This window comes from Schistocerca gregaria, chromosome 7, assembly GCF_023897955.1.
Source record: "Schistocerca gregaria isolate iqSchGreg1 chromosome 7, iqSchGreg1.2, whole genome shotgun sequence".
Lineage (NCBI taxonomy): Eukaryota > Metazoa > Arthropoda > Insecta > Orthoptera > Acrididae > Schistocerca > Schistocerca gregaria.
The window spans coordinates 37591436-37735614 of NC_064926.1; the positions used below are offsets into that span (position 1 = coordinate 37591436).

The 144179-nt window shown below is 39.9% G+C and overlaps 1 protein-coding gene across 1 annotated transcript; it reads right to left on the reverse strand.

Moving 5' to 3' along the window:
* Positions 1-701: 701 nt before the first annotated feature.
* LOC126281333 (uncharacterized) lies at positions 702-82286 on the reverse strand. Its single transcript, XM_049980210.1, has 6 exons — positions 81178-82286; positions 80716-81091; positions 38214-38609; positions 20981-21152; positions 15293-15573; positions 702-2222 (listed from the first exon to the last, which is right to left on the reverse strand). Exons 1-6 carry the CDS (start codon positions 81298-81300, stop codon positions 1864-1866), a joined length of 1707 nt encoding a protein of 568 aa, XP_049836167.1. The 5' UTR covers positions 81301-82286; the 3' UTR covers positions 702-1863.
* Positions 82287-144179: the final 61893 nt, after the last annotated feature.

The window sequence follows — 144179 nt, forward strand, 5'->3', positions numbered from 1 at the left end:
GGCAGTCTGAATTTTGTATACTTTGTACTTATGGCCATCATCAGGTATTTTGCTAACCAAATAGCAAAACTCATCTACAACTTTCAGTGTCTCTTCCTCTAATCTAATTCCCTCAAACTACCTTATTTGACTGCATTCCATTAAGCTTGTTATACTTTTTTTGGTGCTCATCTTATAACATACATACATACATACATACATGTAATGGACAGCAAAATACCTGATGATGGCCAAAGTACAAAGGATACAAAATGTAGACCGCCAATAGCAAGGAAAGCATTTCTGAGAACAAGTAATTTGTTAACATAGAATACAAGTGTTGGAAGGCTTTTCTGAAGGTATTTATCTGCAGTGTAGCCTTGTACAGAAGTGGAACTTGGCTTCGGGTGATTAGCAGTTCTTTTCAAGACTCTATCCATTCTGTTCACCTGTTCTTCCAAGTCCTTTGTTATCTCTGACAGAATTACAGTGTCAGAAAGAACTGTTCCCAATAGTATATTATTCTTCTGTTATTCCATAGTTCCTTCACTATTCCTGGCTTCTTGCATATTTACCTCAGATGAAACTGTGGTTCATTTCATGCACAATTTATGGAAATGTTATCAAAACCTTCATGTGCCCTTCTTGCTACTTAAAACTTATTTTGTATATTGAGAAACCGAAGTATAGTGTTTTAAGTAGCAACTAATGAATAAGCAAAATTAATGTACAGGTATTTTATTTCATATGGTAATACATATCTGAAAAGCAGCTGATTATTTATCCAATATGACAATAAGTATGTGGTCAAGGTGGCAGCAGAACTTCCACTTGGAAATGAAGACTTAGTCACTGGTCACAGTCTGTATGTTTTTACCTGAACTTATGGAAATAGTGTGTTCCATCTATTAAATATGCAACTACATGCAATAAAAATTCCCACATTACTAGAATTAGCACATACTTATTAAATTCACACAAATGTTAGTACATGGATTCAATAAATGATGTAGATACATACAAAAACTCCAATAGAAAAATATTATAGTCATAAAAAAAGGAACTCTTTCTCTCTCTCTCTAAAATATATGCACAAATACACATTATAATACATATATTTGCAGACACTGACAAAATATAAATACAGTTTTAATAATACAGAAACCCTATCATGATTCTGCAATGGAAATGTCCAGGGAACCCGTGGGAGTTTTTTCTACACAGGCCACAATTCTGAGTTGCACTATTCAGCATATCTGTGAACTGTATTCACTTAAATATATGTATTGCTAACTGAAATACTATTTATAGCTAAAACCCAGTCTGTGGGAAATTACACAACAGTCAAGTCTTTTTCTATCTTAGAATAGCATTACATTTATGCTTCTGCAAACAAAAGAAACCATTTATAGTTGTATTAATAAAATTACAACTTCACTATTTCATCACTTCCTTCATTTTGAAGTTATTTTGTGCAATTCACAACATACCTTCAGTTCATAATAAACTTCCTAATCCTCAAATCACCTCAGAAATTTTTAACATCCTCATAAAAGCACAACAGACTAGTTTATGCACCAGCATCTGCTACAGACAAAGGAAGTTTGTTGTGTCACATAATGCCACTTCATTTCCTTTATCAATTATGATAGTAACCCACTCAATGTATGAAGCTTCTTGCCTGACCACCAAAGTTTGAAAGTCCATAGAGAAAAATCCAATTACTAAACTAATAGACACTGCTGACAATGGGCAGTGGTTTTTTAAAGTTATTGATTAACATATGATCTGAACTCACAATACTATCTTGGTGTCCTGCACCTACATTTGAACATCACATATATCTGAATTACAGAAATATGTAACTATTTTCTGATATAAATATTACTGTTCTTGGGGTACTTGTAGAAGAACAGTCCTTGTGCCACCAGCATCTGTTACATTTACTTTCACATCTTCCACAATCTCTTCCAGCTTTTCTCCAATCTTCGAATTTCGGGTAAAGGACGAAGACCAAGAGTCATCCAAAGAAGTCATCATGTTGTCAACTTTATCTGCTAATAAATCAGGTGGTAAATCATTTTGACGGAAAAGGAAAGATCGGGCACGCTTGGCAGCTGGAGGTTCATAGTCATGGTCTTCCATCTGGGCAGTTTCTCTGTTATTGGAGACAGTATCTGCTGCATCAGTGTTGAGTTGTTCATCCTGTAAACCTGATGTCTGGAGAAGAGTTCTTGATCGACCTGTGAAGGCAATCATTCATATCGTTTCAAAGACAGGATGCACAAATCTCTATGCATAAATTGAAAATAAATTTCCTATGTCAGCTTTCAGGTGATTTAAAATTGGTGGTACAATGAGAAACTCTTACAACTTTTTGTTCTACTCTGGCATCAATACACAACAACAACATTTCTTTTTGGTGTGTGACACAGTAACAAAATACAGAAAATATTCTAACTGAAATAATAAAAATGAGAGTCCATTTAGACCACTATTTTACATCTCTACATGACCGTGCCAATGAACTTTCATCTTCAGAATGATATTAAGATTTAACAAGTTTATGCCTGCACTGAACCATCAAAAGCTTTATGAATTCTAAGACAATATACAGCAAATATTGTAAAATGAGTTTTTTAAAATATATTTGCTATCTGACTGCAAAATATCAAAAGCAGTTCACATACAAATGATAAATCTTGTTTTGAAATAAACTTTTTCTTCAGAAACTGAGAGAGATTCCTCAATAGTGGACCATTAAAGATAGAACATACGAAACATGCCAGTACTTACCTTTATCTGGAAGGAGAGATGAATAAGTTGGGGAATATCGAAAAGGAAGGGAAGGTCACTCAGATACTAGGATGAGAGGGAGTAACCTGTAGTGAGGATGTGGTAGTGCATATATATGAAAAACAAAACATGAATTACTTTCAAACTGAGCATGCAAAAGGTAGGTGCAAAGCATAAAAATTTCAACTGTATGCAAATTCACTAGCACAGAGTACCATTTTCCACTTTATTCTCTTGATTATTGTTGGCCAACCTGTGTTTGTACATTAAATACCCACACACCATGCAAAAAAGCATTAAACCAGTGTGAAAACAAATATAGTTCTCAATTTCTTAATGAGATATAAAACAAAACTAATGGCATATGAATGTTACATGGTTAGTGTGGAAGGTTTCTGCCCTCCTAAATATATTTTTTAATGTGAAAGTGAATGAAAATGACAGAAAACCCAAAGAGCCAGAATTTAATATGCTGAGCAAACACTTTGAACTTAAGAGACTAAAAGCTGCTCAAGCGAATTGCTAAAAGATATTGGCAGTCACTTATCACGAGTCTCACTGAGAAATTACAGTGCAAATCAAGATCTGCCCTTATATTTATGATTGTACAATTTGAGAAGCAGACAGGTGGTTTTCATAATTGTAAATCACACTAAGCAATGCTTGGTGTCAGATTATTAATTAACAAATGTTTTCAACAGATCTTTCTTTGTTCCTGGAATCAACAATTACAAAAAGACAGTACAAGTCCTCAGTAATTAAAAATGGACATGAATTCACAATACAGGTTATAAATAATAATTTTTTTACAGCATATCAAAGTGGTAAAGAGGACAGGTGAGGTGCACACGATGGTCAATATTTTCCTACTCTCTGATGGCAAACTATTAGCTCAGGATTAAAAAAATCAATGAGACATTTTAGGAAAAGTGTTGTAGTTTAATTTCGCATTTGGACAAGTGTTCACATGATGCCATCGCTTTTGAGTTATTCAAGGAAAATGCATAAAAGTGGCCTTAAAACACACATCTAACTCCCACAGACCCCCCCCCTCCTCCCACCCTCCCAAAGTCGATACTTTTAGTGTGCTGTTCATGGCACTTACCACTGAACAAAGATTTGTGATCACACAAATTACTTCCCATAGTCGACCATTTTTGTTCTTCATTTTGTGAGGTATTATTACACCACCAGCTTAGCTGTGTACTTACAAACTGTAAAACTTACGTTTCTGTAAATTTTACCTCACAATTTTGTGAATTTTAACAGCTTAAAATGAAATATTTTGTTTATCTGGCCGTCTTATTATGAAAGTATTGTGCTTGTAGGGGTTAAGTTGAGATCAAATTGCAAATGAAACTTGTTTAAGCATTACATACACAAAAATCTTTTTTCTTACAGTACCCTCAGAGGAAACTTTATTAATTTAAAGTTAATGAAATGGCCCACAAGCCGGTGACATAGTAACCTTGTTAATGAAGACAGAAAAGGCTGACTACAGGGAAAAAAAATTGTGTAGTTACATACTTTTGAACAGCGGTAGGACGGAATGCCATGAACAATATACTACAACTCCTATTCATTTTTTCACTAGGACCAACAGAATATTGAATATCTCACATACTGCACATGCACCATAGCTTAGGTGGTTTGTGAAGGTCAATATGTGGTAGTTTCCCGACTTGATGGTCCACAAGAGTCCTATATCAAATTATTTGGCTTGAATTCCTCTATGCTACTGCTGTACATTGTAAATAATTGTTGTTTACACCCTATACCAGAAACAAAAAAGAAAAAGAACTTGTAGTCAGCCAGGAGTCACTAAAAAGTGACAGAAAGGAACACCAGCCACCACCCTGACTACGGTGCTCATCTACAGCATACATTTTAAAAACCGAAGAGATTAAGATATCGATTCTTTTGTAGTTACATAAAATTACTAGTTATGCTCTTTGGTAGGTAAGTTGGATAATAAATTGAACAGCCCAAATTGTAATAGGGCAAAAAGAGAAATGAACATTTAATTGATATGTTGCAGTTGAAATTTACCCCACATTTTTCACGAAGCTGTGCTTGTGACTACATGTTTGGCCATGTAATCTGAAGTTCCACATGTCAATCTGGTCAATTATCACAACTAAGCATCTTTACAGAAATAGTATTACATTACTTGAAATATCAAGATGAAAACATGAAACAAATATGATGAAAGACTTGGCTGTGACTGAAGATGTATGTAAAAGCTAGATATTCTCAGCTTTCAAATGAACACACACACACACACACACACACACACACACACACACACACACACACACACACGGCACTGTGTGAGGGGTTGGGGAGAGGTGCTCATACTTAAACTAGCCAAACAGTTGTACCTTGAAAGCTAGTAATATTTCTGTCTTGTTATACATGTGTGTGCACAATATGTAATTCAATTACAAGCATGTCATCGTCTTTCTTAATTTTGTTTACAAAAACAATACTCATGTGATCACTGCCAGTACACACCATCAGTTTTGATCTTACGTGGATTTTAAGCTTGACACCCAAACATTGAATGATTCATCTCCTGACTCATTACTTAAGTTACCTTCATCAGCTTCTACTTTGCAATAGTTTTAGGAGTGTCAATGGCACAATAGACCCCTTAATTAAGTTAACTGCTTTTAAGCAAGACATGTCCTGAAAACAACCTACACTTGTCTACCTCACTGCTTCTGCTAGTAATATACATGAAGAGCCAAAGAAACTGGTGCACCTGCCTAATATCGTGTAGGGACCCTGCGAGCACGTAGAAGTGCCGCTACACGATGTGGCACGGACTCAACTAATGTCTGAAGTACTGGAGGGAACTGACACCATGAATCCTGCACAGGACACCCCAAAAATCAGTTAAGAGTATGACGGGTTGGAGATTTCTTCTGAACAGCACGTTGCAAGGCATCTCAGATATGCTCAATAATGTGCATGTCTGGGGAGTTTTGTGCCCAGCAGAAGTGTTTAAACTCAGAAGAGTGTTCCTGGAGCCACTTTGTAGCAATTCTGGATGTATGGTGTGGCATTGTTGTGCTGGAATTGCCCAAGTCCTTTGGAATGCACAATGGACATGAATGGATGCAGGTGATGCAGACAGGATGCTTACATACATACGTGTCACCTATCAGAGTCGTATCTAGAGATATCAGGGGTGCCATAGTATTCCAACTGCACATCTCACATCATCACAGAGCCTCCACCAGCTTGAACAGTCCCCTGCTGACATGCATGGTCCATGGACTCATGAGGTAATCTACATACCCTTACAGGTCCATCCACTCGAAACAATTTGAAACAAGACTCGTCCTACTAGGCAACATGTTTCCAGTCATCAGCAGTGCAATGTCGGTGTCGACGGGCCCAGGCGAGGCGTAAAGCTTCGTGTCGTGCAGTCATCAAGGGTACATGAGTGAGTCTCCGGCTCCGAAAGTCTGTATCGATAATGTTTTGTTGAATAGTTCGTATGATGATGCTAGCTGATGGCCCAGCATTGAAAACTGCAGCAGGGGAAGGGTTGCAATTCTGTCACACTGAATGATTCTCTTCAGTTGTTGTTGGTCCCACTCTTGCAAGATCTTTTTCCTGCCACACCAATGTCAGAGATTTGATGTTTTACTGGACTCCTGATATTCACGGTACACTCATGAAATGATTGTATGCGAAAATTCCCACTTCATCGCTACCTCAGAGATGCTATGTCCCATCATTTATGCACCAGCTATAAAACCACATTTAAACTCATTTAAATCTTGATGACCTGCCATTGTAGCAGCAGTAACTGATCTAACAACTGTGCCAGACACTTGTTGTCTTATATAGATGTTGCCCTCCACAGTGCCATGTTCTGCTTGTTTACATATCCCTGTATTTGAATATGCACGCCTACATCATTTTCTTTGGCACTTCAGTGTATATTTCACTATGAGATCAACCTGTGGGAATAAGCAAACTGAAAATATGCATTGAAACTAGGACAACCAACTCTACGGAGGCAGAGTGCATGTATTTAATACTAACAAAAATGGATCAACTACATCTGAGCAAAGAGGAACACAAAATAGTTGTGATCTGGACTTTGAATACCTTTTCCAGTAACTCAAATATCAATTTTGTGAAAATAATTTGACAGAAAAAGTGGCACCAATGTCAAAATAAGGAAAAATAACTGGGAAACCACTGCCAAGAATGACATACAAACTTAATGACAGAAAATACATTCTACTGTAACTTCAATTCCAATTCTTTGTTTGTCAGTTCTAACTGAGCTTTTGTTGTTTCTTCTGTGTCTAGTTCTTTCTTATCTTTTTTTTCCTACACTGGTTTCAGTTACAGATGAAGGAGCTGCAATTTCTGAATTCTAAAAATTTGTGTAATTCACCTGTAGCGACAAGTGCGCATAGTGTTCAAGTTGAAGCAATGTAATGCATGTTATTCGGTTTTTGCATGACCACTAACATTGTTTATTCTTTGTTTTTGTCATTGCTATGTGTCTCCAGAGATATCACTCACTCACATTTTCCTTTATGCTGAGTTTGTTACATGGTGGAAACAAAAATCTTGTTATAAGACCCAACGTTTATTAGTGACCCTGAAGTGATCATAAGATAACCACACCGGATACAGCCTGAGTGTAAGAAACAACCTGCCATGCAACAGGAACATGTAACAACCACACCACATATTTCCTACTTGATTTACATAAAATACTAGACTTCACCAGTGGCAGCATCAACAACCGCAGATGACATGCCAGCGAGCATGACAGTGAGCTGCATTGCAAAAGCCATCTCCACTCTAGCAAAAAAATATGGTGCTTTGGTTCATGCAGCTGGAGAGCCAGTTTGTGCTGGCACATGTTATTGCTGTCAAGTCCAAGTATAGTTTCCTTGTTGCAGCACTAAAAAAAGAAATGGCCACTGAAGTGCAGGACATTCTAGCCATGCTGTCAACAACAGAACTTTATACAGCTCTTAAAAATGCACTGATCGAGTGCATACCACAGCCTGAAACTAAGAGATTAGTGAAGTTGCTGCGGACAGAAGACCTACGTGAATGCACACCATCACAATTAGTACATTGTTTGTGGACATTGGTTAACAGCGCACTCAACAATGATGGTTTGAAAAACATGTGGTGGTTGCATCTGCCATTAGACGCACAAAAGACATTCACAGAGTGTGTGAGAGGACTGGACATGCTGACTGCACTGTTGAAATGTATCCATTTGCAAGTGTGGTGGCTATCAGTCCAGAACCAGATAATGCCACCACAGCGACATTTACAATGTTTCAAGCACATCTGGCAGAACTAATTATACATGTTGCAGCTCTGCAGGTGAATAAAAGCTGGCGACGACACTATTGTTGTCGCTCACCTTCAGCTACAAAATTATACTGGTCTCATAGGCTGTTTGGCACAGAGGCAAGAAAGTGCAACTCACTGTGTGAAATGCAATGGGAAGTCGGTAATGATGGCGACTGTCTCTGCCGGAGAGGCAATCATTCTTGGTGGAGAAGACACGTCTGTTTACCTTGTCATCCTCCTGCCTCGCTGCAGTCATGATGATTATCACCTGTCTGCGCCAATGCTTCCACTATTCAGTCGTATGGAAAGGTAATGTTTAGCCCTCAACCTGGGTCTTCAGCGTAGATTTGAATGGCAATTCTTAGCACCCAATTCTAGGAGCAGACTTCTTGTCATTTTTCGGGCTGCTCCCAGATCTTGAACTCTGCCGTCTTCTGGACATGAGAATCAGCCTATGCAGCCAGGTTGGCTGTCATTAAATGTGCTGGAGTACAAATGATAACAGGAAATTTGCCATGTATTAGATTACTTAGGCAGTTTCCAGAAATTATGTGACAGTCACCCATATTTGCACCAGTGCAACATAATACAGTGCACCACATATTGACAATGCTAGGCCTGCAGATTCATGCGCGACCACAACATTGGAAACCCCAAAAATTCACAGCAGTAAAGTAAGAGTTTGCCATCATATTGGCACAGGGAATCTGCCTACTATCTAATAGCAGCTGGCCAGATCATACAGTGCCAAAGAAAACTAATGGATCGTGTCCCTGCAGTGACTATTCTCAACTTAACGGAAAATACCTGACCAATACCCTTTGTTGCAGATTGAGGACGTCACACATAATGTGCATGGTAAATGTGTCTTCTCTATGATACATCTAGAGTGTGCATTCTACCAAATACCAGTTGTACCAGAAGACAATCCCAAAACAACCATGTGTACACCATTTGGACTTTTTGAACTCACCGGGATGTCATTTGGTCCATGTAATGATGCACAGACTTCTCAAAGATTTATAAACAAAGTGACTTGTGACTTTGAATTCTGCATTGTTTACATTGACGATTTGTTAATAATGTCAGGGGCAGAACATCTAGAACATTCACATAAGCCTTTTGGCTGTCTTTGTGCACACATTTTGCTAATTAATCCAGTGAAGTGTGTTTTCAGAGCAACAGATGTGCAGTTTCTAGGCCACACCATTAATGACCATGGAACATGGCATCCACAAGAGAGGGTTAAGGCAATAGTCAATTATCCACAGCCAGAAACAATATGTGAGTTATGTTGGTTTCTGGGAGTCACGAATTATTATTGTTACTTGATTTTAAGCCATGGACTCTTAGCAGCACCACTAAACAAGTTCCTATAAGGGACGCATAAATCCAGTGACAAAGTAGAGTGGACTGACAAAGCACTATCAGCTGTTGCTAAACTAAAATCAACTATCGAAGATGTAGGACTGTTGACATATCCAGTTCTGCAAGCACCTCCTGCCCTCATGGTTGACACTTCCGGGACAACAGTGGGTACAGAGTTGCAACAGCAGATGAATCAATGTTGGCAGCTGTTAGCATTCTCTGGCACAGCAAAACTGGTCCACAAATGACTGAAGTATATGCAGCGTATGCTGCCATTAAAAAGTTTTGACACATGCTTGAGGCGCAACAATTCACCCTGGTTATGACCACAAACCTGTCATTTCAACAAAGGCTTGACAATGCTTCGCCATGCCAGTTCTGTTAATTAGATTACAATGGGCAATTCACAACCAACATTGTATGCATACACTCACAGGGAAAGGGACGTGCTGGCCAATGCCCTATCTCGCATCCAGGAGATTGCAAGCACCATGGATTACAAAGCTCTTGCAAAAGCACAACTGAATCTGGACTTACAAGAGATTTTAATGCAACCTTAAGCTTCATGGATTACAAAGCATTCACAACAGCACAACGATTCGACCTAGACTTACAAGAGATTTTAACACAACCTTCTGGTCTACAATTATGGCACATCCAGCTACTGACAACAAATGTGTGGATATACTGAGACGTGTCAATGTCAAGAGTATGCCCTTTTGTGATAACTGGTTTCTGCATACTAGCCATCACTTCATTACATTAACTGCAACAACGACACTACCAAATTGGTCAAATGAGCTTTTGTGTGGCCATGTTTAAGTGCAGACTTCAAGACTTGTGTACAACAATACACCACCTATCAGTGTAATAAAATTACTCGGCATGTTCTTGTGCCACTTGGTAAATTTCTACTGCCTAATCAACATTTTGAACACATATATCTGGATATAATAGGATCACTGCCACCATACAAGAGTTTGCATACCGTCTTACTGCAGCTGATAGATTTACACATGAGCCAAAGGTTTTCCCCATGGCAGATATCACAGCTGAGACAGTAGCTACAACCTTTTTCCACAGGTGGATCACTCATTTTTGAGTGCTTTTATGAACCACTACAGATCATGTCAGACAGTTTGACTCGTACACGTTCAATGCTCACACCACACTATGGGGCACAAAGAGGATTAGAACCACAGCGTACTACCCAGCAGAAAATTGACTGGTGTAAAGATTTCATCAATATGTGAAGGCGTCATTATATTGTCACAATTCACAGTGGTGGGCAGAAACCCTACCCATCATTCTACAGGGCAGCCAGGCATCTGTAAAGGAGGATTAAGGGCCATGGTAGCTGAGACGGTACACAGGCAAATAATCTGCCCACTGGGCCAATTCTTCGGCAGTATTCCTAGTGAAATTATCAAATCATCAGGCTTCATTACTAAGCTATAGTTGCAAATATGGCAATTGCATCTGGCAGCTATGAGGACTTCTCATTATCCACTTCTTTTCGGTGAGTTGCCAAAGGCAAGCAGGTTTTCATTCAACACAACACTGCATATGAGGGTATAGCAGTCTTGTCATCCATTTGTTTTTAGTGAGCTGTCAAAATGCAGGCGGGTTTTGTTCGACATGATGCCTTCCACAAACCTTTACAGCCACTTTATAATGGGTCTTACAACATGTTCAGCACAGGTGACAAGCAATTTAAGTTACATACTGAAGGAATTCCAGCTGCAATTTCAATCATCAGACTAAAGCCCATTTACTACGCCAACTATACCAAATGGGACAAAGCACCCATACAATTCAACATGGACAGACCAACCCTGCACTCCACTCTGTGTCCTAGTGCAGGTGCATCACAACTGCTGTCGAGCAATGATGCTGGTAACACTTCAAGGTGCAAAACCAATCAAGTTCTTACATGGTTGGGTTGCCACATGCGATTCAACCGACAATACTGTTAACACTGGTGGGCAGGGGGACACTGTAGTGACAAGTGCACATAGTGGAATTTCTAGTGTGATGCAAACACACCACCAGGGTCACAGAGTGGCCACAGCCAGTCACAGTGCACTGATGTTGAGGGGCTGGTGTGACGTAAGTCAAGTGCAGGAGTCCGGGGTTTGTGACTGGGTGAGGGCACAGCAAGCAAAGAGTGTGTTCCAAGTTAGAGGGGTGTAATACCTTGTTATTTGGTATTTGCACAACCATTAATGTTGTTTATTCTTTCTTACTATGTGGATCCAGGTATATCACTCAAGTATTAAACTTATATCATTTGCTCATGTTTTCCTGTATATTGTGTTCACTAAATGTTGGGAATAAAAATCTTGTTATAAGACCCAACAAACTATTGTACTTGTGTTACTGAAAATACTATTATACTATATTAAGTAATCCACCTTCTTGGCTGAGGTTGCTAAACCATGCTTGTGAGGTGGTGCTCAATCTGGGGCTAAGTTAGAATCCAGGTGGTGGAAAAAATTTTCACTGCCAGTATTTGACTGGCACGGGGAGGACACGTGCTGGCGTAAAGCTCCTGATCGCCAGACTTTGAATCAATGTCCCAGTTTACATACAATACCTCACCACAGTGACTCAAAAAGTGGGGTATGTGACACTGCTGATGGTGAACTATTCGTTGGATGGGCACGTTATGCTTGGCAGCCCCCTTGGTGCTATTTGTTTGGAGTTGGCTACATGCCACCACCAGGTTTCACACTCTTCCTTCTCTGATTCTCATCATCTTCATACAGTACAAACATTACACTCCACTTCATTCTATACACCACCTACCTACATGCAGTATTACAAATACTGTAAAGGAGTATGTTGCAGATAAATAAAAAGAATAAATAATCTACATTAAGAATCAAATCAAAGGCAAACACCATTCATTATTATTCTCTGATTACTTTATCATTGTGACACTGTCACCAGCAATCAATAAAGGGCAGTCAACGAGTACTCAAAACAGAAGAGTGCCTCATAAGAGATCTTATTTTTCTGAATTTCTAGTATGTTGTATGTAGGTGGTCTGTAGAGTAAAATCTAAGTTTTCAACTTTGGGAACCCTGTGCTAATTTGAAGGAAACCAAAAAACTGCAAAATTTGACACAATTTTCTTTTTTAAAAAATAATCCAACCCTCTTCCCCGCATCCAATGTCTGATGCCAGAAAGCACTTGGACCTTTCTTAAAGAGCATTAAATTTCTTTCACTTTACGCTGGTTAAACATATTTCACATGAATACTTACTAGGGTAAACAGCTTCAGTTTTCCAAAATTTTCAAAAGAATAGTGGTACACGCCTCTGATGGTCGACATTTATCAACCTGAGAAGCCCCGTGCCCCCCTGTCAATGGAATGTTCATTTCAGCTTGGGGTGATCAGGCAAGTTATGTTCTTGGAAGATTCAAAGTGGTTTGTACACTACTCATACCATTCTCCATCACAGCTTGGACCACTGTTCAAAATGGAGTAACTCCCCCAAAGTTCTGTACTCTTCAATGTCATGCAAATTCAATTAGCATGATATTTTTTTCCATATGTGCAGTACTTACTTGTAACACTACTTCAACCTCCTTTTGACAAGGGAAAAAGAAAGCTCCTATCTTTTATGGTACAACCCTTCATTATCTGACTTTATTTTCTAACAGGCAAGCGTACAACATATCAAATTCTGACGCAGGGGAAGCTTTTTGTGACACTGTATGGTGGTGAGAAACATTGGATGATTTGCTAACAGTGATTCCCTAATTCAGCAGCAGAAATCCAAAATCCAACTTCCAAAACTGCTGCCCACTTAATAGGCCACTAATGCCATTCTTTTTATACCTACTTAAACATGACTGGGTAATTAAAAGATTACATCGGTTTGGTGCATCTCTACCTCACATCTCTCAGACCCCTGTGACCGATCTCTCACTGTCAATCCCTCTCCAACAAGCTCCAACCACCTATTCAGTATTTGTACTTAGTCCCATATCATTATTTCTTCTTTGAATCAATTTTCTTTCTATTTTTCTCTCCCACATTGTTTGAACTTTTGGTATTCTAATTAATGAATAAGAAATAAGAACAACCAATGGCTCACTCACAGATGAATGCAAGCTGGTGCTTAGGAACACATACAAGATCCAAACACATCACTGGCTTTGACGTGTCTGCGACTGTGGTCACAGGTAGGGGTGGGGGTGGGGATGGATCTGGGGCAAAGAGAGAAAGAGTGAGGGAGGAAATGGCGAGTCAGATGGCTCTCAAAGACAGTTGGAAAATGCAATGTGAAGACTGCAGAGGAATGAGGTATGAGCCAGAAAATGTTCAGAGAGAGAGAGAGAGAGCGGAAAAAGAGTGGTGCCAAGGGAGTAGGAAAAAAAGAAAGTAGTTGGAAGGAGGAGGGTGAGATTGGAGATTTGCAATTCAGGTGAACTGGTGCTTGAGGGACATTACAAATGATACAGGTACTGAAATTTCTGCTGACGTTTTCACTGTTGTAGTGTAGTGCATCTTCAGCAACAGGTGGTGAGAGTTTGCAGTTGGCCATAGTTTGGTAGCAGCCTTTCAAGCAGGTACACAGCTTGTTACCTGTCATAGCAACACGTAATACTGCACAGCAACTGTAGTATATCTGTCAATGAGATGGCTGCTTTAGGCCCTACCTTCTACAAGCTAGTAAACATTTATGGCCCAGCTACATTCAGAGGTGGTAGATGGGTATGTGAGACCTGTCTTGCGTTTGAGTTCTCCACAGAAGAATGATTTGTGGTTTGCAGGACTGGTAACAGGAAAGATATATATATATGGATGCACTAAGAGAATGTTGGTTGGATGGGCACAGGATAGCACTAGCTGGAGACAGGGATTTTAATTTTGGTGGAAAATTCACTACACTGAGGCACAATGAGAGATACTCAGACCATAGAGAAGGTGTATTCTGGTGGGTGGCCAGTTTACAGTGGTGATGAGTTGCTGTTCATGGGGAAAACTGTATGGGAAATGGTTCTGGATTTGCTGCGCAAAATACTCCCCGCTTGTAAGACCCCAGCCAAGTTATCGACACATTTGCTTTCCACTGTATAAGATTTTAGTGGAGAGGTTTTTTCACCTGAAATGAGCAAAATCTATCAAAACGGAGATATTGCTGGTGGCCAGTGCATACGATAATGAACTGTTTTTATGGATGATGGAGACCAATGTCCAAAAAAGCAGAATGCTGACCTGAGAAGCGTCAGGTGAAGCAGTTTTGTAAGAGGGTACTGAGGTTCTTCATGAAAAAGGAGAGGTTGCTCCTTGGGGTTCAAATATTAAATATCTGCGAAAATAGAATTTTCTTACTCCTAATGCATTTCCTAGACAAATCACGTTCTTCCTGTATGATTATACTAATATGTCACAAATTAAAACGCTCATTTGTCATTCTTCAGTGTCTGAATTACGACCTATCCCTTCATCACTCAAGTGCACGTACCTCCTTACAGTCAAACTCTTAATGACAATCATTTCTTGCTTTCCACTTTTAGAAAAACTTGCTCTGAAAGCTCTACACTGAAGCCAATAGGAAGCCATAACAATAGTGAATGGTAGTGATAAGTTTTTGTGCACAAAGGAAGCAGCCCAGCCACTATATTACATGCAGTGAACAAAATGTCAACTTTACACACAGTTATACAAGCACCATAAAGCTGTGATTTTAAAAATATTCTTTGAACTGGGTGTATTTCATGGTTAGAAAATTGCACAGCAAAAGGAATGACAATCATGCAAGGAAAATAACATAAACTGAATTCTACCTGATGCAGGTGATGCTCCAATGTCAGAAGACAAGCCTGTAGTATCTTCAGACCCATCGTCCACCATGGACCGTTGTCCAAGTCGCAGGCTGGGTGCCATTATAAGTGCCATTGACATCATAAGCACCATCAGGCAAGTGGCAGGCTGCACTGTTTTTACAGAGCTGCGAGTCACCAGCGCTTGAAGCCTCCTTAGTTGAGTTGTCAGAGATTGATTCTGAGACTGTAATATCTTAATTTTCTTCACAAGCTCTATATTCTCCTCAGTGCACGCTTTCACCCTTAAAAAAAAAAAAAAAGTCAATTATGTAATAAATGCTTCTGCTGTTTTTATGAAATTCATAAGTTTGAAATATAATCATAAGCTCAAAATGTGTCATCTTTTCATCTGCATCAGTGTTACTGTTTATTATTCAAATAATAAAATTTCTTTTTTTTTTTTCTTTGCAAAGCTTAGTATTTTCCGGGTGCCACTAGCAAAAATCATGGCTGGAGCAAAATTATCTGCTGTTCATCTATATACACTAATATTCCATGAGGATATATACAGAGAAGTGTTCTGCTAGCAGCATGGGCAGCACATATGGAATTTTACTTTTATGTTTGTGTACCATAGTCAAATTTTAAGCATACCATAATTCTGACAATAGCAGGACAGTTTATCACTAAGCAACTAAAAAGAAGTCCTGCATTTTCGTACTCGCCCTTTTGGTTTGGATTGCAATTAAAAGGTGCTTTTCAGCTTCTTTATAGTTAACTGATTTACAGACATAGTTAATTATTAAATACAGATGCTGCAAATTGAAAATGACAAACAAGCTGCTAAAACTAACATGTGAGCAGATATCTCTAAAATTTAATCACAAAGCATAAATTTTACAAATTCTTGTACGGCATCCTGTTCAAATCCCACTTCTCCTGCTCCCACTCCACCGTCCCTGGAATGAGGTCAAAAAGCTCCAACTAGATAACTCCGTTTTCATTTCAGCACTCAAAATATTTAATTGAAAGAGTTTCTTTTGGGTGAGAGCAATTACAGGAATGCAGCTGAGTGGCATCATTGGCAATCACTTTAATTTTTTTACAGCTGCACACCGTCACTTTCTAGGCAAAATTGCAGCAAGCATGTGATGTGCAAGGGCATTAAAAACTCAGTTTGCAGAGCAATTCCAGAAAGATCAATTTCACCTGCTTCCTTAGTAACACTATTCCAATAGACAGAATGCATGCCAAAATCTCTATGGTGTTATAGTCTACCTTGCGTAGTACAACTTTCCGCACCTCAGTTTGGATTGAATAACTGACAATCAAGTAAAGCCTCTTGTGGTGGCCTGAAGATGTAACAATCGAGCAGGGCTGGGCAGCATCTGGGCTGAATATAACCATTTCAGAACTTTTAAATAAAAATAGTTAACAGTTTTAAAAACTTGCAGGTATGCATTATAATAAAACAATAATACCTTCTGCAAGATTATGTTTTACTTTTTGGTGAGAATTACTGTGTTCTGCTACATGATCAGCATTTCAATATGTCATGCAGCATTCCAAGTAATCTTCCAGCCCTTTCATATCCAAAAACCCTCTTAGAATCACATTAGCTATGAAAGACTGTCCCTCGAATTTATTTTTTGTTGGCAGTAATGAGTGTTTTCACACAATTCTCTGGCATCTGGATTCTAGATTTTTCGTCTTCTGTGAATTATTTTTAAAAGGCAGTCTTCTTCATTTCTGTAACATTCCAGTAAACTATGGCCCGTAGTGTGCTCTGCTGTCAGTTCCTGTGATAACTATCTTGCACTGGTCTTACAGAAAAACAGTATTGCTTCAATGATCTGAAATACCAAACTATGAAAAATCTGTACAGCTTACGAAGTCATCAATGGACCCGCATTTGCTTATCAGTGGTATCTTGTATTATCACTGAATATTCCATTCAAGACACCATTTGAAGGGCACTCAAATCCCAGTTACCTCACAATACATGGGTAACCATTTTTAAATAGCCTCATCTACTTAAAAGCAGTTCTACATAACAAGGCATTGGGCCTATGTATTGCGAGCTGACAATGCGTTACCAGCACATGAGCTCACTGTTCCTCTTTGTTGCACAATGCAAGTGGTGAAGCCATTTTTTTTAGAGCCAATTTCGCACAGTTTAAGACCATGAAAGAAGTTGGTATATGTGGAAGAGGCCTGAAGACACAGGGAGGTTTCAGATAGTAAGACAGATATTTCAACCAGATTTTTAAACTCACATTTTCAGGGGCAGATGTGGACACTGGCCATAATTTATTGGTTATGAACTGACAACAAAGGATTAAATAGACCAAAAACAAGGCACAGCAAAATTCCTTGGATAGCACGTGAGACACCGAATTTAATTGATGGAAGGAGAAAATATAAAAATGAAGCAGGCAAATGGAACCATAAACATATGAAAGATGAAACTGACAAAAAGTATAAAATAGCTAAGCAGAAATGATTTGAGGGCAAAGGCATGGTGTAGAAGCATATATGACATGGGAAAAGACTGTTGCTTCCTCTAGGAGGATTAAAGAGATCTTTGGAGAAAAAAGACATAGCTATATGAATACCAAGAGCACAGATGGCTGATTGATATTAGCTAAAGAAGGGAAAGCTGGGAGATGGAAGGAATACATACAAGGGCTACGGAAGAAAAATGAACTTAAAGAGGTAATATTACAGAAAAAGATGGCTTTAAAAGCAAAAACTTGTTATTAAAATCAAATAAATAATAAGTTTATTGTTAGCAGTTGCAATGTATTTATTTACTTTCATGGCATTTTTCAGAGGTTTAAACATCCATCAAGGGGATTTATGTGGATTAATATGGGACGCAAGTATCATGTTACGGCTTTGGGGAAACCTGTGGCATTGTCTCCAGTGATCATAGGCACCTTTTTCTGTCATGTTATATTGCATACACCACCACACTCGGTAAACACTAGTGTATCTTTTCTCTATTATACATGTAATGCACACACCATGATTACCCAAAACTAAAATTCTTCTCCACACTTGTGTTACACCCAACTTCATAGTTGTAAGGCTTTCAATTATAAGAATATAATCAATTTCTGAAGAAAGATTTTATTTAAAAATATTTTAAATTTACAGCCCACAAAAGCTACGTGATCTTCAAAATTCTGTTTAAATGAACTCATATCTATTTTTCTAAGGAACATTTTACTTTTCCGTTTTATACTTTTGAAAGTACCACATTCCAGAAAGTTCAATCTTAAAATGTGAAACTGTCAAAATTCTACTATTAAAGTTTAGTTGTCCTATTTTTTCTGTTTCCAAAAGCGTATAGTTTCCCCATAATAACATGTTAGTTTATGAAATATTCAAATTAGAAAATTTAAATTTCCAGGAAATTCTTGGCAGGCCTTGGAAATCCCAGCGCACATTAAAATATCCATTTCACAATCTTGTCATTTTTTTTAAAAAAATCATATTGCTTATAGTTAATCAATTTCACATTAGTGTATAATTTGCTTTTGTATTTTTCACTTTGGTTATTTTTTATAGTAGTAAACATAATGGTCTTGCATTTTAGTGCATTGTCAGTTCTACACCACACGTATCTTTATACAGGTATTGTATACAAGGCTACAGTCAGTCATCACTCATTACACAAACTTTGATGGCAGAAAGTGCTACAGTGTTGACTTCCTGTGTTAGCTGTCAGTGTTGCCACTTTTAAAATTCTGCTAAACCACTCACACATTATGTGAAGTGCTGACCTGTAATATATTAACTGTCAAAATTACTAACTGCAAACCTCATCGTAGCTTTAGAGCAATAAATGAAAATTAAAGAAATAAGTGAACTTGACTGTGTTGTGATGTTAAGCTATTATTCACTACAAAACCATCTGTTCAAGTAGTTAATTAAAGGAGATTGTGAAGACTAACATCAACAAGGCTTATGAGGCCCAAAAAGAGGTCCGTAACTTTACATACTCCACTTCCCATAATTGAAATAAAGTATACTTTAATTTTCAAGGTTTGAGATGGATATTTCAGTATTATAATCATTCAATTTTTTACTCATACACATTATTTTCTCAAATATAGACACTTTCAAGAGAATCACGCCTATTAATGCACTCTCATTTTTTAAACCAACTTATGAACTGACAATTGCTGTACTTCCAACTTACTACATGAAATTCTAATAGCATCTATCCGAAAGTTAAAAACACAGATAACTGTATCAAAAGGAAAATTCTATCAAAAGAATTACAAAATTGTGGGACAAGATTTCTGACCAGTGCTTATTTCACAGGAAATGACAGAACTGCCAGTAGACACATATAAACTAACGTTTGTTCCTCGGGTAGGAAAAGGAGAGGCTAGGGAATGCCACCCATGCCTCAGGTTAAGAGGAGCCCATCTGAGAAAGTGGGCACACATGCACACACACGCACACGCACTCACTCACTCACTCACACACACACACACACACACACACACACACACACACACACACACACACACACAAAAACCACAGAGGTATTCTACTGCCCACCCAACCTATGCAATATCCTTGTCTTGCTCCCAATCCCTTGCCCCATGGTTCATATCCATGCTATAGATCTACATGCAAGACCTGTCCCATACTTCCTTCCACAACCATCTTCTCTAGTTCTGTCACAGACATCTTCTACACTATCAAAGGAAGAGCAATCTGTGAAAGCAGCCATGCAATCTGTCAATTTAGCTGCAACCACTGTGGCACATTTTATGTATGTACACCAGTTAGCACGCGTCTGTCTGCTTAAATGGCCACTGCCAAACTGTGACGAAAAGACAGCTGGACTATCCTGTTGCTGAGGATGCCGCACAGCACAAGCTGCTTGCCTTCAATGACTACACCACAGCCTGTGCCATCTAGATTCCCTAGCAACATCAGCTTTTCTGAATTGTGCAGGTGTGAACTCTCCCTGCAACATATCCTTTGTTCCCACAAAACCCCTTGCCACAAATTTCACAAGTCCCCATCCTCCACCTGTATATCCCCTTCGGTGCTCCCACTCCCACACGTGCCTTCTATCCCACCAGTGCACCTGCATAGTCCTTTCCTCTTCTCTACTTCCCACCTCTCCCCTTTGTCCCCCCTTCCTCAATCTCTCCTCCCTCCTCCCAACCCCCACAGCACAGCCTCCTGATGCTGCACCTGGCAGACCATTATTGTGTCACTACCACATCACTGCACACTCTGACATGAAGCACTAGCCTTCTCCTACCTTTGCATTGCTATCCCCCTCCCCCTCCACAGCCAATGTCTTTTCTGTACTCCTCTACCCACCTCAATAAAGATCACTGATCATCTGAGATCCAGTCACAGATGAGCCTTGGTACCCACAGACAACAGTAGTGATGTTTGTGCAAGTTATGCAATTGCAAATGAGTGTGTGTTTTGTTTTATATGATTGATGAAGAACTTAACTCGATAACTAATAATACCTAGCAGTCCTTTTCCAATAATCCTGTCTGCCACTTAGTGCCTCTTCCATGAAATGTGTCTATGACCCATTCATCAACTGGTGAGTGTTTGTTAGTCCTCATTTATCATGCCTTCAATGTTCTTTCCAATCTGGAATTTCCAAATTGAACATTATAACTTTAAGAAAAATTCAAAAGAGTTTATTGCATTCATTACCTGTCTTCTAATCCATCAATATACTCTTTCTTCCTTTTTCGTGAATCCTGTGCTGAGATTTTATTCCTTATTTTGCGCCTAATTCTCTTCAGTTCACGCTCTTCGTACTTGGTTAATGGATAATGTGTTGGCAAATTCACTCCCTCTTTCTGCAATAGGCGTTTCTCCTCAGCTGAAATATACATTTGGTGTCAGTTAATATAATAGCAAATAAAAAAGATCAAATAATTACACAATTACAAGGGGGCAGAATAACTCTTCAGGAGGTAATATTCCATTAATGACAACATCCAGAGTTAAAATTGCTAAAGACATTGACGTGACTAATACTGTGAAGAGCAGATGGTTAATAAGGTGCAGCTTCACCTAACATCTGATGAACGTTTAAAACTGTTATCACAAAGTGCTAGTGACAGTCGGGCGAGGGTTCACAGTTCCCCAATAGCTGACAAGCTGCTCTTTGCAGTAATAGTTATGTGGATGACAAGCAAACAAAGGGAGTGAGAAAGATAAATTAGCTGCAATGAGGTCATATTTTTTAAAAAAATTCACAAATTGTGAGGGAAACTATAGTTTGGGAGAGTTTATAACCACATATGATATGCTGACACCTTTCAGAAGGCAATGTTCATTTGTTCAATATGTTGTTGTCTTCAGTCCTGAGACTGGTTTGATGCAGCTCGCATGCTACTCTATCCTGTGCAAGCTTCTTCATCTCCCAGTACCTACTGCAACCTACATCCTTCTGAATCTGCTTAGTGTATTCATCTCTTGGTCTCCCTCTACGATTTTTACCCTCCACGCTGCCCTCCAATGCTAAATTTGTGATCCCTTGATGCCTCAAAACATGTCCTACTAACCGATCCCTTTTTCTAGTCAAGTTCTGCCACAAACTTCTCTTCTCCCCAATCCTATTCAATACCTCCTCATTAGTTACGTGATCTATCTACCTTATCTTCAGCATTCTTCTGTAGCACCACATTTTGAAAGCTTCTATTCTCTTCTTGTCCAAACTAGTTATCGTCCATGTTTCACTTCCATACATGGCTACACTCCAAACAAATACTTTCAGAAATGACTTCCTCACACTTAAATCAATACTCGATGTTAACAAATTTCTCTTCTTCAGAAACGCTTTCCTGGCCATTGCCAATCTACATTTTATATCCTCTCTACTTCGACCATCATCAGTTATTTTACTTCCTAAATAGCAAAACTCCTTTACTACTTTAAGTGTCTCATTTCCTAATCTAATTCCCTCAGCATCACCCGATTTAATTTGACTACATTCCATTATCCTCGTTTTGCTTTTGTTGATGTTCATCTTATATCCTCCTTTCAAGACACTGTCCATTCCGCTCAACTGCTCTTCCAAGTCCTTTGCTGTCTCTGACAGAATTACAATGTCATCGGCGAACTTCAAAGTTTTTACTTCTTCTCCATGAATTTTAATACCCACTCCGAATTTTTCTTTTGTTTCCTTTACTGCTTGCTCAATATACAGATTGAATAACATCAGGGAGAGGCTACAACCCTGTCTCACTCCTTTTCCAACCACTGCTTCCCTTTCATGCCCCTCGACTCTAATAACTGCCATCTGGTTTCTGTACGAATTGTAAATAGCCTTTCGCTCCCTGTATTTTATTCCTGCCACTTTCAGAATTTGAAAGAGAGTATTCCAGTCAACGTTGTCAAAAGCTTTCTCTAAGTCTACAAATGCTAGAAATGTAGGTTTGCCTTTCCTTAATCTTTCTTCTAAGATAAGTTGTAAGGTCAGTATTGCCTCACGTGTTCCAACATTTCTACGGAATCCCAACTGATCCTCCCCAAGGTCTGCATCTACCAGTTTTTCCATTCGTTTGTAAAGAATTCGCGTTAGTATTTTGCAGCTGTGACTTATTAAACTGATAGTTCAGTAATTTTCACATCTGTCAGCACCTGCTTTCTTTGGTATTGGAATTATTATATTCTTCTTGAAGTCTGAGGGTATTTCGCCTGTCTCATACATCTTGCTTACCAGCTGGTAGAGTTATGTCAGGACTGGCTCTCCCAAGGCCATCAGTAGTTCTAATGGAATGTTGTCTACTCCGGGCGCCTTGTTTCGACTCAGGTCTTTCAGTGCTCTGTCAAACTCTTCACACAGTATCTTATCTCCCATTTCGTCTACATCCTCTTCCATTTCCATAATATTGTCCTCAAGTACATCGCCCTTGTATAAACCTTCTATATACTCCTTCCACCTTACTGCCTTCCCTTCTTTGCTTAGAACTGGGTTGCCATCTGAGCTCTTGATATTCATACACGTGGTTCTCTTCTCTCCAAAGGTCTCTTTAATTTTCCTGTAGGCAGTATCTATCTTACCCCTAGTGAGATAAGCATTTACATCCTTACATTTGTCCTCTAGCCATCTCTGCTTAGCCATTTTGCACTTCCTGTCGATCTCATTTTTGAGACGTTTGTATTCCTTTTTGCCTGCTTTATTTACTGCATTTTTATATTTTCTCCTTTCATCAATTAAATTCGATATTTCTTCTGTTACCCAAGGATTTCTAGCAGCCCTCGTCTTTTTACCTACTTTATCCTCTGCTGCCTTCACTACTTCATCCCTCAGAGCTACCCATTCTTCTTCTACTGTATTTCTTTCCCCCATTCCTGTCAATTGCTCCCTTATGCTCTCCCTGAAACTCTGTACAACCTCTGGTTTAGTCAGTTTATCCAGGTCCCATCTCTTTCAATTCCCACCTTTTTGCAATTTCTTCAGTTTTAATCTACAGTTCATAACCAATATATTGTGTTCAGAGTCCACATCTGCCCCTGGAAATGTCCTACAATTTAAAACCTGATTCCTAAATCCCTGTCTTACCATTATATAATCTATCTGATACCTTTTAGTATCTCCAGGATTCTTCAATGTATACAACCTTCATTTATGATTCTTGAACCAAGTATTAGCTATGATTAAGTTATGTTCTGTGCAAAATTCTACCAGACGGCTTCCTCTTTCATTTCTTAGCCCCAATCCATAATCACCTACTATGTTTCCTTCTCTCTCTTTTCCTACTGATGAATTCCAGTCACCCATGACTATTAAATTTTCGTCTCCCTTCACTACCTGAATAATTTCTTTTATCTCATCATACATTTCATCAATTTCTTCATCATCTGCAGAGCTAGTTGGCATATAAACTTGTACTACTGTAGTAGGCATGGGTTTTGTGTCTATCTTGGTCACAATAATGCGTTCACTATGCTGTTTGTAGTAGCTTACCCGCACCCCTATTTTTTTTTTTTTTTTATTCATTATTACATCTACTCCTGCATTACCCCTATTTGATTTTGTATTTATAACCCTGTATTCACCTGACCAAAACTCTCGTTCCTCCTGCCACCGATCTTCACTAATTCCCACTATATCTAACTTTAACCTATCCATTTCCCTTTTGAAATTTTCTAACCTACCTGCCCGATTAAGGGATCTGACATTCCACGCTCCGATCCATAGAATGCCAGTTTTCTTTCTCCTGGTAACAACATCCTCTTGAGTAGTCCCCGCCCGGAGATCCGAATGGGGGACTATTTTACCTCCGGAATATTTTACCCAAGAGGACGCCATCATCATTTAATCATACAGTAAAGCTGCATGTCCTTGGGAAAAATTACGGCTGTAGTTTCCCCTTGCTTTCAGTCGTTCGCAGTACCACAACAGCAAGGCCATTTTGGTTAGCGTTACAAGGCCAAATCAGTCAATCATTCAGACTGTTGCCCCTACAACTACTGAAAAGACTGCTGCCCCTCTTCAGGAACCACATGTTTGTCTGGCCTCTCAACAGATACCCCTCCGTTGTGGTTGCACCTGTATCGTCGAGGCACCAGGAATGGGGGAAAGAAATACAGTAGAAGAAGGATGGGTAGCTTTGAGGGATGAAATAATGAAGTCAGCATAGGATCAAGTAGGTAAAAAGACGAGGGCTAGTAGAAATCCTTGGGTAACAGAAGAGATACTGAATTTAATTGATGAAAGGAGAAAATACAAAAATGCAGTAAACAGCAAGGTCCATAGTTCATGGGGGGACAGCTGTACCATAACATATTCAGCTTGCCAGTAATTGTTTCAGCACAACTTGACTGCAGGCAAAACATCAGAGACGCCACATCCATTGTCACTGCCTTGTTGGACTAATTATGGACACTGTGAGACATTTCCTATTTCAGTGATAGAATCTGCTGCTGTTGAATTTAGTGATAACTTTATTTCCAATTATTGAGCAGTGAATTTTGTTTTGTTATCATCAGAAGCAGCGACTCTTTATTTTCTTGTTATTCATGTTCTACGTTTAGTGACATAATAAAGCATTGTTCAACACTATCCGTGGCATAGCATGGACATAAAAATCATGAACTTTTTTAAGTGCCACTACTAAAATTTGTAATTATTTCAAATTAATTTGTGGAAAAACTACGTCATGTAGAACTGTGTATAAGATATCAGTATTGTTTAGAATTTTACCATGGATCTAATGCCGCATTGAGATTTTTAATTACACTTGTGTATAAGAAATTGTAAGAGGGGCTGGAGACAGCTTGAAGTCATTAAGTGATGCAGAGGCTTGGATTTTCTGGGGAGGAGTGTGCTGAGAGCCGTTTTGGTTAATGTTGCAAGGCCAGATCAGTCAATCATCCAGACTGTTGCCCCTGCAACTACTGAAAAGGCTGCTGCCCCTCTTCAGGATATAGTGAACAAACCAGCAAACTACATCATCTGTCCAATGGCCAGCTTCACACATCTGTTCACATCAAACCCACCAACAAGCAACAGTACCTCCATTATGACAGCTGCCACCCATTCCATATCAAACGGTCCCTTCCCTACAGCCTAGGCCTTCATGGCAAACGAATCTGCTCCAGTCCTGAATCCCTCGACCATTACACCAACAACCTGAAAACAGCTTTCACATCCCGCAACTACCCTCCCGACCTGGTACAGAAGCAAATAACCAGAGCCACTTCCTCAGCCCCTCAAACCCAGAACCTCTCACAGAAGAACCTCAAAAGTGCCCCACTTGTGACAGGATTCTTCCCGGGACTGGATCAGACTCTGAATGTGGCTCTCCAGCAGGGATACGACTTCCTAAAATCCTGCCCCGAAATGAGATCCATCCTTCATGAAATCCTCCCCACTCCACCAAGAGTGTATTTCCGCCGTCCACCTAACCTTTGTAACCTCTTGGTTCCTCGCTATGAAATCCCCAAACCACCTTCCCTAACCTCTGGTCCTCCCCTTGCAACCGCCCCCGGTGTAAAACCTGTCCTATGCACCCTCCCACCATCACCTACTCCAGTCCTGTAACCCGGAAGGTGTACACGATCAAAGGCAGAGCCACGTGTGAAAACACCCACGTGATTTACCAACTGACCTGCCTACACTGTGATGCTTTCTATGTGGGAATGACCAGCAACAAACTGTCCATTCGCATGAATGGACACAGGCAGACAGTGTTTGTTGGTAATGAGGATCACCCTGTGGCTAAACATGCCTTGCTGCATGGCCAGCACATCTTGACACAGTGTTACACTGTCCGGGTTATCTGGATACTTCCCACCAACACCAACCTATCCGAACTCCGGAGATGCGAACTTGCCCTTCAATATATCCTCTCTTCTCGTTATCCACCAGGCCTCAATCTCGGCTAATTTCAAGTTGCTGCCACTAATACCTCACCTGTCATTCAACATCATCTTTGCCTCCACACTTCCGCCTTGACTGACATCTCTGCCCAAACTCTTTGCCTTTAAATAGGTCTCCTTGTGTCTGTGTATGTATGGATGGATATGTGTGTGTATGTGTGTGTGTGCGCGCTCGAGTATATACCTATCCTTTTTTCCCCCTAAGGTAAGTCTTTCTGCTCCCGGGATTGGAATGACTCCTTACCCTCTCCCTTAAAACCCACATCCTTTCATCTTTCCTTTTCCTCCCCTCTTTCCTGACGAAGCAGCCGCCGGTTGCGAAAGCTCGAAATTTTGTGTGTGTGTGTTTGCGTGTTATTTTATTGTGCCTGTCTACCGGCGCTTTCCCGCTTGGTAAGTCTTGGAATCTTTGTTTTTAATATATTTTTCCCATGTGGAAGTTTCTTTCTATTTTACAAACTACATCTTGAAATTTTTTACCATATGCAATGCAACACTCTCTACAGCATCAGTTGAGTTATACTGTGGGACACAACCAGATGGCCCTTACAAGCGTCAAATAAGCCTTTTGCCACTGTACATTGACTGGCAGAAACTATGAATGGGTCGAATTGGAATCTTACTTTTGATAATTGGTATACCAGTTATCCACTTTTGCAAAAACATACAACTTGCATTGGAACTTGGAAATCCAAGAATACCATGTCTTCACTGTTTGGATAACAGAGAAATATCACAATGGTGTCACATGTGCTGTTGCAAAATAGTAATTCAGTGAAGAAATAAAATTTTGTTGGAACCAGCTGGGATGATGCTAAGTGGGTACACAACAGTGGCGTAACCTACGTCAAACTCAGAAGAACGGAAGTAAAACAGACAGGGAGTTTACTGCCCCGCAGTGTGCGAGAAATAACGCCAGGAACCCGATTCAGCAACAATGTAGAGCAGACGCAACAATCCTCTATAATGAGGATACATTTAGGAACTAAAAGTGCTGAACGGCTCAGAAAACAGAAACACATTTGGTCACCCATATGGGGAGAATCACGTCACTGACTGCTAAAAAAGCCTAGCATTCCTTCCACTCACTCTCAGAGTTAGGCAATTCCAGCTGAATCACATATACTGATGGAAGGTCAGCTCTACTAGTTGCAGGATGCCATGATGAATACTTTCATGTGTCTACAACCACCGTTACCTCAAAGTCCACTGCTATGAGTCTACAGCCATTTGGGTGTGGAGGAAACTTGTATTCTGTGAGGTGCACTCCTGCTCGTTACAACGGTGACTGAATGAAGGTGAGGGCTGTGCTGATCTTTCAGAGAAGAACTAATTTGTGAGCTGCTGGGCTTGAGAGCAGGGTTCCTGTGCAGTACAAATACTGGCTTACCAGCTGTGTCCTACTGCCTCTCGAGCCACCCTTTATGTTGCTGTTGGGTCCTCCATGTATAAGCCATCTTGACAACTGACATCAGGGGCAGGCAGGTTTCTGGGGCCAAGCCTAAGTGGTGCTTTACTCAATGGGAGTGCAAAGGCTCCAACAGGCATCCACAACCGTGCTGGCTGTAGCAACATACTGGCTGCCGCACACTCCTACAACAGGGCTGCAGCACTGACCCGTGACAATGAGAGCCTGCGCCTACAAATTCCTCACAGAGCACTGTCGTGTTACTCTGCACCTTCGAGCAGCATGGTATCAGTACTGTCGCTACTAGGCAGTGACAGGAAGAAAAAAAAGTGAATGTAAAACTCTTGCTAATAAATGACTGTTAATTGTATTATGTCTCATTAGCTCCCCATCGCTCCACAGAAGTCCGCCGCTGCATCTCCGCTCGTGTATCATGTACTCGCATAGCAGGGTATATCTGGTGGGCTCCTACAGTGGGTGGCCGGGGTAGAAGAGGTGCTACTCTGTTAAGCTCAATAATGAAGGCACAGTTGATGAGGAAACTAACAAACCTCACATAGTCATGAGCAACAACATGGCAAAGGAAGGATTTGATACAGTCAACTAGATGTGCTGTAAATACCCTATGGCTTGAGTAACGGCTGGGGTAACAATGGCTGAACGCTTTGCTTTACTAAATATCACAGGTATCACTGCCCAAATATGATTTCAGTCCAATATAGAATACCCAAGAAAACCAAGAAGAATATTTTTGAAACTATTGTCTCGACAACTTATGAAAGCTCTTTTAATTACAAATATCACATTCTGATGTTTCCAGATGGTCTCAAAATATTTTTGACAGTTTATAAACTGGAAGAATCTTGAGAACCAGAAGAACCTACAAACAAAAGGAAGAGTCACTGTGTTATGTGTGGTAGAAAAAAGAATGTTGTTACCACAACTTGTCATGGTCAGTGTAAGTTGTTTGTATGCAAATAGCATTTTTTTATCGTCCGTGAAAAGTGTGCATGTAACAATATGGATGAGTGGAAGAAACAAGAAGTGCAAATTTTGTTTTACATAACAGCAATATCATCACATCTAATAAATAACTAGAATACATGCTGTATGAATAACATGTTTCTGATAAACACAGGCAGGCCGAGTACTAACTGTGGACAGAGTCAACCATGCAAACCACTGATGTTACACAATCAATTTGACCAGTTCAGGGCTAATAAATTTCTTGCTGTGATACAGACTATGAAGAAAATAGAAGACTAATACTAGTAACTGAAAGGTCTGGTTGGTTTGTGGGGCTTGAAGGGACCAGACTGCAAAGGTCATCGTCCCAACTGAAACGTCTACCACTTTTGAAATGCTTCTTGAAATTGCAGCGCTCAAAGTCTTGTTGAAACTAGCCAACATCGTAGGCAATGGGCCTAGGTGTATCTGTCACAGTTTCCTCTTTAGCTGAGCTTCAGCTCTTCTATGATTTTCCAAAAAGAGAATTACAAATTATCTGCCAGTGCACCTGAAGTGTTTGGATTTATGCTTTCGCTCTTAAAGCCTTTTCAGCTTGTTCTTGTGGCACTTTTTAGAGAGACACCATGATGTCATCTGCCAGTACCGAGATCACAATACAGGATTTGACAAAGAAATGTGTTATCACTCATGTGCTGAATGCAATCACTCCATCTGAGTCTATGACTCATTACAGTGTCTTCTAGACTGTTCATACGAGGGTTGTTTTTTAAGTAAGGGCCATTTTTTTTTTAAAGATACAAATACTTTAGTAAAAAAACTTTTATTTTTTGATTCTACACACTTTTACCTATTTTTCTACATAGTTGCCTTGTTTATTTAAGCACTTGTCATACTGTACAACTAAGTTTTTAATTCCCTCTTCAAAGAATTCGGCCGCCTGCTCTGACAGCCAAGCGTTCACGGCCGCTTTCACTTCATCGTCGTCATTGAAGCGCTGCCCGCCAAGATGGTGTTTCATGTACCGGCAAAGGTGAAAATCGCTAGGAGCAAGGTCGGGGCTGTATGGTGCATGGTCCAAAACTTCCCAGCCAAAAGAATCAAGTCTATTGAGAGGTGTGAGGCCTAGCATTATCGTGCAGGATCAAAACTCCTTTTGTCAGCATGCCGCGCCTTTTGTTTAGAATTGCTCTGCGGAGCTTCTTTAGAGTTGCACAGTAGGCATCTGAGTTGAGTGTCGTTCCTCATGGCATAAAGTCCACTAGCAAAACACCGCGCTGGTCCCAGAACACAGTTGCCATAATCTTGCACTTTGACAGCGTCTGTTTGGCTTTGACCTTGACAGGTGAGGTTGTGTGTCGCCATTCCATCGATTGTCGCTTGCTTTCGGGAGTGATATGGTATACCCATGTTTCATCTCCAGTGACAATTTGACTCAACATGTCATCCCCTTCTTCCTCGTAATGAATCAAAAAATCCAATGAAGTGGCAAATCTCTTCCCTTTGTGGTCCTCTGTGAGGAGTCTGGCTACCCACAGAGAACACAGTTCCTTAAAGTTTATGTTTTCAGACACAATTTTATACAAAACCGATCTTGAAACTTGTGGAAATTCCAAAGAAAGAGTGAAAACTGTGAATCTTCTGTCCTCACGAATCTTTGTTTCGAATGCAGCCACCAAATCATCAGTGATCACAGAGGGCCGGCCTGAGCGTTCTTCGTCATGGACGTTTTGACGGCTATTTTTAAACTCTCTAACCCATTGATGCACTTTACCTTCACTCATTGCATTCAATCCATAAACTTCTGTTAACTGACGATGAATTTATGCAGCTGATAGGCTTCTCGCGGTCAAAAAACATATCACTGACTGTATCTCACACGCGGCGGGCGATTCAATAATCGTAAACATTATAAAGTAGCACAGCGATGCGTACACGTCACCTACAGAGCTGCAACTTGCATCAGTGTGAACGGGAAGGGTGCCGGCAAGTGGTGCAGTGGCTTGTTGCGGCGTCCGAGCAAACTACGGGACTATACGCGCGAACGGCCCTTACTTAAAAAACAACCCTCGTACTTTTCTCATAAGTTCTGTAATATTATTTATATAGTGTTCACTGAGATTCAGGGGATATATTTTCAGACTGATTGAAACGTGTTTAGCATAATTCTAGCACAGATATGTCCAATGGTATATTGGTGACTCCCTTTGTTCACTCCCACCGACAGCAGACAATGTGCCACACTCTTCAAACACAGCAATCAACAAAGCTCCTGTTAGCTAGCATATTGTGGCGGCCTTTCGTTGCATAGCTGTCTTAGCATTTCTGTATGTCTCTAGCTCAATACAGCAATCTACTAAGGTGGCAAGTTTCTTCCTTCACGTATTTACTTCAGTCCTACGCTGTTTTTCCTGCCATGTGACCAGATACCTACATACTATAGTTGTTGGCTACCAGTACAGGACAATAATTCAGTGCCTAGGGAGGCTTCTGCCAAACTAGCCTCACTCTCAGTCTTCACCTTCTCCTCACAGCATCAACACTGGTTTCTGTTCTGTGCTTGCACTGTGATGGACACGCAACACGGAGATGCTTATCATGAAGTTTCACAACACATCCATGTCATCTCTATGCTTATTGTGCAGCTGGATGTGTAAATCAATGTTTTGTGCAGCATCTTCTGCCAGATATGATTAATTCCACACCTTGAGGTGAGAAATATCGGTGTCATGCTGGTGATTCTCTGAGGCAAGCTTGTGACTTTGCTCAGTGTCATAATTCCAAATGCACCATGCCTTTGTCTAGTGCCATCACACTGGCGGGTGACTTTCATCAGCTTTTGTAAATTTTGAGAGTGTCACATTTTTCATAGTAGTGTAGTCATTCAATAAGTGTGTTTCTTAACAATTTGTGGACCCTGTTCCTTGTGCAGTGGCCCCTTTGCCTTGTTTCACCATTTCGTAATCAAACTTCTCAGCTAGGTAACAAAACATTCATACAGCATCATTGCCTTAGTCTAGTGCCCAGGCTGGTAACTTCTGCCACAGATACACATTTGACACCCATGCCTTCTGGAAGCCATGCACCCTGAACCGCCACGAGTCTCAGTCTTTGCTCTTGCTTCAACAAGTCAACATCTCCCAACTGCTCTCTTGGCAGCTCAACTCACACAATGCCATGTGGCTTGTGACCTTGGCTACCGCCTCTCACCAGAGTTTGTTTCATCAGTGAAATTTCACTTTCGGAACCAGTTTACCATAGTTTCTCACAGTCCAGTATGTAAAAGGTATTCCACCACATCTTCCACACCTCTTTTCTGGGCTATGCTTTCTCGGAAGACTCCATGGTTCTGAGTGAAGGCTGTTATTGGACACCTGGTCCATCCTCCATGTATCAGCACTGGATTAATAAGCGAGTACAGCAATCACAAGTTCAGTGCAGTTACAACCAAGTACCAAGAGTACAAAGTGACTACCTTACCCGGTTCACACCCGGTCATTCAGGCACTCCTTTCCCACCATGTGCACCACAAATCCCTTTCAGACCATTCTCACTCCCTTCACCGTCAGATGAGTCTGTTTCACTTCATTAATTTAAATATCTGCTCTCTTTTTATTTTACGCACTTTTTGCTTTACTTTTATGCATGAGGTATGAATGCTAGCTCGTGAACCTCCAATCCACCTACATGTAACAGGCTCTCTGTGCAATGATTTCAGTTTAATATTTTTTAGCATTCATTTCTGGAACTACAAGATGTGAACTTCATCCCAACAGCATCATTTGCAATAGTTTTATACAAGATCTATTAATATATATTGCCTTAGCAAGGGATGCAAACACTGTAATTTGTTGCTAACTGCCGGCCGCGGTGGTATCGCGGTTCTAGGCGCGCAGTCCGGAACCGTGCGGCTGCTACGGTCGCAGGTTCGAATCCTGCCTCGGGCATGGATGTGTGTGATGTCCTTAGGTTAGTTAGGTTTAAGTAGTTCTAAGTTCTAGGGGACTGATGACCACAGCAGTTGAGTCCCATAGTGCTCAGAGCCATTTGAACCATTTTTTTGTTGCTAACTAAACTGCACTACCATGAGCCTAGATGCTATTTAATTCCATAAGTTAAATTCATTATTCTCCTAAACTTTCTATTTTGTTGTTGTAGGTAGATCTCTGGAATAAAGTAGAGATTACTTTTGTCAAAATCAACCTAAGTTCCATTTCTGTCCCCATGAGATTCTGCCAAACAGCTTACGCATTCCTTTCAGTGCTTAGCATTATTATGCAGTTCATTTACTTGTTTAAATTTGCACATGCTTAGAAGCATGCTTACAGAGCTGGGCTATGGATCTGATTTCTGCAGTTTTAGTCACTAACAATAAAAAAGGAAACAAAATCGCTCCTTCAATACAGAGCACAGATATGAAAATATTTGCTGTGGATACTCTCAAGTCATTTACTAAAAATTGTAACTATTATGGCATCTTTACAAATCGACTGGTATTGTTTGTACTTCCCCATATTAAATGGATCAGACTACTTGTTCTGGTTTTGAAGAGTAGGCCTCTTGCTTTTTATGAGGTTTTGAAAGCTATTTCCTGGGGAATGAATCTTTATCAGTTCAAACTTTTGAGTGTTATAAAAGATTGCTGTGGTGAGTACTGAAGAAAATCTTCTGCACCCAGGCTTTATGATTCTGCAGTGAATTGAGGTCATCCTTCCAGTGCCTCAAGATGTATCGAACCCCAGTAAGAATGGTGATATGGTACTCATCCTTCAGATTTTTAGCTGAGGAGAGTATGTATTCATAAAACTAACTTTAATCCAGCATAAAAATTACACAGGTCTCTGACACTATGTGACCTCATAGCTGTCTAGCTCTCATTGCCATCAATTACCTTATACTTACCTTATTTTGTCCTGATATTTGTTTTTCAGCTCCTGAAAATGTATCTTCTTCACTCAAGACAATGTAACCTTAGATGGAGGTAAACAGGTTTTTCTTTTATCTTCATTGAGAGTTAAAATTTCATTGTTGCTTTCATCAAACCAGTCTTGTGTTTTCCTTTTCTCTACAATGATTTTCTGCTGATCCTACAAAGTCATTTTCAAATGTGGTCCATTCTGCATCAACTACTTTTTTTTTTTTTGCTTGGTGCTGAATAGCAGACCTAAAATACAATTCTGGTGGTCCTTTCATTCTGAAGTTTTAATACTTCAAATTTCATTCCAGATGGGTTGATGTATGAATACTAACTTTTCAATGTATAAGATAACCTGAGGCAAACAATAAAAAGTTTGTGGTCTGTTCGACAACTGCCAATCTTATCCATTGTCTTTGTAATGAAAATAATTTCTTAACTTGTAACTGTGTGATGAATTGCGAACAGATCTTCATGTGCTAAAAAACTTGAATATATATTATTTTTATGTACAAAAAATATAAAAAATATGCATCAAAATGCAAAAGTATTTTGTTTCAATATCACAAAACCGTAAATATGTATGTTAAAAAACCATTCACAAATCAAGCTGACATAGCGGTGGATTCAAACAACTCACTGTTGCACTGAACTCTCAAAGTTTTCCATCACAAACTGATGTCAGTTGATTCAAAACAATGCACAACACTGTAAGAATAATCTTTCAACATCATGTGATGATAATCTTGCCTATTTCATCAAAGGAATGTCACTGGCAAACACATTTTCCATTTCACCTAGGAAATTTTACAAATAGTATGAACTCCACCATTTTTTGAACACATTTTCAAATTTCTGTTTAATGAAATCCACTTTTGGGCCTTTGAGTGAATTAATTTTTTTCTCATTGTCATGTAATTCATTAATTGTCTCAATTAACAAGCTGATCGATGTTTCTAATTTTTTAATGAAACAAAAAACTCAAATTTTTCTGACATGTAAGACAATTCATTTCTTAGTGTGCTGTCATTTAGTAAATTCTGAAGAATTTCAGCTGAAGAAGCATCATCTTTAATTAGTTCATCAGTCACCAATTCAAAATTCCAAAACCATGTCCTCCAATGAGTAGCAATGGGTCTATGAGGAAGTCCAAAATCTGGATTTCTGGCTTTGATAAATCTGTTCTTGGTACTTTCACAAACACCATTTTGCCATTTGAGATCAATTTATCCACTTCAGGATACCCGCTCACATACTTCATATAAACCGTGTACTATACATGTTGTGTATATCATGTGGGGGAAGATTACAGAAAGACCTTCGGCTGACTGCTTCATGTATGGTGCAGCATCCATAAGTAAGAGGAAAACACTAACTAATTTCATGCCCTTTGGTCATAAAAACTGCAGAAATTCATTGAATATGTCAGCCACTGTTCCATGATTCAAGGATGGTTTTTCTTTATAGGGTAATAGAAATCAACATTTGGAAACCATGTTATCATTTACTATTACACCTACCACAATGTTTTCCACTTTCCTTTTGCTAGAGTCTGCCGATTCGTCCATGCTTAATTAAGTATTTTTATTTTCGCAGTCTGCTCTGATCTTTCTTAGCATTTATTCACAAAAGGCAGCCACATAGAATTTTTTTAATATTGATTCTTCTGCTGCTTCAAAATTTGTGTATTTCAAGAGAAAATTTTGGGGCACTCGACTTCTCAATTTCAATAAAGGAACATCACATGAGAGAAAAGTGTTGCATGAATCTGCATAACATTTGGAACTTTTTGAAACTATGGTTTCTGAAGAGGAAACTGCTTCAACTAAAACAACTTGTCTGGAAATTGTTCATGAAATGGCCATTCTATGTTTACTACCCACTAAATGCTGCAAAACTTGAGATCACTACTCTGTGTTTACTATTTCCCACATTTCTGAGAGAGCAGAGTTCTTCCTCCACTTGTAAAAATGCTATTAAATTCAGCAACATATTGTTGCATACAAGCACGAAAACCTAACTTCACTTTCGGCTTTATGTTGCCTATCAATTCACCTAAGTTCACATCACAGATGAGGCACTGTGCAACAAACAGGTACATTTAAAAGATCGTTTGACAGTAGACAAAGTTAGAGGACGAAATCCTTCTTCAGCTTTAGAAAAACTCTTGCACATTCATACACAAACTTACGCTCTTGTAAAAGTTGTCCGAAGGTGGTTAGTCACTGAAGTCAACCACTTTAAATTCTAAGGACTGTGGGTAGAGGTAACACTTCCTTAGAAGTCTCTCATTTAAGATCACACGCTGCTACCTTGACTACAAGAATGGTCTGCACTGCCTCTGACACTGGCACCCAAAGGCTTGTTTACTTTCATTACTTTCACTCTATTATCTCGTACTGTACTGTATTTTGTGGCAACTCTGCAGATTCACGAATATTCTCAGCTCAGAAATGGACGGCCAGACTGATCTGTGGTATCAGTTCATGAACTACGTGTAGGTCACTGTTCAGGTGTCTCAGAATTCTAACTGTTGCCCCTGTTCATGTATTCTATCATGGTATTCATTGTTGACAATATTGACTTTTTCAGAAGAAATTGTAACTTCATTCAGTGCACACCAGCTGGAAAAATGATGTAAACTTTGACAACATTTCCTTAAGTCCTGTACAGTGGTATGTGCATAATTCAGCAGGTTTCATTTCCTTCCAGCAAAACTAAAAATTTGAGTTACAAACCCCAAGTATTCAGTATTTAACTGTTCCTTGTGGCTCACTCCTCCTATACTGTACAGGAGTTTGTTGCAGTAGTTGAGAACTTTTCTTTGTAATGTCATATTTATTTATGCACACTTTTTTTGGTGTTTTATTAATTCATTAATTCCTTGTCAATAATGTTTTAATAAGCATTCTGTAAACTGCACACTGAGTTGTTCCACAATGAAGTAGGTTGGCTCATATGGTCAAATGGAACTTGCTATGTAAATAAATAAAATAAATCAACACACATAGCCACTGTCATCTCTCCGAGAACAATAAGTAGTATCAGAGCCACAATTTTCTGCTACAATGGGTACTGGTCCAGTCACCAGAAGCTTTAGCTATCACAGTATGGCATAGCTCGTGAACTTTTTTACTTTTATTTATTTACAACATGCTCCATTACATTATTTGTAATACTACATGAATATATTGTGTGTGTGTGTGTGTGTGTGTGTGTGTGTGTGTGTGTGTGTGTGTTGGATGACGACGACAACGACGATAATGATGATGATGATGATGATGATGAGAGAAGCCCGGGCCTGGCACATAGCCTTCTCCTCGCGAATAGCCCCAAGGGGGCTTAATGTCTTGGTCCAAATGGACGAACCCCATCAACAGGGTCACGTGCCCACACTTCATTAGATACTGCAGAGGGGTTTGGTACTGAAACCAGGACAATGGTGTAACACCTGGTGATCAGGAACTTTACACCACCACCTCTCCTTCCCTTGCTGGTCAAACACTAGCAGTGAAAATGTCTTCCACAATCAGGATTCAAACCAACTTACCCCCGGGTCCCACATAAGCATGCATTAGTGACCTCAGAGGTGGGTACAGCTCGTGCATTGAAAAGGAATCATCAATGAATGCGATCACAATAAACGCTTCCTACTCATTTTTATTAAGAAACATAATTTGGAGAAGTTATCCACATCTAACAATGAATTAGTCAAATTAGTATAGGCAGTAATAGTAAGATATTTAATGACAACATACTTGCACACTCTTGCACTTGACTGACTAAATATGTAATGGAATTATGAGACAAAGACAAAACTCCTAGCCTTCACTTACCTTCTGGAAGCAAAACACTTAGTGTTGCCAACAGAAACACACAAAACAAAACAAAATGTTGTAGCTTTCAGAACTATTAATTCCTTCCTTGGAGAGGAGTGAGAAATGTTAACAAGGAAGGCAGGTCATTCAGACCCTGAGTTTGAGAGGAATCCACCAGCTGTCACTAAGCTGTTTCCCTCATCTTGTTGTCAAGTCTGACTGAAGTGCCAATCCATTTTAACCTTTCCCAACCCATGTCTCCCTTTGCCCCATGGAAGAAACCAATAGTTCTGAAAGCTAGGATGTTTTCTTTTATTTTTATGTGTGTCTATCAACAATATTGAGTATCTTACCTCTTGAAGGTAGTCTGGGGGCCAGCAATTCTGTTTCATAATTTTATAGCTGTACTTTTTGAAACACATCAAAAGTTCATACACCAACCTGTCAGCTCCAGTCTTGGGTAACTGCTGTCTGACTCATCTCCAGTTTCTTCAGAATGGCTTCCCTTAGATGAGCAGTTACTCGACATATCATCAGCTGGCACAAAATTTTCCACACACATTGTCTGTACGTCAAAAACTGAACCACTTTCGTGAAGTCCATTGCTTGCTGTCTTGCGAGGACTTTTTGTTGGAAGATTTGTGCTTGTAGCATTAATAATCTTAATTGTTTTTACGTCTGATAAGCTATTCAATTTGACAGGTAGAAGAATAGATCGTGGGTTGCCAGATACAGATGTTAACCGCAACACTTGTTGAATATTACTGGTCTTCAAATTACTTATATGCGCATTTGTGTTAATAGCTTGTTTCAGTTTGGGTGTTTTGACAGGGACATCTGAAAATGAAAAGTTCTTGACATTCTTCACAGCAGATACTGTGACATAGTAGCTAATGAAGCTAACAAACATAACAAAATTTATTGTTAAAAATACTAACAACAAATGAACTAACCTCAAATATGTAGGCCCATTATAAACATTATTAAAGAATAGAAAGTCCACTATGGACTACTGACAGTATTGTGAAAATGATAGACGGCTACTCACCATTTAGAGGAGACGCTGAGTCGCTGACAGGTGCAATGAAAAGACTAGTATACATTTACCACACAGAGAAGATGATGAGTAACAGACAAGCACAAATGAATAGCAGTCTTTTCATTGTTCATATCCGATACTCAGTGTCTACTTTCTATGGTAAGTAGCAATCTATCCTTTTCATAATATTTTTATAAATATTACTGTATCACCAACAAGTCAGTTAGTAAATTAATTCCATGTTGCAGAGCTCATTCAAACTGTTCCATCACAATTTTATGTAGAATGAGCTGATCAATTCCCTGGCCCTGCTGTTTGATGATGTGGAAGAGAAATGTTATCTGTAGTTTCTACACTGTTGAAACTACTAACAAACGAATTTTGTGCACCACTAATGTGGCACAGCACTCACAGAATCATTTAATGGTACAGTCTATAATAATAATAATAGTTTGTGACATTGCTTCTTTCTTACTAGTTCTGGAATACTACAGAGTACTTCAAAATTTTCACTAAAAATTCCTTAGGCATGAAAAACGGAATGAAAAAGAAAATGAAATAATATGCATGGAAAAAAAAAGCAACAACAACATTGTGTGCCACTTGCCTGCATCTTTTTGGTAGAAGACTGGCACAATTTTTTCTGTAAACTTTGACTATATTTCATAGCTACCAAATGATGTACCACAATGGTTAAGTAACTGGGCTCTCATTAGAGAGGAGTGGGATTCAAATATCCATCTCACCATTCAGATTTAGGTTTTCCATGGTTTCCCTAAATCATTTAAGGCAAATGTGAGTGAGGGTGGTTCCTTTCAAAAGGGCACAGTCCATTTTCTTACCCATTCTAGTCCCATTTGAATTGTGATTCATCTCAAATAGCCTTCTTGTTGATGGAATGTTAAACACTAAACATCCTTCCTTTACATTGGTAACCTGTTGACTAATATGGTAATGATACTACACACTAATGTATACCTGGAGCTTACTGAACTCATGTGGCCCATTCTTCTTCCCTTATATTCCAAACAAAATTCTGTTGCTGCTACTGTAATTAGCACTTGATATAGTTACTGCACTGATTAGCTGATCAGATGGAAAATTATATGTTCTTGTATACAAGTTCAAATTAAAATTACTATACACTTAGCACCATTTACATTTCCTTAGGGTTTGTAAATTGAATTTACGAACAATCTGAATTTTAGATTATAATAATTAAGGTGCAATCACTCTACTTTTTTGAGCAAAAAATTATCTTTATTCATTTTATTATATGAATGATCAAATTAGTTTTCAATGAACAATTCTAAATTGCTATCTAAGATGATAATATCATACGTACGTGGGGAGGTAACTACTAATAATTGTAGATGTTTAAATAATGTGCAACATGATTGCCTTGGATGTACAGCACACATTTCTAATGATTCTTTTCTGCAATTCTATTATTCCAGGATTTCTACATTTAGATTAAATGTGCCAACTTGTAGCTCTGTCCAGGCTAAAATGTTTTATTTTGCTACCATTTGTCCCCACAACATCTACAGTTATTCTGCAGTTTTGTTTGTGATAACTAATTGTTCTAACATGCATAACGCAAACATAAATTAGTGACATTGTATGCAATGTACCCTGATCACCTCACGTGCTTTTGGAGAGTATGTAGGTAATAAATCTGTCCCTTTAAGCATATGGATGCAATCGAGATTTTATGACAAAACCACATAATGAGTGGTAGAATAGTTGTGCCTGTGTATGTATGACCCATTTTTCTGACTGATTCATCAAGATCTGCGCTCAACAGAATACTTCATTCAGGACTTTCTACATCACTCAAAAATTGGTACAAATGTCATATAAATGTGAATGTATATAATAGAGGGAAACATCCCACGTGGGAAAAATATATCCAAAAACAAAGTTGATGTGACTTACTAAACAAAAGCGCTGGCAGGTCGATAGATACACAAACACAAACATACACACAAAATTCAAGCTTTCGCAACCAATGGTTTCCCCTTTCCTGAAGAAGCAACCGGCTACCTTCTACCTACTTCCTAAAATTCACAAACTCAAACATCCTGGCCGCCCCATTGTAGCTGGTTACCAAGCCCCCACAGAACGTATCTCTGCCTACGTAGATCAACACCTTCAACCCATTATATGCAGTCTCCCGTCCTTCATCAAAGACACCAACCACGTTCTCGAACGCCTGGAATCCGTACCCAGTCTGTTACCCCCAGAAACCATCCTTGTAACCATTGATGCCACTTCCCTATACACAAATATCCCGCACGTCCAGGGCCTCACTGCAATGGAGCACTTCCTTTCACGCCGATCACCTGCCACCCTACCTAAAACCTCTTTCCTCGTCACCTTAGCCAGCTTGATCCTGACCCACAACTTCTTCACTTTTGAAGGCCAGACATACCAACAATTAAAGGGAACAGCCATGGGTACCAGGATGGCCCCCTCGTATGCCAACCTATTTATGGGTCACTTAGAGGAAGCCTTCTTGGTTACCCAAGCCTACCAACCCAAAGTTTGGTACAGATTTATTGATGACATCTTCATGATCTGGATTCACAGTGAAGAACAACTCCAGAATTTCCTCTCCAACCTCAACTCCTTTGGTTCCATCAGATTCATCTGGTCCTACTGCAAATCCCATGCCACTTTCCTTGATGTTGACCTCCATCTGTCCAATGGCCAGCTTCACACATCCGTCCACATCAAACCCACCAACAAGCAACAGTACCTCCATTATGACAGCTGCCACCCATTCCATATCAAACGGTCCCTTCCCTACAGCCTAGGCCTTCATGGCAAACGAATCTGCTCCAGTCCTGAATCCCTCGACCATTACACCAACAACCTGAAAACAGCTTTCACATCCCGCAACTACCCTCCCGACCTGGTACAGAAGCAAATAACCAGAGCCACTTCCTCAGCCCCTCAAACCCAGAACCTCTCACAGAAGAACCCCAAAAGTGCCCCACTTGTGACAGGATACTTCCCGGGACTGGATCAGACTCTGAATGTGGCTCTTCCTAAAATCCTGCCCCGAAATGAGATCCATCCTTCATGAAATCCTCCCCACTCCACCAAGAGTGTCTTTCCGCCGTCCACCTAACCTTCGTAACCTCTTGGTTCATCCCTAAGAAATCGCCAAACCACCTTCCCTACCCGCTGGCTCCTACCATTGCAACCGCCCCCGGTGTAAAACCTGTCCTATGGATCCTCCCACCACCACCTACTCCAGTCCTGTAACCCGGAAAGTGTACCCGATCAAAGGGAGAGCCACGTGTGAAAGCACCCATGTGATTTACCAACTGACCTGCCTGCACTGTGACGCTTTCTATGTGGGAATGACCAGCAACAAACTGTCCATTCGCATGAATGGACACAGGCAGACAGTGTTTGTTGGTAATGAGGATCACCCTGTGGCTAAACATGCCTTGGTGCACGGCCAGCACATCTTGGCACAGTGTTACACTGTCCGAGTTATCTGGATACTTCCCACCAACACCAACCTATCCGAACTCCGGAGATGGGAACTCGCCCTTCAGTATATTCTCTCTTCTCGATATCCGCCAGGCCTCAACCTCCGTTAATTTCAAGTTGCCGCCGCTCGTACCTCACCTGTCTTTCAACAACTTCTTTGCCTCTGTACTTCCGCCTCGACTGACATCTCTGCCCTTACTCTTTGCCTTTAAATATGTATGATTGTGTCTGTGTATGTGCGGATTGATATGTGTATGTGTGCGAGTGTACACCTGTCCTTTTTTCCCCCTAAGGGAAGTCTTTCCGCTCCCAGGATTGGAATGACTCCTTACCCTCTCCCTTAAAACCCACATCCTTTCGTCTTTCCCTCTCCTTCCCTCTTTCCTGAAGAAGCAACCATCGGTTGCGAAAGCTAGTAATTCTGTGGGTGTGTTTTGTTCATTGTGCCTGTCTGCCGGCGCTTTCCCGCTTGGTAAGTCTTGGAATCTTTGTTTTTAATATATTTTTCCCATGTGGAAGTTTCTTTCTATTTTATTTACAACTTTCTTTTTAGATATAAATGTGAATGTATATTAGGTATGTTTGTCGTATGAGTGTGGATGGTCTTTCCCAGAGTTGTAGCCTGAGGTATACAACTGAGGCTCAGTCAAAACTACAGACTTTTTAAGGCCAACACACATAAATGAGCCTGTTGACCAAATGGCAATGTGCTGCGCCAAACATTGCTGTGTGAGGGAAGATCTAGATTGACTGAAATAGCTCAGCCAGTCAGATTTTCGGCAGCTACAAAACTCACCACGATTCAGCTTCCAATGTGTGGGGTGATCCTGTGTCACTTGTATCTGAGTTGTGCACTACTCTTGCTGTGTGTGAATGTGCTGCCTCAGAGTTAAACCCCAATTAATTGACGCACAGTCACAGAATGTTGTTTCCGTGACAGCTGCTGCTAGTGGATGAAATTTTGTTTTAAAAGCAATGGAATATTGTAGATTTCACCTGTCTGTAGCAGGTATCAACGACTATCATGACAAAGTGAAACAAAACCGTGCTCTGGATGAGATCCTCAAGCAGTTTTGAGCAAAGGATCATTGACCCAGCTGTAGAACAGTACAGAAAAAGCTGTTCACCAGTTGAGGTTATTGTAACAAAGACTAGTTATGGTAACAAAGTGATTTATGGTGTAGATATAATTACAGAGATGCTGTGTGTTCCTGATAGTGTATGTTAAATGATCTACCTGTCCTACCTCAAAAAAGCTGTAACTGTCAGGACACACAATCATGTATGCACCTAGTTTCTTACATTTATCCAGCCTCTTGCTACTGTGAAGTCAGTCAAGCCTTACTTTATTTTATCCATGATAAATCTTGTGCACCTTTGTGGTTATTACTCAATTAGGGATTACAGAGGGGGAACGAAAACAGCCAAAAAGACTTTAAGAGGAAATGGAAAGAGTTTAAGTAGAAACAGCACACACATATTACACAACCAGCTGTGGCTCATGCAAATTGCAAAATCTTCTTTATGACAGTTGCAGCTCATACATATGATTTATATGCAATGGTTTTCTTTACAAGTGAAAGTTAGCCTCCAAGTGAGGATATCACACATTTCCTGACAAGCAGAGACCATAACTATCTTATTTCATTGTACGTTTTTTCCTCCAGATTACTTCCGACAGCCATTATGTATTTCAGAAAATGCATGACACAAAGCTGTATTAATTGTTCTTTATTGTTACAACCAGTTTCGATAAAACAGCATCATCACAGCAGCTGCATCAATGAAAAGAAAAAGGCAGCTACAGAAAAAAACACACGAAAACCTGGTAAGATTAGTGGACAACCAAGAGTAATATGAGGAACAATCAAATGAAAAGTGAAAACCCACCACAATGAGACCATTGAATGGCTCCATTCAAAATTAATTATCACGTGCTGGAACATTTACCCCCCTTGGAGACAAGACAATAAGTTCCTGTGTCACAGAATGTGGTTGGCCGCTGATGCATGGTTGAAACCCATATCCATGCATGTTTTTCTTTATGTCACCAAATATGTGAATCACATGCTGACAGATCTGGGTTGTGCGGAGGATGTTGCATTGTTTCCCAACCATATTGCCAAAGTGTAGCCTTCGTCCAATTGGCAGTGTGGGGGCAGGTTTTATCGTGCAAGAGGATGATTCAATCCAACAGTATTGCTGGGTGTTTCGACTTTATCATGCGTTGCAGTTTCTGCAAAATGCAAAATGTCTTCATAGCACTGAGCACTGATAGTGGTTCCACGATCATGGATCTCAACAAGCAGAGGGGCTCAACAGTCAAAGCTCATCATGACCTTCCCAGAACTTGTGCGAACAGCTCTGGATTTCTTTGGTGGAGGAGATGTGGGATATTTCCATTGTTGGTTTTGCCGTTTCTCGTCAGGCTGTCAGAACACTGTTGGACAGAATCATCCTGTTTCACGATAACACCTGGACCCCACTGCCAACTGGACAAAGGCTACACTTCAGCGATTTGGTTGGGAAACACTGCAATATCCTCCGTACAGCCTGGGTCTTTCAATGTGTGATTTTCATATCTTTGGTGACCTGAAGAAAGACATGAGTGGATGTTGGTTTCAGTTGATCAAGGAAGTGTAAGAGTGGGCATGGTTGTGTGTCTGTCAGTGACTGACAGCTTCCTATGAAACAGGAACTGATCATCTTGTCTCTCAGTGGGATAAACTTCTTAACATATGTAATGATTACTTTGGAATTGGACCATTCCATGGGCCCATTGTGGCAGGTGTTTGGTTCTCATTTGACTGCCCCTTGAACCTACAAAAGAAGACTACCTCATATATCATTTCCACGTGAACTATGCATTCATTAACATGGTCGATCTTCAGCATAACATATGACATTCTATTAGAGAATATACAGTGATGCACAGTAACCTATTAGATAGCAATTGAAAACTGATGTGATGTAGTGAGCAAATACTAAAAAACAGACATCAAAGATGACTGGTAATGGAAGACAGATGTACAGATATGTAACAAAATATAGTACATACTCTAAACAGTTGGTTTGCTCATATCCTTTGACAATACCAATATAAAATCACTACTAAATATATAATAGTTACCAGGCAACTCAACGTTAAACAAAAATGATTAGATAAAAGTAATCTAATAATAACAGTTAATACTATGGCACTACGAAGTCCGCTGTAACATAATAAAACAAAAAAGGACCACTCATTATTATTATTTCCCCCCCTCTCCCCCACACACTTCTGAAACTTGGTGATCGTAAGTGAAGTGTAACAAAGCCCCACACACATTTGGTTGGAACAAATATATTGTCACAGAAGAAGCTGAGTAGCACAGCCACTGTGGTGTAGTGGTTATGATACTAGACCGTTGCATGGAGGGTCGTGAGTTCAAAACTCACCTGAACTATAAAATTCCAATTTCTATATGCGGTTCGAGGACATTCTAGAAGTATTCACAAATGTCAAGAATCATTGTACTGGAATGTTCTGTAACTATATATATATACAGTATGTGCTCTGGCCAGAGGCAGTTTGCTCCGCACTCTTGTATGTGCAAGTGCTGAATAAACCTTTGTTAAGTGAAGATAGTGTTCGTCATTCATCTAATTACACATTCTTCTATGTGACATTATTCTGGTGGTGGCACTGGGTATTGGGACTTGTGATAACGCACATTATCGACGACACAGTGGCTCCAATCAGGCCACGACAGAGCCGCTGTTTACATGGCAAGAAACCAGAGTTCGAGCCATATTCAACAGATAGCAATCTATTGGAGACAGAAAAAGAAGAAGAAGAAGAAGAAGAAGAAGAAGAGGATGATACAATGACTGCAACTGTGTGGCACCACATGAGACATTCTTCTGGGTTCTCTGGAGACGATGGCCAAGATCCAAACAAGTGGCTGAAGGTATATGACCGTATAGCCAAATTTAACAAATGGGATGACACCATGTGTTTGGCTAACATATTTTTCTACTTGGAGGGCACTACCAAGTAATGGTATGAGAACAACGAGGAGAAGTTCACAAGCTGGGAAGCATTCCAGGCGGAAATGCGCAAGTATTTTGGTGACACACAATGACAGAAGTGCAAGGCTGAAGATAAATTAAAGTGCAGGGCACAGCTTTCAGGAGAAACTACAGCATTCTACATTCAAGACATCTTGGAGCTGTGTAAAATAGTGGATCATAGAATGGAGGAGGAAGATAAGGTTGCACATCTCATGAAGGGTGTTGCTGAGGACATGTATCAAGCTCTTCTCCTGAAGGAGGTTTCGACAGCAGACTTCATAAAATGGTGCCAGTATATTGGGCCAATGGATCAAAAAAGAATCACACACAACAGGTATGAACGGCTTCCAAATGTCATATTGATGTCTGTGATAGAGCAAGAAACTGATTTCACAAGTGTTCTTAGACAGATAGTGAGAGTGGAAGTTCAGAAGGCACTTGGAATTGCACAGCGAGCAAAAAACTGAGACACTTCAAGAGGTCATAAGGGAGGAAGTGGAACAGACATTGAACCCAATCTCTCGTCCTTCATTTCCCTTTAAAATAGAGAAAAATTCAAGAACCATGCAAAGTTACATTCCTACAATGCCGCATGAGGAACTTGTTTGGGCACCAAGGAAGATTGATATCTGGACGACCCAAGATAACCAACCAGTATGTTTCCACTGTGGATGACCGGGACATGTGCTGCGCTATTGTCAAGAAAGGCAACGGATATTTGATGACGCCCACACCAGAAGACAGCAGACCTATCTTAGCCGACGCCAACTCCGGGACGATGAAGATGAACAAGAAGATGTGGGTGAAGGACGACATAGGTCACCATCACCACAAGCTAGCTGCCGGAGAGGATGCTCCCCAACATGCCGATCAAGGTCTCCATCACCGTTTAGAATCTCCAACCGATCACCTAGCTGCCACAACATGGAAAACTAAAGGGTGCGACCTTCCTTGGAGGTGAGGTCACCGAAGAGAAAAATCCTCTGCTGTCGATCACTACAAAAATGATAGGAAACTATGTAGATATCCTCATGGATGGCTGACCAGCCCAAGCTCTTGTGGACTCCGGAGCATCATATTCAGTCATTTTGGACAAGTACTGTAGCCAGTTGCAGAAAACCATATTCGTCAACAACAAAACATCTCTGCTGAAGGTGGCTAATTGGAAATATGTAAAACCTACAGGAAGATGTGTCATTGGTGTGGGTATTAAGTGGCCATATACAGACCTTAGAATTTATTGTCTTAACAAGAGTGTAGTCATGACGTCATTCTCAGATGGCACTTTTTGAAAGCTTCTCAGGCAATTATAGATTGTGGTCATTCAAAGATTATGCTAGACGATATGAGATACTGTGGACAAGAAGATGCGCATCCGAGTGTGTGGAGACTATGTGTGCCGGATGAAGTGATCATTTTTGTAGTCAGCACTAGGAAGGTAACTGTCACGTGTCATGCCATGCATCAACCCACAGATCTTGCAGTGGAATGTAAGAGAAGCATACTACTGAAGAATAACTTGGTCATTCGAGCCTCTGTCATCTCATTTAAGAACGGATTCGGTGAATTGTGGATAATTAACTTTTGCCGAGAACCGCAGATCCTTCCAAGACGCATGTGCATAGCAAATGCTGAGCCGTTAACTGCAGAACAGCTGAGCATCATAGAAACCTCCCATGCTGAGTCTGTGGGTGAAATTAGCACTACCACTACGAGACAAGATTTTCTAGCTTGACTATCACCGGATCTCACTAAGGAACAACAAAAGAAGCTACTTTCCATTCTTCAAGAGTTCTCTGAATGCTTCAGTCCACAGGTGAAGAGCAAATTAGACATATCGACAGTGAAGCATCAGATTAGCACTGGAGACCATCAATCAATAAGCCAGAGAGCATACTGTGTGTCAGCAATGGAATGTCGTATAATTCGCGATGAGGTAGAGAAAATGATGAAGAACGACATCATTAAGTCTTCAGGGAGCCCATGTTCATCACCAGTGGTTCTTGTCAGGGAGAAAGATGGCAGTTGGAGCTTTTATGTTGATTACAGGAAGCTTAATAAGATAACTAAAAAGGACATTTATCCTCTTCCACGAACTGACGATATGCTAATTATCTGAAGGGGGCTAAGTTTTTCTCAACCATGTACATGTACTTGGGATACTGGCAAATCGAAGTAGATGAGGCTGATTGTGAGAAAACTGCATTCTCAGCTCTGAGGGCTTGTATGAGTTTAAGGTAATGCCAATTTGGTTTGTGTAATGCACCAGCAAATTTTGAACGGATGATGGATAATCTTTTAAATCACCTGAAGCGGACGATGTGTCTTTGTTATTTAGATGACATTATAGTGTTCTCAGAAATATCTGATGAACATATAGAAAGACTGAGGGCTGTTCTTAAGTGTCACCAACAAGGCGGACTGAAGCTTACTCCAAGAAAGTGTCTCTTTGCAGCAAATGAAATCAAAATACTTGGACACCTTGTGTCAAACGAAGGTGTGCGGCCAGACCCAGAAAAGGTGAGGTCTATAAGGGAATTTCCTTTCCCTAAAGGTATTAGAGATGTGAGAAGCTTCCTTGGATTATGTTCTTATTACCGTCGTTTTAGCAAAAACTTTTGTATCAGAGCCAGACCATTCCAAGAGTTGTTAAAAGATGATGCTGAATTTATCTGGAGTGGTGCACAACAAGATTCTTTCAATGTGCTGCGAAAAGCTCTGACGACTGACCCTGTACTTGGTCTTTATGATGAGAGACCACCTACAGAACTACACACAGATGCCAGTGGGTATGGGATCGGTGCTGTTCTGGTGTGAGTATCGGATGGAAAAGAAAAGGTTATAGCCTATGCTTCTAGAACACTTACAAAAGCCAAGAGAAATTACTCAACTACAGAAAGAGAATGCCTTGCTGTGATCTGGGCCCTGTGCAAATTTCGACAGTATCTCTATGGAAGGCCACTTTGTTGGTTGACAGGTCTTAAGGACCCAACAGGATGACTCGCTGGGTGGGCGCTTCGTCTTCAAGAGTATGATATTACCATAGTGTACAAAATTGGAAGAAAACACCAAGATGCCGACTGTCTCTAAAGAAACCCAGTGCAAGACAATCAAGACTTTGATGAAGTTAATGACTGTCTTGCTGCACTCCACGATCTCTCTGCTGAGCAGAAGAAGGACGCCAAGACATCTCATATTATGCTTGCCTTAAATCGGTCAAAAAATGTGAAAGGACAGTAGTTAATGGATTACTTCAAAAAAAAAAAACTGTGATTCATTTGGAAACAGGTGGCTACGAGTGATTCCTAAACACATGCACTTAGATGTTCTACAGATATTCCATGACTCACCTGAGGCCAGACATTTACGATTTATTAAGACATACGATAGGATCTGCAAGAGATTTTTCTGGTCGGGTTTATTTAGGAGTGTCCGTCACTATGTGTCACACTGTAGAGAGGGCCAGAGGAGAAAGGCAGTTCCTCAGAAATCACCTGGCCGACATACCAATTTCACCATCCAAAACGCCTCTCCAGCATGTTGGAATTGACCTCCTCGGAGGATTTCCAATGTCTGCTAGTGGCAATAGATGGATTACTGTTTGCACTGATTATCTGACATGCTATGCGATTACAAAAGCCGTGAAAACAGCTGAAGCATTCGAGGCAGCCAAATTCATTTTGGAAGACATTGTATTAAAACACGGTGCCCATAAGTTGTTAATTATGGATAGAGGGAAAGTTTTTCAATCAAATCTTGTGACAGAGATAAACCGTTGGTGCAACATTACTCATCACTTGACGACTGCCTACCATCCGCAAACTAACGAGCTTACTCAACACCTTAATAAAACCTTGGCCGACATACTATCAATGTTCGTCAATGTTGAGCAGAGCAACTGGGATGAGGTGCTATCTTTTGTGACATTTGCCTACAACACCACCAAACAAGACACCACAGGATTTACGCCTTTTTTTCTGGAGCATGGGCGAGAGGTGACTACCATGATGGACACTGTGTTTCCGTTACATCCTGATGATGTGGACGACAACTACATCGGCCAGGTGTTAACCAGAGCTGAGGAAACTCAGCAGATAACTTGACTCTGCACGCTGCAGGCTCAAGAAAATGATCGCCGAAGGTATGACGCGAGCCACCACCCTGTTATCAACCAGCCCAGTGATCTCGTCTGGATCTTCACTACTGGTCGGAAGGCTGGTCTCTCTGAGAAACTCCTCAGGCGCTACTTTGGACCTTATAAGGTTGTAAGGCAGTTGTCTGATGTTACTTACAAAGTTCAAGATTTCGACGCTGACACAAAACGACGAAAGATCAGAGATACGGTCCACGTCCTTCGAATGAAGCCTTATAAGGATCCTGCAACCCAGGGTAAATTTGAAGCTCCAGCCCACAGGCAACAAGCGCAAAGGTGACAGAGAGCGTAGTGGCAAAGTAAGTTCTAACAAGATTATTGCCAGGGCGAACATCAGTCATCGGGAGTCAGAGTATGCAGGACCGATGACTTGTTCCTGAATTAGGAGGACGCAACACTAAGATGCTGTTCTCTTAAGGAGCGAGCATTGTCGCAGAAGAAGCTGAGCAGCACAGTCACTGTGGTGTAGTGGTTATGATACTATAATGTTGCATGGTGGGTTGCGAGTTCAAAACTCGCCTGAACTGTAAAATTTTAATTTCAATATGCGTTTCGAGCACATTCTTGAAGTATCCACAAATGTCAAGAGTCACTGTACTGGAATGTTCTGTAACTGCATACATACAATTTGTGTTATGGCCAGAGGCATTTCGCTCTGCGCTCTTGTATGTGCAAGTGCTGAATAAACCTTCGTTAAGTGAAGTTAGTGTTCGCCATTCATCTAATTACACCTCCTACATCACAATATATACCCTTGTGTACCTAACACATATTTTTCAAAATAAACAGACAATACATGTCAACAACTGAGTTACAAATATCAGGTACATCAGAAGATAGACAATGTAATGGGAGTATGGTGATAAACTTAAAAAATAATCTACACTCAAAGGATGCTTTACTTTTAATACAGTGCTTGAATTAGTAGATAAGTTTGATGACTTAGAGAAACAGACCATTAAACTGAGACACACACACACACACACACACACACACACACACACACACACACACACAAACTTGACAACAGTTTCCTGTTGCTTTCAGTGGTATTTCTGTTTTGAATTCTACAATGAGGTGGTTAATCAAACTGACACAACTTTTTGGTGAAATGCAAATGTTAGAAAAAGCTTAAAATGTAATTTGTCTCCTAAACTATGCAATAAAAGTGTAAAAAGACTGATTGTTAATACCAAATTGACTATAGATCAGCTCAAAAGTTTCTCTGCACAAAACAACTTAGTGTCGAACCAAGTAGCTACCTTTATAAGGCAGCGTACTCAAAGTATTCAGAGTGTAAAGGGGAACAAAAATATAATAAGCATGAGTACTCCATAATAAATGGCATTATTTCCAAGCTTGCTGATGAACAGGCTCTAAGATTAAACTCAGATAAATGAAATACTATGGTTGTTATGTACAACCATGAGTATGTTGAGAAAACCTTAGGACTTTTTGACTCAAAAAAGTTACAGAACTTAGAAAATGATCTAACTGAATCCTTTCAGAAAGACCTTAAAGGATGCATAAGTGACTGGCAGTTTTTATTTAATGATTTTCAAAAGGAAGATTGCATTGTTATAAATCTACAGTACTTAGGCTTAGGTCTCGACCTGAAGTTCACAAAGTAGCAACATCAATTAGGCCTATAGTGTATTGTATTGACAGTTTAGGTTACTTGATTAGCCAAAAACTAAATTACACTACTACCACAGAATGTGTGTCCCAGGTAAAGTAAACAATTAAAAAAATCAAGTGGTCTAATTTCTCATGTGAAAGATATTCAGATTCCTGAAAATGTCATGTTCTGTTCATCTGATGTTACAAACTTGTACACGTCCCAGTCCAAGAGTCCACAAGCCTTGAGAGGTAAAATTTTTCACAAAACGAAAAAAAGGGTGTTCCATACATAATGGAGCTAACAGAGGTACTCACCACTGTACTTTCCCACAAGCACCTCATTTTAATGGTGATGTCTATAACAGTACTTTTGCCAATATATTCATGGTTCATATTGAACATAAAATTGTACTTAACAATTCAGAAATTACAAGTAAAATCATGTACTATAAAAGATATGTCGAAGACACTGTTATTAACAATATTAGGAAAACGATAGATTGCTACTCACCATAAAGATGACCTGTTGAATTGCAGACAGCCACAATGAAAAGACTGTTACACATCACAGCTTTTGGCCAAAGCCTTCTTCAGTAAAGAAAACACACATACCTCAGGCACACATGATCAGTACCACCAGCAGCTCTGACCAGATCTGTCACTGGTAGTGGTCAGCAGTAACTAGCTGTGTGTGTGGGATGTGCTTCTTTGTGTGTGTGTGTGTGTGTGTGTGTGTGTGTGTGTGTGTGTGTGTGTTTTCTTTGCTGAAGAAAGCTTTGGTAAAAAACTATTGTGTGTAACAGTCTCCTCGGAATGCCTGGCTGCAACTCAACAGGTCATCTTTATGGTGAATAGCAATCTATCCTTTTCCTAATATTGTTGATATTCCAAACTGGAGTTTCCACTGTTAGATACTATTATCATTCTGAAAAGCAAAATAAATTATGTAAAAAAAATACACAAATTGTTTAACAGTAAGCACCCTTGTGTTATTTACTGCAGAAAATGAAACAAACTGAGGGATAAATTTCCTTCACCTAAGAATTTCTAAAAAATTTAATGTAAGCTTTTCAACTGAAAGCAGCAACAAAAAAAAGTGTTTCAACATCTGATGAATTCATGTAATGTTAATGAGTAGTTGACTTTCCCACTAGGATCAAATCTAAGAGCCATACTTTCATAAACAATATATTTATAGATTCAAGTATGTGCCATAGATCCACTGTTATCTCTTTCTTGAATGGGCTATCAAAACATGATGGACAACTCCTTACTCTGCATGACAGAAAACCTCTCAAGAAAGGTGTCTCAACCTGGAAATTTTTAATATTAATGACTAGAGACTCACTGGAACTTGATGGAATGGAGCCCAGCACACAAGGTGGATGAGGTTAACACTAAATTTAATATATCCATAAACGATTCTCATTCCTTTTGAAGAGGTTTTTCCAAAAAGAGATACTTCCCTGAAAAAGAAACCTGTATCACAAAGAGACTTAAACAGTTGTGTGAACAAAGATGGGACTTGCAGCTAGAAAGCTAATGACACAACAGAAATGTACTGTAAGATCCTAAAGAATTTGATACAAAAATCAAATGTGTTATACTATGAACCAGAAACTGACACCTCTAATAATTAGGCAAAGACTATTTCGCATATTGTTAGAAGGGAGACAAGGAAGAACGATAGTCTTCAAAATCAAACATGAAGGAAATCCTCTATGCAATACCAGTAACACAGCCATTATTTTCAACAAGGGCTCTATTAATGAAAACTCAAGTCTTATGTAAAATATGTTCCCTGAAAAATCGTTTAAATACGCACTACCCTTATCACAACATCTGAAACTGGAAGAATGATCACCTCTCTCAAGAATAAAAATTCCACTAGAGTAGATAACAAGTATAACAATTTGTTGAAACAGTGCTGTGGTTCTATAAGTAATGTACTTAGCCACATTTTCAATGCATCCTTACAACAAAGAACTGTGCCAGATAGACTCAAAGTGCTATTGTGAAACCCCTCTTCAAGAAACATGAAAAACAGAAGTTACAAATTACAGGCCAGTTTCTCTCCTGACTGCTTTTTCAAAGATACTAGAAAAGCTAATGTATATAAGAATTTTGGAACATCTAAAGCCTATTGATTTAATATTCTCAGCAAAAGCACAGTTTGGTTTCTGGAAGGGTTTGTCAACCTAACAAGCAATCTATGCTTTCATAAATAAAGTTTCCAAATGGCAAAAGGGTGTCAACAGGATTATTCTGTGATTTATTAAAAGTCTTTGACAGTGTAAATCTTGAAATATTATTACAGAAAGCTAACTTTTTTATGTTGTATCAAATAGGTAATTATAGTCATTCCTCAAATACAGGGAGCAGAAAGTAGTATTAGACAGTACAGACGATCTTTGCAATGGTCTGGCTTATCAGAATGGAGAAGTATCAAATGCAGAATTCCACATGGGTCATTCTTGTTCCTTAACTGTTCCTGACATTTATAAATGTTTTAACAAAATGCACAAAGCTACAGTGCACCTTTACCATTTTAGCAGATGACACCAACATTATGATTGATGCTCATATGTGTGAAAATATTCTAACAACTATTAACAATATTCTCATCAATTCAGTAAAAATAGTCTAATTTCAACAAACTCGTTAAACATTAATAAAAGTAACTATATTCAATTCACTGCAACTCCAAAACTGAGGGAGAGTTAATTGTTAAATATGCCACATAGGCAATAGAAAGAGTTAAAACAACAAAGTTCCTGGGCATTACGACTGACTGCAGATTCGTTGATTGGTTGATTTAAAAGACGGGGGGAGGGACCAAACTGCTACGTCATCGGTCCCTCATTCTGATTAAAATAATTTATCAAGGGTGGGAATAAAATATAGAGACATACAAAACACAGCTGAAAGAAAGAAGAAAACCACAAGAATGACAGAAAGGCAACAAACACTAAAATGGACAAAATCAGACAAGAAAACCACAGAGATGCAAGAAACATGTAGAAGAGATCAAAACAAGAGAGCAGATTACCATGGCTGGCTCCCATGAAAATAAAAATGAGAAGCCAGCCACTCTGCAACACATTAAAACCTCAAGCCTACAAGCACTAGGCACATAGTGACAAAGGGCATGCACCAAAACTTAGATCAATGATAAAATCCACCCTCACGAATTGAACTGCTACTGAGGCATTGTCGCCCAACACCAAAGGTAGGGGGCTGGGAAAGTTAAAAGTCTGCCGCAGAGTGGCTAAAAGTGGACAGTCCAGCAAGAAGTGGGCAACCGTCATTTGTGAGGCACTGCGACAACTAGGTGGGTCCTCGCGACAGAGGAGGTAACCATGTGATAGCCACGTATGGCCAATGTGCAGCCAGCAGAGGACAACTGATTCCCTGCGAGAGGACCACATGGAAGACTTCCACGCATTCGTTGTCTCCTTAATGACACACAGTTTGTTGCGCATACTGTTATGCCGTCTCCCAAAGCCGAAAAACAGACACCCGAAAGACAGAATGCAGGTCAGTTTCGGGGATGCCCGTCTCCAGAAGCGGTTTCCGCGTAGCCTGATTGGCCAGCCTTTCAGCAACTTTGTTGCCTGGGATTCCAACATGTCCTCGTTCTAAAAGCTCCTGTCACTAGGCGAACACCACAGTGGTGCACTGGGTCGAGTAAAAGCAATGCTCAGGATGCTGCTGAACTGTAAACCAGACTCCCATAGTCAAGGCAGGATTGAACAAGGGGTCTGTGGAGCTCCAGCAGTGTCGAGTGATCTGCATCCCAGTTGGTGTTGCTCAGGCAGCGAGGGCACTGAGGTGCTGCCAGCACTTCTGCGTAAGCTGATGGCGGTGAGGTAGACAAGTCAACGGGGCGTCGTAAGCCAGTCCTAAGAAACGATATGTCTCCACTATAGTGAGTGGATCATCATTAAAGTAAAGTTCTGGTTCTGTACAAACCATGTTAAGACAGAAATGCATGACATACGACACCACAGATGAAAACTGGAAGCCGTGGGCTAGAGCCCATGACCACACTTTGTGAATGGCTTCCTGTAGTCACTGCTCAGCAACATCAGTACTGGAGGAGCAGTGCTAAATGCAGAAGTCATCCACATACAGAGAAGGTGAGACCGACGACCCTACAGCTGTTGCTAGACCATTAATAGCCACTAAAAATAGAGAGACATTCAACAACAAGCCCTGCAGATTGCCACTCCTGAATACAGCGGGAATTGTGGGAGGCACCAACTTGGACATGAAAAGTACACAGCAACAGGAAGTTTTGGTTAAAAATCGGGAGCAGGCCCCAGAGACCCCACCCATACCCATGGCACGGATATGATGTCACCAGGTCGTATGCTTTACATAAGTCAAAAAAGATGGCAACCAGATGTTGGCATCTGAAAAAGGATGTTCGGATGGCAGACTCAAGGGACAGATGATTATCAGTTGTAGAGCAACCATGGCGAAATCCGCCCTGACATGGAGCCAGTAGGCCACGTGACTCCAGCACCCAATCCAACTCCTGACACACCATATGTTCCAGCAGCTTACAAAGAAAGTTGGTGAGGCTGATGGGCCGGTAGCTACCCACATCGAGAAGGTTTTGACTGAGTTTCACCACCAGAATGGTGGTGCTCTCCCACCATTGCAATGGAAAGACGCCATCGCACCAGATCCGGTAGAAGATGATGAGGAGATGTTGCTCGTAGTCAGATGAGAGATGTTTAATCATCTGACTGTGGATCCCATCCGGCTCCGGAGCCAGCAGCTGTGTCAGGGCAATGTGCAATGGCGCTGAGAAGCTCCCACTCTGTAAACGGGGCATTATAGGGTTCAGTGTGGCGTGTTGTGAACAAGAGGACTTTCCTTTATTTCCATCTGCCGTTTGAGGGTGTGAAAGGCGGGAGGTAGTTCTCCGATGCAGAGGCTCGAGCATAGCACTCAGGAAAGTGCTCGGCAATCACGTTTGTGCCAGTACATAACACACCACTGACGTTAATGCCAGGGTCACCTGTTGGAGTTTGGTACCCAAAAAGACATCTGATCTCCGTCCAGACTTGGAAAAGTAATGTATGGCACCCAATGGTTATCAAGTACCTCTCCCAACACTCCTGTTTCCATTGTTTTATAAGTTGGGAAACGTGGGCATGGAGCCGCTTAAAGGTTATACATGCTCTAGGGAAAGGTGCTGCTTATGGTGCTGTAGAGCTCGCTGATACTCTTTAATTGCCTCAGCGACTTCTGGCGACCACCACAGGACTGTCTCTCGCCAGGGGTACCCTAAATGACAATGAATCGCACTTTCTGCTGCAGAAACGATCGCTATAGTGAGCTGCTCCACGACAACATTGATGGCACCATGTTGAGGAGATTCAACGGTGACAGCAGAGGTGAAGGCTTCCAGTCCGCCTTGTTTAAAGCAAATCTGGGTAAGCATCCGTGGTTATCGCACTGGGGGAGTGACAGGAAGATGGGGTAGTGGCCACTACCACACAGGTCGTCATGTGCTCTCCAGTGGATAGAGGGGAGAAGGCGAGGACTGCAAACCAAGAGATCAATGGCCGAATATGTGCCGTGTGCCACACTGAAATGTGTGGGGGCACCTGTATTTAAGAGGCAGAGGTCAAGTTATTACAGTAAATTTTTGACCTCCCTACCTCAGCCAGTAAGCATGGCACCAGGGGTTATGCGCATTAAAACCTCCCAAAAGCAGGAATGGTTTAAGGAGATGATCAATCAGTGCAGCAAATATGTTCAGGGGTACTGCACCATCTGGGGGAAGATATACATTGCAGACAGTTATTTCCTGTGTCGTTCTTATCCTGACAGCCACAGCTTCAAGAGGGGTTTGAAGGGGCACAGGTTCACTACGTACTGAGTTCAGGGCATAGATATGAACTTCAATTGAAAATCTATTGTAGTCGCTAAGGTTCCTGTAATATCCCTTATAGCCGCGGAGAGCAGGGATCCGCATTGCCAGGAACCAGAATCAGGTTTCCAGGAGAGCAATGCAGAAAGCAGGTGTAAAACTTAACAGTTGCTGTAGCTCAGCCAGGTGGTGGAAAAATCGCTGCAATTCCACTGGAGGATTATGTGATTGTGAGATTGGGAAGACAGTCTATGCCTCAGGGTCACCTGCTGCCACCAGATGAGTACCTGTGCGATCGACATTAATTGTGTCTGAGGGCCTAGCGAGAGCTAGGTTCTCTACGGACACCAGAATCTCCACCTCATCTTCAGACACAGAGCTTGTAGGTAGTGGCGGTGTGGGTGCCAACACAGTGCCTTGGTTCTTGAGGGTATTTTGCCTTTAGGTTTCTCTTGCTGCTCCTTGGGTTTGTCCAGCTGGAAGGACTTCACTGATTCAGTCTCAGGGACTGAGGAGGACTGTGAAGCCCTACAACCAGCTACCTGTGGTTGCTTCAGCCACTGGCAGGTGTCAGCTTTGCCACTGGTAGGAACCTGGGAAGGGAGTGACCCAAGGGATCCCTTCCTGGCGAGAGGAGCCGAAGGAGACTTACGCTTCTCTGGCTGAGAAGTGGGGACTGTCGTCCCCGATGGTTGGGGGGTGTTGCTCCTGAAGTAGGTTGTGCAGGAGCAACAGGGAGGGAAGTGCCACCCAAAATCAATGGGGCAGGTGGAGTCTGATGGCTCTGAAAGCCAACTGTATGCAGCGGAACAGAAGATAGTAGAGCCGTTGTCATAGCTGTGGCGTAGGTCGACGTTATATGCACAGGACGTAGCGCCTCATATTTTCTCTTAGCCTCAGTGTAGGTCAGTCAGTCCAGGGTCTTGTATTTCATTATTTTTCTCTGTCTCTGGAGAATCCTGCAGTCTGGCGAGCATGGTGAATGGTGTTCTTCACAGCTGACACAGATGGGAGGCAGGGCACAGGGAGTATTGGGATGTGACGGACGTCCACAATACCGACAGGTGGCACTGGAAGTACAACAGGAAGACATATGGCCGAACTTCCAGCACTTAAAGCACTGCATCGGGAGGAGGGATATATAGCTTTACATCACAGCAGTAGACCATCACCTTGACCTTCTCAGGTAATGTATTACCCTCAAAGGCCAAGGTGAGGTCACCAGTGGCAACCTGATTATCCCTTGGACCCTGGTGGATGTGCCGGACAAAATGGACACCTCGCTGCTCTAAATTGGGGTGCAACTCATCGTCAGACTGCAAAAGAAGGTCCCTGTGAAATATGGTACCCTGAACAATATTTAAGCTTTTACAGGGCATGATGGGAACAGAAACATCCCACAGCTAGTCAAAGGCGAGTAGTGCCCGTGATTGGGCAAAGGATGCTGTTTTGATCAAAACCGACCCTGGCCGCATTTTGAACAAGTGTTCCACCTCCCCAAACTTGTCCTCTAAATGCTCCACAAAAAACTGAGATTCCCCATCAACTCTCATATATACATGGTAATGGGGTGAATAAGCTTCGCTGCCATCCTTAGCTTGGCATTCCTCCCATGGCTCCATCACCACAGACTGGCTACCGTGCTGGATATCAGGCACAAACGAGCTAAGAAGTCCATTCTCGTCAACAGTACAGAAAGCGATACTGCACAGAGGATGGAGGAAAATGCACCCAAGAGGGTGACCTTGCCCGACAGCTGGAGAATGAGTGGAAGTGCAGATCCACGTCGACGAAGGATGCAAGATGTCTCAGCGCATGGTGGACACCATGCACCATGTAAGGTGCCCTCCCCCAACTGGTATGCTCTTCGGGAAAATTTTGAAAAATTGAGATCAAACTCTACAGGGGACCCTCACATAAAGGCCAAAATGTGTGAGACTCCTTTTAGTCGCCTCTTACAACAGGCGGGAATACCTCGAGCCTGTTCTAACCCCTGGACCTGCAGGTGGGCTGACTGCACAGTAAACTGATCTTATCAAACAACAAAACTTCATAAGACACTCAGTTCATCAATTTATGCCATACGTTTTACCTCTAAGAGTGGGAACTTTAACACTATGAAAGCAGCATACTATGGCTACTTCCATTCTCTAATGATATATGAATTATATTTTGGAGAAGCCAGTCACTAGCAAAGAAAATACTCTTTGTCCAAATACAAAAAAAAAAAAAAAATAATGAGAGATGTAGACTGTAGATCTAGAGGCAGAAATATTTTTTGGAAACTAAAATGTTGTTGTTAATACTTCTCAACTTACATGCTCACTTATGTGTTCCATCAGTAAAAATACTGAGTTGTATAAAAGAAACAGTGAATATCAAACAATAGAAAATCCAGGATGCAATGTAACAATATTGTGAAAAGGAAAGTTCCTACTCACAATATAGCGAAGATGCTGAGTCGCAGATAGGCACAACAAAAAGCCTGTCACAAATATAGCTTTTGGCCAGTAAGAACTTCGTCAAAATTAGGTCACACACACACAATACACACTCACGCAAACACATCTCACACATGCGTGGCTGCAGTCTCCAGCAAACTGAGGCCACAGTTGCCTGAGACTGCAGTCGTGAGTGTCAGTTGCATTTGTGTGTGCGTGTGTGTGTATCTAATTTTGACAGAGGCCTTACTGGCCAAAAGTTATATTTGTGACAGTTTTCTTGTTGAGCCAATCTGCTACTCAGCATTCCCACTACACGATGAGTAGAAATAGTGAATATCTTGAATACAGTGCAAGGGGAAGGCACAATTTACACAATGATTGTAAAAATCTGACAATGGTGGAAAAGGATGTGCAGTACATTGGCTACAGATATTAAATGTATGCCTGATAACAAGTCCACATCTAGGGAGCCTCTGAATAAATTTCTTATGGAAAGATCATTTTACATGTTGGCTGAGTTTCTTGGTTGCAATGAAAGAACCTAGAACTTATGCATAATGCAAAAATGATGTAGTATTACTATTGTGCCTTTTGTTATAAGCTCTGTCTTCCGGGGCCACTTCCAACGGTGGGAGAGATCATTGCATCTCATTGGACAGCTACCACCCGCCTGAAACTGGGCAGCCCCCAGCCAATATGGTGCTGTCCCGCCACTATCCGCCTGCTTCATGGGGTATGTGGAGCTTAGAAGTAATCTTCGACAAGTGGGTTGATATAGTACACTTACTAAAAACAAAAATGAAATAATAAAGAAATCACTATTTTGTATTGCCACCTGGAATGTTAGGACCATGTGTCCAAGGTACACTGACGATGCCCAAGAGGCTGATTTCATCCGTAAGACTGCCATAATTGACAGAGAGCTCTAGCGTTTGAATGTTGACATCGCGGGACTGCAGGAGACGTGGCTTCCAAACGCGAGCTCTATCAGGGAGGATATTCTGGCAGGGGAAGTCTCAAGACAAGCCAAGACTTCATGGCATTGGATTTGCTGTTAAAAACACCCTCCTGGACTGTACTGTGCCACCATCTGGTGGAACAGAGCGAATTATTGCTTTAAAAATATGCTCCTCAAGTGGCACTGTCAACATCCTAAATGTGTACGCTCCCGCCTTATCATCCAGCATGGAAGAGAAGGATCTGTTTTATTATTTACTCAGCAACAGAATAGCCAAGGTACCTAGCACCGAGACACTGTATATTCTAGTGAACTTTAATGCTAGAGATAGATCAGATAATGACATATGGCCGAATTTCCTGGGACATCATGGGGTGGGAAAAATGAATGAAAATGGTCACTGAGTGCTTGAAGTTTGCTGCTTTTATGAACTCTGCATTACAAACACATATTTCCAGCTTAAGGATCAGCACAAGGTGTCCTGGATACACCCGCACTCTCATCACTGGCATCAACTTGACTTAGTCATAGCTAGGCGTACTGGTCTCAAAAATGTGCTACTGACATGAAGTTATCATAGTGCTGATTGCAACACTGACCACGCTCTGGTGGCATGCACACTGAGGTTCACTCCTAAGAAATATTACCATGCTAAACCGAGGGGTCATCACCATGTCAATACAGACATGTTCATGACACACAAAGAAAGCAGGATTTTGGCAGTAATTTTGAAAGTGCTTTCCCAGGAGGAAACGTGCAAGCAGAGAGGAATGTTTTAAGAAATGGGCAAAACTCTCGGGTGCAATCTACAACTCAGCAATATTGGCCTATGGAATAAAAGGAAAAAGAAATAAGGACTGGTATGAGCAAAATTTGGAAGAAATGGAACCAGTCACTGAGGCTAAATGGAAAGCCCTGCTGGCTTACAAAGAAACCCAAATGAAAGAACTCGAGATGACCTACGAAAAGCAAAGAACAGGGCACAGCAAACATCCAGGAGATGCACAAATAACTACTGGCTGAATTTATGTGCAGGTATACAGAAAGCAGTCCATTCTGGGGATGCTAAGGCAATGTACAATGGTATTAAGAAAGCAATTGGACCAACTATCAGAAAAACAGCTCCTCTGAAGTCCAAGACGAGTGAAGTCATTACTGATGAAGGTAAACAAATGGAACGCCGGGTTGAACACTACCTCGAGTTGTATGCCGCCGAGAATGAAGTTAGCAAGGATGCATGTGACGCCATCAAACAAATGCCAGTTATGGAAGAACTAGATGCAATGCCTACTATGGAAGAACTTAGTAGAGACACAGATTCTCTTGCGAACGGAAAGGCCCCAGGTGAAGATGGGATCCCTGCAGAGTCTGTTCTTCTCAAACATATATATTCACTTATCACAACCAGCTGGGAAGAAGGTTATGTCCCAATGAGTATGCAAAATTCGAGGATAGTTACTATATATAAACAGAAAGGGAACAGAAATAACTGTAACAATTACCGAGGCATTTCATTACTAACTGTAGCCAGGAAAGCTTATGGAAGAGTCGTCCTAATGTGATTACAAATCTTAGCTTCCCGAATCTACCCAGAATGTCAGTGTGGCTTCAGGCCCGGTCGATCAACCATAGGTATCATCTTCTCCTTAAGACAGCTACAAGAGAAATATCATGAGCAGCAGAGGCCACTTTATATTGATTTCATTGATCTTGTTAAAGCGTTTGATTTGGTGAGCAGAAATGGGCTCTTTAAACTGTTGCAGAAGATTGGATGCCCACATAAACTACTACAGATAATTGTCTCTTTCCATGAGAAAACACAAGCAACCATCTGCTTCAACGGTAAAACATCAGAAGCATTCCCTGTTAATAGCAGTGTGAAACAGGGGTGTGTGTTAGCTCCTACATTATTTGGGATTTTCTTTTCCCTTCTTCTCAGATTTGCCTTCAAAGACTGTGAGGAGGGAGTGTATCTACATATGAGGTCTGATGTAAATCTTTTCAACATTGCTCACCTCAAGGCCAAGACCAAAGTAAATACAGTTGTTATCCATGAGTTGTTATATGTGGACAATGCAGCTCTAGTAGCGAACACAGAAGATGAGCTGCAGTATATAATTAACAAATTATCACATGCCTGTGAAAAATTTGGTCTACTCATCAGCCTTCAAAAGACTAATATCATGGCGCAGAGCACTGCCAACCTTCCATCCATCAGCATTGATGGCAATCCTCTCCATGTAGTTGATGACTTTACCTACTTAGGATCCACAATATGTAGCAACTTGTTCATGGACACTGAAATTACTAACAGAATCGCAAAGGCATCATCTGTCATGGCTAGATTGAAAAACAGAGCATGGAACAACGGACTGCTTACCACAAAAACTAAATTAGAAGTCTACAATGCTTGTGTTATAAGCACCCTTCTCTATAGCTGTGAGACATGGACAACTCTTTCTAAGCATGAATCTTGACTCAACAGCTTCCATCTCCGCTGTCTCCAGAAGATCCTTCAGATCCCTTGGAGAGATAGAGTACCCAACACCGAAGTCTTTCATCGTGCAAGCACAACCAGCATCTTTGCACTCCTGAGTCATCAACGTCTAAGATGGTTGGGACATGTCAGGCACATGGATCCTGAACAGATACCAAAGCAACTGCTGTACGGAGAACTTCTGGAGGGTGTGAGGCCAGTGGGACGACCGCATCTTTGTTTCAATGATGTCTGCAAGAGAGACCTGACCAAGACCAGAATCAATCCAAGTCGCTGGGAAATCATTGCAGATGACTGTGTCAAGCGGCGAGTAACTGTGCACAATGGCATCAAGCTCTCAGAGAACGAACGCACACAAGAACAAATCAGGAAGAGGACAAAGCGAAGATACAGACCAGCTTCTGTTCGAAGTCCCTCAAATTTCACATGTCCAAACGGCAGTAGGGACTGCCACTCTTGAGTGGGACATTTTAGCCACAACAGACGCTGCAGATTCTGAACCAAACATGTTACACCATCATCCCTCAAGAATGGACGGATGCCATTAATAATTAATTGATTTGTTCAGAAAGATAACACAAACTGTCATATAGACTGGAGCTGTGGGAGGAGGAGGGGAATTGGCAACATTACATTCCTGTGAGCTTTCACAGACAGACCACCAGAGTAAGAAAGAAACAAACAAACAAATAAAACATCACTACAAAAATTTTTGTAAACCTAAAGCCATTGGTGTTTTTATATATAACGATTCTCGCCACCCCATTATCTACAAGCATACGCTTTTTCACTAAATGTTGAAAGGATCAGTTAGATTATTGCTATAAGATGACATGATCTTACTCTATTACAACACATAGCTGTGCAAAATGGTTATAAACCTTTTTTTTTTTTTTTTTTTTTTTTTTTTTTTTTTGACAGGTTGTGTAAGAAGGACATTAAAGTAAAAGAAATGGCAGCCTCAAACAAAATTACAATGTACAAAATAAATGACAGAGAGAAAATTGGATATGCTGTCCCTTCCACATTTTGTATTAGTTTCAGAGAAAAATAAGCAATTATTTAGAAAAGTATCATCACTGTCTCCTTTGAGACTGGCAATAATCTCGGTCCAAAGTTACAATATACTATTAAGAATGAATCCATATATGACCGCACAAGTGTTTGTAAAATAAAATGTCTGCAGTGTGACAGTTTCTACATAAGTCATATGGGGAGAAAGCTAAAAACTAGGTCCAAAGAGCACACCGATGAAAATAACAATTCAACTTGAGGACACATTCAAAAAATTCACAAGCTCTTGTTTGGTAATATGAGAGACCAAACAGAATTGTTACATAAAACCGTTAAGGATGTAGGCATGACTTTGCTTGACTAAACAGAAATACTCTCCAATACGCTTAAATACCAGATAAAATTTTCAATGAACATACTGATTTATTTTTAAAAATAGGAATTACTTAAATAATTTCAGTGATTTATTTTAAAAAGTTTGGCATATTTACATAGGCCCATTGTCAAACCCTTAACTTTGGTATAATTACTAGGGAGTGCTTCTGCTGACCATTGTGTTCCACGTCTTGCACATTCCTTGTTTAGGACAGGCAAATCTTGATGTAAAATATTTTTTAAAGGTGTCACATGACTGATTATTTTACAATGGCAGATTACAGCACCTGGCATTTTCTTATTTTTATTTGAGTAAGTTACTAACTGTTTGTTTGTATTAAATGACTTATGTGACTGGTATTAATTTGCTGTAACATTCTCTACTTCTGGTTCCTTTGGCCACAATCATACTACCTCCTATTACTGTTTGTCAAACAATAGCCTTATTGTTTGGCATTATGAATATAATGAAATATTTTTCCACAGATTTTGTGCTTCCATTATATTATTTCACATACAATGAGATACCAGTTACGATGTATTTAGAATATATAATACAGTATTATGAACAGGATCTCCTGGCGGGGACTACTCAAGAGGATGTCATTATCAGGAGAAAGAAAACTGGCGTTCTACGGATTGGAGTGTGGAATGTCAGAACCCTTAATCGGGCAGGTAGGTTAGAAAATTTAAAAAGGGAAATGGATAGGTTAAAGTTAGACATAGTGAGAATTAGTGAAGTTCGGTGGCAGGACTCCTGGTCAGGTGACTACAGGGTTATAAACACAAAATCAAATAGGGGTAATGCAGGAGTAGGTTTAATAATGAATAGGAAAATAGGAATGCGGGTAAGCTACTACAAACAGCATAGTGAACGCATTATTGTGGCCAAGATAGATACGAAGCCCACACCTACTACAGTAGTACAAGTTTATATGCCAATTAGCTCTGCTGATGACAAAGAAATTGAAGAAATGTATGATGAAATAAAGGAAATTAATCAGATAGTGAAGGGAGACGAAAATTTAATAGTCATGGGTGACTGGAATTCGAGTGTAAGAAATGGGAAAGAAGGAAACATAGTAGGTGAATATGGATTGGGGCTAAGAAATGAAAGAGGAAGCCGCCTGGTAGAATTTTGCACAGAGCACAACTTAATCATAGCTAACACTTGGTTTAAGAATCATGAAAGAAGGTTGTACACATGGAAGAACCCTGGAGATACTAGAAGGTATCAGATAAATTATATAATTGTAAGACAGGGATTTAGGAACCAGGTTTTAAATTGTAAGACATTTCCAAGGGGAGATGTGGCAGCAGAGGAACACGTAGGTAAAAAGACGAGGGCTAGTAGAAATCCTTCGGTAACAGAAGAAATATTGAATTTAATTGATGAAAGGAGAAAATATAAAAATGCAGTAAATGAAGCAAGCAAAAAGGAATACAAACGCCTCAAAAAGAGATTGACAGGAAATGCAAAATGGCTAAGCAGGGATGGCTAGAGGACAAATGTAAGGATGTAGAGGCTTATCTCACTACGGGTAAGATAGATACTGCCTACTGGAAAATTAAAGAGACCTTTGGAGAAAAGAGAACCACTTGCATGAACATCAAGAGCTCAGATGGAAACCCAGTTCTAAGCAAAGAAGGGAAAGCAGAAAGGTGGAAGAAGTATATAGAGGGTCTATACAAGGGCGATGTACTTGAGGACAATATTACGGAAATGGAAGAGGATGTAGATGAAATGGGAGATACGATACTGCATGAAGAATTTGACAGAGCACTGAAAGACCTGAGTCGAAACAAGGCGCCCGGAGTAGACAACATTCCATTGGAACTACTGACGGCCTTGTGAGAGCCAGTCCTGACAAAACTCTACCATCTGGTGAGCAAGATGTATGAAACAGGAGAAATACCCGCAGACTTCAAGAAGAATATAATAATTCCAGTCCCAAAGAAAGGAGGTATTGACAGATGTGAAAATTACCGAACTATCAGTTTAATAAGCCACAGCTGCAAAATACTAAAACGAATTCTTTACAGACGAATGGAAAACAAGTAGAAGCTGACCTCGAGGAAGATCGGTTTGGATTCCGTAGAAATACTGGAACACATGAGGCAATACTGACCATATGACTTATCTTAGAAGAAAGATTAAGGAAAGGCAAACCTACATTTCTAGCATTTGTAGACTTAGAGAAAGCTTTTGACAATGTTGACTGGAATACTCTCTTTCAAATTCTAAAGGTGGCAGGGGTAAAATACAGGGAGCGTAAGACTATTTACAGTTTGTACAGAAACCAGATGGCAGTTATAAGAGTCGAGGGGCATGAAAGGGAGGCAGTGGTTGGGAAGGGAGTAAGACAGGGTTGTAGCCTCTCCCCGATGTTATTCAATCTGTATATTGAGCAAGCAGTAAAGGAAAGAAAAGAAAGATTTGGAGTAGCTATTTAAGTCCATGGAGAAGAAATAAAAACTTTGAGGTTCGCCGATGACATTGTAATTCTGTCAGACACAGCAAAGGACTTGGAAGAGCAGTTGAACGGAATGGACAGTGTCTTGAAGGGCGGATATAAGATGAACATCAACAAAAGCAAAACGAGGATAATGGAATGTAGTCGAATTAAGTCAGTTGATGCTGAGGGAATTAGATTAGGAAATGAAACACTCGAAGTAGTAAAGGAGTTTTGCTATTTGGGGAGCAAAATAACTGATGATGGTTGAAGTAGAGAGGATATAAAATGTAGACTGGCAATAGCAAGGAAAGCGTTTCTGAAGAAGGGAAATTTGTTAACATCGAGTATTGATTTAAGTGTGAGGAAGTCATTTCTGAAAGTATTTGTATGGAGTGTAGCCATGTATGGAAGTGAAACATGGATGATAAATAGTTTGGACAAGAAGAGAATAGAAACTTTCGAAATGTGGTGCTACAGAAGAATGCTGAAGATTAGATGGGTAGATCACATAACTAATGAGGAAGTATTAAATAGGATTGTGGAGAAGAGAAGTTTGTGGCACAACTTGACCAGAAGAAGGGATCAGTTGGTAGGACATGTTCTGTGGCATCAAGGGATCACCAATCTAGTATTGGAGGGCAGCGTGGAGGGTAAAAATCTTAGAGGGAGACCAAGAAATGAATACACTAAGCAGATTCAGAAGAATGTAGGTTGCAGTAGGTACTGTGAGATGAAGAAGCTTGCACAGGATAGAGTAGCATGGAGAGCTGCATCAAACCAGTTTCAGGACTGAAGACCACAACAACAACATGTACAGGTGATTCATACAGTGACTATACCAAAATGTTTCATGACTTTTACCACATTTTGCGGTACAGTGGTTAGTGATTCTTAAGTTATATGAGTATTCTTTGATAAGGTCTATTGCTTTTTATAAAGATAATTAAATTGTTTTCCATTGACACTGGGCCTTTAGGTCATACAATCATTTTCTGTACATTTTAGTCATTCTTTTGGTTCTGAAGGGTTAGACCACACTGACTGTATTCTGTAAATTAACTGTGTATGTAGTTTCATATGGCATAATGTTCACAAATAGCAGGGACAAGGAAACCATCTCTTGTTTTTCTGGTTTTGGCTTTAGCCCCTCTTATATGTGTCTGTTTTGATGTGTTGGAAAGAAATGTTACAACAGACTGCCTATTTTGCCATTATAAGAAGTGCTGAAACAAAAAGGTACGAAACATCGTAACAACCAAACTGGTAGAGCTCAAATGGCCTGGCCTGGTCTGCTCTGCTCAAAGAGGGAATGATTGTGCTCCATGATAATACATGTCCAAACGTCTCCAAGGCCACACAAAGCATAATGACCAACTTCAAGTGGGAGGAGCCTGAGCATCCACTTGCAGCCATACATGCCTCCAGCGACTTCCATGCGTTTGGTAAAAAAAAAAAAAAGAGAGAGAGAGAAAGAAGAAGAAGAAGAAGAAGAAGAAGAAGAAGCAAGGTCTTCACATCAGACAATGAACTGAAAGACACAGTGGAGGACTGGCTTGTTTTACAGCCACAGGACTTCTGGGAACAGGGAATTCTTCGGCTTGTAGAGCTGTGGTATAGTTGTGCTCAGGCTTCCAGTGATTACTATTGAATAAAGACTTCAATTATACCCAGTTTTGTTCCATATCTTTTCTTTTGAAAACCACTCTCATATAATGGTGCCTATGATAGATGGCTCCATACAGATTTGCTGGTTTTTAAGAAGATGGTTAATAAGTGTATTAGTTTGTGAAGTTTTTACTCCATCTCTTCAACAGCGCCCTTTAGGTTTATATCAATATTTATCTTACCATTGTGCTCCCAAAATGTTAGAGACATTATGTAATGAAATCTAAATTGTTGATATAGGAGATTAGTGTTTTACTATGATGAATCCATTTCAACTATATTCCCATCCTCAGACCATCTGCGGAAGCTACATAATATCTAATTTCATTTTACTATAATGTTGGTTATCATATTTTCAGATATACAGATTTTGTGCTTCCATCCATACATCATCCGTGGTCGCTGCCACTCTGTATTTTGTTATAGGGCAGTGTAAATTTGGGACACTTATAATGCAAGTTGTCTTGCGGTTTTCTGCTGCTGTTAATTGCTCTTTGTCATAATTTTTTATAATTTGATGTTTTATCATCAGATTTGGCAGATTGACAGTTGCTCAAAGATGCTATATGGTTATAGTTGTTATAGTGTGTTGATATAATTGTTTTGGGTGCGTATATGATCTCTATAATTGATGTGTCTGTGTGTTCTGTTTGTGTCTATCTGTTATCTTTTGATGTATTTCATGCAAAATTTTACTGAATTTCCAACCAAAGACACATGCAATTACCCACAGACACATCAATTACAAAAATCATAATGCAGCCCAAAATGATAACACAAACACATCATAGCAACTGTAATAACTGTAATATTTAGCAATCTGCCAAATTTGACAATAAAAAGTCAATTTATAAAAATTATGAGAAATGATGATTAACAACAGCAACAAACTGCTAAACAGCTTATAACTTAAATGTCCTAAATCTACATCATGTTGCAACAGAATACAGAGTGATAGCAACAACTGATGGTATATGGACATAAGGACAAAGTTTGTATATCTGAAAATACAATAACAAACATTACAAAAAATAAAGTACAATATTATGCAACTTTTGCAGATGGTCTGAGATGACAATCGATTTGAAATTAAACTCGTATAGCAGCAAATTTGGATTTCATTACATAATGCCTCTAAGAGCTATCTTCAATGCTGTGGGCCCATTGGATCATCAATCCCAAAATGGTGTTGGAGTATCCTCTGACTTATCTGATATTTGAGACTCAACTGTTGTCAGATTTTGTCTATTTATTTTGAAATATATGTATTATGTACACAAGGGTATATTTATTCATACCAATCTGACATGATGTGGGGTATTTTGACATTTCACTTACAATCCCCAATGTCAGAAGGGGGAAGGGAGGCGTAGATGATAATAGTAATAATAATAATGAAATGTTCCTCTCTTGTTTTATTGTGTCACGAGTGCCTTGTTAGTGCCATAGTACTAACTGCTGTTATTCAATTACTTGCTTAATGCTATCCACACTTACGCCATCTAAATTTAATGGGGGAAGATAGTAAGGAATCTGCTGCTGTATAGTTTTACTACACAGCTGCTGTTTATCTGCTTTTAGTAGGTTAATATTTACTTCATAACAATGGTAGCTTTCCAAAAAAATAATTTTTACACTTATAAATACTGATCTGTATAATTACTACCAGTGATATTATTATTATTATTATTATTATTATTATTATTATTATTATTGTTAGTAGTAGTAGTTGTAGTAGTTATACATTATTACTAGTTACACAAATTAAAAAAATATATTTGTAACTAGCCAGGTAACAGACAGAAACTATAAATCCCTGTACCTATATATTTAGATTTTTGTTGAAAGATTGTATAAGGAGATATATTTTAATTACTAATACTAATCCTAAAACACTCATGTGAATGGAGAATTAAAAATAACTTGTAGATATTCCATACACCTAGAAAAGGCAAGATAATCGAGTTCATCGAAGAACTAGAAACATAAGATCACATACTCATTTCCTATAAAAACATTCTTAATAACCATTTTGACCTAGCTAACAAAAAATACTCATTTGACATACACTACTATAAACACCCTTACAGTTAAATATACAACATAAATCTCCAGCTGCACACATATTATCACAGCACACACAATGAGGCAGACATTGCTAAATAGCTCACATTCTGCAACATCCAAACCACCTCCACAAAACTCAGCATATTATTAGAGTGCCAAGAGATACACAGACAATAGATCATACAACACACAGACCTAAATAATGAATATACAGTCATAAATATTTCTGTATTACATAATCAGTGTCCCCTCCCCCACCTTCTCTCTCTCTCTCTCTCTCTCTCTCTCAACCGCCCCCCCCCCCCCCCCCCCCACACACACACACACACAAAAATCAAACATGGAATGTGCAATTAATTTTCATCAAAATAATAGCTCTCTGCTTATCCCATCAGGTGTAAAGTTAACAACTTCTTTCATTTCAATCACTACACAATAATAAAACAGAAACAAACATAATTGTAAATAAAGATCGCAGCTGAAAACTGAGCTACAATTCCAAAATGCGTCAAACAATAATAAGAAAGTAAAGAAACAGTAACTGGGTATTGTGTTGAATTACTAAAAGACATTCACATAAAGTAAAAGTGAAAGCTGCCCAACAAAAAACAATGTGTGTCCATAATGATAGCACTTAATATGTATGGGTCGAATTTTTCATTTATTCTTATTTACAAAGTATTGACCCATTTCTTAAATGTAATCAATAACGACCCTCCAAATGCAGAACAACTTTCAAAATACCACCAAAACTAGACCAAGCATTAGAAAGACAAATAGCTAAACAGATTAAGCAACCAGTCTTCATCGCCACACAACTACTGAGAAAACCAAAACTACCACTTGACACTTTTGGAACGAATGTCACAGGGAAATTGCAATCTCTGACAACATCAATAGTGGATTAATGACAGAAAATAATGGACAATACACTTTTCTTGGCAGAGAGAGTATAGGTTAACATCTTGCAGTGACTGCGCAGACAATCGTGCCTTCATCAAGCACATTAGAGGAAACTGCAATGGTAGCTAAATGAACAAATTCTTACTCATTCATAGCCACAGTCATTTATTGAAAATTCACACACTTCATTGTCACAGACCACTGCAAACTGACAGCACAGTGAGCAGCATGACCCTTTTCTGAGTATCTGCCTAATTAGGACTGAAGATAAACAAAGGCGTTCAATACAGGCCTTTTGTGCATGACAGCTTTTATTATGTAATAATCTTCTGTTTTACATTCATTCCAAACTAATCTCAAACCCCAAGATACATCACTGAGTCCTGTCCTTGACTCCAGAATACTAATAAGGTAGTATTAACTGCCGAAGAAGAGTTGAAACATTTTACTTTTTTTTTTCTCCCTTGACTACTACCAAGCCAAATCACCTTCCTTGTTATCTTAATGCTGTCATTTCTAGCCATAGGAAGGAAGGAAGACTAGGATTTAACATCCTGTCAACATCTGGGTCATTAGAGACAAGAGCACAAACTCCAAATATTTCAAAGATGGGAAAGGAAATCGGCTGTGCCCTTTCATAGGAATCATACTGGGCTTCTAGCTATGTCTTGTACATTTATGTACACACTGACAGGTTGTACCTTTCTCATACTTTCAGGCCACATATGATTTTGTGGAGTCACCTGTGTGCTTTTGGCCCAGTCTCCAAAGCCGTGAAGCTACATGAATTCTCAACGCTTGACTACACTTACATAACAAAATCTTTTCCCCATCAATGCCATTATGATCGCAAACTACAGTTCTGAGTGGCTCCTAGATTCCCTATAGCTGCCCAAGTGAAAGCTGCCCAACAAAAAACAATGTGTGTCCATAATGATAGCACTTAATATGTATGGGTCGAATTTTTCATTTATTCTTATTTACAAAGTATTGACCCATTTCTTAAATGTAATCAATAACGACCCTCCAAGTGCAGAACAACTTTCAAAATACCACCAAAACTATACCAAGCATTAGAAAGGCAAATAGCTAAACAGATTAAGCAACCAGTCTTCATCGCCACACAACTACTGGGGTCAAAGATATACTGCTCTTTTTCCGTAAAACAATAGGTGTCTTGATGACTGTGAATGCAAGTGTCTAGTAATAAAATGAAAGAGTCCAGTTCTACTTTGGAGTTTTTTTTTTTTTCATTTAACATTACTGTCACCTCTGCAAATGCTTCATGTGAGCAAGATACACAAGACTGACATGGACGAGTTCAATTTTATGCTCTAGCTGTGTGGTAAGGTGATATTGTTATTTGGTGGAAGCAAGTTGAGCTACACAGTTAAAATAGGTGTTTTTCTTAAGGGTCATTCCATGCCAAGTGGACCAATATTAAAAAGTGGCCCCCCTCAACCCTCTCCAAATCTAATGAAATTTGGTGTGAAGGTTCTATATGGTCTTTGATGGTTAGATAGCAAATTTCAGCCAGTATGTTCAGTGGTTGAATTGTTGGGGACTTTTAAGGAGAGACTACTCATCTTTGTATTACATACAAACGTGCAAACATGCCAGTTTTGCTAGGCATTTTTAAAAGTTCTAGCAGACATATGATCATTTGCTTTAATATACATAGACAACTTTTTATGCTGAATCACATCCCGGCAAAAAATAGGGATTTAACCACCCCTAAACATAATATTGTTTAATTTCTCGCTCTTGCAAATTGATGAGTAAGAATACCTATCAAAAGTAGGGAAAATGAATTATCAATAAATACAAAAAATTAATACAGTTTGAAGTTATAAATAAAAAAGTGTAATTTTAGTGTCTTTTAATAGTACAATTTGCCTGTGGTTTAGGGGATGTAACTATGCTAATAAGGAGTGTTTTACATTATTTTCCAATATAGAATACAAATATAGTAAAACTTCAGAAAATGCTCTTCAGGTTATAAAATCTAGAAGATCACGACGGAAAGCTATCTTGCTTTGAAATGTTTTAATCCTACAAGGCATGGTAGTGCATATATGCATTGTCAGTCAGTTTATATCAGCATTATGAAGCAGCAATATTTTTGCAAGGTTCTATTCTTGCAGCAGTGATACATTGCTTTCAATTGTTGCTTTCTTTATTGGCAGTTTTCACAGTATCAGTCTTCTGTACAGTGTAATTGTTGGTGTTGACATTGTACAATCTTAGTGCTGAATACTGAATGTTTGAATAATCAATTGTTGTTGTAGCTGAAGGTAAGCTCTAAAACAATATGTTTTGATATGCTGATTTGTATAAAACAAATCTGAATCTGCTATGCTTCAAACCAGTATATTAATAAGCTTCCAAAACGGCTTGTTATAGGTTAATAAACTATTGTATAAAATGAACCAAGAGACTTTTGCACTCTGCTTCTTTGGTGGATCAGATGGAGCTGACTGTCATAAGTCATCAACATTCTATTGTGGGAAAAATCAACTACGACCACTTAAGGAAATGTCACCAGTGGACAAAGAGCTTCTACAACGTAGGTCTGGGCTTGAATTTACTGCAGTTGCCCAAATTTGTCTCTACCATAATGCCTTGTTGATGACAAAATTTCAATTCCTGCACAAAACTTGCTGCAAGACGTTTGGTAAAGAAAAACGTAATCTAAAAGGCTTTAACACCAGTAACCATTGCAATGTCTAACGAAGTTTTTAAATCTGGTCAGAAAATTGGTACCAAATGTAGACAAGAAGTGGCCCACAAAGAATCATCCCCCAGGGTAAGCAAGAATCGTCATCCACTGAAGATCTGGATGTTGCTGATGCTTCCTTTCCTGCCCATACTTCATTACTATCACTTGGTGAGTCACCATTAAAGCTTCAACAGATCAGCAAAAGGGATTCAGTGGTATACATAAAGCACAGAGTTCTGAAAACCCAAGGCAGCATTGCTAAAGAAATTGCCACAGCTGCTGGTGTGAGCCAAGTAGATACTGCTCAAATACAAACAGAAGAGTGCCCAAACTGTAAAGATATGGACATCTTAATTGAAGAAATTCAGATTAAGCTTCAGACTTCAAATAATTGCAGTAAAGTTCAAATTTTGAGCCTGGTCCCAAATAGCTCAACTATTGAAAAAAAAATGGCTAAAGAATTTGCTGTTTCAACTAAAAATGTGAAGAAAGCTAGGAAACTAAAGATGGAAGATGGGATAAGACAATGAGTTTTCTCGTTGATGTCCTGGGAAAAAGGATTGTGTTGCAGTAAGAATAAATGGGGAAACGGTTCACAAGTAGAAATGCCTGCTCCTTTGTAACCTGAAAGAAATGTTCACTGTTTATTGTAAACAATATGGAAATCAACTGAGCTTCTCAAAATTTTGTGAGCTCAGGCTGAGATGGTGTACGACAGTTGGTGCTTCTGGATCACATTCAGTTCAGTATGTGCAATTTGTCAAATTAATCTTGGCTTCAGCAACATCCGTCTAAGTTGACTACAAGGATTTGATGGGAGGGGGGGGGGGGGGGGACAACTGTATGCAGTTTGGAAACAAAAGATTGTATGCTGCAGCATTGTCAGGTCGTGAGGAGTGTTCAGAAAAAATCCAACTAGAGGCTTTTCATGATTTTTTTTTTTTTTTTTTTTTTTTTTTTTTTTTTTTTTTTTGTCATCAATCTACTGACTGGTTTGATACGGCCCACCACGAATTCCTTTCCTGTGCTAACCTCTTCATCTCAGAGTAGCACTTGCAACCTATGTCCTCAATTATTTGCTTCATGTATTCCAATCTCTGTCTTCCTCTACAGTTTTTGCCCTCTACAGCTCCCTCTCCGATTCTGCGTAGTACCTCCTCATTCCTTACCTTATCAGTCCACCTAATTTTCAACATTCGTCTATAGCACCACATCTCAAATGCTTCGATTCTCTTCTGTTCCGGTATTCCCACAGTCCGTGTTTCACTACCATACAATGCTGTACTCCAGACGTACATCCTCAGAAATTTCTTCCTCAAATGAAGGCCGGTATTTGATATTAGTAGACTTCTCTTGGCCAGAAATGCCTTGCTCCGTCCGTCATTGGTTATTTTACTGCCTAGGTAACAGAATTCCTTAAATTCATTGACTTCGTGACCATCAATCCTGATGTTAAGTTTCTAGCTGTTCTCATTTCTACTACTTCTCATTACCTTCGTCTTTCTCCAATTTACTCTCAAACCATACTGTGTACTCATTAGACTGTTCATTCCGTTCAGCAGATCATTTAATTCTTCTTCACTTTCACTCAGGATAGCAATGTCATCAGCAAATCGTATCATTGATATCCTTTCACCTTGTATTTTAATTCCACTCCTGAACCTTTCTTTTATTTCCATCATTGCTTCCTCGATGTACAGATTGAAGAGTAGGGGCGAAAGGCTACAGCCTTGTCTTACACCCTTCTTAATACGAGCACTTCGTTCTTGATCATCCACTCTTATTATTCCCTCTTGGTTATTGTACATATTGTATATGACCCGTCTCTCCCTATAGCTTACCCCTACTTTTTTCAGTATCTTGAACAGCTTGCACCATTTTATATTGTTGAACGCTTTTCCCAGGTCGATAAATCCTATGAACGTGTCTTGATTTTTCTTTAGCCTTGCTTCCATTATTAGCTGTAACGTCAGGATTGCCTCTCTCGTGCCTTTACTTTTCCTAAAGCCAAACTGATCAGCACCTAGCGCATTCTCAATTTTCTTTTCCATTCTTCTGTATATTATTCTTGTAAGCAGCTTCGATGCATGAGCTGTTAAGCTGATTGTGCGATAATTCTCGCACTTGTCAACTCTTGCCATCTTCGGAAGTGTATGGATTATGCTTTTCCGAAAGTCAGATGGTATGTCGCCAGACTCATATATTCTACACACCAACATGAATAGTCGTTTTGTTGCCACTTCCCCTAATGATTTTAGAAATTCTGATGGAATGTTATCTATCCCTTCTGCCTTATTTGACCGTAAGTCCTCCAAAGCTCTTTTAAATTCCGATTCTAATACTGGATCCCCTATCTCTTCTAAACCGACTCCTGTTTCTTCTTCTATCACATCAGACAAATCTTCACCCTCATAGAGGCTTTCAATGTATTCTTTCCACCTATCTGCTCTCTCCTCTGCATTTAACCGTGGAATTCCCGTTGCACTATTAATGTTACCACCGTTGCTTTTAATGTCACCAAAGGTTGTTTTGACTTTCCTGTATGCTGAGTCTGTCCTTCCGACAATCATATCTTTTTCGATGTCTTCACATTTTTCCTGCAGCCATTTCGTCTTAGCTTCCCTGCACTTCCTATTTATTTCATTCCTCAGCGACTTGTATTTCTGTATTCCTGATTTTCCCGGAACATGTTTGTACTTCCTCCTTTCATCAATCAACTGAAGTATTTCTTCTATTACCCATGGTTTCTTCGCAGATACCTTCCTTGTACCTATGTTTTCCTTCCCAACTTCTGTGATGGCTCTTTTTAGAGATGTCAATTCCTCTTCAACTGTACTGCCTACTGCGCTATTCCTTATTGTTGTATCTATAGAGTTAGAGAACTTCTAACGTATCTCGTCATTCCTTAGAACTTCTGTATCCCACTTCTTTGCGTATTGATTCTTCCTGACTAATGTCTTGAACTTCAGCCTACTCTTCATCACTACTATATTGTGATCTGAGTCTATATCTGTTCCTGGGTATGCCTTACAATCCAATATCTGATTTTGGAATCTCTGTCTGACCATGATATAATCTAATCGAAATCTTCCCGTATCTCGCGGCCTTTTCCAAGTATACCTCCTACTCTTGTGATTCTTGAACAGGGTATTCGCTATTAGTAGCTGAAACTTGTTACAGAACTCAATTAGTCTTTCTCCTCTTTCATTCCTTGTTCTAAGCCCATATTCTCCTGTAACCTTTTCTTCTACTCCTTCCCCTACAACTGCATTCCAGTCGCCCATGACTATTAGATTTTCATCCTCCTTTACATACTGCATTACCCTTTCAATATGAGCGCTCATGGTCTAGGGGTAACGTCTTTGATTCATAATCAAAACGTCATCAGTCCTGGGTTCGATCCCCGCCACTGCCTAAATTTTGATAAATAATCAGCACTGGCAACCGAAGACTTCCGGCATAAGAAGTCAGCCTCATTCTGCCAACGGCCTTGTCAAAGAGGGCGGAGGAGCGGATAGAGGTTCAGGGCACTCTCTTGTCCGAGGGGTGGAAAATTGCCTCTAAAGGCGGAAGAATCAGCAATGATCAACGACATGAGGATGCAAAAGGCAATGGAAACCACTGCATTAAAGACACGTAACGTGTATCCACAGGTCATGTGGCCTGTAGTTGAAGAAGTGTCATGATGATATCTCCATTGGCAAAAGATTCCGGAATAGTACCCCATTCGGATCTCCGAGAGGATACTGCCAAGGGGGAGGTTACCATGAGAGAAAGATTGAATAATCAACGAAAGGATAACGTTCTACGAGTCGGGGCGTGGAATGTCAGAAGCTTGAACGTGGTAGGGAAACTAGAAAATCTGAAAAGGGAAATGCAAAGGCTCAATCTAGATATAGTAGGGGTCAGTGAAGTGAAGTGGAAGGAAGACAAGGATTTCTGGTCAGATGAGTATCGGGTAATATCAACAGCAGCAGAAAATGGTATAACAGGTGTAGGATTCGTTATGAATAGGAAGGTAGGGCAGAGGGTGGGTTACTGTGAACAGTTCAGTGACTGGGTTGTTCTAATCAGAATCGACAGCAGACCAACACCGACAACGATAGTTCAGGTATACATGCCGATGTCGCAAGATGCTTTTAAAGACTATAATTCTAAAGAAACTGTAGAATACAAGCAATAGGTCCATACTGTCAGAGATACGTTACAGATATGTCGGAGAACTGCTGAAGATTTCATGGAGGTATTAATTTCGAAAATTACCAATTTCAGAAGCCATCATTTTGTTTCAAAACACCAAAGTTTATACCTTAAGCAGCTAGAAATAAATCTTGCAGAAAATGAATTAATTATATTGATAGACTTTGATGAAAATTATTCATTTGTTGTTCAAGATGCAGTGCAAGGATTTCATTGGGAGAATAAGCAGGCCACATTACATCCATTTGTTGTGTATTCTGGGGACAAAGAATGTCAGAGTATTAGCATTTGTATGATCAGCAACTGTCTCCATCATGAAACCACTGCTGTTCATGCCTTTCAAATAAAGTTAATAGCATATTTAAAGACAAAGATTGAAAACATTAAGAACATGTGTTACTTTAATGATGGTTCAGTTGCCCAGTATAAGAACTTAAAAAATTTCATCAATTTATGTCTGCACAAAAAGGATTTTGGCATCACTACTGAACGGAATTTTTTTTTTAAACAAGCTACGGTAAATCGCCTTGTGATGGCACTGGGGGAACACCAAAAATACTAGCAGCCTATGCTAATCTGCAGAGGCCCTTAGATAACCAAATATTGACTCCATATTATTTATTCAAATTCTGTGATGTTAGTATTCCAGGCATAAAGTTTTTTTATGTACCAAAAGAAGAGATTGAAAAAGTCCAGCCTGATCAAGAAAGAAGGTTTGTCACGGGACATACAATACCTGAAACAAGAGAAAATCACCAGTTTAAGCCAATTAATTGTAATCAGCTCAGAGTAAGAAAGAGTTTCCAGTGATGCTATAGCATTCACAGTTCATGCCTTCAAAGCAGATGAAGAAACTCCAGCTATCTCGATTGCAAGTTGACAACCAGGACAATATACTGCATGTATGTATGACAATTTTTGGTGGGTTGGAAATGTTTGTGAAGTTTCACATTAACAACAAGATGTCCTTAACAGCTTTAAGCTCCCACTTGACTCTACCCCCTTGAAGATGTCTCTCGCAGTCGGAGACAAAACATTGGGAATTGAGATAAAATTCATTACCCGACCACTGCACAACAGCCCGGATAATTATAATGGACATGATATTTCCGACCGTGAAAGTCTACATTTTAGTATATGAAATGTCTGCATGAAACATTTAATTGTTCCAAAAAACAAAATTGGTATAAATTATGCCATGAAGCATTCTACACACAATGTAATTGAACTATCATATATGTGCCATATTCGTATTTATTCTCTCTTCTTGTTCTTATGCATCAATTTATACAAAACAAGTCTTCTCTGAAAGTGATGTGTATGTCATAAGGCATCAGTACCGTGGAAATGTAATCAAGAAGTTTCAAATAGGTAATGCGAACTCACCAAAACTTATGAAGGCTGTAGGATCTTCAACTTCAGCATCAAGATTGATGTTTGTGTCTGAGGAATCTAGCACAATCTCTTCACCAACTGGTGGAGGTGTGGTATGTTCATCAAAATCTAAAATATGAGAGGCTGCAAAGTTTTCTCGTCCCACTACTTCAACTTGTTCCTCAACATCTGGTAAAGGTGGTGACAGACGTTGATCACTTGACATTCCACTGTCTGAGGAACTGCTACCTGGCACTGAACTGTCCATAACAGATGGGTCTGTTAATAGATCATCACACTCCAGGATATTGAACGGATGATCCTCTAATTTTAATATTGACTCTATAAGGTCGTCATTTACATCTTGTTCTGAAGGCCAACTTGTACCCTGTAAACAAATTTTTCTCAAAAAACTGTCCAACAATTTTCAAGATATGATATCAAGAAAGCCGTCATGGAAAAAAGTTGACTCACTGACAAATTGTCATAGCATTTTGGCTCATTTTTGAAGGCCGATGCCTTATCACTTATTGTCAAAACAGGATCTTCTCTTTCAAATAAGTAGTCCATCAGGCTTATGTCTGATGGTAATGCCATTATGAGACTAATTTTCTAACGTACTTAATATAGATGCAGTGAAATTCACTTCGACAGAGGTAAAACACGATATATTAAGTTCATAACCCGTTGTTATTGAATGTCTTCTAACTTAATACCATAAAAAGAAAGTATGTTTACATGTGACAAGGGGGTGTTCCTACAAAAATTTACTTAAGCAGAAAATGCGTGACAGGAGTAATTATTCATAGAATAACCCTACATACAACAGAGCAACATAAGTTCACGCAATAGATCTTCTGGAAATAATCATAACACTAAAATACAACGTAATTACATTCACAAAAACAATATGTTGTCAACATTTCGAATACACTTCACACAACTTCCAGCGTGGAACAAATTACGTCACTTCTTTTTTCCATACTCCTTTGCAGAAGTCACACTTGCAGGTTTCCTATTGGACAAAAATGCTCTTCCCAGAGACCACAGCCTTGTGGGAAACGAGCCAACAGTTTGTATTTTGTTTGTAGTTTCGTGCAGTGCAAGAGAACTGGGTTACTGATTAATTTCGGAAGTTTTCTCAGTTGCAGTGTGTTAAATAGTAAATAAAATTGAAAAAAGGCAAGTAACTTTTACATATCGAATGTCAACATGCACATAAATGGACACACATAGCGAAGACAATCCTAGTGAAATGGATGCTGTATCACGAAGGAATTCAAAAGTTCATCACTTGCTGTATAACGTTGTTCTTTCTTGCAGGCCTTTTTACTTTCACCAGTATTTTCAAATAATTAAAGTTAATGGCGCAGGATTATTACTGTCCTATTAGTTTTTATCGACATCTTTCTGTTTCAGTCTGTTAACAGAGCGCAACGTTTCCAAACCTGACTCGCCAAGTAAGTTCATTAAGTAATGGATCTGTTATATTTGTTTGCGCATTCCGCGGAATTTGCCCTAAATTTAATGAAGTAGGCCTAATGGATGGAGTGAATGGTTTTGACGGTATCTGGGCAGTACGGTTGGACAGCGCTGTTATAACATTTGCGGAGTAATTTAGCTTCACAGTAGTACCTTACAGGTTGCAACAGTTTGCAGATTGATATAGCGGTCACCACCATCATCATCATCATCATCATCATCATTATTTTGTATTTACGTATCTGTCTGCTTGTCATCAGATAGTGGCTCTTGCAAGCATGATATTTCTGTGCAAATGTTAACACACAATCCCATTTACATTAATATGATTGGTTTGACAATCTAGGAGCTGTATAGACACTAAATAAGTAATTGTCATTCGTATTTATAGATGTTTACATCTATGTGTAACTTATAATTTCTTTAGTTCAGTACAGGCTGTTTCATTTGCAGGTAGGCATACTACCTTAGGGAAACACAGTGACTATTTTTAATTATTGTTTTAAAAAAATGGTGTATTTGAGCTTCAGGTCACACAACTGGTATCAGTAGCTTTCAGCTTATCAGAGAGATGCTAATCTGTGTGTGAAACCTGTGCAGAATGTCCCAGATCAGATACCCTCCATGTCTTAAAAAGTAACTTGACACTTTGCCGTGCACAGTAATTTTCAACCAAAAGTACAAATCGATAGATCTGAGCTCATTACACAGATACTGCCCAGTGAGCTATTTTTCCATTCTCATGTTGATAAGCTGCTGCTTTTAACATCCCATATCTGAAAACCTCAAGCCCAGTATTTTAGAGAAATGAAAGAAAACTTAAAAGAAATCCACTGTTTAGTGATTGGTGATTTTTAGAAAATTATACATTTATAGTGCAGGATGAAACTCAGAGGTGTCGCTGGACTAATACACAAGTGACACTTCATATGTTTGTCATCTACCATAAAAAGGAGATGTTACAAATCAGTTTATGTAGTTAGTGAACCACTTGTTCACAATACCACAACTGTGTTCACATTTTGACATTCCTTCATTAGGAAAATTAAGAATATCACACGTAATATTGAAATGGTCGTTTACTTTAGCAATAGTGCAAGCAGCCAGTACAAAAATAAAAGAATCTTCATTAATTTTTTTTTCCAGCAGAGTGGAATTTCTTTGCCTCATCACATGGAAAGAATTATTCTGATGGGATAGGCTGAACAACAAACTGAAGTTACACAAGCTCCCCTACAAAGACCTTACACAGAACATATCCCCTGATTCTGCAAGATATGTTCAAATACTGTCATCAGAATGTTACTGCAGTTAAATACATATTTGTTTCTTCACTTAAAATTGAACAAATCAAAACAAAAGTGACTGAGAGATTTGAATGTTTGCCAGTTAAAGGAATAAGAAGCTATCCAGAGGTGTCCACATACGTGACAATCAAATAAGATGTTTTGTTGCTTCCAAAGGCTCTAACTTTGATACTTTTAAACTGCAATACTTTTTACAGACAAACATATCATCTTTCACAAATAATGATTTGTTGTTTGTATGTATGATGAGACATGGTGGCTTAGAAAATTTGAAGACAAAAGGGAAGATAACAGTGATATTTGGCACATCTCCTTCACCCTTTTGGACCGAAAACTGCCTTTCAACTTTCCAAAAGTGATACTGCTGGATGCATTTAAAGAAAATAGTACAAAAAACATAAAGTTATCCCATTGGAACTCTCAACAGTGTCTGGTGGAACACAGAAAATAGCTGATAAATTATGCAATGAAATGTCAAGTTTGTTTAACTCGTTTTTTTTTAATGTAAATGACAGCTGGCTAGTAGGTACCACTGAAGTTTAAATCTAAACACTTGAGAAACATTGTGTGTATACTGTACGCAGCGTAGTACAACAAATGTATCGGTGCCCTTGTTTGCTGACTTGGCACTAAACAAGCATCGAGAAGTGTTGGGGTGTTACTGAAATTCACTGCTCTGTTACTATCTGTGTAGGTGAGTCTCAGTCATAATCTTTTTCTGAGGTATTCCTATAAGTATAAAGAATATTCTGTAAAATTTTTGTTTTCATTCAGTCCCTTTTTAGATATTGACCTGTAAAAGTGACATTAAAAGGATTCTGTCCATTTTTGAAAAGCTCTTGGGTGGGGGGGGGGGGGGGGGGGGGACCAAACAGGAGTGCCTTCTCGGGACTAAAACTTTTACTGCAGGTAGTTTTGTAAGCACACAACACAGAAATAACATGTTATGAATGATTCTCACTTCCTTCTTAAAAATTTATGGTCTTAAAAATTAATCATTGACGAAATTTTTTGAGAGTCTTTACAAAAAGAGTTTGTAGACACTCTTGCGTGATAGAAAAATGTGTTTCTGTAGTTCATTTTACACTGGACACATTGGGTTTTGAATTAGCCTGATATCTTTTACAATAGTAAACTTTCTGCGAACCATGTTTCCCATTAAAATTTGCTCAACCATCATTTTAAAAATGGCTGCTAGTAAAAAATTACAGCTTACAAAATTTTTTCAAACAATGCTATGTGTGTGTCTGCCTGTAGGGTACACGATACAAAAAACAGGGGGAAAAAAAGGTTGAGCAACAAATTTTATTTATTTTGGTCGATCTGAAATGGATGGACCCATATGCTCTCTACTTCAGCTATAATCAGTTATTCTGTTGCCCAATCAGCAAAACTCATCTGGTACTTTTAGTGACTCATTTCCTAATCTAATTTCCTCAGCATCACCTGATTTAATTAGACTACATTCCATTATCCGGGTCGACAGAAGTGTCCAATCCCACGCGTCGGCTTGGACGCCTGACGTACGGGTGTTGTCGTGTATGACGTCATGATGGCGCGGTGTTTGGATTGTGTGTGTGGCGTGTGTGTAGATGTCGTCGTGTTGTGGTTTGTTGTGCTCTCCGGTGGTATGTTCAGGGTTTTCGTTTGTGTTGTTTAATGGGCTCAATTTGCTTTTGCTCATTATCCAGAATTGTTTGAGTGTCGGCTGTGTTTGTAGTGGAATTTGTTTCAGTGATTCAAATTGTTCAAATGGCTCTGAGCACTATGGGACTCAACTTCTGAGGTCATTAGTCCTCTAGAACTTAGAACTACTTAAACCTTAACCTAAGGACATCACACACATCCATGCCCAAGGCAGGATTCGAACCTGCGACCGTAGCAGTCGCGCGGTTCCGGACTGAGCGCCTAGAACCGCGAGACCACCGTGGCCGGCTGTTTCAGTGAGTTAACGATTTTGCGTGAAGATTAATTTAGTGTTGTTCGCTGTAGATCGTGTGGTAATTTTCGAAAATGAATCGGTTGTTGTTTTTTGTTCAGGAATGGATATGACTGATAAAATTAACAGTGCACAGGTTGAGGGAAGTGTTCGATCCCAATGTGTGGCTATGTATATTGATATTGGTTTCGGGAGATGTTTTTGTGCTATATAGGCCAAGGGAAGTGTTCAATCCTCATTTATGGGATCGGGAGCTGCTGTTGAGCTATATAGGTCAAGGGAAGTGTCCGATTCCAGATGATATTGTGTTTAGTGGTATTTGGGGAGTTTTGTGATGTCGGTTGTTTTCATCGTTTTGTCTAAATTTGTTTATGTTTAGTTTGCCCCCACCCGAAAACACCCATTTCCCGCACTTGTCCCGTTAGTGTTATTAGGCTTTTGGTGAAAGTGTGTGTGTTTGTTTTTTGATGTATTTTTGTCCTCGTAATGTGTTCATACTGACTTTATATGCGCCATGTTGGAATCGTGGTTCATGGTCGTTTCTGCCATATTTATGACGTCATGGATCAAAGCAGGCGGGCGGGATCAGATGCTTCTGTATTTCCCATTATCCTTTCAAGACATTGTCCATTCTGTTCAGCTGCTCTTTGCTGTCTCTAACAGAATTACAATGTCATTGACAAACCTGAAAGATTTTTATTTCTTCTCCCTGAATGTAAATGCCTGCTCCGGTTTTTTTCTTTGGTTTCCGTTTCTGCTTGCTCATTGTACAGATGGAATAACACTGGGGATAGGCTACAACCCTGGCTCACTCCCTTCTCAACCACTGTTTCCCTTTCATGACCCTCGACTTCCATAACTGCCATCTGTTTTCTGTACAAGCTGAAAATAGGCTCTTGCTCCCTGTAGTTTTCCCCTCCGAACTTCAGAATTTCCAAGAGTGTGTTCCAGTCAACTTTGTCAAAACTTATTTAGATATTGACCTGTGAAAAGTGACGTTAAAAGGTTTCTGCCCATTTTTGAAAAGCTCTAGAAATAAAAGCAGGAGTGCTTTCTCGGGAGTAAACTGCAGCTTCTTGCTTGGAGCTTGGAAAGGGGAGGGATAGCAGTGTATCACTGGGGAAACAAAAAACAGCACTGCCTGGTGGAATATGTAGGGTTTAGAGGTGACAGGACAGGCTGAAGGAGAGGGAGAGGAAAACAGGGAGCAGAAAGGAGAGGATCAGAGAAGGGGAAAAGACCAGTGAATCTACTAGCAAAGGGCAGCGCACAATGAGGGTCAGGGGAGGTGAATTGTGAGGTGGTGACAGGACAGAGCGGGTGGAAACAGTTGAGTTACCATAAGTTGAGGCCAGGATGATTTCAGGAATGGAGAATGTGTTGTAACGATAACTCCCATCTACGAAGTTCAGGAAAGCTGGTGGTGGAAGGGAGGATCCAGATAGTTCGGTTTGTGAAGCAGCCATTAATATCGAGCATGTTATGTTCAGCTGGATTGTGCCAAAGGATGGTGCACTTTGCTCTCGGCCACAGTTTGACAGTGGTCATTCATCCTGATGGACGACTTGTAGATTGTCATGCCAATATAAAGAGTTGAGCAATGATTTCAGCAGAACTGGTATATGACATGGCTGGTTTCACAAGTAGCCCAGCCTCTGATGGAGTAGCATAGGTCTGTGACAGGACTGGAATAGGAAGCAGTGAGTGTGTGGATTGGGCATGTCTTGCACCTATATCTTCCTGAGGAATATGCCCCTTGGGGCAAGGATTTAGGATTCGGAGTTGTGTAAGGATCAAGTTGGATGATGGAACACTGCTGTAGGATGAGTGAGAAGGATCTTGGGTACGATGTCCCTAATTTCAGGGCATGACTATAAATAATCAGAGCTCTGACGAAGGATGTGGTTCAGTTGTTCCGGGCTCGGTGATGAAGGGGGCAATACTTTATAGCTGGTTTGTAGGGATAGTGGGAGAATTGGGGGCATGTGGGGATACACCTTGGGAAATCTGTTTGCAAGTCTGAGGGATAGTACCTGTCTGTGAAAGCACTTATGAGACATTTAGTACACTGGACAAGGGAGTTCCTGTCACTGCAGATATGCTGTCCCTGGGCAGCCAGGCTGTTCAGGGGGGATTTTTTTGTGTGGAAGGGATGGCAGCTGTCGAAATGCATGCACTTTTGGTCGTTGGTGGGTTTAATGTGGTCAGAGGTGTGGGTTGAGCCATCAGAGAAGAGAAGGTAAATGTCCAGGAAGATGGCAAGTTGGTTTGGGGAAGACTGAGTGAAGTGAGTGGCTAAGTAGTTTTGGAAGTTGTGAAGGAAAGAGGATAGGGTTTCCTTGTCCTGAATCCAGGTCGTGAAGATATTATCTGTGAACTTGAACAAGATGAGGTTTGGGATTATGGCAGGCTAAGGAAGGTGAGCAAGATGTATGAAACAGGCGAAATACCCTCAGACTTCAACAAGAATATAATTATTCCAATCCCAAAGAAAGCAGGTGTTGACAGATGTGAAAATTACCGAACAATCAGTTTAATAAGCCACAGCTGCAAAATACTAACACGAATTCTTTACAGACGAATGCAAAAACTAGTAGAAGCCGACCTCAGGAAAGATCAGTTTGGATTCCGCAGAAATACTGGAACATGTGAGGCAATACTGACCTTACGACTTATCTTAGAAGAAAGATTAAGGAAAGGCAAACCTAAGTTTCTAGCATTTGTAAACTTAGAGAAAGATTTTGACAATGTTGACTGGAATACGCTCTTTCAAATTCTAAAGGTGGCAGGGGTAAAATACAGGGAGCGAAAGGCTATTTACAATTTGTACGGAAACCAGATGGCAGTTATAAGAGTCATGAAAGGGAGGCAGTTGCTGGAAAGGGAGTGAGACAGGGTTGTAGCCTCTCCCCGGTGTTATTCAGTCTGTATATTGAGCAAGCAGTAAAGGAAATAAAAGAAAAATTTGGAGTAGGTATTAAAATCCATGGAGAAGAAATAAAAACTTTGAGGTTCGCCGATGACATTGTAAAGGACTTGGAAGAGCAGTTGAATGGAATGGATAGCATCTTGAAAGGAGGATATAAGATGAGCATCAATAAAAGCAAAACGAGGATAATGGAATGTAGTCGAATTAAGTCAGTTGATGCTGAGGGAATTAGATTAGGAAATGAGACACTTAAAGTAGTAAAGGAGTTTTGCTATTTGGGGAGCAAAATAAATGATGATGGTCGAAGTAGAGAGGATATAAAATGTAGACTGGCAATGGCAAGGAAAGAGTTTCTGAAGAAGAGAAATTTGTTAACATCAAGTATAGATTTAAGTGTCAGGAAGTCATTTCTGAAAGTATTCATATGGAGTGTAGCCATGTATGGAAGTGAAACATAGACGATAAATAGTTTGGACAAGAAGAGAATAGAAGCTTTCGACATGTGGTGCTACAGAAGAATGCTGAAGATTAGATGGGTAGATCACATAACTAATGAGGAGGTACTGAATAGGATTGGGGAAAAGAGAAGTTTGTGGCACAACTTGACCAGAAGAAGGGATCGGTTGGTAGGACATGTTCTGAGGCATCAAGGGATAACCAATTTAGTATTGGAGGGCAGCGTGGAGGGAAAAAATCGTAGAGGGAGACCAAGAGATGAATACACTAAGCAGATTCAAAAGGATGTAGGTTGCAGTAGGTACTGAGAGATGAAGAGGCTTGCACAGGATAGAGTAGCATGGAGAGCTGCATCAAACCAGTCTCAGGACTGAAGACCGCAACAACAAGAAGAAGGAAGGTTTTCTCTAAACGACCCAGAAATAGGGCGGCATAGGAGAGTGCCATTTGTGTACTCATTGCTATGCAGTGGATTTCTTTGTATACCTTTCCTTCAAAGGAGAAGTAGTTGTGTGTTAGGATTAGTTAGTGCAGGGTCTTAGGAATGAGGTAGTGGGCCAGGAGTCTGAAGCGTGTCTGGACAGGTATTGTTCACTAGCAGCAAGACCATGGGCATGAGGAATGTTGTATACGGGTGTAGGATCAACTCTGATGGATAAGGCTTCAGGAGGAAAAGGCGTGGGGATGGTGGAGAGTTAGCGATGATGGTGATTGGTGTCTTTGATGTGTGAGGCTAGATTTCAGCCAATAGGCTGGGGATGATGGTCAGTGAGGGCCGATATGCTTTCAGTGGGAAAACAGTAACCAGCAACAATAGGTCATTTGGGATTGTTAGGTTTGTGGATTTGGTGAGCATGTAGAAGGCAGGTGTACAGGGTGTCATGGAAGCGAGGAGGGAAATGGATTTAGGGGTAGGTTCTGGGAATAGCCTTAGGCTTCAGGCAGGGATGGGTGTTTATGTTGGACTTCTTGGATGGGATCTAGCAGATTTTATAGGTGGAGGAGCCAGATAATCAGCAGATGCCTACTGTCAGGCAGTAACTGAGATTAATAATGGCAGATGACTAGGTCAGGATTTGTTTTGAGGTCATGTATGGCTGTCCTTTTCTCTGCTGAAAGGTTGTTGTTCTTAGGAAGGGGCCTGGGGGAGGATGAGGAGGCTGAGGTGGAGGAAAGGATTTCCTGACAGATGGCGAGGGGGTGGTTATGTGGGAAGTGGATCATTTTTGGATGTTGGTTTGAACTGAGAGATGCAGGGTTCAGTGTTTTGATTAGGCTGGCATTTGTTGGAAGTTTTGGTGGCAGAGGAGTGTTTACATTGCAGGGATTGCGAGATGGAGAGTAGGTCTTGGTTAAGTCCCCCAAGGTTAAATTTGTGTGTAGGGCTGAAACTCCTGTGTAGCTAAGGATTTTTGTGGAAAGGTTAACTTCAGTTTCCTTGGATTGTTTCAGCCCTGGGCTTAGAGGAGTTATGAAGGGAGTTTTGGAGGTGCGTAGCAAGTTGAAAAGATCACCTAGGCAGGGTGTGTGTGGTACGAGGGGTTGATGAAGAGGCAGGATTGATGTTCAGTGGTGCCCCCAGGCAGCAGTAGGATGCCAGCAGGCTGAGTAACTTACAGAGGTGGTGTCTGGAATGCCCCTCCAGTTGCTGTTGTGCAAGAGACTCAATTTCAAAGGTGTGCTTGCACAGAAACAGTATCTTGCAGAGGGAGCAGAGGTGGTTCTGGGCTGCCTCTGCTGTGGAGAAGTGTTTCCGCAGTATTGGATTTGTATCGGACAGGGGCTGGCAGAATTTGAAAAGGTGTAGGTCATTGTGAAAGGATGGGTTGAGATCCAGAGAAAGTAATTTTTATGGCTAAACTGTTTGGGGGAGATCCAATGGTTTAGGCAGCCTTAAGGAACAGGGTGTGGGACTGGGCTGTAGCACTGAAGGCATTAGGTGGTTGTGACGGGAGCTGGATAATCAGTCAGCAGCAACCAGTCGAGACACAAGGAGTCACAGAGAAGTAACCGATTTTGTGACATTTCATGAATTCCTAACCAGGAGCGAATTATTTAATTTCATCTATGTGCATTACTAGTTTCCCTTCTTGAGTTTCTGCCTGTTAATTTAATATTTAATAGACACAGTTCTCACATTTTTGTTTGCATTGGAAAGTAAATCGATTGTGTGACATATTCAAGTTCCTAATCAGCAAATTATGTAATCTCACCTGTGCGCTTTGGTAGTTCAGTGTTTGAATCTCTGCATTTTAATCTAATTTATTAGATGCAGTTTTGTGTTTTCCTTTGTGTCTACAGTAGAGTTCCATAGTGCGTGTCGATTGCTGTTGTTTGTCTGTATAGCGTAGTTTTCCACGGTCTTTAGTACAGATAGTGACTCTGATGGCTGTGTGCAGATGCAAGCCAAGTTGGTGACACTTCGTTCTCAGCTCTAGGCTGTGATGGCTTTGGTTACATAGTGGATGTGCATCATAGTTGTGGGCTGGCTGTGCAAATCCTGTGGACCGCTGCACAACTGAATCCGCCGATCAGCCCATGCACTGGTGACCAGCCCAGTCACTGCTGCACTGAGGTTGACCACTCACCCATGGTTGAGTGGGAGGTTGCCTCATGGTGTGGCTGCACGTAAGGCTCCCTGGTTAGTCTGACAAACAGGTTCTAGGTGCTGTCTGTGGTTGACTACTGTCCCTCAGCCAGATGTATTTGCTTGTCCTGTTTCAGATGAAACCTCTGAGCCTGCAAAATTCGGGCAATCACAGAGGGTTAGATTATTGGTAGTTGGGAGCTCCGGTGGTAGGTGCATTATGGGCCCCTTAGGGACAAGGCTGCCAAGGAGTGGAAGAAAGTGAATGTGCACCCCATGTGCATACTGAGTGGAGTCATTCCAGACACAGCGAAAGGTCCTTCCAGACGTCATTAAGAGCACAGGGCGCAGCCAACTGCAGTTGGTGCCTCACATTGATACCAATGATGTCACTTCAGATCAGAAGAGATGCTCTCTGGTTTCAACTGGCTAACAGAATTGGTAAATGCTGCCAGTCTTGGTAGTGAGATGAAAGCAGCACTCTCCATTTGCAGCATAGTCAACAGGACCAATCAGATGCTCAGACAGTTCTACAGCTGTGTAGGCTGCAGATTTCTCGAATTGTATCGTAGGGTGATGGGGTTTCCAGTTCCGCTGAATAGGTCAGGAGTACACTACATGTAGAAGGTGGTTACATGGGTAGCGGGGCTGTGTGCTGTGGACTGGGCGGTTTTTTAGTTAGAGGGTCTTGGGGAAAGACAAAAAGGGCTTCAGTCTCAAAGGATGCAGGTTGAACATAGGAAGAGTGTAGGTACAGGAACCATTGGTATAATGGTTGTAAATTGTCATAGCTATTTTGTAAAAGTAATCAAGCTCCAAACTCTAATACAAAGCACTGATGCTCAAATTGTTATAGGCACTGAAAGCTGGCCAAACCTGGAGATAAGTTCTACCAAAGTTTTTGCGAAGAATCTTATGGTGATCCGAAAGGATAGGCTAAACTCAGTTGACGGTGGTGAGTTTGTTACTGTTAGATACAGTAGAATTCTGTTAATCCGAACTAATTGGGACTGGACCTTGTTTGGATTACAGATTTATTCAGATTAGCCAGATTTACGGTGACGAGTTTCTAGAATCAAGTATACCAAGCAGATAAGTAGGTACACCATGGTAACAAATGGGAACAAATGTGGGAATAGTGGCTTACTCTCACTCCCTGTTCTTGTTGTTGTGCATTGTTGAGAGCATTGTAGTGTCTGAGGTCAGCGCACTGCCAGGTGACTCGCAAAGCGCTTGGTTATTTTAGTTATTGATCTCTGGCACACTTAACAGTTGTATTGTATTCGTTCAGGTGCAGTTGTGTACGTATTTTCATCATGAGTAAATGGAAACATACAATGTCAACTCTCAGAGAAAAACTGAATGCTTTGAAGTGGATAGACAATGTTGAGAATGTACCTAAACTGGCAGTGGAACTGGATGTTGGTAAAGCAACCATTTGTGATTGGAAGAAGAACCGACTGAAGTTTGAACAGCCCTGTGCAACGTCTTTGGGAAAAACACTCAAAATTCGACAGACTTTGAAACAGTCCCAGTATGAGAAAGTGCATGTAGCTCTTTTTTTTTGGTTTACGCAGGAAAGAGGAGGGAACTCCTTTTAGTGGAGCACTGGTTCAAGAGAAGGCTGTTAACCTGAACTAGTTAATGAATGGTGATAGCCTTTTAGTGTGAATACTGTTTGGTTGGACCGATTCAAAAAACATCATGGAATCTGCAGCTAACAATTACTGGAGAGAAGCTTTCTTCTGACCGCGATGCAGCAAGGGAGTACTTGGGTGAGTTTGAAAAAATGATGAGAGGGAAAGTTTTCTCCCCAACAAATTTATAACACTGACGAGACTGGCCTTAATTTCAGGGAATTGCCAACAAAAAGCCTGGCATCAAAAGCAGAAGACCATTATCCTGATTTTAAAATATGCAAAGATTGTGTGACTTTATTAGCCTGCAGCAATGCTGCTGGTGATCACAAGCTGCCTTTAATACTGATCGGAAAATCTGCTAGGCCCAGAGCTTTTAAAAACTGCAACATGAAGTCTCTGCTCATTTATTATCGGAACTATTGCGTGTGAATTCAAACATGTGCCCGACTCATACATTTATAGTTGGTGCTGATTTTAATTGACCCTTGACATGTTGGCAAAATACATCCAGAGGTACCCATAAATCATCAATCTAAATTGAACTAAACACATTTTCTGAAAATAATTTTGAGCAGCATGCCAAATTTAAATGCTTCCAAAATCTCAACAATGATGATCTTTTACAGAAGCTTGTAATTTAGCGCGGACATAAATGCGAGATGCTTACAATAGTTTCCACAGCAAAATTTTATCTCAAAACCTGGCCAGAAATCCAAGGAGATTCTGGTTGTAAGAAAAGTACTTATACCAATTAGGTTCCTTTCAGCATGTGTTGATGCAGTAGCTCCATACTTACCACATACAACCACTTGCTCGATGAAAGATCTGTACCCAAACACTGGAAAGTTGCACGGGTCACACCAATATTCAGGCCCAGACCCATATCATTAATGTCAATATGCAGCGGGACATACACTGTGTTCGAACATTACGAATTACCTCGAAGAGAACGATCTGTTTACACACAGTCAACATGAATTTAGAAAACATAGTACTTGTGAAACACAACTAGCTCTTTACAAACATGAAGTGTTGAGTGCTATTGATGTAGTTTGTTGTTGTTGCGGTCTTCAGTCCTGAGACTGGTTTGATGCAGCTCTCCATGCTACTCTATCCTGTGCAAGCTTCTTCATCTCCCAGTACCTACTGCAACCTACATCCTTCTGAATCTGCTTAGTGTATTCATCTCTTGGTCTCCCTCTGCGATTTTTACCCTCCAAGCTGCCCTCCAATACCAAATTGGTGATCCCTTGATGCCTCAGAACATGTCCTACCAACCGATCCCTTCTTCTGGTCAAGTTGTGCCACAAACTTCTCTTCTCCCCAATCCTATTCAATACTTCCTCATTAGTTATGTGATCTACCCATCTAATCTTAAGCATTCTTCTGTAGCACCACATTTCGAAAGCTTCTATTCTCTTCTTGTCCAAACTATTTATCATCCATGTTTCACATCCATACATGGCTACACTCCATACAAATACTTTCAGAAATGACTTCCTCACACTTAAATCAATACTCAATGTTAACAAATTTCTCTTCTTCAGAAACGCTTTCCTTGCCATTGCCAGTCTACATTTTATATCCTCTCTACTTTGACCATCATCAGTTATTTTGCTCCCCAAATAGCAAAACTCCTTTACTACTTTAAGTGTCTTATTTCCTAATCTAATACCATCAGCATCACCCGACTTAATTCGACTACATTCCATTATCCTCGTCTTGCTTTTGTTGATGTTCATCTTATATCCGCCCTTCAAGGCACTGTCCTTTCCATTCAACTGCTCTTCCAAGTCCTTTGCTGTCTCTGACAGAATTACAGTATCATCGGCAAACCTCAGAGTTTTTATTTCTTCTCCGTGGATTTTAATACCTACTCCGAATTTTTCTTTCATTTCCTTTACTGCTTGCTCAATATGCAGATTGAATAACATCGGGGAGAGGCTACAACCCTGTCTCACTCCCTTCCCAACCACTACTTCCCTTTCATGCCCTTCAACTCTTATGACTGCCATCTGGTTTCTGTACAAATTGTAAAAAGCCTTTCGCTCCCTGTATTTTACCCCTGCCACCTTTAGAATTTGAAAGAGAGTATTCCAGTCAACATTGTCAAAAGCTTTCTCTAAGTCTACAAATGCTAGAAACATAGGTTTGTCTTTCCTTAATCTTTCTTCTAAGATAAGTCGTATGGTCAGTATTGCCTCACGTGTTCCAGTGTTTCTACGGAATCCAAACTGATATTCCCCGAGGTCGCCTTTTACTAGTTTTTCCATTCGTATGTAAAGAATTCGTGTTAGTATTTTGCAGCTGTGGCTTATTATACTGATTGTTCGATAATTTTCACATCTGTCAACACCTCCTTTCTTTGGGATTGGAATTATTATATTCTTGTTGAAGTCTGAGGGTATTTCGCCTGTTTCAGACATCTTGCCCACCAGATGGTAGAGTTTTGTCAGGACTGGCTCTCACAAGGCCGTCAGTAGTTCCAAAGGAATGTTGTCTACTCCGGGGACCTTGTTTCGACTCAGGTCTTTCAGTGCTCTGCCAAACTCTTCACACACAGTATCATATCGGCCCTTTCATCTTCATCTACATCCTCTTCCATTTCCATAATATTGTCCTGAAGTACATCTCCCTTGTATAGACCCTCTATATACTCCTTCCACCTTTCTGCTTTCCCTTCTTTGCTTAGAACTGGGTTTCCATCTGAGCTCTTGATGTTCATACAAGTGGTTCTCTTATCTCCAAAGGTCTCTTTAATTTTCCTGTAGGCAGTATCTATCTTACCCCTAGATAAAGAATTTAAAATTGATTCCGTATTTCTGGATTTCCAAAAGGCTTTTGACACTGTATCTCACAAGCAGCTTTTATTGAAGTTGCATGGTTGTGGAATGTGTGTTACGTAACTGGATTTGTGATTTCCAGTCAGAGAGGTCACAGTTCATAATAATTGATGGAAAGTCATAGAGTAAAACAAATGAATTCTGTCATTTGCCATGGTAGTGTTATAGGCCTTCTGCTGTGCTTTATCTATATAAACAATTTAGGAGACAATCTGAGCAGCTGTCTTTAGGGTGTTTGCAGATGATGCTGTCATTTATCATCTAGTAAGCTGTCAGAAGATGATGACCAACTGCAGATCAATTTAGAAAAGATAACTGAATGGTGCAGAAATTTTCAATTGTCCCTAAATAATGAAAAGTGTGCGGTCATCCACACACTAAATGGAATCTGTTAAACTTTGGTTACATGATAAATCAGTCTAATCTAAAAGCCATAAAATTTGACAAGATACCTAGGAATTTCAGTTAAGGAACAATTTAAATTGGAAAGAACACACAGCAAATGTTGTGGGGAAGGCAAAAAATGTAACAGATCTACTAAGAAGACTGCCTACATTACACTTGTCCATCCTCTTTTTGGATCACTGCTACACAGTCTGGGATCCTTACCAAGTAGGATTAACAGAGTATATCAAGAAAGTTCACCAAAGAGCAGCACATTTTGTATTATCGCGAAATAGGGGAAAGATTGTCACGGACATGACATAGGATTTAGGATGGACACCATTAAAGCAAAGATGTTTTTCATTGAGGTGAAATATTCTCTTGAAATTTCAGTCACCAACTTTCTTCTCCGAATGCGAAAATATTTTGTTGATGTCAGCATACTTAGGAGAAATGATCATCATAATAAAATAAGGGAAATCAGAGCTTGCACGGGAAGATGTAGGTGTTCGTTTTCCAGGTGCTGATCGAGAGTGAAATGATAGAGAATTATTGTGAAGGTGGTTTGATGAACCCTCCGCCAGGCACTTAGTTGTGATTTAGAGATTATCCATGTAGATGTAGATCTCGAATAGGAAAAGTTGCATAAAAATATCTACCTATATGCACAAATACATAAAAATGTGTACAAATATGTAAAAACTGTATTAAAAAGTTGGAGAAAGGGATGGGATGGATGAGGTGTGGGAGAATACACATGCTGGAATAAAGAGAGATTGGTTATGTTCACCAAGTTTTTGTGGGAGAATCAGGTGTGGAAAACATTATGTGAAAATACAAGCGGTTGAGGGAGGGAATGTGATCAGTAGAAATAATTATAATCATCGGCCGGAAGAATTTGGGTCATGAGATGCTGCACCAACAATCCATGCTATTACGCAGCCATGTGTTGTGCACGAATGAGACAGCTGATACATAGAGAAATGTAACAAAGGAAAACATCATTGGATTGTGGGATGGAAGAAAAACCATTAGGCAAAATCAAACAGTGGAATGTACAGATTGGGATAACAACAGTATTATGAAAAGGATAGATTGATACTCAATGTAAAGAGGACTTGTTGAGTTGCAAACAAGCACAATGAAGAGACTGTATCATTTAAGGTTTCAGCCAAAGCCTTCTCTAGAAAAGAAAACACACTCACATTCACACATGACCACTGTCTCCGATTGCTCCCACTATAGTGAAACTGAAACACATTAAGCCGGAGCAAAAGCCAGGGTGACGAGTAGGAGGAGGAAGGATAACAGGTTATAGTTGGGAGTATAAGAACCAGCTGTACATGCAGAGCACCCAGGAACTAGAGGTGGCAGGACAGGGTTAGCAAACACAGTGTAGGGAGGATGGGGGGGGGGAGGTAGCGGAAAGGAGAAGGGCAAAAGACTGGTGAGCAAACCGGCGGAGGACAGCGATAATTGTGAGGCCAACTGTGAAGAGGTGACAGGACGGGGAGGGAGTGGGGGGAGGGGAGTGCGCAGTGATGGCAACAGTTGGGTGCAGTGTGTGGGAACAATAGGTTATCTTAGGTCAACGTCAGTGATGATTTTGGGAATGGAGAATTTGTTATAAGAATAACTTGATCAACTGAAGACATAAAGTCTATAAATGTGTCTACGGTCTAGTTATGACACTATTTTTAAAGGTCAATCTTGATCACAAAAATTGTAAATTTCGCAATTACCACTTTTGCCATTGCTGTTTTCAGATATGTTACAAATAGAAAAATGGTAGTGTAACCATCTAAATTCAATTAGCTAAAGTAAAATCTGCACAGGCCTAGTAATACATGAGAACAATAAAAATATTGACATGCTTAACAGCCATGCATACACTAAAGTATTCTGATGTAGGTATCAGTATCAAAATCTGTGTATGTAGGTACATAGCAAGTGATGGTGATGGCCTAAATGTATGTATGTGAATAATTGAGGCCAGTAGAGGGCAGATTTGCATAATAAAAAATAGCAACCAGGATTGCTGCTGAATGGACCAGATGAGTTTAACCTGAATGCTGGATTATTTTGATGTATTCAGAAATCTACCAGTTTGAGCAGCATCAAGTGCCACAGCAGGCCACAAGTACTGAGAAGATTTGCCCTCCTTCCGCAGGCTGTGGCAGAGGAAAACAAACTTCTTACAGGGAAGTTACGAGGTGGTGGCATTGAGATTCCACCCTGAATGTGTAATCGACTATCGAGATTTTAATTAATTGTCACTTTCTTGTTAATTACCTTTCACGTATGGTTATATTCAATTGTTTGTCATGCTGGAAGGTTCTGGTTTATAGACGTGATTTTACTTTTAAGCTTTTTATTCTGGCTTTTGCACAATCATGTGTAGCTTTCTGTTCTCACTCTATGTACATTTTATGTGGATTTTAAGCATGGATTTTGTTCCCACATGTTTTATGTCAATTGATGTTTTATTTTCAGACACTCTTATTGCCATGTGAAGTAATTTTAATTAATAACTACACATACTGAATTTTAATTATTGAAGATATGATACTGATTACCTGTTTATCCAGGCATTAGTGCCCTCTACTGCCCTCAATTGTTTGTACCAGCACTTACTATACCTAGCTATGTAAATTTTGATGGAAATAACTACATCAGAATATTTTAGGGTACATACGGGTGGTCAAAAGCTTAAGCGTAACACACTTTTTGTCGTGCCTCTCTGCAAATCAGCATGTCATTTTTATGGTGAGTATCAATCTATCATTTTTAAAATACTGCTAATATTCCAGTTCTCTCATTTTTGCAGGAGCTTTTTATAGCTGCTGTAATCGAGTTCTTGTTTTGCGGACTATTATTTGTCTTTACTTATTTTTGTGGAAATGCCTCTTCAAAATATTGATCTACTTTGTCAAGAAATATGTTAAAATTTATGTTGATATCATTGGCCACATGCATCTCTGAGCACTTTTCTTAACTTTGGAGGACATTTTGTTTATGTTGGTTGTCTGGAGTATAATATCTTTGTAAAATTGTAGGTGGAATTGGGTTAGACGTATATTTGTTTCCATTGACATTTAATATGACAGCTTGTTGATTACTGAATCTGCATTGCATTTATGTAGTGTTGGGTTAAGTTTATTTCTGTTTGCAAGAGGTGGTCTAAGGCTGTCTTGAATGCGGATGTTATTCTAATGGGCTCATTTAGAAGAATACTGAGATTAAGATTATGCAATGTTGAGCTATGCTCCGCGTTTCCATTTTAGGTGAGGAAGTCATTATTAAGTCGCCACATACAAAGACATCATGACATACAATGACATCATGATGTTTCCACTGACTTATTTTGCATAAAAAACATGTCCAATTATTTGAATAGGAAATCATTAAAATTACTAGCGGCAGGGGTGCAGATTGTCAGTATGTCGTTTGGTGAAGATGGCAAACCCACAAATTTCATCATTCATTCTGGAATAGTGTTCATACAATTTGGAATTTGGTTGTGAAATTAACTTCATTCCATCAGTGCACTACTGAAATATCACTGAGCTCAGTGGTTAGCAATATGTTAAAGTCTTGAGTTTTGTTGATCCCTTTCCTGTAACTAGTTCTCGGTGCCCTCAGTTACACCCACATAATTTCTGTCTCACTGGCCTCTTAATGTAATGATAACTGCAGAACTCTCGATCACCTGTTATTTCAATACCACTATTGCTATATCTTTCATCAGTTCTGTCTGAAATCTGTACAATAACCAATAATTAGATGAATGTTATGTTTTATCGACTTCAGCTGAGCATAGCCCTTCATACATAAAAAATAAAAACCCTAAATGTAAGTATACGTTGGAATAATTGGTTTAATGACCAATTTTCCTGATTATAATGTAACGTGGAGCAGAACAAGGCAATAATGCACTGTTAGTAAACAATAATTTTTAATTGTGAAAGGACTAAATCCAAACACGTTAATCACTGGTCATGAGAAATGATATAGTTAATATCAGGCACAAAAGTATGGCTCATTGACAAACGAAAGCAGTTGCGAAGATTTTCATCACTTATGCTTGATCGAAACCTTGATTTATTCATTTTCATCACCAAGAAAAAATTTTCACAAACATATGTCAACCCGAACTTGGACATAACTCTCACGGCTTCTCGGTGCAAGTGTGGAAATCCTTGTTGTGAAAAATTTTCATAGAATTCTTTTGTACTTCACACTGCAAAGAACTTGCCCTTCAATATTGTATTGCACTGTAGGTCGATCAATTCCATCTGTAGATCATTCAGAGCATCTTCGACTGACAACGAGAATGGGTGAGCAAAGAGGCGAATGACAGGAGACAAACTCGTAACATCTGCAAATCATGCTTGAAATTGTTCCTTAACTTTTACAATTATTGACACGTATTCCTGAAATCAAGCACTTTCATGGACCAGTCCAAGAGTAGGGAAATGTGCAATGTTTTCTGTAAATAGCTGGCTCTGCCAAAGCGCAATCTTCCTTTCAAAGGCATTTACTTTTTCCAACATGTCAAAAATTAAATTATTTGCACCTTGCAAACTGACATTCAGGCTGTACATGTGAGACGTAATGTCCATGAGAAATGAAATGTCTGATATCCAACAAGGGTCTTCGATCATAGGTTCACTTTTTCCCTTCTCATGTAAGAACGTTACTATGGCCAAACGTAAATCAAAAAATATTTTCAGCATTTTACCTCGACTGTGCCAGCGTACTTCGGTACAGTATGGTATGTCGCCGTACTTCGCTCCTAATTCCTCCAAGAACTGCCGAAACTGGCGATGCGTAAGCCCATGTGTCTTCAGATAGTTTACAGTATGCACAACAATTTGCACCATCTTTTGCTAACGTTACTGATTTTGCACAAAACGCCTCTCGATGCAGAATGCAGTGAATTCCATACATCATCTCATCTGTGCGCCCTCTGTTACACAAAGTGCGTTATCAACACCTCGTATGTATATTACAACCTGGGCTGTATCTGTAAGATCTGTTGCTTCATCGAGCGCAACAGAGAAAGCAACAAAGTCTTTGGCCTTATTTATTAGCTGCCTGTGCGCATTGCTGGCCATAGTACTGATATGTCTTGCCACTGTTTGTTTGGATAGACTGATTTCTTGAAACCTGCTAATGTTTGTGGGACACACACGTTCTGCAACATCAATCAGACACCCTTTCACAAACTCCCCCTTCGGAAAAGGGTTTCCCAGATTGTGCAATTCTTAATGCAATGTTAAAACTTGCTCGCAGTGAAGATTTAGTGTGTTTGTCATTCTGGAAAATTGAAAACCGAGCATTGTACAGCGTACAGTAAAATAGACATAAATGTAACACAAGAAACTAAGAGTTCAAGAAGTATCAGTTACTTTGACGTACAGTAAATTCGAGTTCATGTGTCTCATCCATTTTCTTAAGGACATTAAATTTTGCTTGCCATTCTTCACTGTTGAGTACACTACACTCGTCTTTGTGATATGTATTGCAGTGTCTTTCAATTGAAAACTTATGCTTACCGCCTATTATTCGGCGGCAAAGCAAACACTGTGAGTTTTCACCAACAGCTACATAAAAGAATTGCAGTTCCCAGTCATTTTTAAACGACTGAGAACATAGATCTCCCGTTCTTTAGCTTTTCACAGTACCTGCCATTTCTCAGTACTCCTCTGTTAAGGTTACGCTCACCAGGAGTAAACGAGACTGGGTATGTTGCGCTCTAGCTTGTACCACATAAACAGGGTAGTGGAGCCACCGCCATTCATTTAGGACACATGTCTAATAACAGATGTCGCTGTCGCACATGTGCAGCACGTCTGCACACTGTGTAGCGTTTGGCCGGCCCTGTTGTACAGAGAGGATAGTCTGGATGCTGTCTTGGTTTCCTGGTGAGCATTATCTGATTCACAGACACACAGCTTAGAAGTGCTGCACTTGAGTATCTGACTTGTTTTTTGGGGAAGGGGCTGCAGGAGGGTCGGAGAGTTTCCATTTTGTCTTTGTTGACTTTGTGACCCATTTATCTAGCATTTCTTCAGTGTATTGCATCCTGAATGAAGTAATTATCAGTTCAAGAAGTATCAGTTACTTTGACGTACAGTAAATTCGAGTTCATAGGCCTTTTAGCACTTTTGCATATGTTTGTAGAGGACTGATCTCACAATAGCTTTGGGTAATGTGGCAATTAGTTCGCATACGGGCTATTTAGGTACATGCTTAAGATTGCACATGACACTAGAAGTCACTTGATTCTATTAGCATTCAGCATTGGATTTTGAGTGTAATTTACAGCATGTAAATTCACTTTATCAGCAAACACCACTTTTTCTCACCAATATTTCAATTTGGAGCCCAGGCTATGAGTTCACAATTCGTGTGTGTACTGGTTTGTGCCCATTCAAGAACACTATGTTTCACCTCTAGTTCTTGATTCTTCACCAATAGATTATCGTATTTGAGGTTGTGATCCACTATTTCTGTTTCAGGAACCAAGTTATGTGTTTACTTTGAATTCTGTAGCATGTACAATACATTGGTGGCATGTCCGCTGATCTTCACTGTTAAAAGTATTTAAAGTTAACTTTAGCACATCTGTGCTATTAGTAATTGCATTCATATGATACTTAATTAAAGTTAAAGCAATTACAGTCCTCAGTCACAAAATTTAAGTCTTTTGACCAGGTTTCAACACTTCTATGAGTGCTTTCATCAGAAATTAAATATACAAATTGGCCTACAACATAAGTACAAATTTGTCGAAAAAAAAAAATTTATGTAAAAGTTTAAGTACTGGATAACATTACAAGAAAGAAACAGTACTTACATGTCAGCCCATATTGGCTCACCTTCCATGTACTTTAAAAAAAATTTGTGACTAAAGCCTTTCTCGCTTGATATTTATCTTATATGTGACGTGAGTAGTGTTTCTTTCTTGTACTGTTAGTCAGTACTTAAACTTTTATATAAAAAAAATCCGATAAATTTGTACCTATGTTATAGGCCAATTTGAATATTTAATTTCTGATGAAGGCACTCATAGTAGTGTTGAAACCTGGTCAAAAGACTTAAATTTTGTGACCAAGGTCTGTAATTGCTTTAACTTTAATTTGTAAATGGTCACTGAACTAAGCAGCCATGTTTAAAGCTTTATGTATAATACCTGTTTGGCAAATGTTATGGTCAGAATTTGTTAGAACTGCTGGATTGGTGTTTCTTACACTTTTACTTGGCACCATGCTGCTTCCATATCGATCACCTGACTCACCGTCTGATGTAAGCAAAAAAATTTGAGAATACTTTATATCACTAGTATATGAATTGGCTAGTTGTAGTGTAATCATCAGAGAAGACTTTAATCATCAGAGAAGACTTTAATCATCAGAGAAGACTTTAATCATCAGAGAAGACTTTAATCATCAGAGAAGACTTTAATCATCAGAGAAGACTTTAATCATCCAGCAGTCAAATGGGATGATTACAGCTTTACTAATCGTGGGCTGAAAACTACCTAGAAAGGCTGGAAATATATCACATATAATGATAACAAATAGACTTGACCTATTTAAGAATGAACATGATGGAAATCTACTTGATGTAATGGCAACAAATAGACTTGACCTCTTTGAGGATGATTATAATGAAACTGGTATCATAAGCAGTTGTAGCAACAATGATTACCAAAGTAAAAAGCCAATTGAAACAACTAGAAAGATGTATATGTTCAGCAAACTAGATAAAGAAGCAGTAATGTCACATCTCAGTGAGAAACTAAACTAGAACATTTTAGCTCAGGACAGTGGTGTGTAGACTGTATAGGAATTATGGCTCAAGTTTAAAAGAATAATTGATATGCTGTGGATAGATATGTACCTTGTAGAACAGTTTATGATGGGATCGAGCATCCTTTATATACCATCACAGCAATAAACTTCCAGAAAAATGGATAGTACTGTATAAAAAGTGTAAAACAAAGCTCGGGGCTATAGATAGAAAGATGCTGAATGAAATATGTTAGGCTGTCAGGAGGGCAACATGTGAAGCCATCAACAACTTACACAGCACAATATTGTCAAAACAGCTATCAAAAAGCATAAAGAAATTCTGGTCTTACATAACGACTGTTAGTGGCACCAAAGTCACTCGAGAACAAGACAGCAAAAGCAGAAATGCTTAAATCTCATTTCAAATGTTCCTTCACAGAGGTCAGCCCAGGAGTATTGCCCCAGTTTAATTCTCATACTTTTGAAAAGATGAGATACCAATATATACCAAAGATCACAGGTGTCAAATCTGTGGGAACTGTGTTCGATGGTCGATGGTTGGAAGACAGCATAAAACTATGGTCCAGTATCCTTTACATCCGTATCTTGTAGTTTAACTCAAATGTTATGAAGTATCTAGAACAGAATGACCTCCTCCGTGCCAACATGCACAGATTCCAGAAACATGAGTGATGTCATACTCAAGTGACATCCTGAAAGTCATGCCAGATGGACAGATGTGATTTAACGAAAGGCAATTGACTCACTACCAAATCTAAAAGGCAGTTGACTCAGTACCACACATTTGCGTCTTATCAAAAGTACGATCATATGGGGTATCAAGCAAGATTTGTGACTAAATTCGGGATTTCTTGGTTGGGAGGACACAACGTTTATCTCGGATGGAGAGTCATCGACAGATGCAGAAAGAAAGTTTTGTGTGCCCCTGGGAATTGTCTCCAGAGCCTTGCTGTTCATGTTGTGTACTAATGACCTGGCAGACAATATAAATTGTAACCTCAGGCTTTTCTAAGATGATGCAGTTATCTAGAATGAATTACTGTCTGAGAAAAGCCATAAAAATACATATGTTGATAAGATTTCTAAATGATGCAAAGATTAGTGACTTGCTGTAAATGTTCAGAAATGTAAAATTTTGGACATCACAAAATGTTGGGAATCGGGCAGCTCATACGAATACCTGTGTGTAACAATTTGTAGTGATATGAAATGAAATGATTATGTAGGCTCAGTCGTTAGTAAAGTAGTTGACAGACTGTGTTCGTAGGTAGAATACTAGGGAAATGCAGTCAGGCTACAAAGAGATTGCATACTAACCACGTCTGAGACCAACCCTAGAATGTTGCCCAGATGGGTCGGACCCATACCACCATACCAAATAGTAGGACTAACAAGGGATATTGGACATATACAGCACAAATGGGTCATGGGTTTGTTTCACCTGTAGGAGAGTGTCACAGAGATGATGAAAGAACTGAGCTACCAGACACCTGAAATAGATGTAAACTATTCTGAGGAAGCCTGCTCACAAAGTTTAAAGAATTGACTTAAAATGATGAGTCAAGGAATGTACTACAATGTCCTACACATCACTCCCGCAGGAACCGCAGAATAAAATTAGACCACAGAGGCATTTAAGTAGTTTTGCTCCAAACATGAATGGAACAGAAAAGAGACTATACTGTGCCATGTGCTTCACAGTGGTTTGCAGACTGTAGATGTAGATGTAGATGTAGAACTAAGACCGACCGAGGACAGAAGAGCAGAGCAGAGGAGTAAGCCATACCACCCTCTCACAGTGCTGGCAGCCTACATGTATTTATTTATCTTTATATGTTTATTCATTTACGTTTTCCCTATGTGGAAGAAACTAAATAATGGCTTTTGCAAACATCAGAAGTAATAGTATGACAATATTTACAATTATGAGATATGTTACATACAATTGCATCTTGTGTGTTTAACACTTTTATTATTTGTGGGTGATATGCTACTAGTTCATATCACAAACAGTGCCATGAAATTTATTGACTGAATGTAAACATTTTTCTGTTGAAAAATTTTAATTTTGTGTTACAATAAACCCCGTTACTTGTTCTTACAGTTTGTTCAGCTGAATAAAACTGTTGATGTAAGGGCTTTTATTTGTCATTGTTAATTGTGTTCTTTTCCAAAAGTACCTGTAGTTTTTCTGATGATGTGATCATGTATATCAATCCAATAAGTTCAGTTGATTCTCTCATAAAAATGTAAAAGTTTACTGAATATATTCGTAAGACTACCAACTTTTACCTTTAGGAGGAAAAAGTCCTTGTTCTGAAGATGGGCTTTTTTTGTCCAAAAACTCGACTATGCACCTCATTTATGTGTTGAGTAACAATCTATATTGTTATTTCATCAGGGACATCCTGTTGTCTGAATATATTGTTAACTATTTGTGCTACACAAAGAGAACTCAACATGGTTGTCTATGGCCTATCGTATGTTTTAAGACTTTCTGCCCAAGTATTGGTTGGGCCACAATTTTCTCAATGCCTCAACACCCTATCACATGAAAACTGGACTCATGTCACATGGGAATAATATGCAGACATCTTGCTATCCACCCCTTGACTGGTGCTGCCTTCCGTTGTCAATTTCAGGAATTATTTATAAAGGAACATTAGTGAACATAAGAGCTGCTGTCATGACTGGCTGAACCAATATAATCACATTGACATAATTTTGTGTGTGTACTAATTAGGGTTTGTAATATGCTGTAATTCTGCTACAAATATTTTATTTGTTGAGTAAGCAAGAAATTTTGGAAGCTCAAGAGGAACAAATTGGTCATTAAGTGATCTCATACTTTTTTCTTACAAGGGTAATTATACTTTCTCTCATCATTATTTTAAAATTTGTTATTAATCAAAGAGCTATAGTAAATATGCAAAATAAATTTTGAAGCTTATATCTGTTTTAGTATGTATTACTCTTGAAGATACATCAATTACATATGTACCAGTAATTCTTTAAATAAGGGCATAAATGGCTGGGTTCTTAGGCTCCAATATTCTTCTGAGTGTCGGATCTTCAAAGTGTTAAGAAATTGATAAATTTTTCCATAGTATAGTATTTTTAATACTTGAGTAGTAGCTATCTTTATGAGCTGGCTAAAGAGATTTAAGTCACTGCTGACGTTTCCACAAGCAAAATTAAAGCAGTTTTCCACCACAAAATTTCATTTATGTCCACAAATGTTACTTTCGGTTGTCGAGATGTGACACTTACTATTTACATTGGTGTGGTGAGAACTGTCTTTTTTAAATTCCAATAATTGAGTTTGGTGACATTCACGTTGAGGCCCTGATTCTTAAAAGTATTTAGTTAATTCCTGTTACCTCAGTATTAGCGAAAAAAATCAGAGCTCTGTATCTTCTCTACCATAGAACAATATTGAGGTGTCATCTGCATATCTTCTAACGTGGGAGTGAACTGGTGGAGCATTATTGTTGATATACAGGGTGACTCGAAAGTCCGTTAACTTTTGAAAATTCACAGATTCTTGGAATAATGTAGGTAGATGGTGAAAATTAACATAGATGCTTGATGACATGGGGTTTTATTGAAACCAGAAATGAGTGCAAAGCCTAGCCAACAGATGGCACTAGACACCACCATGTCAGTGATGCCAAATGAGATCAATCGCGGCATGTTGATTTTACTGGAAAAGGTTCCGTTAATGTAGCTTACCTATCACAATGGAGAATCCGCTACTGCAGCTGTACGATCCTATCACCATATGAAGGGTGTTCAAATGGGTAAACTCCCTGTGACAAGTGTATCTTTGAAGAAAATGATCAAAAAGTTCGAAGTCGCAGGTCATTTACAGATGATTGGCCCCATAGTGCGTGACCAGATACAAGTGCTGCTACTTCTGGGACAGTTCAAGAATAAATGGAAACTTTAGCAGGTTCATGTCTACATGGTGAAGTCAGCACCTCATAAAGTTGCACATCACACCAGAATTCCACCCACATCTATTTGGAAAACACTAAGGCGTACCCTCCAAAGCTATACACACAAAATTACAGTGTCATTATGAACTGTTAGGCACTGATTATGTGATACAGAGAGAATTTGCATTGTGGGAACTTCAAAAAAGTGGGAGAAGATAATGGTAGGTTGTCCAATGTGTTGTGGGCCAAGAGAGCCTATTTCACACTGTTGAGGTTCTGTGAGCATCCACAACTGCAGAATGTGGGCTACTACAGCTCCTTGAACCATCGTGGAAATGCCATTGCATGACAAGAAAGTCGCAGAGTAGTGTGGATTCACCACATCAATTGTGACTGGATGCTTTTCCTTTGAGGAAATGCAAGGTGCTGCTTTTCAAACTGTCAGCATGACGGATGTGAAGTATGCTGAAATGTTACAGAATTGCATCATCCCTAGCATGGCTGATAAAAACCTGCTGGAAGGTATGACTTTTATGCAGGATGGTGCTTCACTTGATACTGCTTCTGTTTCTGTGGGTTGCACCTGATCCCAAAAACAGTGCGAATAATATTTGTACTTGGTGAAGAAAGTGAACAAAATTTCCAGCCTGGGGAAAAGTGCTTTGGAAAGTCTTAGTGAGAACGTAAACATCAAAGTTTCTGTGCAAGTTTGCAAAGTCACTGCCACTGGATATATTTATGCAATATTCCTAAACTTCAACAACAAATTTTGACACAGTCAATCAATTGCACATCACTCCAATGTATTTTTATTTATATCTTTTAACAACTTTTTAATTTTTTTAATCTATTATTTTTAATATGTCTGTAAGTTTGTTTGAAATGTCAAAATTTATTATTAAATATAAAACCTGTAAAATATATTGTCTAAAATGCAACTTTATTTCATAATTATTGACACATAAGCAGCTTATGTTGATCTTCATTATTTACTCATTCTTCTTCTGTGATTTAGTTTAGGGATGAACCAGTAACGTCCCCCACCCTCGTTTCCTTGTAGAATCAAACTCTTATGTTTAAAAAAACTTAAACATCTGAAAGAAATATAGTAAAGAAGTGATAATCTATGACAGAACACTAGAAGCAAGTTATACCTCATAAACACTGAACACTTAGTAAGAGTTCACGAAAGGTTTGAAATAATTTGGAAGTTTGGTGGAAGTCACTAAGTGCCCTCATTTTCAAATACTGGATGAATATAGTCTAGGTAATGTGCATACCGCGAGTTACACTGCCTTAACACATGTGTCTAGTTTCAAACTTTAATACTTAACATATTGTGTTAAACATTATACCTCGTAACAAGTAGATTATGACAGCATTTCAATTTTTTACAGATAAATGTGATTTTCAGCGAGTGTGAGTTTAGCAGTGTAGACTTACACCAAGTTTGGACATCATATGAGTTGAGACTTGAGAATCATCCTGTTATGCAAACGAGGTTTTTCTCAATAGTTGGTATGAAAAACCTCAGTTCTCATCTTAAAATAGGCAACAAAAAAGATTAGATCCAGACTTTGGAAGAAAGTGGAATGGGAAGAAGGGAAGTGGGAATTTCATCCTAATTTTCTAGCCTGAAGTACAATTCATTAATTTCTAAAAGTGTATTATTTAAAAGCTGATACAGCTTATTTATCATTTTTTTAAGTAGGAATTTCAGTATCAAACAGAGCAATATATTTTGAAGCCCCTTAACGATCTGAAGAAACAGTCTACAGTGGACTCCTATTTACCATAAGCTGACGTTACACACACAATTTTATGATATTCATGCACCGTCGAGGCATTTGACAGTTCGGAGCTCAGCAGGCTGTGTAGCACTATTTCCTTCATTTGTTCAAGATAGTCAAATGACAAAGATAATGCAGTTGCAAAAATCAGAACTTTTTTACAGCATTGTATATGAATTGGGTCCATAGATGTAAATTTGCTGATGTTGACAAATGTGGAATGATTATGTTGTGACCCGATGAACTACTTTTGTCTGGCTATACCTGTGGGTTCTTTGATTGCCATGGGAGAAGGCTTATCAAACAAGAACACATGAGGTATTGGTTCACTGTATTACATAAGACAACAAAAGAGTTACTTAACTAATTAATGGAAAATCTCATATAAAGATGTGAAACAATTACTAACAAAGAGATAGAGGGACTGGCCAGTACTTACCTCAGCTCAGTACAGCCGATAGAAACACAAAAACCAACCGAAAATTTAAGTTCCTAGCTTTCGGAATAAATGTTCCTTCATCAGGGAGGAGAGAGGGGAAAGAAAGGGAAGAAGGGAAAGTGGATTTAGTTACTCACAACCCAGGTTATGAAGTAACAGGGAAAGGAAAACAGGGAAGGTAGCAAGGATGGAGGCATGGTTGTCTGAGGGAAGCCAAAGATATTCTACTGCAGGTACTGTGCCAGCTTCAAACCAAAGAGGATGCATACAGAAGTAAAGAGGTGTATAGTATAAAGATGTAGGATGGAAAGATGCATGAATGGCTAAAGAGGAAAGGGAAAGAGGAGAAGACTGAAAAGTAAATGGGAGTGACGTTGTTTAACGTAGGTTCAGTCCAGGGGGATGGCGGGATGAAAGGATGTGCTGGAGTGCAAGTTCCCATCTCCGCAGTTCAGAGGGACTGGTGTTGGGTGGGAGAAGCCAAATGGCACATACAGTGTAGCAGGTTCCTAGGTCCCTAGAATTATGCTGGAGGGCATGCTCCGCTACTGGGTATTGGACATCTCCTAGGCGGACAGTTCGTCTGTGTCCGTTCATACGCTCAGCCAGTTTAGTTGTTGTCATACCAATGTAAAAGGCTGTGCAGTGCAGGCACGTCAGTTGATAAATGACATGTGTAGTCTCACACGTGGCCCTGCCTTGAATTGTGTATGTTTTCCTAGTAGCGGGGCTGGAGTGGTGGTTGTGGGGGGATGCATGGGGCAGGTTTTGCAGCGGGGTCGGTTACAGGGGTAGGAACCGCTGGGTAGAGAAGGTAGTCTGGGAATATTGCCGGGTTTAACAAGGATGTTACGGAGGTTAGGGGGACGACGAAAGGCAACTCTGGGTGGTGTGGGGAGAATTTTGTCAAGGTATGATCTCATTTCAGGGGTTGACTTGAGAAAGTCATATCCCTGGCGGAGTAATTTATTGATGTATTCGAGGCCAGGATAATATTGGGTGACAAGGGGGATGCTTCTGTGTGGTCTGAGGGTAGGAATATTGTTGTTGGACGGGGAGGAATGTATTGCTCGGGAGATCTGTTTGTGGACAAGGTCTGCAGGATAGTTGCGGGAGAGGAAAGCACTGGTCAGGTTATTGGTGTAATTGTTGAGGGATTCGTCACTGGAGCAGATAAGTTTGCCACGAATACCTAGGCTGTAGGGAAGGGAGCGTTTGATGTGGAATGGATGGCAGCTATCAAAGTGAAGGTACTGTTGTTTGTTGGTGGGTTTGATATGGACAGAGGTGTGGATGTGAGCTTCAACAAGATGAAGGTCAACATCCAGGAAGGTGGCTTTGGTTTTGGAGAAGGACCAGGTGAAATTCAGATTCGAAAGGAGTTGAGGTTATGGAGGAAATTAAGGAGTGTTTCTTCACCATGAGTCCAGACCACAAAGATGTCATCTATAAACCTATACCAGGCCAGGGGAAGCAGCTGTTGGGTCTTCAGGAAAGCCTCCTCCATGCGGCCCATGAAGAGGTTGGCATAGGATGGAGCCATCCTGGTTCCCATGGCAGTTCTCCTGATTTGTTTGTAGGTCTGGCCTTCAAAAGTGAAGTAATTATGGGTGAGGATGAAGTTGGTAAGTGTGATAAGGAACGAGGTTTTTGGAAGATCTTCGGGTGGGCGTTGAGAGAGGTAGTGCTCTAGGGCAGAGAGACCATGGGTGTGTGGGATGTTTGTGTAAAGGGATGTAGCATCTATGGTCACAAGAAAGGTTTCAGGTGGGAGAGGAGTGGGAATGGATTTGAGGCGTTCTAGGAAGTGGTTTGTGTCCTTGATGTAGGATGGGAGTCTGCAGGTGATAGGTTGGAGGTGTTGGTCTACCAGAGCTGAGATACGTTCTGTTGGGGCTTTGAAGCCTGCTACAATGGGACGGCCAGGATGGTTCTCTTTGTGGATTTTGGGTAATGGGTAGAAGGTAGGGGTACGTGGCTCAGGTGGAGTAAGTCTATGGAAGCCATTGTGAGGCCTTGTGAGGGACCTTGGATTTTTAGGATTTTCTGCAGCTCAGTCTGAATGGAGGGAATGGGATCCTGGGTAACAGCTTTGTAGGTTGAGGTGTCGGAGAGTTGACGCAGTCCTTCTGCCACATACTCCACACGGTCAAGTACCACAGTTGTGGAGCCTTTATCCGCCGGAAGGATTACAATAGAGCGGTCTGTTTTCAGCTGCTTAATGGCACGGGATTCAGCTGGGGTGATGTTGGGGGTTGTCGGGATGTTCTTCAAGAAGGACTGGGAGGCAACACTGGATGTGAGGAATTCCTGAAATGTCTGCAAGGGATGGTTTTGGGGGGGGGGAGGAGGATCCCTTTGAGAAGGCGGTCGGAACTGTTCTAAACCTCAACTCCTTTTCGAATCTGAATTTCACCTGGTCCTTCTCCAAAACCAAAGCCACCTTCCTGGATGTTGACCTTCATCTTGTTGAAGCTCACATCCACACCTCTGTCCATATCAAACCCACCAACAAACAACAGTACCTTCACTTTGATAGCTGCCATCCATTCCACATCAAACGCTCCCTTCCCTACAGCCTAGGTATTCGTGGCAAACGTATCTGCTCCAGTGACGAATCCCTCAACAATTACACCAATAACCTGACCAGTGCTTTCCTCTCCCGCAACTATCCTGCAGACCTTGTCCACAAACAGATCTCCCGAGCAATACATTCCTCCCCGTCCAACAACAATATTCCTACCCTCAGACCACACAGAAGCATCCCCCTTGTCACCCAATATCATCCTGGCCTCGAATACATCAATAAATTACTCCGCCAGGGATATGACTTTCTCAAGTCAACCCCTGAAATGAGATCATCCCTTGACAAAATTCTCCCCACACCACCCAGAGTTGCCTTTCGTCGTCCCCCTAACCTCCGTAACATCCTTGTTAAACCCGGCAATATTCCCAGACTACCTTCTCTACCCAGCGGTTCCTACCCCTGTAACCGACCCCGCTGCAAAACCTGCCCCATGCATCCCCCCACAACCACCTACTCCAGTCCCGCTACTAGGAAAACATACACAATTCAAGGCAGGGCCACGTGTGAGACTACACATGTCATTTATCAGCTGACATGCCTGCACTGCACAGCCTTTTACATTGGTATGACAACAACTAAACTGGCTGAGCATATGAACAGACACAGACGAACTGTCCGCCTAGGAGATGTCCAATACCCAGTAGTGGAGCATGCCCTCCAGCATAATTCTAGGGACCTAGGAACCTGCTACACTGTATGTGCCATTTGGCTTCTCCCACCCAACACCAGTCCCTCTGAACTGCGGAGATGGGATCTTGCACTCCAGCACATCCTTTCATCCCGCCATCCCCCTGGACTGAACCTACGTTAAACAACCTCACTCCCATTTACTTTTCAGTCTTCCCCTCTTTCCCTTTCCTCTTTAGCCATTCATGCATCTTTCCATCCTACATCTTTATACTATACACCTCTTTACTTCTGTATGCATCCTCTTTGGTTTGAAGCTGGCACAGTACCTGCAGTAGAATATCTGTGGCTTCCCTCGGACAACCATGCCTCCATACTTGCTACCCTCCCTGTTTTCCTTTCCCTGTTGCTTCATAACCTGGGTTGTGAGTAACTAAATCCACTTTCCCTTCTTCCCTTTCTTTCCCCTCTCTCCTCCCTGATGAAGGAACATTTATTCCGAAAGCTAGGAACTTAAATTTTCGGTTGTTTTTTGTTTTTCTATCGGCTGTACTGAGCTGAGGTAAGTACTGGCCAGCCCCTCTATCTCTATGTTAGTAATTGTTTCACATCTTTATATGAGATTTTCCATTAATTAGTTAGATCACCTATATGGTCCACATTCTTCATTGTTTTGTCCCTTTTGTTAGCTATCACTTACATCTGTCATCTAAACACTTTCTCTTCTTCAGTGTTATATATATATATATATATATATTTTCGTCACCAACTGTGCTACTTTCATTTGCCTCGTATTGTCTTGTTCGGTTTATAGTCCACTTCTCTTTTTCTATTTATTGATTTATTTATTTAACATTCCATTATTTAATATTCCATAGTTTTAACGTTCGTTATTCGCTGTTTACCAGCCAACAATCACTGCCAACAATCCGTTCCACACCTATCAGTATTCGTGTTGCTGGTGATATTTTTGTGCCATTGCCTATCTTTCTCAGCCACAGGAAACATGTTTTGGAACATTTCTGCGCCACCCGCGAACCTTTTTGCGGCACGCGCGAACCTTTTCGCGCGAACCTTTTTGCGGCACGCGCGAACCTTTTTGCGCCACGCGCGAACCTTTTTGCGCACGCACGATCTTTTTTACGGCACGCGCGATCTTTTTTGCGTCACGCGCGATCTTTTTTTCGCTACTCGCTATCTCTGTTTTTAAGCAGCGTGTGTTCTTTTTCCCCTGATCTGGACATACTTGCTTGGTCTGGTCAACTTTTTCCGTATTTTTCTTATTTGGTGGTCTTTCTTTGGTATTTAACGTTACCAACACAATTTCTTTCTTTCTCGCCCTTCCTTCCGTGTTTTATTCCTTCTTATGATTACTATTCTAACTTTAGTTATTTAATTTCCCTACCCACCAGTTACCCACTGTGTACCCTAATCCTATACCACATTATTTACATTCATTCCGGAAACATGCATTTACCATAGCCAAACTGCAATCCCACATACTTTTCCTCCGTTCCTGCTTAACCTTTGGAATTACCCCTAAAGGACTTACCTTAAAAGTTCCCATCTCTGGGTGCAATTCCTCCTTCCACCAATCTCTCCTGGACTTCCAGAACCTTCAATCCTTAGCCCTTACCCAACTTGTCCTGAATCTCTACACTGCTTCATGTAACCACCACTCCCAACAGCTCCTATCTCTCTTCAAAGTCCTCCACCTCTCAAACCCTTGCTTGGAGAACACACTCAGGAACATCATCCTAGAAGCCAGCCGCAAACTTGAGTCCCATGCCACACACCACCTGAAAAAACTATCCACAGTGCTAGTGCAACACCTAAGAAGTGGGGTCCCTCTCCCTATCCCTCACAAACACCAACCACAACAGAACGGTCAACAAACCCCCCTCATAGCCAACAAACCTAGCCTAGCCACCCTACTCAATCTCCCCATCCCAGCACATACCCCACACAGACCAAATCTCAACTATAACCACAGTCAAATGCCACATATCACCAACTCCAATTCAGTTCTAAACCTCTCATCCAGATCCCTCTCTCCTCAAGAGACATCTGTTCTATCAAAAGGCTTAACCTTTAGCCCCACACCTAAATTCAATCACACTGCGCTGGTTAAAGATCTCCTCTCTTTCACCCGGAACCTCAACTGGAAATATAACTTCACCACCCAAACACAGCCCCCAAATACTAGACCCAGTGTTGAACCTTGTTTAGAACAGTTCCGACCGCCTTCTCAAAGGGATCCTCCTCCCCTCCCCCAAAACCATCCCTTGCAGACATTTCAGGAATTCCTCACATCCAGTGTTGCCTCCCAGTCCTTCTTGAAGAACATCCTGACAACCCCCAACATCACTCCAGCTGAATCCCGTGCCATTAAGCAGCTGAAAACAGACCGCTCTATTGTAATCCTTCCGGCGGATAAAGGCTCCACAACTGTGGTACTTGACCGTGTGGAGTATGTGGCAGAAGGACTGCGTCAACTCTCCGACACCTCAACCTACAAAGCTGTTACCCAGGATCCCATTCCCTCCATTCAGACTGAGCTGCAGAAAATCCTAAAAATCCAAGGTCCCTCACAAGGCCTCACAATGGCTTCCATAGACTTACTCCACCTGAGCCACGTACCCCTACCTTCTACCCATTACCCAAAATCCACAAAGAGAACCATCCTGGCCGTCCCATTGTAGCAGGCTTCAAAGCCCCAACAGAACGTATCTCAGCTCTGGTAGACCAACACCTCCAACCTATCACCTGCAGACTCCCATCCTACATCAAGGACACAAACCACTTCCTAGAATGCCTCAAATCCATTCCCACTCCTCTCCCACCTGAAACCTTTCTTGTGACCATAGATGCTACATCCCTTTACACAAACATCCCACACACCCATGGTCTCTCTGCCCTTGAGCACTACCTCTCCCAACGCCCACCCGAAGATCTTCCAAAAACCTCGTTCCGTATCACACTTACCAACTTCATCCTCACCCATAATTACTTCACTTTTGAAGGCCAGACCTACAAACATATCAGGGGAACTGCCATGGGAACCAGGATGGCTCCATCCTATGCCAACCTCTTCATGGGCCGCATGGAGGAGGCTTTCCTGAAGACCCAACAGCTGCTTCCCCTGGCCTGGTATAGGTTTATAGATGACATCTTTGTGGTCTGGACTCATGGTGAAGAAACACTCCTTAATTTCCTCCATAACCTCAACTCCTTTCGAATCTGAATTTCACCTGGTCCTTCTCCAAAACCAAAGCCACCTTCCTGGATGTTGACCTTCATCTTGTTGAAGCTCACATCCACACCTCTGTCCATATCAAACCCACCAACAAACAACAGTACCTTCACTTTGATAGCTGCCATCCATTCCACATCAAACGCTCCCTTCCCTACAGCCTAGGTATTCGTGGCAAACGTATCTGCTCCAGTGACGAATCCCTCAACAATTACACCAATAACCTGACCAGTGCTTTCCTCTCCCGCAACTATCCTGCAGACCTTGTCCACAAACAGATCTACCGAGCAATACATTCCTCCCCGTCCAACAACAATATTCCTACCCTCAGACCACACAGAAGCATCCCCCTTGTCACCCAATATTATCCTGGCCTCGAATACATCAATAAATTACTCCGCCAGGGATATGACTTTCTCAAGTCAACCCCTGAAATGAGATCATCCCTTGACAAAATTCTCCCCACACCACCCAGAGTTGCCTTTCGTCGTCCCCCTAACCTCCGTAACATCCTTGTTAAACCCTGCAATATTCCCAGACTACCTTCTCTACCCAGCGGTTCCTACCCCTGTAACCGACCCCGCTGCAAAACCTGCCCCATGCATCCCCCCACAACCACCTACTCCAGCCCCGCTACTAGGAAAACATACACAATTCAAGGCAGGGCCACGTGTGAGACTACACATGTCATTTATCAGCTGACATGCCTGCACTGCACAGCCTTTTACATTGGTATGACAACAACTAAACTGGCTGAGCGTATGAACGGACACAGACGAACTGTCCGCCTAGGAGATGTCCAATACGCAGTAGCGGAGCATGCCCTCCAGCATAATTCTAGGGACCTAGGAACCTGCTACACTGTATGTGCCATTTGGCTTCTCCCACCCAACACCAGTCCCTCTGAACTGCGGAGATGGGAACTTGCACTCCAGCACATCCTTTCATCCCGCCATCCCCCTGGACTGAACCTACGTTAAACAACGTCACTCCCATTTACTTTTCAGTCTTCTCCTCTTTCCCTTTCCTCTTTAGCCATTCATGCATCTTTCCATCCTACATCTTTATACTATACACCTCTTTACTTCTGTATGCATCCTCTTTAGTTTGAAGCTGGCACAGTACCTGCAGTAGAATATCTTTGGCTTCCCTCGGACAACCATGCCTCCATCCTTGCTACCATCCCTGTTTTCCTTTCCCTGTTGCTTCATAACCTGGGTTGTGAGTAACTAAATCCACTTTCCCTTCTTCCCTTTCTTTCCCCTCTCCCCTCCCTGATGAAGGAACATTTATTCCGAAAGCTAGGAACTTAAATTTTCGGTTGGTTTTTGTGTTTCTATCGGCTGTACTGAGCTGAGGTAAGTACTGGCCAGTCCCTCTATCTCTTTGTTAGTAAAGAGTTACTTAACTTTGACACAGCTCCTTGCCACAGGATTGCTTGATAATTTACAACTTTCATTGACTATGAAAGCACCAGTTGATTCACAGATTAATTAACATTTCTCTTGCCGTACAAAATACAGCATTTACAAAATTACTTTTCATAAGAAACTTAAGCTATCACTCTCCTACACAATGATGCTGTGTACCGTAGCTGAGATCTCAAACTGGGCTGAGCGCTTCCGTGCTGGGGTCTATATTGACCTCTGGTACGAAGACACTGTTGTGTTAATAGGGGAGGCATGATCTTCAGGAGCAACTCTTATTCGCTGTTGTGGATTGCAGCTAGCACTCACTAGTGTCTGTGGTACTGATTTGCACTGCCAGCTTTGGTGTGGCGCAATGTTTTGTGGATGATAACCACAGATGTACTCGGATATGATAAAACCATGAATACTTTTTCTCGAAAGACCCTGTGTGTGTGTGTGTGTGTGTGTGTGTGTGTGTGTGTGTGTGTGTGTGTGTGTCACGCGCATGGCTTGATTTCATTTTTCTGAAATGTTCAATCAATGGCAAGCAACATGCTCAAAGGTGTAAAAAGCTCATTGAGTTAGGAAAACCTATTTCTCAGTTATCAGTTGATGGGCCAAATATGAATTAAAAATTTTTGAATAACTTACAAGGACCTGAAAGAATCGCTCAATGGTCAACAGCTGATACAAATTGGTACACACATTTTGTACATATTGCGAGATGCTTTCAAAACAGTTATATCTGAAACTAAATGTCTAATTGTGGCATATTTGAGAGTCCTTCAGTATTTATTTCATGATTTGCCTGCAGGGTAGTCACTCTAGACAGATAACCTAATCTTCATCCTTTCCTGTGTTGTTTTGTGGAACAAAATGGGGGAAAAGCTTACATTACTGAGACAAAGACATCGAAAATCATTCCGCAGTTATCAAGTTTCAGAACTATTTCTGAAACTGCCAATGACAAATTGCTAATTCCAAAACAAACATTCTTCAATTTAACAGCACATTTGATGAAACCATTTGTACTTGATTTTCAGAGCAATGTGTCAATGACTCAATTTCTATATGAAGAGCTATGTAATTTTATGAACATTTTGATGTACCGAGTTGTGAAACTAGAACTCTTAAAAAGCATAACCTCATTGGTAATGAAAATCGACTGAAAGGATGTAAAGAATCAGATTACTGCAAGGCAGTTCAATCTGGATGTTGCTGCAGGAAGTGCATTAAAAAAAAAAAAAAAACAGAGAGAGAGAGAACAGTTGTGTATCTGAAGAAGAAATACTATTGCTAAAGGAAAGCTTGCTACAGAATTTGTGAGAAAAGTCACTCATCAAATGCAACTTAAAGCCTGTGAGTTCATGCTTGAATCTAGAATTCACATTAAACTGCAAATTCACACAAAGAAAATTAACATTATGTGCTGAAATTTTGGTACTGAACGGAAGGCAGACGGTGTCAGACTTGAATTTCTGAAGATTTGCAGCAAAAAAAAAAATGAAAACGAGGTCAAATTTTACATGAGAAGTGAAAATCATCTTAAAAGAATTCTGAATTGATACAATCAAATTATCTTCAAAGCCATGCCTAAATTTCTGAGATTTTTTGTAATTAATTTTAACAATATCACATGGAAATGTTTCTGTTGAGTGAGGCTTTTTTTATAAATGCAAAATCATAGTTGAAAATCAAATAGAAAAAGCATTATTGCTCAAAGATACAAATATGATACATTTGCAACATCTGCAAAAGTCTTATATGCTGTTTCCACTATGTATATTCTGTATATTAAAGACCTGAAAAATGAGAATGAAGGTGAAAGAGAAAAAGAGCAAAAATAATAAACGAATTAAAACATCGGTCTAAGGCGCTGCAGTCGTGGACTGTGCGGCTGGTCCTGGCGGAGGTTCGAGTCCTCTCTCGGGCATAGGCGAATGTGTTTGTTCTTAGGATAATTAAGGTTAAGTAGTGTGTAAGCTTAGGGACTGATGACCTTAGCAGTTAAGTTCCATAAGATTTCACACACATTTGAACATTTTGAAGGAAAACAAACTGAAATCAAGGCAATATAAAGAAATTAAGACAAATCTCTAGACTTTGTTTCCTTTAAGCAATAAGTAATAATTGATATTAATATTATAAATGTGAAAGAAACACACTTATGTTCCAGAGACTAAAGCCACTGAACCAATTAGTCAAATTTGGTGTGGAGATAGCTTGCACACTGAGCAAGAACATTGGCTACTTCAGAAAAAAAACCTAAAAAGATGAAGCAGGCAGTGGAACTTTTTTTTTGTACACTCCAGTGAACGTAAAACATTATTAAATTTGTTACAGAGTTAACACAGGTAATGTATAGCTACTTCAGTAGCACAGTGCAGTGATGCTGCACAGCTGCTTCATTGTGAGTTGGGTCATTTGGGGAGGGGAGAGGGGGGTTGCACAGTACAAGCTATGATGCAGCAGCAGCTTATGATTGAAGAAGCAAACTGGTCACTGGGGGTGAGGAGGAGGCTGAGACTGGGGCGGGGGTGATAAAATGCTACTTGTGGGAGCATACAGACACACAGTGAGGAGAGGGAAGGGCAGCTTGTGCAGTCAGATGGCGGAATAGTGCAGTGGGTAGGATATTCCTCATTTCAGGGCACGATGAGAGGTACTCAAAACCCATGGCAGAGAATGTGATTCAGATGCTCCAGTTCTGGGTGGACTGAGTCACAAGGAGAACGCTCCTCTACGGCCGGACAGTGGCACTTCGGGAGGCGGTATGTGACTGGAGAGATGAGGCACAGAAGACCTGTTTTTGTTACAAGGGTGGGAGAGTAATTACATGTGAAGGCCTCAGTGAGACCCTGGTTACATTTCAAGATGGACTGCTCATTGGTACACATGTAATGGCCATGGGTGGATAGGCTGTACAGAAGGGACTTTTTGGTATGTAGCATGTGATAGCTTTTGAAGTTCAGCTATTGCTGGTGGATGGTAGGTTTGATGTGGACGGAGGTACTGATATAGCCATTTATGAGGTGGGGGTCAACATCAATAATGGTGGTTTGTTGGGTTTAGGAGAATCAGGTGATACAATTGGGGGAAAATATGCTCAGATTTTGGGGGAATGTGGAGAGTGTGTCCTCACCCTCGATCCAATCACAGAGATGTCACCACTGAATCTGAATCAGGTGAAGGGTTTGGGATTCTACTTGGTTATAAAGGATTCCTCTGGATGGCTGATCTGCAGCTGAGCATCTCTGCTATATGATGGGTAACAACTATTATTATCCCATCCTGGATTTTCCATTGTAATTCATACATATGCAATGTACTACTATTACTACTACTACTACTACTACTACTACGTGATCAGGCCCAGTGGACTGCACGCATCTACAAGTTTCCTCCTCCACTTTATTCTGTCCATTGCTGCTATCCGCCATTCATCCACATCTGTTGACATTTGTTTTAAATCTTCATGGAGTCCATCCCTCCACCGCTTCTTGGCTCTCACTGGCGGTCTCTTTCCTGTAGGTGTGAAATCCAGGAGCTTCTGAGGCCATCTGTGATCCTCCATCCGGGCCACATGGCGGGCCCACTGCATTCGTTTGGCTTTCACAGCTCCTGCTATGTTGGGCTGCTGGTATAGTTCCTCAAGCTCTTGGTTGTATCTGATCCTCCATTCCCCTGTATCTGCATCCAGAACCGGACTGAAGATCTTCCGAAGTACTTTTCTCTCAATGTACACTTTTGAAAAAAAAAATGAGTTTTAGTATAAAATTTAATAAAAAAGTAACCTGGAAAAAAGGACTTGAAAACCTTGGAGAAGACCTTTAATTTGAAAATTACTAATTGCCAGACACTGGGTTTATTAACACTGAATGTCAGTGGAACAAAACTTTACTGACGGTTACATCATGGTCACATGTAGTGTGTGTTCACATTAGACCAAACTTGAACAAATTTTGCTTAGCCCAGTACCAAATAGTGAATGTGAAGTTATGAGATACCATATATCATACAGTATACAGAATATGATATTATAATTAAATAACTAACTATTACAAGGTTTATTAATTGCCAAAGCTAAATTTATAAGAATTATTCACAAAAATATTTTACTATACAAACTGCTGGGAATGAAACAATAGGATCAGAGTCATCCAATTGCTTTAAAACATTGACATATATTTCCCTGAGAAAGTATATATGTACAAACACATCAAAGAATATTTAGAAGACGACACACAGAGACTTATTACTTTATCTGCTGTATCTTTGTTTCTAAGTATCAAATAATGTCACAAACAAATGTATTTTATTCTCCAATACAGCTGTTAAAAAATGCTACTGAATGAAATGTCATTCATCGGTTTCTACTCCTTTTGGTGCACAGTGTGTAGGCTTTTCTTTGTCAAGGTATTGTGAAACCTAAACCCGTGTTCGCTTTGCAACAATGGGAACTCGAGGATAGAATAACAGTAATGTGGAAAGGTTAGTTGCTACTCACCACGAAGTGGAGATGCTGAGTCACTGAAAGGCACAACAACAAAATTGTCAGAAAGTTAGATTTCGGTCAATAAGGCCTTTGTCGAAAATAGACAACATACACGCATGTACACATTACGCAAATGCAACTCCTACATACATGACCACAGTCTCTGGCAGCTGGAGCCTGTAATATGCAAAGGGCTGTGAGCCATGTGCCAGAGGGTTGGTTGTGTGAATAAAGTAGTAACTGACAAGTATTTTGCATAGGTTGGGTTCACAGCGGAATACAGCTGTTGGAGGTGTGAGAAGAATATTTCTCATTTCATGGCATGATGATAATACCCTGGCAGAGAATGTGTTTCGGTTGCTTCAGTTCTTTGTGATACTGAGACACAAGAGGAGTGCTTGTTTGTGGCTGAAAAGGGGGTCCTGTGGTAAGTAGGTGACTGGGAGATTTGTTTCTGGACAAGGCTGGGAGGATAATTTCAGACTGTGAAGGACTCATTGAGACCTTGTTCACTTTTTACTACATTCTTCAATTACATCAAAACCATATTTATCTGTAAATTTTCTTTAACAAACTTTTGACTGAATAAGGGCATTCGCAAAACAAACTATGGCAATGCAGGGCCCCAATCATCTCTGCTTCGTATATACTTAATAATACTTCATTAAATTCCTTACTTCATATTCTGTGCAATCAGAATAGAGATGGAATGTTCGATTGCATTGTTCCTCAGAATACTAATTATTCTGAGATGGGAAAATAGGGGAGGCTGCAGTAGGAATGAAAATGTTTGTGTTTAGTTTTCATTTAAGATAAGATTTGAACAGACTCCAACTGTAGCTGATTCTATGTGGCTTACCATCCGTTTGCACAGAGACTGCTGTAGGAGAGCGATAAATTGGGTGGTGATTGACCGTGTCAAAATGTAGCACAGCATGATGAAATATGTCACAGTGCACAGCAAGAATAGTTGGACTTTGTAAAAAACAATTTAGGCTGCAGGTTTGAACAGAAAGGATGCCAAAGATGCATACGATTAGTGTGTCATCAACACATCACCGAACATACGCTTCCCAGTGGCATTAGATTGCTGGAACTTGTAACAAACTGGTGATACAGTCAGTTAGTGATATTTAAGGTAATATTCAATGGATGGTTATGTCATTTTAACTTATTGTCAGTATTATTATTCACATTAACTTAAAGACATTAATATGATGTTCTTACATGCATCTAGTCAGGAGGAGTGGAGGGGAATAGATAGGACTCTAATGAACTCTCTTTGTTTCATATAAAGAAGAATGAAAGTAATCCATCGGAAAAGCAAGCACGCACACACGTGCAAGCAAGCACACCTCATGCACACACAACAGCCAACTCCAGCATCTCGGGCCTGTTTGAGATGTGCTTTGCTGTGTGGGCGCGAGCTCGTTTGTGCGCATGTGCATTTACTCATTAAGGCTGTGGCTGAAAGCTACATGTGTCTTTTAATAATGCTTGGCTTCAACTTGATGTGTTTTCTTTACAGTAAGTAGCAATCTGTCTTTTCCTACATCGTTGATATTCCTACCTGGAGTTTCCATTGTTTGAAAAATTAATTTTTTGAATGGCTATGACAGGAGTTGGAACAACTTGGAGTAGCCATTGAAATTCACTGTAAGGGTGTTTTTTCGTTAGACATAGAAAGATTACATATTAGTTACATTATTACAGGTAGAATTAGTTATGGTACTTTAATTTTCTATAAGTATTTGTTAATAATTGGTTATTAAGGTTCCATTTTTGCATTAACATTTCAATTAATTGTGGTACACAGTGTTATTTTCTACTATAGTCAGTTAGTTATATAAAATAGCCATTAGATTTTGGTTTGACATCCCTCATATGAAGCTTTGTATAACAGTACATATGGAAAAAAAACATGAGTCACTGCTCAGAGATGATATTTGAGAATATTTTGTGATCAGTGACATAGCATAGTTCCTTGCACTTAGCAGCTTAAAATTCGTAATATCAGCTTTTGTGATTATAAATGCTTTACATATTTATCACTTTGTGCCTTTATCGAACATACATTGCGGCAGGATGACCACAAGTGTAAAAACCAAAGGAATGGCACAGGTGATGTCTTAAGACTGTGTTAGGATTCATCATGGTGTTCAGCTTTTTGATAGGTCGTAGGCCAGAGCAATATAGTGTAAACATCCATTCAGTTTGCCCAGCCTCCCAAAATTGGCTCAGACAGTTTAACAGTGTATGTGCATGAAACATTTGTATCTCATAATCTCTAATGCTGAGTGCGTGACTCCACACAGGACACACTAAAACTGTGTCAGTGTTGGTACGTAAATAATATTTTACATAGATAGCAAAAAGATACACACATACGTATACATGTATTATATCAAATGGATCCCTGTTTAGTGTGAGAAATATTTCAATTTTATACTGTTGGATCACAAGTTCATTGTTTTGTCCTGGCTCAGTATTGTCTCCATTCCAGTATTGTCTCCATTCACTCAAGATTAGTTATTTTGTAAATACCTTAGCATGCACAGCGAGTGGCTAAGTCCATCTCCAGGTAAGTATGAAATCAGGGCAAAGCATACACCAACATTTTAATTCTGTCATCCGTAATAACAAAGTCCCACACTGTGTTGTATTTAGTAGCACAGTAATCTTTTGAGATTGTATTCATTATAACACAAGTCGCATTTCATTATAACACAAAGTATCATTACATTATTTATAGACCATGCTCCTACACACAAATTCCAAGTTTTTTATTTTAGTGTAACTAGGAAGTGTGTTCACAAAATAAATATCAACATATATCTCCTTATAGGATCCTTGCCTGTTGACTACTAATTAGATATATTTACATTTATTTATTAGCTTCGTATATGCAATTCCATCCTGAATCATCAGATATTGTTTTGGAAAGGTGTACGAAGTGCCAAACCAAATCAAAATTCGAAGAAAAGGAAAAGCTGTAAAGACTCAAAAGTGGAGCAGAGTATATACTAATATCTTGTAAAAACTCAAGATACAGTACTCATTCAAAGCATGCTTACTCTCGTATCCTAATATGTACGTAGCTTTGATATGAGTGACACTAGTAATATTTTGCATAGATAATTGTGTAGTTAGAGCCTCTCCCTTTTTTTAAAATCTAATATAGTAATTTCACTAGTGATAATCTTTACAACTAATATTTACATTTGTGTACATAAATTGGCAACTATCCAAATGGTTAAGGCAGCAGTGTGACAAGTACGTTAATAGTCGGAAAAGAACTATGTACACCCAAACATCTGTTTGTAGGATGCTGCCGCTTGTGAGTGCCTAAATATTAGTCTCATTAACTTGTCCCTTTCCTTAACGTTACTAAGGCATATCTCTTTTCTGTTGGACTCATGGTTCCAGCAGACGTTATTGGTTAACTAGCTACCAATCCCCTTCAATAAGTACATTTAAACATAAATACTACATATACAGAAACAAGATCAACTACTTGTGGAAATAAAATCCTGATGGGAATGTAATCCCATAAGCAGAGGATAATTTCCATTTTGGGGTATTCTTACAATCCTATATAGACCAGTATATAAAATTAGTCACAGTTTTTTGCGCAAAAGTGATTATTAAGGGTGTGTAGAAACAAAGCAATACACAAAACCAATCTAAGTAACACAAATCGGGCTTTATTCATAAACCTCTGAATAATAACGAAAATAAGACTCTTGTGTCTACATGTTATGAGACAAAAGGATCATACTTAAGGTACAACATTAGCAAGACACAAACAACTCGTGTGAGCAGTAGAGACTAAAAGAAAATAGTGAGAATGAGTCGGCACTGCTCCGCACGTACATAGGTGCAAATCGCGCAGCACTGTGTGAGTGCTTCGTACAGGCAATCTCTAGTGGCCAGACTGCACTGATACATTTGGCTGATTTCAGTTCACATGCACGGTAACACTACACTTGATGCACTCACATGTACTAGTAGCAGGGTACAGCACACCTGTCCCTTGTCCGAAGAGGGTGCCCAGGACATGAGGGACAAACTGGTAGCTTGACGAGAGAGACATCTATTGGATCAGGAGCAGCGGCAGCCAGTACCAACAGCAGTGGTGGGCCAATGTGATGCGGTGGCAACAAAGCACAGGGGTGCGGAGATGCGGTAAACCTGAGGGCAAGTGGCCCGCGCTATGCATAACGACAGCACTGGGAGGGAGGGTGCCATCACCATCTCTTGTCGTCACCAGTGATCCCAGTGTGAAGGAGACAGGGCTGGACCCAGCAGTAATGATGGCAAGGGGCCGGTGGTGGCAACCCAATCAGAACAGCAGGCTGTGGCAGTGGACCTGAGGCCAGAGATGTGTTGGTGCCCTGTGCCGGTAAGGTGGAACCCCAGGTCGCCGCACATGGAGGAGGCAACCAGTTGGACAAGGGCACCCCCACATCAGGCGATGAAGGGCTGGAGGCAGAGGATGGTGTGGCAGCGTGTGCCATACCAATGAATTGGTAATTTTGGGCGGTGACCGAAGGTGCAACTGATCAAAGTAGTGCACCACTAGTGCCAGCAGTTGCTGGTATCCACTTGCTTTGGCTGGCAACCAAATTATGGTGCCCACACTGGCGATCACAGCACAAAGCAACCAGACGAACTTGATCACAGCAGGTGTGATGCAGGCCACAGAAGGTGGAAGAGTGTGCATGGCACACATAAGTGTGAAGTGATAGGTGCTTAGAAAATAGTGTATTGTCTGGTGAAGAATCCATAAGACTTTTTCATTCGAAAATTGAACATACACATTGTTACATATTGCCATTTGATTGAGGATGGAAAGGCAGAGCCATAACATGACAAATGCCAAGACGGGAACAAAGCAATTGAAAAGTGTGAGAAATTGCCTGTGGTCCATCATCGGAAATGAAGGCACAAGCAACCCCTCAAATAGAAAAACCTTCAAAAGCATACAAATTGTGACCTCGGCTGACATTGACACACGCTGAAGAATGTATGGAAACCAGGAAAATGCATTCCCAGGGCTGGCATGGAGCAGTTCAGGGGGACAGTGGTGCCGTGTGAGCTTCCTATTGTTGGGCACAGTGCTCACAAGCCGTGACAAGACAATTTCACCATCAATCTGTGGTCAAAAAATATGCATCTTATCTCAACAGTTTAGTGCATGAAATTGCCCTAGTGGAGAAGGCGTCGAACAATGGCCGTCACGTGACAGGAATGACTATTCTGAGAGAGGTGTTATCAATGGATAACAGCAAAACAACATCCAAAGCAGAGAGATGATACCATAAGGGAAAGTAGTTGTATAAGGGGTCCAAAGTCCAACTCAGGGGCTTATCTGGCCAGCCTGTTGAACAAACTACACCACCCGTTGGAGAACAGGTCAGTGACAACAGCAACTGCTCTGCACAAGCTCATTAATTGGAAAGCCCTCAACAATGGCCTGCATTTCAGTATCAAGATGAAAGCAAAGCAATTCTTCCCAATCAAAGATGGGATCAGGACCCATAGGATGGGAGAACAAGGTGTCCGCATTGGCGTGTTTGGACTTTGCATGTTTAGACTGGGTCAAAAATGGATTTTGTAGTTGTAGCAAGACAAGAACAGTGCCCAGTGTTGTAGATGGTGTACTGCCTTGTCAGGCTAGCAAGTGAGAGGATTAAACAAGGAAACGAAGGGTTTATGGTCAGTAAAAAGGTGAAACTTGGAGCCATGCAAAAAATATGAAATTTTTAGATAGTGTAGACTATGAGAGCCTCTCTTGTCCCTTGAGAGTAACGCTGGTGGCCTGGAGTGAGAGATTTAAAGGGAAAGAAACAGGTCGTTGAGAGCTGTTGGCATATCAGTGTCCTGACGCAATATTGTGAGGTGTCAGTCAACAAATCTATGTGCTCATCTGGAGAAATCTAAACTCCATTTATGCATGATGCTGGTCAAATGTGCATTGAAATTGGCAGTTAAATCTTAACTTGTGAAAATGTTTCAAAATATCAATTCTAAAATTCAGTAAAATATTTGGCTCAACGGATATTTCAATATGTAGTGACAATATTTCAATATGTAGTGACAAATACTGCAGAACTCTGTTCAAATAAGGCAAACTCCACATCACTTTTATATGTATTTGACAAATACCTGTAGCAGTCTTGCTTCTTTCTAAACAAGAGGACCAATGTACAGTGGAGAGTGCGGTGTTGCCAGATCAAACTAGATTGTGTTAATCCCACAATTATGGAGTTATTATATCCTGAGCATAAAATTCATTCCCGTCAATGAGATTCACTGGGCTATTAGCCAGTGAGCAGCTTCTCAGGCAAAGAGCTTCTGTATCGAAGCTAACACCATGCTCGACTTACCAGAAAGGGATGTCAAAATGATGTGGCACTTAATGCAACATGCTTTTATTTATATATATGCATAGAGTATATACACTGGTGGAAAAAATATTAGCACACCTTTTTGGAGATTTCCAACCCACTCATGATTTACTGTTGTGGTACTGCATACATAGTACATGAAATGATTATATTTACTGATTAATTATTGCACTAGTGGTTCTGAGGTACCAGATGCCGCCCATGTTAAAACACCCATATTATTATCTAGTGTAGCATTCAGGGGTGGCAATGCAAGTACTGGCATCCAATCAATCGTGCAGATGTCGAATACTGTCCTGGGGTACGTTATGCTATGCCTGCTCAAACTGTTCATATAGTTCTGCAAGAGTTGTTGGTTAACAAGTCAAAAGAATCACTTCTCGTCCCGTCGTCAGACAAATGATCAACCGAAGACAAGTCTGGAGATCGTGCTGACCAGGAAAGTTGCTGCATATCTTGCAGAGCACATTGAGTTCACAGGCAGTGTGCAGGTGAGCATTATCATGTTGGAGCAAAACATCACCTTCCTTGTAAGAATGGCAGAGGAAAAGCTCTAACAACATTCTGCATGTACTGAGTGGTGAACGAGAATTATAGCTTATTGCACCCCAGGCCATAAGGTTGGAGTGGGGCCAGTGCATCTTGCATGAGTGCACTCTTATAAGATAGCGCTCACCAGGTCTACATTATATGCATGAAAAACCATCACTTGTATGCAACAAAATCTGCTTTTATCACAGAAGACCATGGCATGACATTCCAATGTCCAAGCGATCCTCTGATGACATCCAGTCACGCCATGTATGACAATGCTATGGCATGAGTGGAAGTCGAGTTTGAGGTGTGCATGCCCAGAGTCCCACTGTAAATATTTGGTTCACAGCAGTTTGTGTTGATGCATCTGATCTCACAAGCCATCTTATCTCTACTGGGGCAACTGTGCGATTTACAACGGCTGCCCTTGCAATATGACGATCCTGGCAGGCATTTGTGCTGTGTGGATATCCAGAAGCTCATCTATAGATGTGAGAATGTTCATGTCACCACTGACGCCACCATCGTTGCACAACTGACGCAGCACACCCAACTTTTGTGGTTGTTCTCTGCAAGGACCATCCCACCACTTAGAAGGCCACAGTTCGACTCCTTTGAAACTCGCTCACTTCACTGGAGGAAAGATGTGTGTATTTCCATGGCCTGGTTGCCTGCTTGCTTCACATGTTTGTCTCATACTGGGCCTTCAGGATAGACATAATGGTGTTCTGTTAGCTATACCTCTAAGTTATCTGTTGGCAGATGATGTTGAAACCATTATCAGAACATTTACTATCCTCCAGGTGGCATATGCCGATAGCGAGGCAAAATCGACGATGTCTTTCCAGGTATACTAATTTTTGTTCTGATAGTGTATATCTATGGAGTGAGTATAACATACTGTGCACATTCTCATGGTCGAACTGGTCTAGTAACTTAATTCTGGGTCGCCATCACCTGTCTACAATTTGCGATAATAGCAAAACTTGAATATTACATGTTTTCCTCTTGTTTTATATATGTTATTATACGCTTTGAGTTTTAGTAACAGCTATAATGCTATGGCTGTTAATAAAACTCAACTATGGCGGAGTAGACAACATTCCATTGGAACTACTGACGGCCTTGGGAGAGCCAGTCCTGACAAAACTCTACCACCTGGTGAGCAAGATGTATGAGACAGGCGAAATACCCTCAGACTTCAAGAAGAATATAATAATTCCAAACCCAAAGAAAGCAGGTGCTGACAGATGTGAAAATTACCGAACTATCAGTTTAATAAGTCACAGCTGCAAAATACTAACGAGAGTTCTTTACACACGAATGGAAAAACTAGTAGAAGCCGACCTTGGGGAAGATCAATTTGGATTCCGTAGAAATGTTGGAACACATGAGGCAATACTGACCTTACAACTTATCATAGAAGAAAGATTAAGGAAAGGCAAACCTACGTTTCTAGCATTTGTAGACTTAGAGAAAGCTTTTGACAATGTTGACTGGAATACTCTCTTTCAAATTCTAAAGGTGGCAGGGGTAAAATACAGGGAGCGTAAGACTATTTACAGTTTGTACAGAAACCAGATGGCAGTTATTAGAGTCGAGGGGCATGAAAGAGAAGCAGTGGTTGGAAAAGGAGTGAGACAGGGTTGTAGCCTCTCCCTGATGTTATTCAATCTGTATATTGAGCAAGCAGTAAAGGAAACAAAAGAAAAATTCGGAGTGGGTATTAAAATTCATGGAGAAGAAGTAAAAACTTTGAGGTTCGCCGATGACATTGTAATTCTGTCAGAGACAGCAAAGGACTTGGAAGAGCAGTTGAATGGAATGGATAGCTTCTTGAAAGGAGGATATAAGATGAGCATCAATAAAAGCAAAACGAGGATAATGGAATGTAGTCGAATTAAGTCGGGTGATGCTGAGGGAATTAGATTAGGAAGTGAGACACTTAAAGTAGTAAGGGAGGTTTGCTATTTGGGGAGTAAAACAACTGATGATGGTCGAAGTAGAGAGGATATAAAATGTAGACTGGCAATGGCAAGGAAAGCGTTTCTGAAGAAGAGAAATTTGTTAAAATCGAGTATAGATTTTAGTGTCAGGAAGTCATTTCTGAAAGTATTTGTATGGAGTGTAGCCATGTATGGAAGTGAATCATGGACGATAAATAGTTTGGACAAGAAGAGAATAGAAGCTTTAGAAATGTGGTGCTACAGAAGAATGCTTAAGATTAGATGGGTACATCACATAACTAATGAAGTATTGAATCGGATTGGGGAGAAGAGAAGTTTGTGGCACAACTTGACCAGAAGAAGGGATCGGTTGGTAGGACATGTTCTGAGGCATCAAGGGATCACCAATTTGGTATTGGAGGGCAGCATGGAGGGTAAAAATCGTAGAGGGAGACCGAGAGATGAGTACACTAAGCAGATTCAGAAGGATGTAGGTTGCAGTAGATACTGGGAGATGAAGCTTGCACAGGATAGAGTAGCATGGAGAGCTGCATCAAAGCAGTCTCAGGACTGAAGACCACAACAACAACAACATTGTGCTATGGATGTAAAGAGAAAGGAGGACAGGTTACTTTTAGTTGGAATGTACAACAAATGTATAATTGTGAATCTCATGTTGATATGAGGCATTCTATATATTGAAAAATATGATGATATAGTATTATAAAGTCATGTGTATAATATGTAGATAATTATGCAATTTTGTGGCATTGTGTTTACGAGACAAGTACTGTATAAATTTGCAAGTTCATTTGAGTAAACTGCCATTCAGTGTACAGACATTGGTGCTATGCAGGTAAAATTCATTCATGAACGTCATGGTAATATCCTCCAATTTATTTAGGTTATCAAAACCTAAAGTGCTTTATATACCTACTGGAATGTCATCTGGTTATATATATAATAAGGTGGGGAAACATTATAAAAATGTAAATGTTAGTTTGTTCAGAATCGTTAATCTCTGAAAGTTCTTGACTGATACCTTTAAAATTTTGACAAAACGTAGAATTCTAAGGTGATATTGTTTTTGGTACCTTATTCTTTAATACAGTATATTTTAATATATATAATATAAAAATTATATAAAATATGTGTATAATATATAAAGGGAAAACATTTTAACCAAAAATCTCAAAATGCACCTTTCCAATTTACTTCAGAGTTACATGTTACTGTAAAAAACGTTTAATTACATATAGACTACATACTTCTTAATTTGTATGTGTATAGTACACAGAAAAGAAATATTGTTAGTAAACAGAAAAATTATATTTATGGATGATCGGTTCATGATTAGACTACTACTACAAAATCTGAATTTGCAATAACAATAAACAAGGCTCTTGGCCAGAGAGGGGAGAGGAGATGGATATAGGGGTTGGAAGAAATGGACATAGAAAATGTTAAAAGGGAGACAGACAGAGAGAGGGGAAGGAGGTGATGGTGAAAGAATAGGTACGGGTAGGAGAGGACGGACAGAGAAAGGGGTGAGGAAGTGATGGACTGAGAGAGGGCAAGAGCGAGGGGACATGAGGAGATGGAGAGAGCAGGGGTGGATATGATGGACAGAGACAGGGGGTAGGAGAAGGAAATGGACAAAGAAATGGGGGAGGCGAATATGTACAGAGGGGGGATTGAGATTTGGGCATATATCCAAATCTGATACATATTAGAATCATGCGCTTCCTCTTTTCTTTGTTTTCCATTTAAGTAGACTGAGCCACAGCGAAGTGTGGCGAGGTCAGCTACTGCTAAGTAAATGTGCTGGTTGTGTGAAGTGGTCTAAACTGTGCATAAAATTAGAGCTATTACTGTGTTTTCTTTCTCTGAAAATGAGAACTTATCAACTACATACCAGTACCCATTACTTACATACTGGTACATATTACAAGAAGCGCTTAAGGAGAAGCATGCCCACTGCTAAGGGATGTGCTGTATGTGTGAAGTATGTTCTAATTTGTGGAAAAAATTATGGTTCACTGCCAGGAAACCAAACTTCTCCCAGTGCTCCTGAAAGTAGCTAAAGCACAAGTGGGAATTTGCCTATACCACCTGCACCAGAACATATTTTGCTTGTGTATGTACTTTATTTGAAGACATTCTTGTGTAGAAAAGAAGTCTCCTAAAACAAATAGCTTGTAAATTTTCTTTTGTACTTTATATGTGGCTGACAGTGAGAAAACATCACCTTGTAATTCCTCCTAACATGTGTCAGTGTTTTTCATGTTTTTTGTTCTGAGAATGGTAACAGTTTGACAGTTAGTCAATGTGTTTTGAATTTTGAGTTGCATTTACTTGTTCCATGCTTAACCTGTAAGTTACTAACAAAGACCAGTCCCACAACCTCTAGAAACATGAAGATGAATAAGAAAATTTTTACACATGGCAGGACACCAACCAGAATTGTTGTAATCACCATTCAACCTCTTCAGCTAATACTCAATGTAACCTTGTCATATGTCCTGTGAAAAATACCGATAAATCATTATCGGACATCTAATGGCAATAAACTGTATCTTTTCGAGGAATCCTCAATTTGCTAGTGTTTGTTTATAGCACATAAGTTACGATATTCTTATAGTATAAGACACGTTAAATACATGTTTGACAGATTTCAGTTTGCCCTCAGCCAGGTGCGTCAGCCAAAGCATATCTGGAAGAAGCGTAGCCACAGTACCTCTAGTAACTTATATTTACTACAAGGAGGTTAGTCTTAATAAACGCATTTCTCATTGTGTACATGAATGGTCACCTAATACAGGCAGCCATGTTCCATGTGACCGATGGCATACTGATTTGTTGTATTTTGCGTACTTGCAGTTGGTACGTTGTTTCAAGACAACAGCGCAAGTATTGAAGATTTATCGCAAAAACATCAGCCTGGCTCGATTTCTTATAATAAAATGTCACTAATGAAACATCAGCAGTAAAAGCCTCAAAGATGAACAATCCTGAAGTTCCTAGTAGTAAGTTATCAGCTTACTGGACCAGTAGTTGTATCAAGATGCCGGAGATGTTGTGTATACAAGTGAGTAGTGTTCCTGCGAAAAACGAAAATAATACCGGTTAAAGTACAGTGTGTGTGAAGTGTAGGGACGAAATTATGAAGTAAAATGAGTGTATTTCTAGCCTTCAGCAAATCGTCAGTGTATTGAGTCAGATATCAGAAGTTCGAAAAGAAATAAGTGAGTCATTACTCAAACAAAAGGCAAGTTCTCATTCGCAAAAAAGCTCTAACGAGTGGACAAATATACCATATAAAAGTGGTGTGACTAAGAAAGCATCACCAGGGAGCAAAAACACCAGACAGTTGGCGGTTAAAAACAAATTTCAAGTTCTTTCCGTGAGTGAAGAGGCGGATTTACGCCTAACATCGGTAAGGGAAGATGAACTTTTTAACAAACTTTGTAGTCAGAATGGTAATACAGGCGCTGAGTTCAGCATTAACGCAAACAATGATGGTGCGAAATTGAGCATGCCATCAATTGTACATAATAATGGGACATCTATTGCGAGTAGTAATGAGAAAGACAGTATCAATCAAAACGTACAACAGTGCAAAGACGAAAGTAATGTATTATATTTAACGGACAGTCACGGCAGAAAAATAACGAGACTATTCAAAGAAAACACGAAATACGACGCCACAGGTTTTGTGAAGCCAGGAGCAACAGCAAAAAACATTATTGGTGTTGATTTACAAGACAAAATGTCGGGAAAAAATGACTATGTCGTGTGTATAGTGGGCGCAAATGATGTTGCGGAAAATGAAGCAAATAACTGTCTCACTGAACTAAAGAAATTCCTGGAACGCAGTAAACAAAAAAATGATAGTTGCAACATTACCACATAGATATAATCGAATGTATCATTCGTGTGTAAATAAAGAAATTCGTAAAACAAACATTAAAATAAAGCAGGTGTGTTCTTTGTTTGGAAAATGTAGCTTCCTTGATATAGACAAATTGGACAGATACCAGCATGCCAAACACGGAATGCATCTAAATTAAGAAGGAAAAAACTTTGTATGTAAAATGATAAATGAAATCAAAGCGAACAGAAAAATTCCATGTACCGGTATGGGACCAGTCTCAGCAAAAGAAAAAGAAGTATCCTGAAAATCAGCGGAATGGTCAGTGGCGGAACCAACAGCTAAAACAACGTATTCAGCGGTAACTATTGCCCGTCCTACACGCAACAGAAAACAAACTCAGCGTCTTTTATGGTGAGTAACACGAGAGTTGAGGATTCAAAGTTGCGTGAAGCATCGCTCTCGTGTGTTCAATACGAGTTTTCCACACCTCAAACAATACTATCAACTAATGTACTGAAAAAAGCCACTCCTAGTAAACATCACGGAAATGCAGAGGTGAGAAAAAATAAAACTTTCTCTTTATTCCACCAAAATATATGTAGCCTCAAGAATAAAATAGACCAGTTGCTAATAAATTTAAAATGCAAGTGTGAAAGTGAGCCTGATATACTGTGTTTCTCAGAACATCGTGTTATGCGTGGGATCCACATGATACAGATTGAGAACTTTAGTTTAGCTACTCATTACTGTAGATCTGTTATGGAAGAAGGTGGTGTTGCAATATTTATAAAAAATAATATAGTGTGTAAATCCCTAGATTTAAGCAAATACTGTGATGGAACATTTTCAGGTGTGTGGCATTGAGTTAACAGCAGACAGTGCAACTGTTATTGTTCTGGCTGTTTACAGGGCTCCTGCTGGAAATCTAAATGTATTTCTAAGACAAACTGAACCACTTCTGGTCCACCTATGTAGGGAAACTAAATCTAACATTTTTATGGGTGACTTCAATGTGTACCTTTTAACAGAAAATAGAAACAAGACAGATTTTGAACATTTAATGTATTGTTACAATTTAGTACCAGTGGTGGACACTCCCACTAGAGTAACTGCCAGCTCAAGCCCTTTAATAGATAATGTATTTGTAGATAAGGATATTTGCAATAATTTAACCATGAAAAATATTATAAATGGTCTCTCTGATCATGAAGGCCAATTCCTCACTCTAAACCAAATGAATGTACAAAGAAAAGAACATTTCATTTGGAAAACATTTAGGATTATAAACAGACAATGCACTGAAACCTTTAATGAGCAATTACAGCCTGTGGACTGGTCTCCTGTATATGCTACAGTTGATGTTAATTCAAGATTTAATATATTTATCAATGAAGTTACAAGCCTTTTTGAAGAAGCATTTCCTAAAAAATCAGTCAGAGAAAACCTGTTCAAATCTGAAAACAAGCCTTGGATTACTAAAGGCATCAAAATCTCTTTTAAAACAAGAAGAGAACTATATGCTGCAGCCAGGAGTTCAAATGATAACAGTAGGATTACACACTATAAAATCTACAATAAAGTTCTGAATAAGACCATTCAGGCAGCAAAGAATGTATGCTTGAAGGCAGAAATCGACAACTCGAGCAATAACGTAAAACTATCTGGAAATTTGTAAAGAAGGAAATGGGGAAAATGCAGTTTGTAGTGAAAATATCCAAATCAAAAGTGAGGGTAATCTTGTTAGCGATCCCAAAAAAACAGTTACAGACACATTCAACAACAATTTTTTTAACAGTAACAGAAGAAATAGGTTTACAAGGGTCCATGAAGCAAGCCATCAATCTTTTGAAAGCTAGAGTACCTGGTTCAGTACAACGGATGAAGGTAAAAATAGTCACTGTTCAAGAAATTGAAAGAGTTATTTAATCCCTAAAAAGTAAAAACTCTGCTGGAATTGACAACATTTCTAACAAATTAATAAAATACTGCTCCTGCCATGTAAGTAAAGTCCTTTGCCACATTTTTTATGTGTCACTTAAACAAGGAATAGTTCCTGAGAGGCTTAAGTATGCAGTTGTAAAACGGCTGTATAAGAAGGGGGATAAGACGGATACTGATAACTATAGGTCAATATCACTACTGACAAGCTTTTCAAAGGTGATAGTTAAGCATCTTAGTGAACACAATAGGTTCATCTAAAGTCAGTTTGGATTTCAGAAAGGTTTGTCAACGGAAGATGCAATATTTGCATTTACTGGCAAACCCTTGGAATCTATCAACAAAAAACTGAAAATGATTGGCATATTTTGTGACCTAACAAAAACATTTAACAGTGTAAATCACCAAATTCTTTTACAAAAACCTGCACATCTCGGTATAAGTGCTGCAGCAGGGAAATGGCTCGACTCATATCTGTCAAACAGGAAACAAAAAGTTGTAGTAGATAGTCAAAATGGTGTCCCAGTAAATTCAGAATGGAGTACCACCACATGTGGAGTGCCACAGGGCTCAGTTCTGGGTCCCCTACTTTTTGTTATATTTATAAATGATCTTCCTCTCTCTACGTAATATTGTAGATTCACCATTTTTGCAGATGACATTACACTACTTATTGATAATTCGGTAGATAAACTTGAGGTAATGGCAAATAAGGGTTTAAATGAAACGGTGAACTGGTTCAACATTAATGGTCTTATTTTAAATTACTGTAAATCAAACTACATTCAATTCCACAAAACATCCAAAGATGAGGAAATATTTGTAAAGATAGGTGAGCAGACAATAACCAGGGTAGATTCCTCAAAATACCCATCCTTGCACATTGATAGCAAACTGAATTGGCCAAACCACATCGTGGACCTGTGCAAAAGACTAAGTTCAGCAACATCTGCATTGCACATTGTTTCTTCTTATAGAAATATGGAAACCATGAAGTCAGCGTATTATGGTTACTTTCATGCAATTATGGCGTTTGGAATTATATTTTGGGGAAATTAGCCACTGGCTACAAAAGTACTTTTTTTCAAAAAAGAGCCATAAGGATCATGTGTGGAGTCCATCCTAGAGCCACATGCAGGAATCTTATTAAGAAGCTTGAAATACTTATATCCACTGCGCAATGTATATTATTGATGTGCTTCATAAGGAAAGAAAAATCCATCTTTCAGCTGAATAGTGCATATCACAGTCCCAATACTAGAAGGAAACATGATATCCACTATGAACAGCCAAATCTAAGTATGGTGCAGAAAGGAGTCCATTTCAGTGGCTGTAAGATTTTTAATGCCCTCCCTTCTAGAATTAAGTGTTTGGTAGATGATGATCTCTTGTTTAAAAAACCTTAAGGCTGTTCCTATTGTAAGGATCATTTTATACATTAGAAGAGTTCCTGAACTACAGTGTTTAACATTTCTTGTATTGTAAATTGCAAATGGATGCCCAAATTTGTGATGGTAATACCGAATATTTTTACTGTAAACATATATTTTTCAATGTCTATTTCTCTGTAACACTTATTATTTTGTAATCTCTATCTATCTCTAAAATGTATTTTTTTTGTAGTGGGATCTAAGTTACTGTTTACTGTTTTTGTTTGGTTTTATGTATTACCATAAATTCTGGCCAAAAGCTTGTAAAAGTGACAGTGTCACAACATGGATCACCGCAACAAGAGACAAATAAATAAATAAAAATAAATAAGAAGATCGTGGAGTATGCAGTGTAAGCAAGTTGGTACGCTTCTTACTTTAAGTTAATAATTTCTTTTCATATTAGCTTTTGTGACACATTTGGAAACTTTCTTATTCGTGTAATAGAGGTATATTCCATATATTTTATATATAACAGCACGCGCTCACGCGAATTAATTTCTTCGTTTTAGTATCTTCCATTAGATTAGAAAACGAGAGGACGAAATTGTTGTGGGTAAAACGACCAGCATTCTTGCTTGTCACAAATATTTGGCTATTTTTCCCTAATACGTTGTGATTTGCAAGGGTTTGTTAGGCAGGAACCTAAGTATACAGTTCAAATTCCTGCCAGTAAAGCGAGAAGTAATGACATTTATGTTCCTTACCTGTCACAAATATTTACCTGTTTATTTCCTAATATGTCGCAATTTCTGAGAATGTGCTTATCCAGCTATTTGTTACTTGTTACAAAATTTTCGCTGTATATTTCCAAATATGTCGCAATGCCTGAGAATGTGGTTAGCCAGGAGCTCAAAAAGGTTATATTTCTGTTGCAAATGTATATGCTCAGAACAGACCCACTGTCAGTAGCGCTATGTCAAATTGTAAAATGCTTCAAAATCAGTCTTCCTAACGAGTGCCCTCTGCTGGGAAAATATATTGCTATGCTAAATTGAGTTCCAGCCAGTGAGCTCAATACGAAATAGTGGTATTGAGCTCACTGGATCCAGCCGGTTTTAGATCTTTGCCTCATAGCAATGGAGAGTCTCTTTGCCCAGAAAGAGATCGCTGTTTAGTAAATGAGTGCACATCCAAAATTTTACCATTTCGAAGTTATGGCACTGTCACGAAAAAGTTTTCAACGATCCAGGGAAATGTTTGCTTTATTATAATTACAGTCTCAGATCACAGTGTTTGTTTTTAATAAGGTAATTAAATGTTGTCCATAATGACTAATCTGCAGACCTAGAAATATACAACCACATAGAGGTAGCCTCATTTACAAGTGCATAACCAACTATACTAATGTTAATCTGAAAATACAATAAACAACTGTACAATATATCTTTACCTGACTACCAATGCATTACATTATTCATATCAAGCTGTTGTATGTCATGGTGCAACCAAAAATCATTAGCCATTTCAGTTTCGTCAAACAAATGATCACGATTGAGGCATACATAATGCACATGAAAGGAGACACTGAAATGCTTTTCTTATATGTCACACAATAAAAGATAATGGGAAAGGATGCTTTATTAAAACAAACACCTATATCAGAAGATTACATAACCTCTTTACACAATCGAAAGAAGTTAATTACAGATGGATATACAGCTGACTTCTGGAAACTTTATCAAATCTGGACAATGCGTTCATACAACATGTTCCTCAGAGGGGAGCTCGCAATAAACTTCAGGCTCAATGATAAGATGGAGTAAAAATGTGACTGTATGCCACAGTATCGCTGCTACATGGCATTCATAAAATACCCAAATGATAAATTATCACTATGTTAAAATCTAAAAATAAATAGTATCACATATGTAGCATCAGGAATCCCAAGCCACTGTAGAATACAACGTCAGCGCGCGAGTATTCGCTTGTGAGCACAAATTCTACAGCTAGATAGATATTGAGCGATCACAGGCCCTGCAGACCATGCTCTGCTTCCACAAACCGCCTCCATTCCTTCCTGTTTTGCACCCAGGTCCTCCAGGTGTTTTCAATTCCCAGGACTGGTAGGTCCTTCGCCAAGTCGCCCATCCACCACTGTCGTCTAATGGGGCGTTTGGTGTTTGGTTTCCCCCCTAGTGCCATCTTTGCTTGTCTTCCATCTGGCATACGGGATACATGGCCCACCCATTGTCTTCTTTTGCTCTTTATCTTATGCAGGACAGTTCATTGTCGCATCAGAAGGTAGATTTCCTAGTTTTTCCTCCTCCTCCATTCTCTGTTATCTAAAATTGGTCCCCATATCTTCCTCATTACTCTTCTTTCAAATATTAACAGTTTGTCCCTTTCTCACTTAGTCATGCTCCATGTTACTGAACTGTACATTACTGTGCATTATTGTCCATTTTCTGGTACATTTCTTCCAACTTGTGCTTTGATTCACTTAATAGTACTATGTCATCCGCATATGCGAGACAGTTGAAGTTACCATCCATCTCTACTCCAGCCCACTCCTGTTGCGTACACTCTCTTATTATTTTCTCTAAGAAGACATTGAACAGAACACATGAAAGAGCATCCCCTTGTCTGAGGCCTGTCTCAATCTTGAATGTTTCTGATGTGGTTCCTCAGAAATGTGCTGCTGCCTTTGACCCTTCCATACCAGCTTGCACCATTCTCACTAGCTTCTCGGGGATTCTGAAGTCCTACATTGCATTGTATAGGCTATTAATGTGGATGCTGTCATATGCACATTGAAAGTCGACGAACAGGCTGTAGATATCTTTATCATATTCCCAATGTCTATCAAACAATTGTCTGAGTGTGAAAATGTGATCTATTGTCGAAAGGTTTGGTCGTAAGCCAGCTTGGTACTCCTGTATGTTGCTCTCCATGAATGGTTGTAAGTTTCAGAGGACAGCACCTTATACATTACATTCAACAAGCTGATTCCTCTGTAGTTACCACATTCCATTGCAATTCCCTTCTTGGATATTGGGCATATTATATCCAATTTCCGTTATTCTGGCAGTGTCTCCTCCTTCCATATCGACTGGATCAGTTTATATATCTCTAAGTGTAAGCTCTCACCTCCCTCCTTAATTAATTCTGATGTTATTCCATCCTCTCCTGGGGCTTTGTTGTTTCTCAGTCCTTCGATTGCGATTTTCACCTCTTCTTCACTACCTTCCAGTCTTCTTCATCTTTCCTTTCCTCCGTAGTGTTTGCAGGTAATATCCCATCTTGGTCTGGGCGATTCAACAGCTCTGAGAAGTATTCTTTTCATGTTTCTACAATTCTTTCCTTGTCATTTATCTACAGTTAGGCCAACATTTGGCAACAGCACAGAACCAATAGGCATGGAAAAAACGAAACAGAAAACCTGTGCAAGCTAGACCTCTGTGCCTTGTGAACATTCATGCTGATTGCAGATTCAGTCAGCCATGGACCGCGTAGGTCAAATACAACACACACTCCTCACTGATGCATTTGCGAATTTGAGCAGTGCTCTATCCAGTCATGTCCTCCAATGAACTGGCGCCCCACGAGATGACAGGAAATTTGCGTATTAGGCTGGACATGTGCCTTTCGTATCTCCACAGTATAACATTTCAGCTCCTCAACACCAAATTAAAACGTTCCACTTCAATTTGTTTGCACTTATAGCGATCCCAGCTTCCTCAACCAAATTAAAACGTTGCATTAGGAGGTGTCTGCTTCGTGCAAATGTCTTGAGTTCATATTGACGACAACAAGTAATTCTTCATTACAGACGTTTATTTACAAACAGAACTGACGGACTTCACAGACTCAACAACTGACTCTCAGAGCTAACCGCACTGCATATCCGAACTGGCAACTGACAACTGCTAGGTGTATTAATATCTTTCCAAACAATGAGAGTCTTTGACAATGTTTTGTTTACAATACGATAGCAATTCACGACTTAAAACTAAATTAGGCATTACAGAATTTTAGTACAGATTAAAGTAAGTAAAAGGATCAGTACATATAAATTCTTACAAGCATAATTTCCAAATAGATTTTATAACATTTTTCTACCAGCTTCTGGATAACCTTCACCAGATTTGTACCGATGTTTCCAGAAATGTCTTGACATTTGATTCTGGATATTTCTTGAGTGATTTAGAACAACTATTTATATGTAAAATGATTTAAATCGTGTTTCAAAACGTAAATAAATCTTTTTAGCAATATTTCTTGATACAAATCGTCTTTCGAAATTAGGTTATGAAACAATTTTCACAAGTTTTCGTATTTTTGCGATCATAATATAGAATTTATCCATAGAAAGTTCCAGAAGTGTGCATTAAACGTTCATTTACAGACTTTCTCTTTAGCTGGTGAGTTTTTAAAAGTATCTTGTCCATATTATACGAAATAATTTAGCTCAAAACTGATAATTTATACAATTAATCAGAGCTACAGCAAACAGTGAGTCTCTCTTTTACAAAATGAAATATAATTACAAAATTGAATGAAAATAGGTTACTAACACTAATATATATTTACATTAATTCTATTTTTGTTCTTTCTGTGCAAAATGTCCTAATATTGACACAGTACAATATTTAAACATCACCAAAGTTTCCCTTTACATTTTGCATATCTCTATCGACATCCCCTAAAAGTCTACAGTATCGAATACTTCAATATGTCCCAATATGTCCTGTAATGTTACAACAGCCATTAGACCATACTTTGTGGTCAATTGTGGAGTAGTGCGCACCCTCCAGGATCAATGCTGGATTTATTTATCATAGTTATGTGACTACTGAGTCTGAAATTTCAGACAGTACCTCTTCAAACTTTTTAATATACCAACTGATGTCAATAAATCTATTATTATGTAAGCATGTGATTGATCAGATACCATTGCCTGAGCCTACACCCTAAAACTTAGTTCATGGATGAGGCAGTAAAAGCTGGCTCACTGTGTGACATACTTGAACCCCAATTCACGGGTGATGCCAATATATCCATGGGCAAAACATGTGGTGGCGAAATTGATCAGTGGAGGTGATGCAGATCTATGAGTGGACTCCCTGGCAAACGTTTCTGTGCTTGCCCATAGTCACACATGCACATGGTTTAAATGTTCTTTTTGTGTGCATGTTTTCTTCATGTGTGTCATGTTACCCTTAGTGTGTGTGAAGATTTTGCCATTGAATTATGACGATTTGGAGGAACCCCAAAAGGCAATAGAAGAGCTGTAGACATGCAATCAGCTCCTGGTGAGTGAGCTACAGACATGGCATGCGCACATGGATATGGCTCACTTGGAGCTGCCAAACCCTGTTGCTGCGAGAACAACTAGTGCAGGACATTTGTTGGTTAGGCTGCCCCCACTCTTGGCCAGGTGAACTGTTCATGTGCTTTAGCCACATGAAGGCTGTTT

Excerpts from the sequence above, each read along its gene's own strand:
- LOC126281333 (XM_049980210.1), bottom strand. The coding sequence starts at position 81,300 with ATGGCATTACCATCAGACATAAGCCTGATGGACTACTTATTTGAAAGA. Across the intron at positions 15,574-20,980 it reads ATTGATGGATTAGAAGACAG|GGTGAAAGCGTGCACTGAGG; the intron begins GTAATGAATGCA and ends TTTTTTTTTAAG. Across the intron at positions 2,223-15,292 it reads TGGAGCATCACCTGCATCAG|GTCGATCAAGAACTCTTCTC; the intron begins GTAGAATTCAGT and ends TTGCCTTCACAG.